The sequence below is a fragment of the Acartia tonsa genome, chromosome 10, assembly GCF_053477335.1.
Source record: "Acartia tonsa isolate MP-2025a chromosome 10, ASM5347733v1, whole genome shotgun sequence".
NCBI lineage: Eukaryota > Metazoa > Arthropoda > Copepoda > Calanoida > Acartiidae > Acartia > Acartia tonsa.
The window spans coordinates 2,145,102-2,253,468 of NC_137269.1; the positions used below are offsets into that span (position 1 = coordinate 2,145,102).

At 32.6% G+C, this 108,367-nt stretch overlaps 5 protein-coding genes and 1 long non-coding RNA gene across 6 annotated transcripts; all 6 read right to left on the reverse strand.

Annotated features, from left to right (window-relative positions):
- Nucleotides 1-6,393: 6,393 nt before the first annotated feature.
- On the reverse strand, nucleotides 6,394-15,489 carry LOC145330511 (TOG array regulator of axonemal microtubules protein 2-like). Its single transcript, XM_080175140.1, has 7 exons — nucleotides 15,419-15,489; nucleotides 14,595-14,743; nucleotides 10,039-10,185; nucleotides 9,260-9,338; nucleotides 8,325-8,434; nucleotides 7,639-7,709; nucleotides 6,394-6,659 (listed from the first exon to the last, which is right to left on the reverse strand). Exons 1-7 carry the CDS (start codon nucleotides 15,437-15,439, stop codon nucleotides 6,601-6,603), a joined length of 636 nt encoding a protein of 211 aa, XP_080031266.1. The 5' UTR covers nucleotides 15,440-15,489; the 3' UTR covers nucleotides 6,394-6,600.
- A 315-nt stretch (nucleotides 15,490-15,804) lies between these two features.
- Nucleotides 15,805-24,242, reverse strand: LOC145330378 (uncharacterized). The gene is made up of 11 exons (XM_080175016.1): nucleotides 24,104-24,242; nucleotides 23,804-23,863; nucleotides 23,374-23,496; nucleotides 22,858-22,916; nucleotides 19,966-20,071; nucleotides 19,462-19,655; nucleotides 18,872-18,949; nucleotides 18,122-18,177; nucleotides 17,643-17,780; nucleotides 16,622-16,743; nucleotides 15,805-15,990 (listed from the first exon to the last, which is right to left on the reverse strand). The coding sequence occupies exons 1-11, from the start codon at nucleotides 24,155-24,157 to the stop codon at nucleotides 15,805-15,807; spliced, it is 1,176 nt and encodes a 391-aa protein (XP_080031142.1). The 5' UTR covers nucleotides 24,158-24,242.
- Nucleotides 24,243-25,697: 1,455 nt separating this feature from the next.
- LOC145330379 (uncharacterized) lies at nucleotides 25,698-31,595 on the reverse strand. Its single transcript, XM_080175017.1, has 7 exons — nucleotides 31,566-31,595; nucleotides 31,426-31,524; nucleotides 30,387-30,519; nucleotides 30,030-30,115; nucleotides 27,575-27,666; nucleotides 26,552-26,726; nucleotides 25,698-25,793 (listed from the first exon to the last, which is right to left on the reverse strand). Exons 1-7 carry the CDS (start codon nucleotides 31,593-31,595, stop codon nucleotides 25,698-25,700), a joined length of 711 nt encoding a protein of 236 aa, XP_080031143.1.
- Nucleotides 31,596-32,016: 421 nt separating this feature from the next.
- On the reverse strand, nucleotides 32,017-67,388 carry LOC145330380 (uncharacterized). Its single transcript, XM_080175018.1, has 15 exons — nucleotides 67,279-67,388; nucleotides 64,554-64,596; nucleotides 63,329-63,444; nucleotides 62,561-62,694; nucleotides 52,397-52,488; nucleotides 51,826-51,918; nucleotides 50,965-51,037; nucleotides 43,322-43,395; nucleotides 41,995-42,063; nucleotides 38,439-38,502; nucleotides 38,215-38,243; nucleotides 37,625-37,705; nucleotides 37,013-37,245; nucleotides 35,266-35,304; nucleotides 32,017-32,119 (listed from the first exon to the last, which is right to left on the reverse strand). Exons 1-15 carry the CDS (start codon nucleotides 67,386-67,388, stop codon nucleotides 32,017-32,019), a joined length of 1,353 nt encoding a protein of 450 aa, XP_080031144.1.
- A 732-nt stretch (nucleotides 67,389-68,120) lies between these two features.
- LOC145330476 (uncharacterized) lies at nucleotides 68,121-70,925 on the reverse strand. The gene is made up of 3 exons (XR_013883410.1): nucleotides 70,896-70,925; nucleotides 70,046-70,127; nucleotides 68,121-68,200 (listed from the first exon to the last, which is right to left on the reverse strand). It is a non-coding gene; the product is annotated as an uncharacterized LOC145330476 (long non-coding RNA).
- Nucleotides 70,926-70,991: 66 nt separating this feature from the next.
- Nucleotides 70,992-104,736, reverse strand: LOC145330381 (uncharacterized). The gene is made up of 10 exons (XM_080175019.1): nucleotides 104,606-104,736; nucleotides 102,018-102,099; nucleotides 101,523-101,567; nucleotides 89,311-89,474; nucleotides 88,958-89,023; nucleotides 82,779-82,890; nucleotides 76,005-76,061; nucleotides 75,318-75,368; nucleotides 71,391-71,456; nucleotides 70,992-71,114 (listed from the first exon to the last, which is right to left on the reverse strand). Exons 1-10 carry the CDS (start codon nucleotides 104,734-104,736, stop codon nucleotides 70,992-70,994), a joined length of 897 nt encoding a protein of 298 aa, XP_080031145.1.
- Between the last annotated feature and the right edge of the window lie 3,631 nt (nucleotides 104,737-108,367).

The window sequence follows — 108,367 nt, forward strand, 5'->3', positions numbered from 1 at the left end:
CCTAATGCCCCCTACCTACTGAAATGTATTGCTATTTATTTTGGCCTCTTGAAAGTAGAACTTGAACAAGGATGACAACATCCATAAGTAGCGAAGCACAAAAAATCGTAGATGGGAATACGTACAGGTAGATTTAAAAGGTTTTTACTAAAATCAAGAATAGATTTATTGGATAAAATAAATATGAAACCTTGTTTTATTTTGTATGATGACGATGGTCTAAGTAAATTATATTAAAGATGCTCATAACAATGGGAAAAATTATTTTGATACTGATATCCCATAAAAGTTTGAAAATTGGATCAAAATAAACAAAGCTATTGGGAAATATGTAAAACATATAAAAATAGCCAAAAACCTGATAAAAGGCAGTCTGGCCGCCATGGTTGTTTTCTTAAAACGACAAAAAATTTAATTTTTAAATCCTTAAAAACTTTAAAAATTTGGAAAATCGTACCATATACACTAAAGATATGGAAAAAAGTGTTAAATATATTTAAAAATAGCCTAAAACCTGCTAAAAAGGCAGTCTGGCCGTCATGGTTATTTCCTTTAAAGACGGGAAATTTAATTTTGATATCTACAACTGAAAAAATTTTGAAAATCGGACTATAAACACTGAAGATATGGAGAAAAATGTTAAAAATATAAAAAAAAGCCTAAAACCTGCTGAAAAGGCAGTCTGGCCGTCATGGTTGTCTTCTTTAAAAGATACACTAAAGATATGGAAAAAAGTGTTAAATATATTTATAAATAGCCTAAAACCTGCTAAAAAGGCAGTCTGGCCGTCATGGTTATTTCCTTTAAAGACGGGAAATTTAATTTTGATATCTACAACTGAAAAAATTTTGAAAATCGGACTATAAACACTGAAGATATGGAGAAAAATGTTAAAAATATAAAAAAAAGCCTAAAACCTGCTGAAAAGGCAGTCTGGCCGTCATGGTTGTCTTCTTTAAAAGACGGGAAATTTAATTTTGATATCTATAACTGAAAAAATTTTGAAAATCGGACCATACACTGAAGATATGGAGAAAAATGTGAAAAATATAAAAATAGCCTAAAACCTGCTAAAAAGGCAGTCTGGCCTTCATGATTGTTTCTTTAAACGACAGGAAATTTAATTTTGATATCTGTAACTGAAAAAATTTTGAAAATCGGACCATAAACACTGAAGATATGGAGAAAAATGTGAAAAATATAAAAATAGCCTAAAACCTGCTAAAAATCGGTCCGACCTCAAATGATGTTTTATAGTCAATTGTGCTCCTTAATAATGGGAATGTTGTCAAAAAATTTCAGCATTCTATCTTTTATAGGAGCTGAGTAAATCCCATTTCCCCCATAGCGTTACGGACGGACTGACTGACGGACTGACTGACGGACTGACTGACGGACTGACTGACGGACTGACTGACGGACGGACGGACGGACATAGTGAATTATAGAGTAGCTTCGCTACTAACAAACATGAGAAAATGAATACAATTTAGATCCATACTTTTTAAATTTAACCAACAAGAACACAGTGAAGGAATAATCCGGCCCTATTATGGGTTATGACATGTACATATTTTGGTACGAAAGGGCAGTGATTTTTTCAGTTCATCCACATTTCACATAGACATATGTATGAGTCAGATTTAAATAGTTGAATTTCCTAGAATAAAGCTAGCTTTTAGGATAATATACTATCCAAAAAAAAACATTGCTTGTATTATTTCAATAAATCATCCGTGACTAAACATTCACATATGTTCGTCTACTAGATATTCCTTTTTAATTTAGTCGGAATATTGTGTCTTACAACCCATCTAGGGTCATAAATCTATTTTTAGGAAATATATAATTATTATGTCACCAATAAACTAACAACCATAAGTAAATACAATTAGATTCATAATTCCAATAATCTATAACTATAATTAAAAAAGCTTACAATATAACAAGAAGCTTTGTTTCATTAAATTAATTCTATTTGAAATTGTGGAAAGTTTGAATGTTTTAGTAGCCTAATGTTGGCGCAAAACTTGTTTTGTGCTGTAACTAAAGGCAAGTGGATAAGAAGGGAGGGGCGGGGGGAGAAGGAAGTGATTTTTTTTATTAAGAATTATTAGTCAGAATCCTAGTCCCTTGTTCCTTGAGTATAAAACATTCTTTTCTAACCAAAATTGCAAGGAAGACTACATTTATGGTTTAGCTTGATTCCATAGTTTAACCCTTAACAGTCGGGCCCCTTGCCGCACCTTTATCGGTCGGAACGGGGGGGGGGTGTGGGTTCAAAGCCCCCCCTCCCTATTTTCTCAGTGCCTATTAGAGCTAGAGGACTAAAAATTTGTGTACCCTGTTTGATAATGAATTTCCGACCTTAAGTGAGTCAAAGTCAATTTTCTTTTTTACTTAAAAATTTCAAATAGCTGTAATTTTCTTATTTTTGAAGCTAGAAGATTTTGCAGAAAATGTTTATGTTTCTGTAAATATTATATTAGAAATATCTAAACAAACATAATGCGGCCGCACCTGTACTTGGCAGCTGCCAGCCGCCGCAGTCGGCGGTAGGCAGGAAAACAAAATTTTAATACGCTATGTAGATATGTAAGAAAAGCTTAAGTTTAAAATCTGAAGTCAAAAATTGCGGTCACAGGAGGCTTTTAAAGATTTCTGGAGACCTGGAGGATCAGGACCTGCAGTATTATACCTGGAACCTGAGCATAATTAAGTTACAAAAAAGACATTTCTCTTAAACAATTTACAGCTACAATGATATTAAAGAAAATTATCCTTTATTGGTAGTATAGTTTGGAGGCAATTAAATAGTTTGTAATGAACATATCAATATCAAATAGAAGTACACAATGTACAATGGTTCAGTAGCTCCTGGGATACATAAAGATGCTGAACCAGTCCTACACAATTTTAATTTTTAATATTTGGGTATTATACTCTATAAAAATATAGTTTTAAAGGTAAATAGGATTTGTTACAATCATGAGGTTCAAATTTCGTGAAACCTTTGTTTAAACCAGACAACAAATACTATGTACATTATCTCTTAAAAAACAAGAATGACAACATCCATAAGTAGCGAAGCTCAAAAATCATGGAAGAACATCAAAAATGAACTATAGAGTATTTAAACACAAAATAAAAATTTAAATAAAATCATGAAACCTTTCATGATTTAAAATGTGGAAATCAAGGAATCGATCTAGCACCACAACCAATGAGTAAATCTTAATGAAACTTTATAGAAGTGTGCAGAATTTGAATTTATTTGATCCTTGAAAAATTTAGACTTCTATCTTTAATAGGAATCGAGAAAATCATGAAAACTTAAAAATCTAGGAGTCGATCTAGCACCCCAATTAATTGACATATCTCAATGAACCTTTGTGAAAATATGAAGAATGATAACTTATTTAATCACAAAAAATTTTAGCTGTCTATCTTTAGTAGGAGCCGAGTAAATCATGTTTCCCCCAAAACGTTTCAGACATACATACATACAGACGGACATTTCAAATTATAGAGTAGTTCGCTACTAAAAACATCTAAGAAGGTAAATATAAGTATAGAACCAGAAGGGGAGGGGAAGATTTACCCCCCTGACATTGAGGTAACTGAAAGGGAAGTGGGTAAGAAGGGGAGAGGAAAAAGGGAAGGGGGTTGAGAAGAAATTTCACTTAGAATTGTTTGTCAGAATCACATTCCCTTTTCTTTTGATTGTTCAAACTATATTTTCAGATTTTTCATCTTCTAACCTGACTAAAAAATAAACAATGATGAAAACATCCATAAAAGGTGTTCCAGCCTTGTTTTTATGACGTCACATGGCCTTTTTTTGAGACACTATGTCCCCTCTCCTCTCTAAGTTTATTCAAATTTGTTGCATAATTGCTTTAATACAAAACTTTGAATTTCAGATAAATGGGATAATTATATTAAATGAAAAAAATATACTGACTTTCTACGCCTTCTTAATTGTACCTATCTGTTATAGAATTAAAATTTGAAAATTTCAAATTTGAAAGCAATAGGCCATTTATAACATGCCTACATTGACGATAAGACTGACTGATTTACATAAGAGACAAGGATGACAACATCCATAAAAGCGAAGCACTGAAACGGTAGGACATAATATAAATGTATAAGAGTCGAAGCAAAATTGTAGGTAAATTTGTTGAAAAACTGCTTTATACTGAATAATGTTTATGAACAAACTTACATTTTTAGGACTTTATTATAGAGTTGCTTCGCTTATAATAATAATATTGTACTTTGTTGCTCCAGGAATCAATATACCAAAAATCAGATCAATCGGAAAATTAGATTACATAAAAATTTTTAATTAAACAAATCAACATGCTTAAAATGGACGTTCTGGTAATGATATTAGAGTTGTTACTCTTTCTAAATCGACCTTACTTCTACAGGAATCATCATGCAAAGATTGAAATCGATAGTACAATTCCAACATGTCTAAATTAATTTAAAAAGCTATCCTAACGGATCCTAATTATAGAAAAGCTTCGCTTTTAAAAATAACTACTTTGATACAATAATTTATTTTCAGTTTTTTTAACATTAAAACACCTGTAGATAAAATTCTTTTACAATACAATAATAATCATTAAAATGGCGTTTTTTTTATGTATTTTACAATCATAGAGTAGCTTTGCTACAATATTAACTAATATGTCAATATGATATATGTTATAGAATTTTAAATATATCTAATTATTAATAATATATATGTATATACAATAAACATTATGAAATATGAATTAAAATTTTGATTATCTCATGACGTTTGTAGCCCCATAGCTACAATAATTGAGACTAAAAATTCTTTTTAAAGATTTTTGAATATATATAACAATATAGATTAAAATATTTCTTGATTGTCCTAAATTTAATTTATATATTTGATATAAAAAAAACAAATATAATTAAAAAAAACTAAAAGTTCTTCCTTAAAATCTGTAAGCAAATTGTTAAAAAAAAAAAATGATCGAGAAAAAAAATAGTTTAAACTAAAGATGTGGTGAATATTGGATCCAAAGTTTGATAAAAACATTATCTTAATCGCTGGCTCCAAAACTTTTTGAATTTTGATTGGTTGGTTCCAAATTAGTAGTGCCCAATCTTTTTCACTAGTAATTTAAATCTATAAAAGGCACGCAAAATAAAACAAATAAATTTCTTTTAGATTATAAACTATAATATAAATGGCAATTAATGAAAAAAATATTATATTTTTAAGATAAATATCAAGGCTCGGCAGCCGCGACTAAGCCTCAAACTTAAACCCGTTTGGATGATTTGAAGAAAAAAATTTAAAGAGGCATTTGGACAGGTTTAGACTTCCAGCTGATTTTGAAAATGATGTGAAATTCAGGCTTACAGGAAGCTGACGCAAGGCTGCCAAGCCCTTATAAAGATTTTCTCCATGGATAGGTATTGGATGCAAATAATCGATTTTTACTAAAGATGTTTAATGTTTGAAACATTCTAACAATCGATATATCATTACATGGATGTTGCACCAGATTTTCATGTACTCCGTAAAAAAAAATAAGAATACACCCTTTATAATTTCCCTTCCTCTACTTCTGGAATACCGAACTTATCAATAAATGAGGTCCATAAAAGCAATAAAATTTCCCTTGTCAATATATCCAAGTATATCCTATACTCATTATTTAAACACATTAAATAGCAAAATAATAAATAGCTACAAAAAAGGGCAGAAAAAATTATAAATAAACTTAATTTGATCATCTAAAATTATATAAAAAGGCACATTTTTATAAATAAAGCATTTAAAATCTTGAATTATATAAAATATTTTGTTTTTTCAGAAATAATTAATTAAATAACAGATAACAAGAAAAACATAAACAATAAGAACAACAAGTTCATAAAAGCGCAGCAATAACAAGCTAATTCGTGAAACAGTCATCCTATTATATAAAGTAGTAAGGTTTTTTGTCTGTAGCCTAAGATTTCGATAACTACTGAACCGATTAAAATTTCCATTTCAGGAAAGCTTTACATAGGTCTAGGGTTGTTTTTAGGCTATTTGAATTGTAGATTCAAATTTTGGTTTTGGGCTATTTTTCTGCTCTTCCTTACCCCTACCAATATGGAGCGCAGTCGCTAGTTCCTATATAAAATAAAAGGATGTCTGTGTGAGTGTATCAAAGAGTCTCACTAACCGCAGAACCGAAATATTTTGTTGGAAGGAACCACATTACCCCCAAAAGAGATAGTTTTTTATAAGAGCCCTCCCAAAAATTGTTCTTTTCTTTTTGAAACTTTTTGAACAAAGTATAGAACAAATCCCCCTCACCCCTCCCCCACACCAATCCCCTCCACCTTCACTCAAGTGCCCCTTGAGGCGTTTAGTTACGTAAACGCTAGTTATTCCATATGATTATACTATCATACATACCCTAGTTATAGAATTGCTACAATACTTAATAAACAAAAACATTTGATTTTAATAAAAATTATTAAAATTTTGATTTCTTTCTCGAAAATTGTTCACAATCATCTAAAGTTAATTGTATCTGTACATAAATATCTCAGGAATGTTTACAATGTTTTGCTGGAATATCTGGAGCCAGCCCGAGAATCATAGCGGGATCCATTTCCTAGAAATAGATAGATAGATAAGCATTCTTGCCAAAGTAACATGATGTCTCTCTGTCTGTTTTTATGTGTGTTTGTACTGAAGAATATCGCTAATTGCTGCAGAACCGATATGGCTCTCCTTTATAATCTTTTCATAGGTCCAGGGAAGGTGTGTAACTATTTTAGGAGAGGGCTAAGAGTTAAGACTTTAGGGGGCTAAGTGTTGCTTCGGGTACTAGACCTCTCTCCACGCACCTTGGAACATACATACAATAAGTATGATTGCGGTGTAAAGCGTCCATTCACCCATCAGACAACCGACTCTCTGAGATGCACGACCTTTGTCTAAGAAGTCCCAACTGTGCATGCTAGCGATTTGCGCCTGTTTTGCTCCAAGGCATTCCCCCCACTCTAACTATTTACGTCGCGCATCTGACATAGTAGCAGTGGAAACCATATTTAACGTCTTTAGTTATGACGCGGTGTCGGACTGAGATTCGAACCTATCACCTTCCTGACGACAATATAAAGCACCCCTTAAAATTTATGCCCCTTGAATCAACTCTTTCTCAAGATAGATAGATAGATAGATATATGGATATTAGAATAGATGGATAGATAAACAAGTAAACCTACCACTATTAACAGCTGGAGATGGTGGAACATTACAACTATTTCTTACTTGATCCAACTCTTTCTCAAGATAGATAGATAGATAGATATATGGATATTAGAATAGATAGACAAGTAAACCTACCACTATTAACAGCTGGAGATGGTGGAACATTACAACTATTTCTTACTTGATCCAACTCTTTCTCAAGATAGATAGATATATAGATATATGGATATTAGAATAGATAGACAAGTAAACCTACCACTATTAACAGCTGGAGATGGTGGAACATTACAACTATTTCTTACTTGATCCAACTCTTTCTCAAGATAGATAGATATATAGATATATGGATATTAGAATAGATAGACAAGTAAACCTACCACTATTAACAGCTGGAGATGGTGGAACATTACAACTATTTCTTACTTGATCCAAAACTTTCTCAAGATTCCTAAATAAAATTTCATTTTATTGTAAAACCTTGTATTAGGATCTAAAAGGATAAGACAAAGGCCTTTAAATCGTTGTACATCCACAATGATGATACGTTTGGTTACTCAACTTAATGAACCAATCATGTAAACCTAACACTCCATTTTACCCCCGTCAAAAAAAGCTTGGACGTCCTTATCAATAGGAAAAAGAAAAACCTAATTTCTTACATAAATCACAAGCTAAAACATTTGATGACAGGCCAATCAAGGGTTAAATTTTGTACAGTTCATATTTTACTTACAGATGATTAATCTTCAGTTTTATAAATATTTTTCAAACTGTTTTATTTACTAAAATGAACAAAAAGAAAAGATGTCTAAAAACAAATATTCAGTCAATTATAAGAAGGAAGAGATCTTATGAGAATAAACAATGAATACATTAATTTTCAATTATAATAAACAAAATTATCCTATTATAAAGATTTATATAACTATAAATACTGTTCGTCTGTATCAAACAAAATTAAAGGTACCCAAAGTTTTTGATAAAATTTTAGTGGTTATAATCTTTAAATGTGTGTACGTTTTTGGGCTACTGGTACCACCCACGGCAAAATACAAAAAAATACCTTAAAGTATTGGGAGTAAGGTGTTTTTTAAGCACCCGATCAAAGTCCGGATGTTCCATCAATGTTCTAAATGTCATCTTTGCATATAATCTTGCCTCTAAACTTCCATCCTGTAATACAAAATTTTAATTATAATCAACTAATAAATTTTTTTTCTTCATCCTTTTATATTAAGCACAAAGCCCTCTTTGTCTCTGTAGCGAAGGATCTCACTAACCGCTAATCCGATATGATTCTCCTTTACAGTGAAGCTTCTTATGGTTCCTGGGATGATTTTAGGATAATTAAAATTTTTTTTAAGTCTTGGCTATTTAGACTATTTTTTATGCCCTTTCATGTTCCTCCTTATATGGAGCCCCTAGATGCTAGGGATCAGTCGCTAGTTTTATAAACACAGCTCTTATATAATTTTGGTTCTCTATGCAGGCTATATAATCAACGTAGTTTATATCTAGGGTAACTGTTAAGTCGATCGTTCCCATCTTTCAATTTAAGTTTTAAAAAGAAAAGGTAAAACAATGGGGGTGGAGGTTTAATTTTCTAGAGGTGATTTCTCTTGAAAGGGTGGTAGTACACTTTCTTAAAATAGTTATAAAACCTATGAGAAGCTATACTGTAATGGAAAATTATTAGCGAAATATTTTGGTACACAAAGACAGTCATCATGATCTTTTATATAAAACAACCTTGTAAAGGGTAACGTTTTGGATACCGTTTCAGGTCCTTGAGGCCATTCAAATGACTAAAAAGGCAAAAATTTAATTCTAAATTGGTTGAAAAAAAACATTCTCAGAAAGGCAAAATAAAGGTAAACTTTCTTTCTACTTTAAATTCGTTGTAAAACTAAGCTACGAATTAAAATCTTTCTCTTTTATTCCTTTGCTATCTTTCTATCAAAATTGATATCAAATAAAACATCTATCTATCCACTAAACCTGAGCCATTTTAGCAACAGCTGGTAGCAATTTTTCAGTGATGTCTTTGCTGCCTGCCAAGGCTCGCGTCGCACCAATTCTGAAAATTAAAAGTATTTGTAGGGGGACAAAGTGACTCAAAAATCAGCCACGTGACGTCATAAAAATGAGTTATTATCCAATTGTCCTTTCCCACTTCTCATCTCATTTTCCTCTTTTTTATGACGTCACATGGCTGATTTTTGAGTCACCTTGTCCCCCTACAGTATTTGAACAAGTAAATAGTTGGGGTTTGAGCAGGGATCTTAGGGGATAAGACAATGGAAGATAAATTGAAATACATCCCCCATGATGTTAAACAAGATTACCCTTTTTTGAGATTAAAACTATTGGTTGAAAAGTTTGCACACTGCTCTTCTGGAGCTAACCAATTACATAAATTTCCATAAAGTACTTAAAGTTTTTTTAGTTAACGAATAAGATAAAAGAGTAATAAAACTTTGGGTACCAGTGAAATTTACAATAATGGATGCAGTTGAACCTAGTAAAAGTGTCAGACTCTGATTATGACGTAAAAAAATTAGCCAATGAGAGGCCACTATAAATTTTACCATTGGTCAATTACAGTGTATACTGGCCTCTCATTGGCTAAATTTTTTACGTCATAATCAGAGTCAGACACTTGTACTAGGTTCATGCAGTTTTATTCCTAATAATCGGATTTTTACTAACACAGATAGATGGATAGACAAACATATGGATGGACAAGGACATACAGATGGATACATTGATAGATATACCTGTCTGTTATCAAAGCCAGAAGTCTTGAAACTGTAGTCCTAATAACCGGATTCTTATGATGTAGAACTTCTGAAGTTAATATTGACATTGTCCGCGCATAGGAAATACCCTCCACCATTTTATCCAGGGCTAGATTACAATCTTCTCTATAAATATAAAAAAATTATATCTTGGCCATAAACTTGGTTTTAAAATGGACGGGCAGGAGGATTAAAATATTGTAATATAGTATAAAATGTCCTAGTTTGTACAATAAGATATATAAGTTGGAAAGAATTTAAATGTTAGAGGGAGATTTGAAATATGCATCAAATTATAATGATTTTTTTTTATAAAATTCGTTTTTTTGTATGATTCTTTATCTAAAAGCGGAAATACAATTTGAGTTAATTAATTTTGACATCTGTGATTGGTGGATGGAAAACTATCTGCGCTCTGATTGGAGAAGCTTAAGTGTCGTACATCATTCAACCAATTAGAGCGCAGGTAGTTTCCAATCCACCTATCCAATTGACTTAAATTGCATTTCCGCTTTTAGATAAAAAATAAAAAAAACGAATTTTATAAAAAAATCCTTAAAATTTGATGCAGATTTCAAATCTCCCTCTAACATTAAAATTCCTTCCAACTTATATATCTTATTGTACAATGTACACCACAATCAAGATTTAATAAAAGTTCTCCAGGTATTAAGGGTAACAAATAGCCAGGATATGAAAGAAGATAAACTGATATTCATCCCCAATGATGATTAAAAAACTTAATTACGCCTTCTATAGATTAAAATTGAAATAGTTTGTACATCCCAATCAAGATTTAATTAATGACAAACAGACAAAGTGAATTATAGATTAGTTTCGCTACTCCAAAAAAATATAATAGTTATTGATTGCATCGTACTATAGACAGCTTTCTTTGGATATTAAAATGAAAGATTATAAGATTTAAACCTGTTTTGTTAGTGCTGAGGGGCCTAAGGGCCGGGTTAGGTCTCAGGTTGGTGCAAAATCAGCGGGTAAACTGAGGATTTTGCAACAACCAGGTGTCATGAGCGTCCGGAGTTTTTGGAGGAGGGGCTGGGTCAGATTACAACAAGGTTGTGATGTGAACTAGTCAAAAATCCAATCTCTCCACGCGAGACTGGATAAGGAAGGAGGGGGACATCCTAGGATTGAACCTAAACCAACCTGAACTAATCATGAACCTACAAAGTGTTGTTGTTTTTAATAGTGTTTTCATGTAAAGGGATAATAGGATCAGTTTCACACAACCACAAAACAAAGGAACGTAGGAAATGAGCAATTGCAAGGGTATTACTTCTTTCTTAAAAGTCCACTCAAAAAGGGTCAATGACAAAGGGAGGGAAATGCGAAAAGTTGATTTATATTCGATGGGAGGTTGCGTGACCCATATTAATCTATTATACTTATATGAGGTTGCGTGATTTTCCCCAAAAATATAATCAGCTGGGCTGGGTGTATGAGTGTGTGTGTCTTATGCATACGTGTCTGTATGATACACGCATGTGTGTGCGTCAGAACTAGTTGTTTGTCTGTCGGTAGTGTACACCAAATTCAAAAATCATATTTTTCAATATAACAAGTGAATAATTTTCCAATTGTGTGAAGCGTATATTCTTAATTTATTATTTTTTTTTTTATTTTTTTTTTTAGGTATTTAATAGTTTCTGCCAAGGCTAGTAGCAGCCTAAAACTATTAAAATTTTATTATTTAAACATAGCTTTTAGCAACCCTGACTGATGCTACATCTATAATTTTACTTTATGACAGTTTATCTTTTATTAGGACCTTTATCTGGTTGTCTCTCACCTTTTTAACCTTTCACCTCAACAGTAAATTTGGACCAACAATGTAAATTTTATGACCTTTTCTCTACTTCCGCAAGAGATAGTTTCTTTAATAGTCTATTATTAATGATTCTGATCTCTTACAGACTTACTCATTATGAACGCTACACCCGAAGATACTAGAGATGGGGGAGCCAGTGGAGCTAACGGCGCTGGAACCCTCGGGCCCGTCAAAGACGGAGCCTCAGCTACTGTTGGCCGTGGAACGCCCCTTGGACCTGACTATGGGGGCCCCAACGTAAAAGCGAATAGTCAGGTAACCGATTGTCGTAGAGACCTATCGAAATTTTTCGACCAGGACACGACAAGATGCACCGTGAATGGAGACGGCAGAGACCGGGGAAACCTGGACGCCCAATCCAAGATAGACATCAATGAGAGTTTAAATAAATTAAATTTTGGTGAAGAGTTGCTTGATGTAGACGATGAAAATGACTTAACAATGACAGAGACAGACAAAGAATCAATAGTTAATGAAAGTGTACTAGAGGACTTGGAAACGACAGGCAAAACAATGGACAGAACTTGGATAGGAGAAAAGGAAACTGAGACTAAAAAGAAAAGACAGACATGTGCAGAGATATGGGAGAAAATGAAAGACAATGAAGGTGAATGGACAGATGTACTTAGCAGAGAAGCAAAGAGAAAATTGACAGAGAATAAGACACAAGAACTTAACAATGATGCTATTAATACTGACGATGTTGATATTTTTAAGGGCAGTAAAAGATCCATTGGCTACGAGAGACGACTGAGACTCAAGAAGGCTAAAACTGTAAGGGATATGGAAGTGAGAGCCGAGGACCCACTCCAGCAGGAGGTCATCGATACCTACCTCAGCAAGGAATCCTTCTCGGACATAGTCCGAAAGAAGGAAAGATACATGTTTGAAGTTAAAGTGCGATCAACCTATGCCATGGAAGAAGCAAAGCTCACTCAAGCTCAGTTGGATGAGCTTGATCTCCAACTCCTTGGAGCATACATGGAATACATCCAGCAACACGGTGACAACTTTGAATATGATGCGGTTGCTGGCTACTCCAAAGAAACAGGAGTAGGCTGGCTCTCAGCAGGCACAAAAGATATGGCGGAATTCATTTTAAATGTAGCCAAAACCCTGAAGCCACCAGAACAAGATGACGAGGTAGACCCCCTAGAGTATTTCATTTACCTGGCGGAAGACCGTGTCTACAGGAACATGTGGACATCAGTCCACGGCAAGTGGACAAACTACACGCTAGAGCAGCTGACGATGAGAATCAAGATCTGCAACCCTATTCTCAAATACAAGGAGGATGGGGTAACTCGTTTCTACCATTTCAAAGTACATGAAATAGGACCGCTGAACTCTGCTGGTTTCTTTAAGATAGGACTCCAGATAGATGAGAGAATCATCAACAAACTGAAAAACCCTGCTATCAATGGCAAGCTGAGATTAGGTTTTAGTGACCTACTTCTTCACGGGTCAAATGTAGAGCAGGAGGTCAAGGCAGCGATAAGACAAAGAATAGTCGATGAAATCGAGACTGTCAGAACTGGCTTTAAGGCGATAGCCTTAGCCCCAGGAAATAGCAGGCACTAATCAACAACAGATAGGCTCTGACAATCATGTCAGGGTCACCAGCTTGACTCAGATAAATCTCCACCACTGCTGTCAAGCCAGCCTAACACTAGGAGAACGGATAACGGACTGGACTGGACAAGACGATCAAGCTCTACGGAAAGGATGGGCGCGGGCAATTGCCCTTGTGCAAGAACCCTATCTAATTAAAAATAAGGTAAAAATGTTTCATAATGTTAACATATACGAAAGTAAAGAGGCAGGTAATAGAGCATGCATTATAACAAACAAAAACATCACAGGTATAATTTTAACACAGTTCACCAACAGAGATCAGGTAGCAGTACTTTTTAATCTAAATGGTAAGGACACTATTCTTGTTTCAACTTACATGGCCAACGATGAAAGGGTAAGACCAGTAAAACTACCACCAGAGAAAATTACCAAGGATACTATAAGGTATGCCAGGGAAAATGGTATAGGTATAGTATTAGGTACAGATGCCAACAGCCACAACACAGCCTGGGGATCAACGGATATAAATCCAAGGGGAATAGCCCTATTGGACTATATTCTAGACAACCAACTCATGATTATGAATGAGATAGGTAAACCAACTTTTGTAACTAAATCTCGAGAAGAAGTCCTCGATATTACGATAGCCACACCTGAGATTGCAAATAAAATAGTAGGCTGGCATGTAAGTGAGTATGACAGCCACTCCGACCATAAATACATAGATTTTATGATTGAATCACAACCAAATATTAATACTAGTATTTTCAGAAATGTCAAGAAGACCAACTGGCAAAATTATAAACAAGCATTACAAAGATATTTCGTTGGGCGCATGAATGTATTTCCCCGCAGTCATTCACAAGCGAGGAACGGATCAAGGTCGTTGCTGAAGGACACAAGCCTAAGGCAGCACCTCGCCCCCAAGAGGTATTTTCCAGGTAAGGGCCGGGTTAACAAGACCGGTACTAATTTTATGATTTTTATTTTGATAGTCGCTGAAAATTGTTTGTGAGACGATGGTATATTTAATTTTTTGAGAACCAGTTCTAATCCAACGGACATTTTTCGGTTTCGGAGCCTTAGTGGAAAATTGAATTATGGTACAAACCTTAAAAATTTATTAGTATCGCCAGTTTTATGAATAAGGGGGATGACAATTTTCTCAACATCACTCTCCATGTTTCTCTTGAGGGTGAGGAACATATCCCCCACCACGTACACGGCGGCCCGGGCTACTTGACTTCGCAGATTTTTTATCTAGAATTAAATATAGACAGAGCTGGATCTTTAAATGTGTAGCCGTTTCCGTAGTCGTGGCCGTTGCCGTAGACGTGGCCGTAGTCGTGGCCGTAGTCGTGGCCGTAGTCGTGGCCGTTGTCGTGGTCGTACTCGTGGCCGTAGTCGTAGCCGTCGCCACTGTCAGTGAAAATTCAAAAAGTGGTTGTGATTTAAAGATCGCATATAGCCGTAGCCACGCGTAGGCAATTCGATTTAAAGATCAGTATTAGGTTAGTGGCTGTACCTCTGGCAGCGGCAACGGCAACAGCTACACATTTAAAGATCAAGCTCAGATAAATAATTGTTAGTTGTTTCAAAAGCGAAGCACTAAAAATTGCGCCAATTTACCAATCTATTTTTTTTTTAATTTTACGATTACTTTTAACATTTATATAATACACCTTAAATACAGTAGTACCAAGCTTCCCTGAAAATATTCGCCTAGTTATACTCCACACTAAATATTTGTATAACACTCAAATGCTCACAACCCAAAACACACCCTGGTATAACATCTCACCCCCCACAAACACCCTCTATCTATCTATCTATCTTTCTATCTATCATCTATCTATCTATTTATCTATCTATCTATCTATTTATCTATCTATTATCTAATTGTCTATCTATCTATCAAATGTATATATAGCTGACCTGTTTTAATACCAGCTGCATGATTTGGGTATAAGAAGCTAAAACTGTTTCAGGATGGTGTAAAGTTAACCTTTAAAATTTAATATTAAGTCTTAAATCCTGTGCTATGTACGAAAGCAGGAGAATATCGGACTATTACAAACTATATTTATGTTTGTATGTCCTTCAAGATCTTGTAGTCGTTCAGTTTTTTTACTTTTACTAAGAGAAAGATTTAGGCTCTTTTTAAAAAAAAATATTTATATTTATCTAGGTGTCTCAAAAATCAGCCATGTGACGTCATAAAAATAAGGGAGATGAGAGGAGAAGTGGGAAAGAAAATCCCTGGAAAAGAGATGGATAATCCCTCATTTTTATGACATCACATGGGTAATTTTTCAAACATTTTATCCATCTACATTTTTATTTTTGAGACTTAAAATTAAATTCCTAAAAAGTGCCGTCAAACCATCCACATTTTTCTCCCAATCTTCTTCTTCTAACAAAGTTAGGGTGCGCTCCAAGCCTTCGTCAGGGCGGCCCCAGGGGGGCAGGTTCATTCCGTCAAATGGCGATTTCAGTGATGGCGTCGCCTAAAATAAATATGAAACAGCGTATAGTGTCCAATAAAAAAGACGCCATACAATACAAATGACCAATGGTAGGTCAGTATACAATTTACCATTGGTCAATTACAATGTATACTGGCCTCTCATTGGGCATTTGTATTGGTCATAAATATAAAACTAGTATGTAAGGTAAGACAAGGAACGTAGTATCTACTTATTTAAAACGATTTGTATCAGTATCGCTTCGAAACAGATTAATATTCAGTTGATTAAAACCGATTCTATCCAGTGAAAATACTATATATAATCGTATTAAAGACAATTTTTTCGCGGATATTAAGAAATATTATGCAATATGCAGGCTAGCAGCTGTGGCTGCCCGCCTGGATGATGTTGAAATATCTATCAAACTATCTATCTATCTATTTACCTGTAAAGTTGATTGCTAGAAATATTATAAGAGCTAGCAGCTGTATCTCCCCGCCTGGATGAGGTTGAACTATCTATCTATCTATACATTTATATCTATCTATCTACCTGTAAAGCTAACTGTTGGTTGCTAGATATATTATAAGAACTAGCAGCTGTGGCTCCCCGCCTGGATGAGGTTGAACTATCTATCTATCTATACATTTATATCTATCTATCTATCTACCTGTAAAGCTAGCTGTTGGTTGCTAGATATATTATAAGAACTAGCAGCTGTGGCTCCCCGCCTGGATGATGTTGAACTGTTGACACTGCTCTGACTACGTCTGGCTGTGCTTGTAGTACTTCCTAATAAAAACAAGGATGACAACATAAAGGGTGTTAAAACCAATTGCTTCACTTTTTTCAATATAAACCCTACAGTTTTGGTCAAAAACTAACAAAAAACGACCGAAATCATGTCCAAGCAATGACAATGAGAAAACTATATTGGATTTTGATTTATACTCACCTCTCCTGAGCACTACAGCCCAAGTCCCAGCCCTTGTTGAGAATTTTTCCTTACATGGAGATTAAAAATCAACAAATCGTCTTAGGTACTAAAAACCTTGTAGTTAAACCCCATAATGTTAAGAATTTTTGATGGAGCATGTAAAGACCTTTCTATATACACCTTAACCAGGCTTCTAACTCAATCCTAGCCAATTTGGCATGACAAAGATAGACCCATCAAACATTGAGACATGAAAGGTATCTCTATTTCTTGATGTTTGACAGATCTTTCTTTTTAAAGCGATTGTTTTTTTAACACCCTTTATATAAAAGCGAAGCTCTTAATTTATAAGTAGGACAGACGAACAATAACTCTTGTAGATTGTCAGGACTTAATATACAGAATATTAATTTGTAAGTCTAAAGAAAATTGTACATGAATAGGATTTTATTTATAGAATTGCCTTGCTTAAAATATTGTCTTAAGAATCATTATTACAAAATCAGATGAATATGAATATTAGTTTGATTATCAATTTTTAGTAGCAAAGCTACTCTATATTTTACTTTGTCTGACCGCCAGTCCGTCCATCCGTCTGTAACGCTAAGGAGAAAATATGATAGTTTTTTTCTTCTTTAAAAATCTATTATCAACTTTAACAAATATTCTTTAAATCTCCTTTTTTTGTGCTTCGCTACTTATGTTATTTTGAATAAATCTTGAACATAGTTTTGAAAAAAATCATTAAAGAGACCTGTTGCATTTCGTCGTTTTGGCGGCTCGGTTTTTGGCTGTTCCTGTCTGTCCCTGCGCGAGCTAGCGGCTGTGGTAGCTGCGTGGCAGCTGTCTGAGGCATCCAGGTCATGGTCCTCTTCACACATCATCTCGGTACCTACACCAAGATATATATTAAGATAGAAAATGTAAGATAGCGAGAAATATATTGCTTAAACAATATGAATTTAACTCTTGATAACATCAACACAAAACCTTATTTTATATAAACCTATCAATCGATTATTTATCTATAAACCTATATATATGTACTTCAAATCTATCTATTTATCTATATTTCTATCTATCTTTTTATTTATCATCTATATATCTATCAACCTATCTTTTTACCATCGATCTTTCTATTAACCATATCAATTTATTTATCCACCTATCAATCTATTAATCTACATATCTATCAACTTATAAACCTATCAATCTATCTATCCATTCATCTACCTGGTATATCATTCATACTCTTGGCAGTATTCATTTTCGATTTCTCCATTACACTTCTAAAATATATCATTTTTTATTAGAATATATTTCTTAAATACTTTAGAGGCTTTACCCCAGATAAAAAAGCGAAGTACTTCCCCCCTCCTAATACAACTATTTATTTACAGAAATTATTAAAGGGGATAAATTTACATGGAAAATTAACTTACTTCCATAGAAATAGACTAAAATCTTTATTTACTAAATTTTTATTATGCATTCTTTCGGTTAGGTTAAATATAGCCCGTTCCACCGGGTTTCTACACACTTACAGACACACACACACATATAATACCTGTTCTGTACGACAGATGAGACACCTAGACACACACATACACAGACACACACACAGAATACCTGTTCTGTACAGCTTGAAAAACACACACACACACACATACACACACACACACACACACATACATACATAATACCTGTTCTGTACAGCTGGAGAAACACACACACACACATACACACACACACACAAACACACACACACACACACATACATACATAATACCTGTTCTGTACAGCTGGAGAAACACACACAAACACACACACACACATACATACATCATACCTGTTCTGTACAGCTGGAGAAACACACACACATACATTCATAATACCTGTTCTGTACAGCTGGAGAAACACACACACACACACACATACACACACACACACACACACACACACATACACATACACACATAATACCTGTTCTGTACAGCTGGAGAAACACTTTTGGTTCTGGAGCCCTTCTTGGAAGTTGTGGAGTGGGGGGTCAGGCTAGATCTAGATAGATAGATAGATCAATAGAGATAGATAAATGTATAGATATATTTATAGATTGATAGATCAAAATATAGATTATTTATACACAAGTTTCTGGTCTAATCAGAACCGTATTGTGGTTTACTAGCCACGTTTAAATGCTACTGTAAGGGAATATCTTGGCCAATGAACAGTCGCAATATCGAATATAAAATGTAGAACTAGCGGATATTCCCCTAGGTGCCTCTAGAGGCACTTCATGCAGGTGAAGGGGGGGGAGGGAGGTCGACTCCTACCCATTTACAATTTTAGTTTTAAAAAGAAAATGAAGAAAATTTTCTTAGGCCGTTTTTTTGGGAGGTTGGTTACCCTCACTAAAAATTGTTATAAAAATTCCAGGGATCTATGACATATACTACAATATAAAGCCAATTATAAAGGAGAACCAAATCTTTCCAGAGCGGTAAATACATACATACAGGGACACAGTAGTCCACCTGTTACTTTTATATAAGGATATCAGATTTATTTACCTGGATGGAGTGGAAGAATATCTGCCCTGGACAGCTGTGGGCGTACTAGAGTAGTTCAGGACACCATGGGGGGCGCCAGTAGGGGTTCCACCATAGCCTAGGACACCATGGGGGGCGCCCGGAGGGGTTCCACCATAGCCTAAGACACCGTGGCCGGGGGAAGATAGTTTACTCTGATTTCTCATTAATAATTCCTAAAAAAAAACAATTAAAATAATTACAAATATTATTATTAAATATTCATAATATTATATATTTAAAGTTAAATAGCCAAAAAACTTCCCATAAAAAAACATTGGGTTAAACAATATAAAGATATATGTGGATTATGTGGATTTTAAAGACTGTTTATTAAGGGTGGGGGTAAAGGGATGTTTAACCCCCCCCCCTCAAACTTCAAAACCTCTCATTTTCACCCTTAATATTTTAAATACTTTAGATTTTCCCCCTTAAAATATAAAGCTTGGACGACCCTGTTTGCTCAACTAGATGTAGTTTCTTTACCTGGAACTTATCTGTGGGGGCATATTGTTCATAATCTGTAGGTAGTTCTGAGGCTAGCATTTCTCCTCTGGGTGGGTGATTATATACACCCTCCTTTCTAGGCTCTCTACATAGATATATATAGATAGATAGATAATATCATGTATTAGTTCTAGGGCTAGTATTTCTTCTCTGGGTGGGTGATTATATACACCCTCCTTTCTAGGCTCTCTACATAGATATATATAGATAGATAGATAATATCATGTATTAGTTCTAGGGCTAGTATTTCTTCTCTGGGTGGGTGATTATATACACCCTCCTTTCTAGGCTCTCTACATAGATATATATAGATAGATAGATAATATCATGTAGTAGTTCTGAGGCTAGCATTTCTCCTCTGGGTGGGTGATTATATACACCCTCCTTTCTAGGCTCTCTACATAGATATATATAGATAGATAGATAATATCATGTATTAGTTCTAGGGCTAGTATTTCTTCTCTGGGTGGGTGATTATATACACCCTCCTTTCTAGGCTCTCTACATAGATATATATAGATAGATAGATAATATCATGTAGTAGTTCTGAGGCTAGCATTTCTCCTCTGGGTGGGTGATTATATACACCCTCCTTTCTAGGCTCTCTACATAGATATATATAGATAGATAGATAATATTATGTAGTAGTTCTGAGGCTAGCATTTCTCCTCTGGGTGGGTGATTATATACACCCTCCTTTCTAGGCTCTCTACATAGATATATATAGATAGATAGATAATATTATGTAGTAGTTCTGAGGCTAGCATTTCTCCTCTGGGTGGGTGATTATATACACCCTCCTTTCTAGGCTCTCTACATAGATATATATAGATAGATAGATAATATTATGTAGTAGTTCTGAGGCTAGCATTTCTCCTCTGGGTGGGTGATTATATACACCCTCCTTTCTAGGCTCTCTACATAGATATATATAGATAGATAGATAATATTATGTAGTAGTTCTAGGGCTAGTATTTCTCCTCTGGGTGGGTGATTATATACACCTTCCTTTCTAGGCTCTCTACATAGATATATATAGATAGATAGATAATATCATGTAGTAGTTCTAGGGCTAGTATTTCTCCTCTGGGTGGGTGATTATATGCACCCTCCTTTCTAGGCTCTCTACATAGATATATATATATACTAGTGGCTTCGCCCCTAGCCCCTAGGGGCTTTGCCCCAAGAGGTATAATTACATCTTCTATAACTTACCCAGCAGAATGGATCACAAATTTTCGCACCTACCCAGCAGGAAAACATTTAGCGATTAAATTCGCAAAATTCGTAAAATTCGTAAAATTCGTAAATTTCGTAAAATTCGTAAAATTCGTAAAATTCGTAAAATTCATAAAATTCGTAAAATTTTTAAAAAGAAAAAAGAAAAAAAAAATGGGGGGGGGGATTTTTTTGTTTTTGGGGGGGTTGGGGGTGTAAGAAAATAGCTTAAAACCACCGCAGGACCTCCATTCTAGGCTCTCTACATAGATATATATATATATATATAGATAGATAATATCATGTAATAGTTCTAGGGCTAGTATTTCTCCTCTGGGTGGGTGATTATATACACCCTCCTTTCTAGGCTCTCTACATAGATATATATATGTATATAGATAGATAATATCATGTAGTAGTTCTAGAGCTAGTATTTCTTCTCTGGGTGGGTGATTATATACACCCTCCTTTCTAGGCTCTCTACATAGATATATATATATATAGATAGATAGATAATATCATGTAGTAGTTCTAGGGCTAGTATTTCTCCTCTGGGTGGGTGATTATATACACCCTCCTTTCTAGGCTCTCTACATAGATATATATATAGATAGATAATATCATGTAGTAGTTCTAGGGCTAGTATTTCTCCTCTGGGTGGGTGATTATATACACCTTCCTTTCTAGGCTCTCTACATAGATATATATATAGAAAGATAATATCATGTAGTAGTTCTAGGGCTAGTATTTCTCCTCTGTGTGGGTGATTATATACACCCTCCTTTCTAGGCTCTCTACATAGATAGATAGATAATATCATGTAATAATTCTAGGGCTAGCATTTCTTCTCTGGGTGGGTGATTATAAACAATTTATGTACACAAAGATAGTTACTAGGTACCTATCTAGATAGATAATTACAATAGATATATTAACCGAGTGGCCTGAAATGGCACTTTAAATGTTTTCTCTTAAAAAAATAATTTAAGAATTACTTTGATTTGACTATGTTAAATCAGCTGTTTCTTAATAATGTTTCTAAAAACACTTGCTCCGCCTAGCAGTACTTTAGAAATTTATATTTTTTTGCAATTTCTCTTGGGAGGGTGGGTGTACCATTTCCCATAATAGTTATACATTTTCCTAGGACCAATGAGAAGTTCCATCGTAAAGGAGAACCAGAAAGATCTATTGGTACAAACTACAGACAGACTGACAAAAATCCCAGGGAGTAAGGGAGGGGACAATAGATCGAATATTCAATTTTTAGGAGTATCAGACTTTGGGTACTGGCTTAAAGGGAACATACAAGAATTTAGCAGTTTCTAACCAATTTTAGGTACTAATTAAGAATGACGTCACGAGAAATCATGCATAATATCGCGGCAAACTAGCGCGTTAAGATCTCGAAAATCAAAGGCTTGTAGTAAAGCATCATTTTATTTAAGGATGGTGCATCTCGAATTAAAACTAATTTTAAAAGTTATAAATTTCCAACAAAAGTTGCTCTATTGGAAATGCTCGTTTTATCTTGAAATATCTGGGTTTTCAACCTTAAAGGGTCACAACTATAAAACTAAATTAATTGCCCATTGTCCTCTCCCTTACTCCCTGCAAAAAAAATCCTGTTGCTTTTATATAATGAATACCTACCTAGTTTGATATCCTGTAGATTGTTTATCAGGTACTCGAGATGGAGAACATAAGTTCATCTAAAATAAAATTAAAACTATTATAAACTTATAATAAAGTAAAAGGTTGTTTGTCTGTCTTTTTGTGTGTACCGAACGATCTCGCTACAGATAGGGCTCTCCTTAACTTGGTAGCTTCTCATAGGTCCCGGGAATGTTTATAACTATTTTGGGGGAGGGTACCACCACCCTCCCAAGAAAAATCACAAAAAATAATTTTTCTTATGCAAGAGACTTCAACGTAACATAACGAGGTATCGTAGAGACTTGAACGCAACATATGTAGGTATCATAGAGACTTGAATCAAAAAAATCAAACATTTAAAGTACCACTGTCTTTCTATCTTTCTGTCTGTCTGTCTGTCTATCTGCCTGTATGTCTGTCTGTATGTCTGTCTGTCCATGTCTGGCTGTCTTTATGTCTGTCTGTCTGTCTGTATGTATGTCTATCTATCTGTCTGTCTGTCTGTTTGTGTACCTGATCAGATAGCTTGCCCACAGACCCCTGTAGAATAAGATTAGTCCTCCTGTGTAGACTAGAGCTCCTCTTGATTGGTATTTTGCTTACAGACTTCCTGGAGGCGCTTGTGAAGGCAGATACCTAGGCAAATTATTTTTTAGTAGGTACAAGGCACAGGCAAGGGACAAGGATTATGACAAACAAGTTTAAGGGAAAATTTCTCCACATCCTGATTCCTTCCCCTCCCCCTTGATTATTCATTCCCTGTAGTTACAGCACTAAACAAATTATACGCCTTAAACTTCAGACAAAAACACCTTATTTATTAAAATTATTTTATCCCTTTGTCTATCTCTCAACCAATCTATCTATTTCTTCATGTATCTATCTATCTATCTTTTCATGTATATATCTATCTATCTCTTCATGTATATATCTATCTATCTACCTGGGATTCTTCGTCGCTAGTAAAGTCGTCCTCATAATCATATGACGAGATTCCAGAAATCTAAAAATGGATAAAGAATATATTGTATGGGTATATAGTGACAGGGGAAAATTTGTCGTCAATTTAGCTTGCTGATATGGACCTTATTTATATGACTAGAATGGGTAATTATATTTATCATCATTGGGGATAATGTACATCAATTCATGGTTTATTGTCTTATCCCTTAAGAACACTTGTTTTAAAGTTACATACCAACAAACAGACAACTTATTATTTCACAGTAAAAAAATATCTAACCTGAGAATAAGGCGTTGAAACGTTGTCTGATGATCCCGTTACACCCCGTCGCATCGCTGAAAACGGCGAATTTTCCGCCTGGCGAAGTATGAGGGTTGATTTGGGTTGGACGGGCGGCTCCCCAGGGAAATATTTAGGGGTTCTAAGCGGTTATACAACAATTAATGCATTTGTTTAGCTGATCATTAGGTTTTATCTAGCACTATATTTTTTGTCTCAATGTCTGTAAGTTAGTAAGCAAGTTTATCTCAATGTAAATTTGTCCTTCTTTCAAGCTGTCAGTTTATAAGATTGACATTTTTTACATTGCAATCAGCCTGTCTTTTTGTCTTTCAGTTTGTCACTCAGTATAACCTTTAATATTTCTCTGTCTGTCTTTCAGTCATTCTTTCTGAATGTCTTTATGCCTGTCTTTCTGTCTGTCTTTCTATGTGTCTTTCTGCCTGTCTGTCTTTCTGTCTGCCTCTCTATCTGTCTTTACGTTTGTCTTTCTGCCTGTCTTTCTGTCTGTTATAATGTCTGTCTTTCTATGTGTCTTTATGTGTGTCTGTCTGTCTTTCTGTCTGCCTCACTATCTGTCTTTACATTTGTCTCTTTGTCTGTACTTCTGTCTGTCTGCCTGTTTATTCTTAGTTTGCCTCTTTGATTAGCTGATCAATAGGTTTTTCCTTTAAAATATATTTGTTAGTCAGTCAGCAAGTTTATCTTTATGTAATTTTGTCCTTCTTTCAAGCGGTCAGTTTGTAATATTGCTGTTAAGTCTGTTATTTGTCCTTCAGTCAGTCTTTATGTCCATCTCTCTGTCTGTCTTTCTGTCTGTCCTTCTGTCTGTCTTTCTGTCTGTCCTTCTGTCTGTCTTTCTGTCTGTCCTTCTATTTGCTTTCTGTCTGTCCTTCTGTCTCTCTTTCTGTCTGTCTGTCTTTCTGTTCGCCTCTTTGTGTCTTGCAGTCTATATTTCTGTCTGTTTTTTTTCAGTCTTTCTGTCTTTCTGTCTGTCTTTTTGTCTGTCTTTCTATCTGTCTTTCTTGTCTTTCTGTCTGTCTTTACATTAGTCTTTTTTTCTGTCTGTCTTTCTGTCTGTCCTTCTGTTTGTCTTTCTGTCTGTCTGTCCATCTGTTTGTCTTTCTGTCTGTCGTTCTGTCTCTCTTTCTCTCTGTCGTTCTGTCACTCTTTCTGTCGCTCTGTCTTTCTGTTCGCCCCTTTGTGTGTCTTTTTGTGTGTCTTTCTGTCTGTCTTTCTTGTCTATCTGGCTGTCTATTTGTTTTTTTCTTTCTGTCTGTCCTTCTGTAAGTCTTTATATCTGTCTTTCTGTCTGTCTTTCTTGAATATCTGTCTGTTTTTCAGTTTGTCTCTCTGTCTATCTTTCTGTTTGTCATTATGTTTTTTATGTCTTTTGTTTTCTATCTGTCTTTATGTCTTTCAATCTGTCTGTCTGTATTTTTATTTATTTTTCTATCTTTCTGTCTGTCTTACTCTATATCTGTCATTTTATCAATCTTTCTGTCTGTTCTTATGTCTTTCATTATGTTTGTTGCTTTGTTCTGTATGTAGGTATATCTCTTATTTTATCTTTTAATTGTCTATATTTATCTATCTATTTTATTGTATTCCTAGGTTGATCACTAGTCTGAATGACCGACAGAATGACGTCATCTTCATTGTCTGAATATGAATATTCCATGTGGCTCGCCTTCAAAACATTGACATCATTTATTCACCAAATAAAATATAAATTGAGGACAAAATCGGTCCAGTGGTTAGCGAGATCATGAGCTTTAAAGATTTAAAAAGTCGGATAGTTGTGGAGTTCCCTAAACCCTTACCTAAAGTGATAAACAAACAAAAACTGACCTCAACCCATATTTTAAATTTTCATCAAACTAAGGGGGAGTAATTACAGAGATTTAACAAGATAAGACAATAGCTAATACATTTTTGTACATTCCCAATGTTACAAAACAAAAAATTACCCTTTCTGTAAATTACATTTAGCGGTTGAAACGTTTTGACACTCAAGTTTATGAACCAACCAATCAATATTCAATAATAGCCCCCAAAGTTGTTACGCTAACGAATAAGAAAACATTATTATAAAAATTTGGAGACTAGTGCAATAAGCTGACCAATGTCGCCTCCATCCATGGAGGGATTCGCTGCTCAACTAAACAATTTGGCTGAAACTGCTTTCACAGAATCTGGTTTACAAATGCATGTTGAATTTAAGTGGATATTATGATTGGCGGAAATTCACACGAATTTTGGTAGCTATTTCCACAATCATTGGTCAGCTAGTTCATCCAGTAGGCGTGAAGGATTTGGGGTATATGGGAGATTTGGGGATAGCTATCTTAGCCCGCTACATATATCTTTTTATTGGAGTACTTTGATAATCTAGTGTAAGATCCAGGTAATATTTAATCCATTGCATTTAATAAATGATCATCCTGCCTTCCATTTCCTCGGAGCCTGACTTCTTGGCTCCAGCTCTTCCTCCCCGCCGTTCACATAGCCGCCGTTCCGCCGGGAAAACTGAACGGGCTGACCGTTGACCGGCAGCTGGTCAATTGAGATAATGTTGTTCTTGTTGGTACGTGATACTCGGGGTATACTGTTACTATGGCTTCTACATAGAAAAACAGATAATATAAATATATGGATAAATTGATATAATGTTTAAACCTCAAATTTTACAAAGTATGTATTAAACCAATAAGAGCACGAAAATAGTATTTATATTTCCAAAAACTAAAGCTTAAGGCGTTTCTAACGATATTCTAAGCATTTTTCTACTATCCAATAAGTGTAAAACACTAGAGGAAGAAAGGGAACCTATCTATCCTGGGTCATTGAAAATCAACCAATGGTGTCGCTTATATTAACACAGCCAAGTAGTAGAAAATAATTTAGAAGCAGAGGTCTTTGAAAAGGGAAGAGAGGTAGTTGTCTGTATATACATCTATTCTATAGATCTGTCACTACCTATTAACACAAGCTGCGCAATTTAAAGTTTAAAAAGGTCCACATTTTGTTTGGATACCTTGAATTCATTTTAGTAGACAATAATGGATAAATAGATCTTCATGGTTATTAGATATAATGATATATTTATAAATATATTATGTTTGATATTTCTAATATAAAATTTACATAAAGATAAACATTTTCTGCAAAAAAAAATTCTTCTAGCTTCAAAAATAAAAAAACAGCCGTTTGAAATTAAGTAAAAGAGGACCTAAAAACAAAGGTTGTTAAATAAAAGGGTGAAGGAAGCGAAAATTGACTTTGACTTACTTAAGGTCGGAAATTTATTATCAAACAGGAGACTTGCACAAAAAAATAGCCCTCTAGCTCTAATAGGAACTGAGATAATAAGGTGCGGCAAGGGGCCCGACTGTTAAGGGTTAAGTGCCTTTAGGTGCATAGCCGATAATAAATACATTTATAGAAAGACAGCTATTAAATGAAAACTACCTGTTAGTTAATCTACTTTTTTCATTGCTAGATTCCAGCTCACTTAGACTTATACCACTATCTCTTGTAGCACTAGAACTTGCTGTGCTTGCCTAATATTAACATTAAGAAATATAAGTTAGAAGGAATTTCAATCAAATTTTAAGGTTTAATTATAAAATTCGTATTTTTGTATAATTCTTTATCTAAAAGCGGAAATACAATTTAAGTTAATTAATTTTGACCAACAGGATAGGTGGATTTTAAACTACCAGCGCTCTAATTAGTTGAATGATGTACGACACTTAAGCTTCTCCAATCAGAGCGCAGATAGTTTTCAATCCACCAATCACAGATGTCAAAATAATTAACTTAAATTGTATTTCCGCTTTTAGATAAAGAATTATACAACAAAACGAATTTTATAAAAAATCATTAAAATTTGACGCAGATTTCAAATCTTCCTCTAACATTAATTTTTTTCCAACTTATATATCTTAATTGACATATTATCTCAATGGAAATATAATATTAATGGATATATTGACAGGGGAAAAATGTCGTGCATTTAGGTTGCTATTATTGACTTCATTTATTGGCCAGTTCATTCATACAGTAGAAGGACAGGGGATGGGGGGGGGGGGGTATCACTATTTTATACATCTGCAAGTTTCACTTTGTTAGAGTACATGAAAATCTGGAGCAAAATCCAAGTACCTAATGTAGTTGTATTACAGAAGCTACTCTATAATTATTTTTGTTTGTTAATTAGTCCGTCCATCAGTCTGTAAAGTTATTTTCACAGATATTTTGTCTGTCTGTCTGTGTGTCCCCTCTAGGTTTAGGTCTATACTGATAACATACTGGGATTTATTCCTACAATTTGGTTCCAATAAGACTGGTACTTATATGTCTGTCTGTCCGCCAATTGTGTGTTTGTTTTTTTATATTTCTATCCATCTGTGTGTCTGTCTATCTATCTATTTGTCTGTCCCCTTTTGTTCCTATAAGACTAAAATTTTGTTCTTATAAGACTAGGTACTTAAAAGTCTGTCTGTGTCTGTCCGACTATCTATTTGTGTGTCTGTCTGTCTATCCATCTGTCTGTCTGTCTCCTCTCTATATTTCTCTCTATCCCCTCTTGGAGTAGGTCTTTAATGATAATATACTGGGATTTATTCCTACAATTAGGTTCCTATAAAACTGAATACTTAACCCTTACAGATCGGGCCCCTATTCCCACCTTAATAGATCGGGGGGGGGGGGGGGTCATATTGACCCCCCCCTCTATCTCGGCTTCTGTTACAGATAAAGACGTAAAATTTTTTTCTGGTGGTTCATGTGTATTTTTAGAGAAAATTACTTTTTCTAGTCATAGCAGTCAGGCCGCTCCTTAGCCGCTTTTTAGCGGCCAGCCGCTAAATTTTAAAACAGCTGTAGAGCGGCCAATTTTGCAGCTAGGATGACCAAATTTTAGGACGAACTTTTATTTTTCATAACAAAAAAATTACTTTTTCTGATCATCGCCAAAAAACGGCAAATAACGGAAACCGCCATTTTCGGCGGTTACGGCGGTAAAACGGCGGTTGGCGGCGCCAATTAATATTTTTATCTGTTTATTATTGCTCAAGGATTTACAAAAAAAAATTTATAGGTCTCTAGCTGTAATAGAAGCCACGATTTTCATGATATATGTCTGTAGCCGGACAAAAATCGGTCATAAAGTCGGTCAGGGTGCGGTCAAACGGTCATAACACCACTTTTCTCATAACGTCATTGATATCTCAGTATTCAACAAAAAAATTTTAGGTTTCTATCTTATAAACAAAGTCATAATGTAGAAATTAAGAATTATTTAGAATTTTTTTTAAATTTTGGTGCTACCCAACCGACTTTGACCGGACACCACGACCGACACAGACCAGATATCCTAATAAAATCAACTCTTGCCGACGTATAATTACTAAACTTAAAAAGTCATGAAGTCACAACTCTCTATCTTACCTACAAAAAAAATAACATTGAAAAAATAGAGGGGGGGGGTCAATATGACCCCCCCCCCCGATCTGTAAGGGTTAAGTGTCTGTCTATCTATCTATCTATCTATTTGTCTATCTATCTAATCTACTGTGTGTCTGTCTGTCTATCTATTTGTCTCTCTATACCCTCTAGCAACCTAGTAAAAGTGTCTGACTCTGATTATGACGTTAAAATAATTAGCCAATGAGAGGCCACTATAAATTTTACCATTGGTCAATTACAGTGTATACTGGCCTCTCATTGGCTAATTTTTTTTACGTCACAATCAGAGTCAGACACTTTTACTAGGTTCTCCTCTAGGTCTAAACTGATAATATACTGGGATTTATTCGTACAATTTGGTCCCAATAAGACTGGGTATTTTATTGTCTTTCTGTTAATCTATCTATTTGTCTGTCTATCCCCTCTAGGTATAGGTCTATACTGAGATATATACCTGAGACTTGGTTCCAATAAGCCTGGGTAGTTCAGTTTCGGGAGTAGATTTTCGGGTACCGTTAACTTCACCCTTTCTTGAACCTGCAGTTTTTTTAGGTTGAAAATAAAAGTATAATAAAAAAATAGCCCAATTGTAAAACCAATCATTAAAAAAGTACCAAAAGTTCCAAAGCCAATGAATAAAACTTTTGGTAATATAATTAATTTGTGGGGCGAGGGGTATTAAACCACAACTCCCCATATAACATCCCTATTTTAAATAGAAAAAAAGATAAAAAAATTATGTTATTCTATTATTTAAAATTCTTTTTTTTTCTTCATTTTTAAAAATCAGACACTTTTTCCAACTTTCCTATATCTTTTCGTTTTGCTTCTTTTCTCCCATTTTCTGGTAACGGTTTACCGTTTCGCTGAGTGGCGGTGATTTCTTTTCTCCCGTTTAATAACTTTGTCGGCGGATTATCTTGATGATTTAGTAAATGGTCCTTCTAAAAAATATCATTATTATTATTGATATAAAAATTACCATATCAATCAATTATGAAAAAAAAAAAACGAAGCGAAGCTTTTCTATTATTAGGGTAGGTCCATCCGTCCGTACGGTTATATCTTTTCGTAAATTTAAACAGGTTATAATTGTCCTATCGATTTAATACTTTGCATGCTGGTTCCTATAACAGTTAGGTCCAACTTAGATAGCGCAGCATCTCTATAATTATTACAAGAAAGTCTGAACGTCCGTTTAAAACAAGCTGATTATTTACTTTTTTTGACAACAAACTTTGTATGTTTAAAATATCTAATTAATCTGATTTTTGCAATACAGATTCCTATAACAACAAGGTACACTGTTATAATAATTTCTATAATCAAGTCCTAAAATGTCATCATTTACTTACAATTTTGTATTGAATTATGCATTAATATTCTGCTTATTCAGTTCTGATACTCTACAAGTGTTAATGTTCGCTTGTCTTTCTATTTTAGAGCTTCGCTTTTATGGATGTTGTCAATATATGTTTGTTAGTCTGTCTGACATACTGCCTATTTGTCTGACTATCTTTCCACATGTTTGTCTTATGTTTCTTGCATCATGTCTTTCTGTAAGTTTGTCTGTCTGTATGTGTATCTGTCTTTCTGTCGCTATCTCTGTTTTACTGTCTGTTTATCCGACTTTAGTTCTTTATATCTTTCTGTCTACTTGTATGACTTTCTGTGGGTGTAACTGTCTGTCTATCTGTCTGTCTGTCTGTCTAGCTTCTGTCTTTCTGTCTGGTTGTATGTATGTGTGTTAGTCTATCTGTATGTCTAACTATCGTTCTTACGATCTATCTATCTATCTACCTTTCCATATATCTATCTATCTATTCATCTATCTATCTGTTTATGGTAACCTGTAAAGAATTCCCCTCTAGGTCAGGTAGAGTACTTGTTTTAGATTTGGCAGTATTGTTCCTAGCAGTTTTATATTCATATTTGGTTTCCAAGTGCAGCTTTTTTACAATTTCAGTAAGTTATACCCCTGATTAATAACTTGACTTGTAGTTTTAGAACCGGTTCTCATCCATACAATAAAATCATAAAATTAATACCAGTTTTGTTAACAACACTGGTTTTAACCTTATAATTTTTCATTTTAATATTCGCGAAAAGCTGTTTTTAATATGATTTGATACATAACTATTCTACAAAAATGTAAATGAACGAACAAAATAGGGGGTGGGGGGTGGGGCGGGATCAATTTACTTAAGAATATGTAATTTAAAATTTATCTACAAAATATTTTTATAAAAAAAGCAAATATGATTATTTTATTTTGTATATTGTTTAAAGTTAAAATATCTAAATATATAAAAAAAATTATGCAAGTGTATATATATTTTCTATAAAAAAATTTTTTTTATGAAATTTTACATCTGTCCGTACGTATATCCGTCTGTAAGACGCAAAGTGGGAGAAGCTCAAATAATTATAGAGTACCTTTGCTACAAAAAAATATAAAAATTCCTTGAGGCCCAAGCAGCTTGTCGTTTTCTCAGCGTTGAATTTGTTGATTTTCCACAATGTTCAGCATCCCCTCCTCTGTACCTGAAAAAGTAAAATTCAGCTTTTGGATTTTGGGGGGGAGGGATAACAACACCCCCAACCCGTGTTTTTCTACCTTAATTATGTTTGTGAAAGATAGAGGGCCATAACTAAGTGACTTTTTAAATATGGTTGATACACATAACCGACTGTTGAAATTCTTTGAATATCTCCATCCTGGCGGGTACTGGATGCCAGCAATCCAGCTAGGTAGATAGCACAAACATTTTAAAAAAAATAATAAACAAGGCATTTTATGTAATTGAAATACTCAACGACTGAAGGTCAGGAAAGGAACAAACTATTTAGAGTTAATGTGTAAGACAAAATAACTTAGAATATGACCTTGAAGATATGGGGGGGTGTTGACACCCTTCTATACCCTTTACTGCATACAATAGATAATAAATTAATCTAGTCTCCAAATTATGATTGTTATTAAATTTCCTCTTAAGTAGAATTATTAATGGAAATTTTTTGACATAGCCTAACCAAATTAAAAATCAAAATAATTTTTTTGTAATATCCTAATAGCTTACATTTCAAAAATAAATGAAACCATTATTGTGTTTGATTTAAACTTCTTTTGGTGTTATTAAGACAAAAGTCTTCGTAAAACTAACTATTTTTGAATTTAAAGAAAGTAAAATTATCTTTTTAAATCTTTTCTGTGAATTACTCAATAAAATTTATGCAACTTACGAATATGATTCATTAGTTATTTTTACGCAAAGTTAATTTTTATTTGTAATTTGCATAAGTAAGTGCATAATAGATTTTAGGGTTGAATTTAAATTTCAATAAAAGTGAAGATGTTTTCTTTGTCCATGAAGGCACAAGGCAATGGCCAATCAATTGGTGTAAACCCATAATTATAATAAAAAAAATGTTATTTAGGCCAACGAATTAAATAACGTGTTGATAAAACGGATAATCTATACTACAAGTAAGAGGAGGGAGGGGAGAAGTCAAATCTTCCCCCCAAACCCAACTTTCGTTACAAAGAAAAGTCCAGTAAGTCATACAGAGAAAAATTAAAATATTTTGTTTTTCTTTTCTTTTTATGTGTGATTCCTATTGTGAGGGTGGTGGTACCAGGAACGTCCAATAGGGGGGGGGGGAAGGGGAAAAGTGGTAATTACCTACCAAAAATTTTTATTTTTTATTTTTAATTTCTACCCCCCCCCCCAAATTACAAAAGCTTGGACGTCCTTCCCTCTATGATATAAAGATTACCCCCCCTCTAATCTAAAATTTTATTTTTTACCCCCCTCCCCAAATAAAAAATCTTGGACGCCCTTGGGTGGTTCGGTCCCCCAAAATAGCTATAAACCTTCCCAGGACATATTAGAAGCTACATTTTAAAGAAAACTATATTGTATTAGCGGTTAGCAAGATCCTTAGGTCAATCTCATTAAGTCTTATATATTTATATACATAATTTTTTCGACAATTATTTTATCCCTTTAGATCCCTAATTTTTATCACAAAAAATTATAAAACATTCTGCCTCAACCCTAATAACAACTTTTAAAATTTTGCTTTGTAATAGGTGTGAACAAAAAGTATGAGAAATTATTAAGCTTATGAGTAATTAATGTTTTTGCAATATGCAACATCCACGAAAAACATTTTCCAGTATGGCTTTAAAACCGATTAATATCCGCTAGTTAAGAACTGGTTCTTACCCATACAGGAAAATAATGTATAGCATCGTATTACAGACATTTTTTTTCAAATATAAAATTACAAATCATTAAAATAATACCAGTTTTGTAAGCCCTTAAATAACTATAACAAAATGCAACGTCCACGAAAAACACTTTATGCAATATTCAGGGATCTTAGGGGATAAGACATTGAACTTTGAAGTTTAATGTACTCCCCCAATGACGATGGTCAAAATTAGATTATAGATTATAAGTTGAAAAAGTATGGACACTGTTATGTTAAAAAAAAACTCAAGATATAGTAGATTATACAATGTTTTCATGCCAACGAATAAAAGAAAGTGTTTATAAAAACATTAGGTACTAGTATAAATGACGGGCTAATTATTCCCTCCCTCCCTGGCATTAACTAAAACAAGCCACCATGATTACGCCACCGAATGTGGTGCCTCCCCCACCCCCCTTTTGTTTTTGTGTACAAAAATATAATTTATTGAGGGGTGGGTATATTTTCTTATATTAGTCCCACCCAACCCCCCTTCCCAAGAAATTAGATATAAACCAGCGCAGAACCAGTTGCTAAATTCCATGAAGAGTGAAGCCCAATCGGTTCCGCGGCTACCGAGATCTCAAGCCTTAGTCAGACAGACAAACAGACATCAAGCTACTTTGAAATATTAAGAAGACAATAAATTAAATAAAAATGAAAAACGGAAGGTGTCTAAGTGTCTAAGTGACGTCATAAAAATGAGAGATGAGAGTGGAGAAGTGGGAATGAAAACCCCTAAAAAAGATATGATTAATCTCTAATTTTTATGACGTCACATGGCTGATTCTTAAGACAGTTTGTCCTCTTACGGAAAAATATATAAAAATCTGAATTTAGTATTTTTTCAATAAAAAGTATGTAAATAAAAAATAAAAAACCGTTAAATCATTTTTTTTCTTTATTACTACTCGTTGTTGACATTTAAAAGATATTTTGTTAAAATATCATGGTTAAAAATACAAAATGTTGCATTTGAAGTAGCGGAACAATTCTATGATTTTAAATGTAATTCTGTAAGTCCGTCTGCTCTGTTTTGTTTGGTATTTAAATTCTCAACAGTTAAGTAACCTATAATGTCTATAATACGACGATTATCTATTTATCTATACTTATCTAACTATCAATCATTCTATCTATCTATCTTCTACCTACAACCTACATCAACCTACATCATACATATCTATCTATCCATATGGTTTCCAAGGTAGCCATGAGTGCTCTATAAAGAATATTCTATGAACCTTGAAAATTTATATGTAAAACAACATTTTTTCTTCAATTTTATTTATCACTTCTGAAGATTGCGAAAGCATGAAACTTTCAGTTAAAAATTAATAAAATTAAAGCAAAAAAACATCCTTTTACTATATATATATATATATATTTATTCATACACATATCTATCTATCTATCTTTCCATATTTTCTTACTTTATTTCAGTTTCAGTGCTGGATCTATTGTTTGCATGCCTGCAAGGATAAAAAAATATATTAAGAATGGTGACACAAAAATCATAATCATTTTTTTCGTATTCATTCGAATCCGGTGGACAGGAACCGGTTCTCATCCATACGAAAAAACTATGTCTAGCATCGTATTATAACCAGCTTTCTACGAATATAGAAATGTACAATCATAAGATTAAAACTAGTTTTTTTAGCCCGTGCCTTCGGCATCTCGGGGCTAAAAAAACTAGTTTTAATCCTATAATTGTACATTCTATATCCGCGGAAAGCCGTTTATAATACGATGCGAGAAATAACTATTCCAGCATGATTTTGAAACCGATTAATTTCTGCTAGATTTCAACCGGTTCTTTAAAAAATCGTTCCCTCAGAGATAACAAAACTGGGTTGAATATTATAATTTTTTATTTTAATATTCGCGAAAAGCTAACTATTATACGATGCAATAAATAACTATAAATTTAATTAATTTTACATTAACATGACCGATAGGATAATATATTTAAAAATATATTTTTTAAGTAGCGAAGTTATTCTATAATTCGTATTACCTGTCTGTTTTTCATTAGTTCGTAACGCAATAGGGAAAATGTGATTTAATCGGTTTCTATATTAGATAGACAGATTAATTGTACATTTGTAGAACATCAAATGTCGTTCAATATACCACCCCTTGCAAAGATTATTTTAATATATTTTTAGACATTTCTTAGGCTTCTTTATACTTAGAGTATGTCCGTTCATCCGTCTATTACCGTACATAAATTACACTTTTTAAGATGTAATTTTTTCTCTTTTTTGTTGGCTTATCACTCAATATTAGAGTAAAACACTAGAGGGAGAAAGGGTTAAATATCTCCCCATCGCAACCACCTTGTGCAACCTTTTCATTGGGTCATTGAAAATCAACCAATGGTGACGCTTATATTAACACAGCCATGTAGCAGAAAATAATTTAGAAGCAGACGAAAGAAGTCTTTGCGTTTGAAAAAAGAAGGGAGGTAGTTGTCTGTATATACATCTATACTATAGATCTGTTTACTCAATAATTAACCTTCCATGGAACTATAAAAAAACCTTTATAATAAAGGAGAACCAAATCAGTCCATCAGTTAGATAATAGTTATAACTTAGGTGCACAGACAAACTAAATTATAGAATAGTTTTACTACTAAATATCAATTAAGCAACTCATGCTAAAAATTTCTCATATATATTTTCCTTAATTTGGTATATTAAATTAAGTTTCTAAAAATATCATTTAAGCAATGTACTTTTGAAGTTAAGGGATAAGGGATCAAACAGTTGATTATGGATTGATGCACTACACCCCTAATTACTTTAGACAAAATAACCCTTCTCCGGATTAGTAATAACGCCAGAAAATCTATGAAACACAAGGTTGTGACAACCTATTCAATATTTAGTTAGTACTCAATAGAAACAGGATATCTTATATAGATAAAAAAAAACAATGCAATGTCCACTCCCTCCTTGATTTATGATTTATCACTTAATAGTGATTTATAAGCTTTTCGCAGATAATAATTATAAAATTTTGATTATCCCCGATGTTAACAGTACTGGTATTAATTTCATGATTATTATCTTAATATTCGTGGAAAAATTATCAGTAATACAATGCATAAAATTTCAGTATGGGTTCGTGGATATTAATCGTTCTCGAACCCATACTGGAAAATTATCTTACCTCGACTTGGGATGTAAGAGTGGAGAGTCGGTTAAATTCTCCTCGCTTCGACTTCTCCGGCTAATATTGCTCTGCCGACTTTCAGACTGTCGGCTTTCTGTCCGATGCTGGCTGTGCCGACTGTCAACAGCTCGGCTGAGATTGCTTGACGTTGAAGTTGTAGTTCGGCTGTTTCTTGTTGCGGCACTAAGTTCAGAGCCAAGCTTTATACTTGAGATTTCTGACAAATTATCCTTTAAAATATAAATAATTATTATATACTTAGTTATTATTTATCTATCTAATTAAACATTGCCTTTCTTTTTTATTTTAAAGTTTGTATGTTTTTCAACCTTTCTTTTTAAAATTTTTTACACATCTTTCAATTTAATTCTTAAATATCAGTCTGTCGATCAATGTGTTTGTATAATGTTTGTATATTAGTCTGTAGGTATGTCTGTCTGCATGTTTGTCTGTGTATCTGTCTGTCTTCATAACTTTCTGACTGTCTGTCTGTATATCTGTCTGACTGTCTGTCTGTCTTTATAACTAACTGTCTGTCTGCTGGTTGTTTGTCTGTCAGTATGTTTTTCTGTATGTCTGTCTGTGTATCCACCTATCTAATAATCTCACCTTGGAAGCTGTACTAAAACTGTCTTTTGACCTGTCCCTAGCCTTTGACTCTGTTCCTTTTCTTCTACCATCCTTGGAACTCTGGTATCAAAGTTCAAAAATTAGATTTCATTTAACTCTTTACGCGCAGCTGTATATATAGGGTCTATTTATACATACTTACTATCATATAGGGTATCAGTAATCCTTTTACTAAAGTAACAGGATGTCTGTGTATCTGTGTGTCTGTGTGTTTGTACCGAAGGATCTCGCTTACCGTGAACCGATCGGGTTCTCCTTAACAGGGTAGCTTCTCATAAGTCCCGGGAAGGTTTATAACTATTTTGGGGGAGGGTACCACCACCCTATCAGGAGAAATCGCCCCTAGAAAAAAATTACCCCTCTCGAAAAAGAGACTCCAACGAAACATAAACCAATTATTTCTGTAATTAGATATTTTAAATAAAAAAAAACATTCAAAGTGCCACTAGAGGCCTCTAGGGGGCGTAGCCGCTAGTTTAATAGAAATGGATTGGCAGAAAAAGAGTCTAGAACCATTTAAAGACTTAGGTCCCACCCTCCCCCAATTAAAAACATATCCTAAAACCTACATGGTTATCTTGTAGTTTCTCATAGGTTCCTGAAAGGTTGTTAACTTTTTGGGGGGTGGGGTGATTTTACTTTTACTTATTGAAACTAAATAATAAGGGAGTTGAATTTAACCCAAACACTCCACCTCAAGAGCCACTAGAGGCTTAGCCGCTAGATTTGATATAACAACTACTAAGTCTGGACAGGGTTTATGCTATCTTTTGAGAATAAATTTTTTTGAAACTTTCCTGTTTGCTTCTAGAACTATCTATTGAGTTACTCTTGCTCTTACTCCACGGCTTTCGTAACTAAAATAATATCATTATCGCATCGTGTTATAGACAGCTTTCCGCGGATATTAGAATAAAAAATTATAAGATTGAAAACTAGTTTTGCAAGACATGTAGAGCCATAGGCATGGACTAACAAAAGTGGTATTAATTATATTATTTTATTTTAATATTCGTAGAAAATTGTCTGTAATTCGATGCTATACATGATTTTTCATATAAATAACCTGTTCTTTATGTAAAGGCATACAAATATCACAGTCATGAGATTATTTAATTTTATGCTCTAAAAACGACAAAAATCAGACAAAAGTGGGACAAAACGTATAATTATTATAAAACATAAAAATAACTAGTGACCCAAATTTGCCTCAAAACGTTTATCACGGAAAACAGACAAACATATTTTTTTTTTTAAAGCTGCATTACTAATACACTTTGAAACGTTTGGACACTCAACTTAATGAACCAGCCAATCAAAATTCAACATAAGATTTTGAGCTAACGAATAAGAAAATTTTGGAGACTAGTGTAATAAACAGCCCAATGTCCCCTCCCTCCTTGCAAAATTTATCAACTGTAGACATTTTTATCACTAATAAACGTTTAAGAAAATAATTAAATTTTCATTTTCTTTGCTTTTTTAATCCAGTTATCTAAAACGGGATAAGACAATGGCTGATAGTTTAATATTCAAACCCAATAATGATACACAAAATTACTACGTCTGTAGATTACAATTAGTGGTTGAAACGTTTAAACATTCAAATAAAGGAACCAACAAATCAAACTTCAATAAAAGGTCCCAAAGTAGTTAAGCCAATGAATAAGAAAACATTATCATAAAACTATGTATAAACAGCCCAATGTCCCCTCCCTCCCCGAGTATAATGGCACACAAAATGAAATTCTGGGTTCCATGTTTGTTTGTAATTAGGTTACTTGACATTTATATTTACAACTGCAGCCACAGGTAAGCATTTTGCCAAAAATAGAATTTAAAAAAAAAACGGTTAGGTCAAGTAAAGGTCAGGGGAGCCCTGTAGGGAAAGTATCATATATAAACAGGGGCCCTGCAGGGGTAGTGCATAAGCAGATTATAGAAATATCCGTCTGATCTTCGTTGAATTCTATTAATAGATTGTACCTATCAATTTAAACCCTAGATGAATATTCTTGTAGCAATATTCGTTATGCTAACATTTATTTTTGGCATAAATCTTTTAAATTTTATTTATTAAAGTTTTCAACTTTGTTTAAACCCCTTCGATTGCACACATTTGTTATGAAGTCCTAATCATACATTTCAATGTAGCGCACTAAACCTGCGGGGATTCCTATTACCCAATTTAACCGAACTTATTAAAATACAAATGAGAAACTACCCCGTCTTACTAACAGCTAAGCTTTTCTATAATTAGGGTCGGTCCGTCTGACGTCCGTCCGTCCGTCCGTCACAGAGAGATAGCTTTTTTCGTTAATTTAGGCATGTTAGAATTGTCCTATCGATTTCAAATTTTGCATGGTGATTCCTTTAGTAGTTAGGTACGATTTAGAAAGCGTAGCAACTCTATAATCATTACAAGAAAGTCCGTACGTCCATTTTGTGTTGATTTTTTTTACTTTTTTAACAACAAATTTCTATGTGATCTAATCATCCGATTGATATGATTTTTGGTATGTTGATTCCTGGGACAACAAAGTATAATGTTATAAGCAACTCTATAATCAAGTCCTAAAAATGTAAATATGTCCTTAACATTATCCTTAGCAGTTTTTCAACAAATTTACTTACAATTTTGCTTCGACTCTTATACATTTATATTCTGATTATTCAGTTCTGACACTATAAAAGTGTTAATGTCCGTTTGTCCTACCGTTTCAGTGCTTCGCTTTTATGGATGTTGTCATCCTTGTTTTAAATATATTTTAAAATAAGGGAGGGAGAGTACATTGGACTGTTTACTACCCTAGTCCCCAAAGTTTGGGGACTTTATTAAATTTTGATTGGTATGTTTATTGAGTGAGTATACAAACGTTTCAATCATCAATTTTAATCTACAGAAAGGATAATTTTAGTATCATTATTGGTGATGTACATTAATTTATCGGCCATTTTCTGATCCCTTTAGATCATCGATATAACAACCTAAGGAATTTATTTTTATAATATTTGTCAATGTTTCGTTTTATGTTCGCCACAATAGTTTATATTATTACGTCTTTGTTTTATTTTATTTTGCCAGCCTCTAACTTTTAGCAATATATTATTACTTTGATATTGCACCAGATTTTCATGTTCTCTAATAAAGTGAAACTCGCAGCTGACTAAAATAACGAAACCCCCATCCACCCCCTCTACCCCATCCTCTTTCTTCCTACTAGATTAACGAACTTCCAAAGCGAGGCTTTTTTACATTTAGTGTGTTAATTTGCATGTTAATTTGCACTCATTGATGGTATATGCATTATTTTCCCAACGCTTTTTACATTGTAGGTTTTTTTTATCTTTTTTTCTTTTTGTAACACAAAAAGATCTGACCCTCGGCTTGTTTTCAATAGATATTCCTATCTATATATTTAAAAGTAGTAGGATATGTGTCTGCCTGTAGCAAACCGATATGGTACTACTTTACAGTGTAGCTTCTCAAAGGTCCTTGGAAGGTTTATAAAAATTTTGGGGTATGGAACAACCGCCTTTCCAAGAGAAATCGCCCTTAGAAGAAAATTGCTAATAACTTTTTACTTTTTATTTTTACAAACAAAAAATAGAAAATTGGATGGGCCGACTCAATCCTCTCAAGAGCCACTAGAGGCCTCTAGGGGCGTAGGTGCTAGTATATCTTTACCTGAGTTCCATTTACATGTACAGGAGACTATCTATCTATCTATCTATCTATCTATCTATCTATCTATCTATCTATCTATCTATCTATCTATCTATCTATCTATCTATCTATCTATCTATCTATCTATCTATCTATCTATCTATCTATCTTTCTATCTATCTATCTATCTATCTATCTATCTATCTATCTATCTATCTATCTATCTATCTATCTATCTATCTATCTATCTATCTATCTATCTATCTATCTATCTATCTATCTATCTATCTATCTATCTATCTATCTATCTATCTATCTATCTATCTATCTATCTATCTATCTATCTATCTATCTATCTATCTATCTATCTATCTATCTATCTATCTATCTATCTATCTATCTATCTATCTATCTATCTATCTATCTATCTATCTATCTATCTATCTATCTATCTATCTATCTATCTATCTATCTATCTATCTATCTATCTATCTATCTATCTATCTATCTATCTATCTATCTATCTATCTATCTATCTATCTATCTATCTATCTATCTATCTATCTATCATTCTATCTATCTATCTATCTATCTATCTATCTATCTATCTATCTATCTATCTATCTATCTATCTATCTATCTATCTATCTATCTATCTATCTATCTATCTATCTAACTTTACCTGAGTTCCATTTACATGAACAGGAGACTGGCCCTGATTATTTGATGACGTGGAATCCTCAGAGCCTCCCTGATAAGCATAATTATTAAATTAAAAGAAATATATGGTGCATTATTTGCCAAATGTACCACTTTTCTGCACTACCTCTCCGATTTTGTTAATACTCTATATTTTGGTCCGTTGGGTATTTCAAGGATGCTGGATGGCCAAAAAAAAGTTTCAGAGTCCCTGGATGTCTAGATATCTAGCTATCTATGAAGGTATGTAACAAAATTTAAAAAACACCCATTTTTTCACAATTTTAAAAATTAATTTTTTCATCAATCTTACATCCAACCTATACATTTTATACATCAAAATGATCGTTTATTCATGTAAAAAGCGCACATAATGCTATTTTGGCCAAAACTCTAATTTTACAGGGTGTCCAACAAAAATATAGAGTATTAAAAAAATCGGAGAGGTAGTGCAGAAAAGTGGTACATTTGGCAAATAATGCACCATATATTTTTTGTTTGTTTGTGCGTTAAGATCTCGCTAAACAATAAGAGTTTTATTTAAGAGATGCATTAGGCCTGTGATGCAGCTGCTGCTACTTTAGAAAAAAATCTATAAGTTTTTAACAATTTAGTAGCAAATCTACTTTTAGGTTTAGATATAAGTGAGTCCGTCTAAATCTTAACAGTAATAAGCTACTATAATGAACGTTACTATCCCTTTTATTTTTTCACACGCACATCTTATCCTATAACACTTTATCTTTTTAATAAATCATACATAGACGTCAAGGGTGTGTTACCCTCCTAAACTTTGAAAACCCTCATTTCACCCCCATCAAATTTTGACACCTCTAATTTTACCCCCCTCAAACATTGAAACCCCTCATTTAGGCATCTTATAATTGTCCTTTCGATTTCAATTTGCATGGTGATTCCTATAGTAATTAGGGACGATTTAGAAACAAAGCTACTCTATAATCGTTATCAGAATGTCCGTACGTCCATTTTTGAACATGTCGATTTTTTAAAAAATGTTTAACAACAAATTTGATTGTGATCTATTTATATGTTTATTCAAATTGAATCCTGGAACAATATATTACAATATTATGAACGAAGCATCTCTATAATCAAGTCCTTAAAATGTAAGTATGTACATAAACATCATCCTGTTTTTAAATTTTGTTTCGATTTTTTATATTCATATTTTGACTATTCAGTTCTGACACTCTACAAGTGTTAATGTTCGTTGTCCTACCGTTTCAGAGCTTTGCTTATATGGATGTTGTCATCTATGTTTTTGTTTGAATTAGAATGAATATTCGTACCTGGCTACTACTGAGGCCTGATCCAGAGATGGTACTTGTAGAGGAACTGGCCTGCGAACTTATAGATCCTGATCCTAAATAGATAGATAAATAAATGAATATATAGATAGATAGAAAGAGATATTAACAGATAGTTCGATAGATAGATAGATATGTAGATAGAATGATTAAGAGATATTTAGATAGATAGATAGATAGATAGATAGATAGATATATAGATAGACAGATAGATAGATAGATAGATAGATAGATAGATAGATAGATAGATAGATAGATAGATAGATAAATATATAGATAGATAGATAGATAGATAGATAGATAGATAGATAGATAGATAGATAGATAGATAGATAGATAGATAGATAGATAGATAGATAGATAGATAGATAGATAGATAGATAGATAGATAGATATATAGATAGATAGATAGATAGATAGATAGATAGATAGATAGATAGATAGATAGATAGATAGATAGATAGATAGATAGATAGATAGATAGATAGATAGATAGATAGATAAATAGATAGATAGATAGATAGATAGATAGATAGATAGATAGATAGATAGATAGATAGATAGATAGATAGATAGATAGATAGATAGATAGATAGATAGATAGATAGATAGATAGATAGATAGATAGATAGATAGATAGATAGACAGATAGATAAGGATAGATGTTTAAATAACTTGCAAAAAAAATGAAAAATCCAAAGTTGATAAAATAAATTTTCTATGAAGAATTCTACAGAAAGGATAATTTATTATTTATACAATAACCTTTAAAAGAGAAAGAGTTAGCTTATAATGCATGGAGGTTTGGAAAATTAAGCAAAAATTTAAGTACTAAGGGCATAGCAAATATCAAATATTAATAAAAAAGCAACATGAAAAATTTTGACAGTTCGATGATACAGTTTAAAACCTTTAGGTTTTCTTTAAAAAAATAAATTGTCTTATGTTTACAGCTAGTGGCTGCGCCCCTAGCATTTAGAATATTTAAATACAAAGGGGAATGAAGAGAAGAAAAATGGTCTTATACCATCACAATTCTTAAATATTATGATAAAATAGCGTAAACCCACCACGGGACCTATATAAAGCTTTTCTAAAAAAGATAACTCAATTAGTTTAGTAGTTATTGAAAAAAGTATCAAGATGTGTGTATAATACGATCTCAAACGGCATGTTTTACGCTATATACATATATATACTAGCGGATACGCCCCTAGAAGCCTCTAGTGGCACTTTAAATGTTTAATCTTTTGTTGCGTTCAAGTTTCTACGATATGTTGCGTAAGAGTCTCTTTATACGATACCTCGCAATGTTACGTAGGAGTCTCTATATTTAAAATAAAAATTTCTATTTATTATTATTTCTCTTGGGAGGGTGGTGGTACCCTCCCCAATAATAGTGATAAACCTTCCTGGGACCTATGAGAAGCTATCCTGTTAAGGAGAACCCGATCAATTCAGCGGTTAGCGAGATCCTTTGGTACAAACAAACACACAGACACACAAACATCCTGTTACTTTAGTATAAGGATTGTGGTTGAAGCTAAGGGGTAAGGGGACTTTGGAATGAAAATTATGCCGGTCCAAAATGTTTTAAAGACAGGTTTTTCCATTCGTTTGCTTAAAATCTATGGGGAATTTTATTAAATTTTGGTTGGGTTCTCAAAAATCGGTGAAATTGTTATCATGATTTGAAATGTATATCAATTTATCATCCATTGTCTTATTCCTGAAGATCCCTGGGTTTAAAACGGAAATTTAAAATCCAGGATGCGGCAGCCGCGATGAAGCATCGCATTTAAACCTGTTTGGATGCTTTGAAAATAGTTTTGAAAAGAGGGATTACCATATTTGGATCAGTTTTAGACTTCAAGCTGTTATTTTTTATATTTAATTGTAAAAGTTTGATTTTCATGAGGCTTACAGGCGGCACACGAGCGGCTGCCGAGTCCTGGTAAAAAACTTGACTTACTGGACTGAACACTATCACATTCGTCCTGGGATTCGAACCTTGAGCTGGCGAAATAATTAAGCTTTGCCGGGGTCGTGGCACTGCGCTTCATATAGTCACATAATACTGATTCCATAGGACTCGTTATAATTAAATATAGATTGAAACGCAGGGACGTCCAAGCTTTTTATTTTGAGGTGGGTAAAAGGGGAGGTTTCAAAGTTTTTGGGGGTTATGCGGAAAGTGGCATGAGTAACGTCATAAAAATGCGTCTAAAAAGGAAGGATGCTATCAGAAGTGGGAAGGAAAACTCCTAAAAAAAGAGATAGATAATATACAAAGTTTTATGACGTCACACATGACACTTTCCGCATATCCTTTGAGGGGTGTAAACACCCTTTGCATGTCTATGGTGATAAGTCTAGTTTAAATAGACACTCTATAGTTCACTTTGTCTGTTCATTCGTAACACTACGGTGGAAATATGATTTTCTCGACTGCTATTTAAGATAAACAGCTGAAATTTTTAAAAATAGAATCATAAATGTAATGCTCTAATTAATAAATAAATAAGACACAATAATCCAACAAACTAATAATTAGATAAAAATATCATACTGAAAAACCATGTAAATATAACATCAAATTACAGACAATTTTCTAAGAATATAAAAAAATCACAAAAATTAATACTGGGCCTTTAATCCTTCGGAGTTAACAAAATTGGTTCTAATCTTAAAATCTTTTTAGTATCCGCGGAAAGCTGTCTGTAATACGATGCAATAAACAACTTTTAGTGCTGTTTAATAAACATACAGTTTTGTCTGTCAAACGCTATTTTAAAGTCAAGCTGTATGTAATATAGTTCAATCTTAATTCTTATGTTTTTATGAGAGATTTATAGCTGCTTTCAGCGTAAAGAGCAAATTATTTATATTTTTAGAGTATTGTAAGTAAATCAACGAATATAAAATTTCCGTTAAATGTCTTTCCATAAACACTTGTCAAGAATATTTATGACTTTTTAACGTTTACAGGCGTTGAAACAACAGGCGACATTAAGAGTTTGAGAAATACTTTTCTCGTATTCATTCGAATAGGAACCGGTTCTCATCCATACGAAAAAACTATGTCTAGCATCGTATTATATCCAGTTTTCTACGAATATAGAAATGTACAATTATAAGATTAAAACTAGTTTTTTAGCCGGTGCCTTTGGCACCACGGGGCTAAAAAAACTAGTTTTAATCTTATGATTGTACATTCTATATCCGCGGAAAGCCGTTTATAATACGATACGAGAAATAACTATTCTTATATTTTAATTGGTTGTTTTTCATAACTAGTAGTATTCAAACTTTTCAACAAATAATTTTAATCTATTGTCTTATCCCTTGAGAAACAATGCAAAGTAAATATTCGTGATTTTATCTAATAAAATTATTGTCATTTTTGTAAATTGAAAAAAATTATGCTATTAAAGCATTAACTTAGATTTACAAATCAAAAGTTTTTCTCAACTCATTGTTTGAAATACAAAAAGAACAAAGATGACAATATCCACAAAATCTATACAGGATACAAAATGCTTTAAATGGACGTACGGACTTTATGGTAATGATGATAAGGTTGCTACGCATCATAAATCGTACCTAATCGGTTTAAGAATCATCATTCAAAGTTTGAAATTGAAAATTCTTTAAATGTCTAAATTAACAAAAAGAGCTAAACGTTACTGACGGACGAACAAACCCTAATTATAGAAAATATTCGCTTTAAAAAAAGGATGAAACGATGAGAAAATAGCTGAACGCTGAAATGATTATTTTAACGAGTAATTCCTAATTCATTTGGAAGCTGAATACTTAATGACATTATTTCACTTTTATCTGCAAATTTAATATGTTTTTAAAACTTTTAAACATTGAGATTTATTTTTAAACGTAGCGTAGCAATCCCAAAAAATAAAGTAGTAAGTTTTTTTTTGTTTATCTCTTTAAAATTAGAGAAGAAATATAAAAAAAAACGAAGTATATAGGTCCCAGGAGGATGGGTTTAGGCTATTTCAATTTTAAAATGGCTTTCGATTGTTAAAACAGATCTCCAAGATGCAAGTGGCCCCGCCGCTAGTAAAAAGATAAAGTTATAAAAAAAAACGTTTACAAAGTTAGAATAATAATAGCAGCAGGTCTTGTCTTTTAAAACGAACGCATCACCAAGTTATATAAAAGCTTCGCTACTAATTATATCTTTAAACATTTATTTATTTTTCACTAAAATATTTTTTTTTTGGCAACAAGTTTTGTTGCTGTTTCAATGCAAACTATTAAAGAGCCGTATATTTTTCAGGTAAAAGGGAAAGAGTGGTAAGGCTTAAAGAGGTAGAGAGAGAGAGAGAGAGGGAAAGAGAGAGAGAGAGAGATAGAGGTATAGAGTCATAGACAGTGAGAGAGAGAGAGAGAGAGAGAGAGAGAAAGAGAGAGAGAGAGAAAGAGAGAGAGAGAGAAAGAGAGAGAGAGAGAAAGAGAGATAGAGGTATAGAGTCATAGACAGAGAGAGAGAGAGAGAGAGAGAGAGAGAGAGAATAGAGCAAGTGATATTTAAGAAAAAGTAGAGAGAGAGAGAGAAACAAGGATAACTACGTTCTTAAGTAGCGAAGCACAAAACAATCATATATGAAAAAATATTACTGGCAGGCTGGCAGTCTATCTAAAAATAGCCAAGAAAATTATATGTCCTTATAGCGTTACGGACTGACGGACATAAAAGTTTATTATAAAGTAACAATTCTTATTCTTCTAAAAAAGTAAATTTACGTAAACGAGGCTAAAACGAGAGTAGGGGAGAGGAGAGGAGAGAGAGAGAGAGAGAGAGAGAGAGAGAGAGAGAGAGAGAGAGAGAGAGAGAGAGAGAGAGAGAGAGAGAGAGAGAGAGAGAGAGAGAGAGAAAGGAAATAAAGGCTTTTTAACCATGAAACTGTAACAGGTCTAATACCATGCAGATGTATAGATAGATAGATTAATTATTTAAAATTGACAGATAATAATCTGAGCATTCAATTTTAGAAGTTCAGTATGGCTTCCAAATCGATAAATATCCGCTGGATTAGAACTGTGAGCAATACTAAAAAATAATGTATCGTATTATGGACGATTTCCTACTAACAGATAAATACAATTTATAAAAACTCCTGGGGCTAACAAAGCTGGAATTGATCTCTTAATTTTTCATTTTACTACCCGTGGAAAGCTGTCTATAATACGATATGGTAACAACTATTGTAAAAAGTACCACAGAAATTTGAGCCTTTGAAATTTCAATTAATTTTAAATTGTCATCAAACAATAATGATTACATTGCCAAAATATATCTCTAACAGACGAACATACATTCAAATTTAAAGTAGCTTCGCTTGACAAAAGGGTAATTCTAAAATTATAGAAATTATAAAATAAACACAGTTGAACGTTCTCTTAATTGTTAACTAAAATATAAATTGTCAGAATGGTTTTCAGAATAAGAGAAAAAAATGAAGAACATTATCTGGCATTAATAATTTGTATTCTTTTACGTTTGTACAGAAATAAACAAGGATGACAACGTCTATAAGTAGCGAAGCTATAAAAATTCATGAAAGAAATTGATAAATATTCAACAATTCATTAAAAAAAACACGAAACCTTTCTAAAAAAAGTCTTTTTTAGGCACCATCGAGAGACTGGCGGACAAAGTAAATTATAAACTTTATGCTCATTAATACAGGGAATATTCACCAAAATTTCAGACGTCTATCTTAATTAGCTGGCGAAAAGTCACTTTTCCCCTACAGCGTTACGGACAGACTGACAATATGAATTATAGAGTAGCTTCGCTTATTAAAGATATTTTTTCAAACAAGAAAATTCTTATCCACATTTTGGTTTTGAGAAACTTGCTACAAGGGAAAAGGGAATGTGATTCTGACAGACAATTATAAGTGAAAATTTCCTCACAACCCCCTTCCTTACTTCTACCTTTCTTACCCACTTACTTTTAGCTACACCAAAAAACAAGTTTTGCCCCAACACTAAACCAACAAAATATTTAACTTTCGGCAATTTCAAATTGAATTAATTGGCTAAATAGCAGCCCCTGCTTGCTATAAGGGCATTCCGGGGGGGGGGGTCTAATTACCCCAAAATTTAGTTTTTGATGGCAAATAAATTAGGAAAATTCTGGCTGGGAAGAGGGAGGGGGGGGGGTTGAGGTGCAATACCCAAGAACAGTCAGATTATAAACTTAGTGTAAGTTATATAAATAAAATAAACAATAATTTAAGGCTAATATTTGGTCCTTACTAAAAAATAATTTTTGAAAAGCAGGTAGATATGGTAAAATTAGATAGATGTAATAATTCTCTAATCTCTTAATCTCATACGCTTTTCAAATAATGGATATAGAATATACTTGGATTATTGGACATATCGACAGGGGAAAACTTGTCGTCAATTTTTTACTAACATGGACCTTATTTATTGGTCAGTTCGCTCATTCAGTATGAGGGGAGGAAATGGGGTAAAAAGGAGGGATGGGGAGTATCGCCAGCTCCAAGTATCACTTTATAAGAGTACATGAAAATCTGGTGCAATATCGATCCAAGTAATAATATATCGATATTTTAAATATTTAAGATTTTATAAATTGTGGCTGTATATACAGGGATCTTAAGGGATAAGACAATGGCCGATAAAATGATTTACAACCCCAATGACGATACACGATTTACGCCGTCTATAGTACAATTACGGGTTGAAAGGTTTGGGCACTGAACTTAATGAACTATTCTATCAAATTAACCATAGTCCCTGAAGATGTTAACTCTACGAATAAGAATATTTATTATAAAACTTGGTAAAACTGTTTAAGGTGCTGCTTTCCCGACGAAATTTTTAGGTAAAAAACACTCAAACCCAACGGTTATTCAATAAAAATATGACTTTAATAAAGTCTGAAATTCTATATCAAACAGAGAGCTACACAAGTTTCTTTGCTCTCTAGTTCCAATAGGAGCTTAGATAAAAGGGAAGGGGGCGTTCAATTTCAGGCGTCGTACATTTAAATAATAGCAAGGTTTTGTAAAGAAATATTTTTAACCCAACTGATTAAAAAATATTTTACTAAATGTGTGAATCACGAAACCTGTATATGAATGCTTTAAAAGTAACCGAAAGTAATAAAATACTTTTTTCATCCCATGCATATGGATCTAAACGGATAAGACAATGGCTGATAGAATGATGTACATTCCCAATGATGATAAATAAAATTTCCCCTTTTATGGATTAAAATTAGTGGTAAAACGTTTTGACACTTAATGAACTAACCAATCAAAAAGTGGTTGAAACGTTAAGACACTTAGTGAACTAACCAATCAAAATCTTTAACATAGATTAACCTATAACCTATTAGATAAGTAAGCATAATCTTTTAATAGAAAGGGAATTTATACCAGGGACGCCCAAGCTTATTATTTCCAGGGGGATTAACTAATGTATCTTATACAATTTTGAGAAGGCTTAAATGTTGTTTAAAAGTTTACGGGGGTTAAACAACCCTTACCATTGGTCTATGATTTATACTTCTAACTTTCTACCGCCATGGGGGGGGGGGGTGTAGATAATACTCCCAATTATACCTGATAAAATCCACTCAATGTCAGCACCCCATCGTTCTCCATTTCTTATTGGACTTCTGGCTGTACTAGGAATCTAAAACATAGAATGTTAGGGTAATTTGTTTTTGTTTGTCTATTAAAATCTGTGTAACGGTATAACTAAAACTTCCTAGCTTTCACAGGATTAATTATATTTTTATTCTTTTTGTAACTTTGTCTGTCCAATAGACATACTATATCTAGATTACGCTTATGACCCGATTTTTCGTCAAATCTTAAAAGGAACATTATTAGCAGACGATAGTATTGTTTACTTTCGACGCAAGCTGAGGTGGATTCTTTAAAAAAAAATAGACTCGCTTCTCGATTGTGAGGCAAGCCTAATTTTCTTTAAAGAATCCACCTCTGTTTGAAGCTTTCTCATTTATGACGAAATTTTTGAGCAAGTAAGTTTGATTCAGTAAAGCTTTGTACTAAGAAATGATATTGTTTACAGCTGACTTTTATCTATGTATGAAATGAAAAAAAAACATGCGTTCATAATGAAATATGTACACAATTTCAACCAATGAGATTTAAAGTAGGTTCCGATGGGATTCTCCTGTTGGCTCTCTTGTCTTACTACCTTTATTGTCTGTCCTTAATATCTAGTTTAGTTTCGAAACCGATCAATATCCAATGGATTAAAACAAGTTCTCAGCCATACTGTAAAATCATTTAGAGCACTGTATTGCAGACAATTTTTCACGAATATTAAAATAAAAATCATAAGATTAATACCAGTTTTGCTAACTGGGCTAACAAAACTAATTTCAATCATATATTTTTCTTTTAATATCCGCGGAAAGCTGTCTATAATCCGATAAAAATAACTAGTTTGACCTGCAGTGCATATTCCACCATTCCATCTTGGTTGAGTTTAGCTAGTTGTCTTCTGGCAAGTCTTGCCTGTACAGCATTCAGAACTCCATTTCCCTGACAGCAAAAAATTCATTAATTGATTTATTATAACTTGGATGTTGAATCAGATTTTCATGTACTCTAATAAAGTGATACTTGCAGCTGGCTAAAATAACAACACCCCCCATTCTCTACTCTTTTAATGTATGGACGAATTGACAAATAACTAAGGTCCATATTTGCACCCATATAGACGACCAATTTCTCCCTGTCAATATATCTACGTATCTAAATCTAAAATGCGTTTGCTAGATTTTAAAACTTGAAAATAAAAGGTTTTTTTAAAAGTTACTACCAAAGAATAGCTCTCTGACACAATAGTTCTTCCTACTTGATAGGAGTTTCTAGTATACTATTTTTTTAAAGATTCATTCTAAGCGCTTAATTTTGTGTATACTATTTTCTCGAAAGCTACCTAAGAAATTCAACACAGTTCAACAGTTGACTATATCTTACCAATAGAGTAACATATGGACAGAAGTAAATAATTTACCTTTTCAAAATGGCTTTCTAGAAGTTCTATTGCTCGCATGAGTGGCACAGCTTTAGAAGGTCCTAGGTAGGCTGCTAGTATGGATACACATTCTAGAAATATTATAATATTTAGTTACTAGGTAGGCTGCTAGTATGGATACACATTCTAGAAATATTAAAATATATAGTTACTAGGTAGGCTGCTAGTATGAATACAAATTCTAGAAATAGTATGATATTATAGTTACTAGGTAGGCTGCTAGTATGGATACACAATCTAGAAATATTATAATATATAGTTACTAGGTAAGCTGCTAGTATAGATACACATTCTAGAAATATTATAATATGTAGTTACTAGGTAGGTTGCTAGTATGGATACACATTCTAGAAATATTATAATAATTAGTTACTAGGTAGGCTGCTCATATGGATACACCTTCTAGAAATAGTATGATATAATAGTTACTAGGTAGCCTGCTAGTATGGATACACAATCTAGAAATATTATAATATATAGTTACTAGGTAGGCTGCTAGTATAGATACACATTCTAAAAATATTATAATATATAGTTACTAGGAAGGCTGCTAGTATAGATACACATTCTAGAAATATTATAATATATAGTTACTAGGTAGGCTGCTCATATGGATACACATTCTAGAAATATTATGATATAATAGTTACTAGGTAGCCTGCTAGTATGAATACACATTCTAGAAATATTATAATATATAGTTACTAGGTAGGCTGCTCATATGGATACACCTTCTAGAAATAGTATGATATAATAGTTACTAGGTAGCCTGCTAGTATAGATACATATTCTAGAAATAGTATGATATTATAGTTACTAGGTAGGCTGCTAGTATGGATACACAATCTAGAAATATTATAATATATAGTTACTAGGTAAGCTGCTAGTATAGATACACATCCTAGAAATATTATAATATGTAGTTACTAGGTAGGTTGCTAGTATGGATACACATTCTAGAAATATTATAATAATTAGTTACTAGGTAGGCTGCTCATATGGATACACCTTCTAGAAATAGTATGATATAATAGTTACTAGGTAGCCTGCTAGTATGGATACACAATCTAGAAATATTATAATATATAGTTACTAGGTAGGCTGCTAGTATAGATACACATTCTAAAAATATTATAATATATAGTTACTAGGAAGGCTGCTAGTATAGATACACATTCTAGAAATATTATAATATATAGTTACTAGGTAGGCTGCTCATATGGATACACATTCTAGAAATATTATGATATAATAGTTACTAGGTAGCCTGCTAGTATGAATACACATTCTAGAAATATTATAATATATAGTTACTAGGTAGGCTGCTCATATGGATACACCTTCTAGAAATAGTATGATATAATAGTTACTAGGTAGCCTGCTAGTATGAATACACATTCTAGAAATATTATAATATATAGTTACTAGGTAGGCTGCTAGTATAGATACATATTCTAAAAATATTATAATATATAGTTACTAGGAAGGCTGCTAGTATAGATACACATTCTAGAAATATTATAATAAATAGTTACTAGGTATGCTACTAGTATGTATAAACATTCTAGAAATATTATAATATATAGTTACTAAATAGGCTGCTAGTATGGATACACATTCTAGAAATAATAACTTTTTTGAACTGTCTGTGACTTAAAATTAAAAATTTTAAAGGTTTTAAAAAAATAAGAATTATTAATATTTCTCTATATACATCTAATTATATTTATTCATCTATATCTCTACCTATCTAACTATCTATGATGCCTAGAGATGCCTGTCTGACCAGTATAGTATTGAGTATATACACATAATCTATCTATATATCCCTCTACCTATACATCTATCTATGTATAATAACTAGAGATGCCTGTCTGACCAATAAATATTGTCTATCTGTCCATTTGTAAATATTTCTTTATAAATTCTATCTATCTATCAACCCATCTATCCCTCTACCTATCTATGATACCTAGAGATTATTGATATTCTTAATATTGAATTAAGAAAAATAACTTATTGGTTTAGAACTAATGAGTTAAGCCTACATCCATCAAAAACTAAATTTATGATATTTACAAAAGATGAATCAACAATTGACTTTGATAGCATTAGTATTAATCTTGATCACAATAATGATAACCAAAATGATCCAAATTTGGTACACAAACTTTCATATGTCAACTCAAGAAGTGAAACTCCTGCAATTAAATTTCTAGGTGTTTATCTAGATCCTAAATTAAACTTTAAATATCATATTGATATGATAAATAAAAAGATTTCACGCTCACTATTTGCTATAAATGCTGCAAAACATATTATTGGTGGAAAAGCATTGCAAACTCTATACAATTCACTTGTCCATAGTCATCTTACATATTGTGCCCCAATTTGGGGAAGTGCAGCAGCATCAACTCTTGATAAAATTGTAAAACAGCAAAAAAAAAGCACTGAGAATAATCACCAACTCAAAATATAATGCACATACTTCAATTTTATTTAAAAATTTAGATATTCTTCCTGTAACTCAACAAATTGTCTATTCGAAATTACAATTTATGTTTGATTACGTTAATCATAGGCTTCCATGTTCTTTTGATAACTTATGGATTAGAAATAGCACAAGAACAACAAGAGTTCTTAGAAATAATCAACAGTACAATGTTCCATTTGTTAGACTTGAGACATTTAAAAAATTCCCTTACTCTGATCTACCAAAGTTATGGAATGAAATCATTATTCCTAATACTAATCCCAATGATAGTTTTAGTTTATAGTATTTTTCAAAACATACTCAAAATCTTAAACGATGGGTGATTTCGTAGAGAAATGTTACTGTTTTCAATATTTTCAAAATACTAAAATAACCCTAACAATATACAAATTTCCCTATATATTCAAACGACAGGAAATTGAGACTTCACACCTTTGTTAACATTTTCATACGGATAGAAGGGGTCAACTTATGCTAGATTTGGGATGTATTTGTAAGATACTACATATGTTCACATATCTTTACGGTCAAACATTGTCAGAAAATCATAAAAATTCCGGAAAATATTATCATACGAAGAAGGTTTATGGCCTCACTAGAATTTTATGACTTGAAATAATAAAGGTTTGGTGAATAGATTTTTTTTCTATCATAACGCAATCTCGTAGCAAGATTATCAAGATAGTTAAGCTTAGTTCTTAATGCTAATTTTGCTTGTTTTTTTTATTTTCATTTTGGCAGCATTTAATGCTTAATAAACCAACCAATCAAAATTAAAGAAAAAAAGTCTCCAAAGTTGTTATTGCTAATTTCTCAATTATGAGATCTTATTGGACAATCACATATACATTTGCCTATTGTAGAAAAGGATATATACGTGGATATTATGACAAGGGAGAAATAGTGGTCTATTTAGATTGCTAACAGTGAACTCCCTTATTGGTTAGGTCGATAATTCATTAGGAGGGGAGGGGATGGGGTAGGGAAGGAGAAGGGAGTAATCATTACTTAGACTACTGCGTAATTGCAACCTAAATTCAAATTAAAAAGCTGAAATGTTATATGAGTCATTATAAAAAGCTTGAAACAAGAAGGACGTTATCAATCTGTTATGGGCTTTATGGCAGACAAACAAAATTATATATAGAAAAAATTTAAACTTATAAAATCATTAGATTAATTTAATATCCCTCCCATATATATCTTTACTAATACAACAACAGGAAGTTGAGGTTTTGATATGAGCAAGGGGTCCAACCTCTCTTTTTATAAAGCAGGGCTTTTCTATAATTAGGGTCGGTAGGTCTGTCCTTTAAACATTATTCTGTATTTAACAGTTTTACAAAAAAATAACGTATAATTTTGTCAAAAATAATCCAAAAATATTATGCTTAATTTCTTCTGACACTCTACAAAAGTTAATATTAGTCATTCCATTTTAGAGCTTCGCTTTTATGGATGTTGTTATCCTTGATTTTCTCAAAGGAGATAGTGTAAAAAGTAATGATAAATTGGAGGGGGGAGGGAACAGTATTTTTAATTATCCAAAGTAGTAAGCGTTTTTGTCTGTCACGAAGGATCTCGCTAACCGCTGAACCGGTATTGTTCTCTTTTACAGTAAAGCTTCTTATAGGTCCTGGGAAGGTTTTAAACTTCCCCCCCAAAATATTCTTTTTTTACTCTCCTCAGATTCCTGGGTATGAATCATAGATTTTTTGTGTGTGTGTCCATTCCATTTTAGAGGCGCTACTACAACGGAAATATTATTACTTGGATGCTGCATCATATTTTCATGTATTCTGATAAAGTGAAACTCATAGATGGCTAAAATAACCATACCCCCCACCCCCCAATCTACCTACTCCCCTTCTACTAGATGAACTAATGAACAATAAACGAGTTCTATGTTAGCAAGCTAAATTAACTACAAATTTTCTTTCTCAATATATCCATGTATATTTCATATTATTTCATTGTTTGTCCATTTTAAAGGTGCTACTACCCGGAAGGCAAGTAGGGATTGAATGGACTGTAAAGTGTAAATTATACTGGTACCCAACGTTTTATAATCACGTTTTCTCATTCGTTTGCTTGGACTTATAAATGTATTATTTTTGACAAAATCATACGTCATTTTTTTTTGTAAAACTGTTAAATACAGAATACTGTTTAAAGGACATACCTAACCGTAATTGACGGACATACAGACTATAATCATAGAAAAGCTCTGCTTTATTAAAAGTAAGGTTTCAAGTTCGACCCCTTGCTCAAATCAAAACCTCAACTTCTTTTCTATTATAAGAGTCGGTCCGTACGTCTGTAACAGTTAGCTCTTTTCGTTATCAGAATGTCCGTATGTCCATTTCAAACATGTTGATTTTCAAGTTTTTCAACATCAAGTTTTTATGCATTATAATTATCTGAATGATCTGATTTTTGGAATACAAATTCCTAGAACAACAATGTATAATGTTATTCAGTTCTGACACTCTACAGGTGTTAATGTTTGTTTGTCCTACTATTTCAGAGCTTCCCTTTCATGGATGTTGTCATTCTGTTTTTATAACTTTTATAAATGCTCAAATTAAAATTAAAGTTTAGAAAGCGTAGCAACTCTATAATCGTTACCAGATTGTCCGTACAACTATTTTAAACATGTTGATTTTTTTAGTTTATTACATACAAAATGATATTTTATTTTTCTAAAAAAAATAGCTGTTTTAATGCATACAAAAATTATTGCATGAGAATACTGAAGGGGTTGGAAAGACAAAAGTATAAGTACAGATTCTATATATAACATATCTCCGCCCATTTCCCTATCCAATTTAAATTTTAGCTAACAAAAAATAGCTATTTGTTCTGAATGGACGGAACGATCCTAATCATAGAAAGCTTCGCTTAAAAAAAAGCTTATTATATAAGTTTTACAAGCAGAGAATCAATACAAAACAAACAGATTCTATTTTAAAAAAAGATTAATTTTGCAGATTTGTAATTGATTGCTTTCTACCTATTCCCTAGAAAGGTCCAGGTCATGCTCTAACTAAGGATCTCACTAACCGCTGAACCAATGAACAATAAAGCTTCTTAATTAAAAGTGAAAGTTAAATTTTGTTTCTTTTAACTTTTAAAACTACTCATATTTAAACATCAAGTTCCTATTGTAAAGATTTATGGGAAGGGGTGGTTATTATATCTACTGCTGTTAAAAACAAAGCTTTTCTATAATTGGGGTTGGTTTCACGTCCGTCCGTCTGTACATCTAGAACAGATAGATTAAGAAAGTGGTACAACTTTATAATATTAACTTATAATTCTGTTTATACTTATACATTTATATTCTGATTATTCAGTTCTGACAATCTACAAGTGTTACTGTTTGTTTGTACTACTGATTCGCTTTTATGGATGTTGTCATCCTTGTTGATAAACCTTCCGATTTCCTTTATTTGGCTAAAGTTAAACAGAGTTGCCTCCCCCCCCCCCCCATATTCAATTGAATATGATTTACTACTATTTTCTGCCAAAATAAAGGTAAAAGGTAAAACATGGACAATAATAGTTATTCCTTTCATTGTATTATAAACGGCTTTCCGCAGATATAGAATGTACAATTATAAGATTAAAACCAGTTTTTAGCCCCGAGGTGCCGAAGAAAAAAAATAATTCTATATTCTAATCTCCCTCCCCCCCCACAAAAAAAGTTGCTCTTAAGAATTCATTTGTAGTTCAGGAAGGGAGCAGAGAAAATAAGAACGGCTTGTTTTTTTCCTATGCCTTGTAAAGTAAATCATATTCAATTGAATATGGGGGGGGGGGGGGTAAAAAACCCTGTGTGAACACACCCCACACCCCATAAACCTATACAATAGGAAGTTTAAATATGAGCATTTATAGAAACAACAAGGATGACAACATCCATAAAAGCGAAGTGCTGAACTGGTAGGACAAACGGACATTAACACTTGTATAGTGTCAAAATTGAATAATCAGATTATAAATGTATAAGAGTCTATGCAAAATTGATTATAGAGTTGCTACGCTTTCTTAATCTTACCTAATTACTGCAGGAATCACCGTGCAAAGTTTGAAATCGATAGGACAATTCTAACATGCCTAAATTAACAAAAAAAGCTATCCATTACGGACGGACGTACGGAGTGACGGACGGACCGACCCTAATTATAGAAAAGCTTCGCTTTTAAAAATTAACTTTTATGTGAGACAATGTTAGATATACCTTTGTAAGAATGTGTTTCTAAGGACCAATTTTTAAAAGCGAAGCTTTTCTATAATCAAGGCCGCTCCGTCCTTTACTGATATCTCTGACAATATCCATTAAAGCGAAACATTAACATAAATGTATAAGTATAATCAAAATTATAAGTAAGTATTATATAGTTGCTATGCTTTCTAATTCTATAAATTCTATACTATAATAACATATTAATGATGGACAGACTGACGTCTATAACCAACACAAATTATAGAAAAGCTTCGTTTAGTAAAGAGGAGGGGGGAATTTATTTATTATTTCCTAATTTCCATATGTCTTGTGTTGTTATTCTTGGGGGGGTTGGGGGGGGGGGGGGGGGTCATAAATCAAGTTCATATATCGGTGAGTATATTGTCAAAGCTAAAGCCATATAGAATTTTATATCGGTCAACCCTTCTTAAATAGGGGAGGGGGGGGGGGAGTATATTGTCCAAGCTAAAGCCATATAGAATTTCCATTGTGTTCACTTCACTATTTTTCATTTAAAACTTCTTAAATCTTAATGAATATTACGTAAATTTACAAAATCTTACTGGACAGACATACTTACAAAGCTACGTTCATATATATTTAAGATTTTAGATTTGTTTTGTAATTTGTTCCTTCAGTATTTTATTTTTTTTTTAAGCGAAGCTATTTCATAATTAAGTTTTTGTTATAGACATTTTTCCGTGCATTTTAAATTTGTTTCACTTTTCCCATGATTACTAAAATAAAAGAACAATGTCAGTTGTCTATAATACGATAGGATAAATATCTATTCCAATATGGCTTCTAAATTACATATAAGGCACAAATTTTGATGTTGAATGTGTGTGTGTGCTTCTGTTTTGATCAAGCTGACCTTTACAGGGTAGCTTCTTATAGTTTAATTTGTATATCTATCTTTCTTTTTTGCTTTTAAAAATTTATGTATTTATTAACGTTAAGCTTCAGACAAAAGCCAACAAAAAAAAACTTTTGCTAGAAATATGCGAAGGTTCCGTGATCATATGAACAGGCTATTTTATTTGAGAAATCCAATATTTTTAAAAAAACTCAAATTGCCCAATAAAATTAAACGGTCTAGCTAAGTTTTGGAAAGGGATAATTAGTGATTTACAACAATATCCTGGCCGTATGAAAATGTATAGCTATTTCAATATTTATCATATACCCATTTAACCCCTTCATTTCACACGTTTAACCCCCAGTATGAAAATTAGGGAATTTAGCAATATTTGGCACCAATTTTAATATTTTGAAGCCTTAAATTAGTTTTTGAAACTAACGATATGACTGACTAATCCTAATCCTGAAAATGATAATAATAATGACGAGGTTATTTATACTTTTAGCACAGTTATGTCAAGAAAACAATTTTGTATGAAACTCAAAGATTTTTTGTTGGAAAAACTTAATTTTATTTGTAATAGAGAAAACTGTTCTGAGTGCATAAACAGATCTTGAAAATTGATTTCATGAAAAACCTAGTGATTTTTTTAAGAAGGGGGGGGGGGGGTTGTCTTTTGGCGGGGAGGGGAGTGTTGTTTTTTTGTTTGTTTTGGCGGGGAGGGGAGGGTTGATTATAGGGCAAAGCTCAAAGTGGCATTCTACAAAAAAAATATTATTTTGAATTGAGAAGTATTGCTTTTTTTTCCTTTTTATGTTTTTTTTTTCTTTCTCCTTTCTTTTTATAAAAACTTTACTTATTAATCTTCAATGATATTTTAAAACTTGAAATATGGTATAAAAATTATATACAACAATGATCTATCTTATTATTTTTCCTTTTTATTCTCTTTAGTTTCATATTAATTTTGTTTTATTTTTCTCTAAATTCCTTCATATATTTTTTTTTCATTTTTCTTATTATTTACTGATTTCTCTAACATAATATAAATGTTTATTTGTGTTTTTTTTTACTTTTTTTACCATCCTCACAACTCAATTTAACTAAATTAAAGTTTCAATTTTCCCTTTCACATTTAATTTGTTTTATATTCTTTTTTTTCTTTTCGTCTTCTTTAAAAAGGGGCTTCAGGAATCAAATACACTATCCCCATTTTGGTCAAGATAGTACTCCTGTAGCTCCTGGTGCATATCCTGAAAATTTTACTTTTTTTCCACCAATTTATATTTAGTTAATAATTAATCTCTTAGTATATATTATTTTATTTTGTAAGAGACTATACATCATAATGTAAACTCTAAATTGTCGATAGATAGCAGCAATATAGAGTATTGTATGTGCTATCTCCTAAGCTAGGGGGTACCTGGCAGCACCAAATAAACATTATTATTATTATTATTATTAGAGATGCCTGTCTGACCCGTCTCTTTGGATCCACCAGAGTAGGAACAACTGTGGCTGCAATATTCTAAACATCTATCTATCCATTTATCTATCTATCTATGATACCTAGAGATGCCTGTCTGACCCGTCTCTTTGGATCCACCAGTGTAGGAACAACTGTGGCTGCAATATCTATCTACCTATCTATCTATCCATTTAACTACCTATCTATGTATGATACCTAGAGATGCCTTTTATATACTTATTGTCTATCTATCCATTAATCAATCCACCTATCCCTCTACCTATCCATTTATCTATGTATGATAACTAGAGATGCCTATCTGACCTTTATATATCGTCTGTCTATCAATTTATCAATCTTTCTTTATACATTATATCTATCTATCAAACCATCTATACTCTCTATCTATTTATGATACCTAGAGATGCCTGTCTGATCAGTCACTTTGGATCCACCAGAGTAGGAACAACTATCTATCAATCCATCTACCTATCTATTCATGATACCTAGAGATGCCTGCCTGACCCGTCTCTTTGGATCCACCAGAGTAGGAACAACTATCTATCAATCCATCTACCTATCTATGATACCTAGAGATGCTTGTCTTACCCGTCACTTTGGATCCACCAGAGTAGGAACAACTATCTATCTATCCATCTATGATACCTAGAGATGCCTGTCTGACCCGTCTCTTTGGATCCACCAGAGTAGGAACAACTATCCATCTATCTATCTATGATACCTAGAGATGCCTGTCTGACCCGTCTCTTTGGATCCACCAGAGTAGGAACAACTATCTATCTATCTATCTATCTATGTATGATACCTAGAGATGCCTGTCTGACCCGTCTCTTTGGATCCACCAGAGTAGGAACAACTATCTATCTATCTATCTATCTATGTATGATACCTAGAGATGCCTGTCTGACCCGTCTCTTTGGATCCACCAGAGTAGGAACAACTATCCATCTATCTATCTATGATACCTAGAGATGCCTGTCTGACCCGTCTCTTTGGATCCACCAGAGTAGGAACAACTATCTATCTATCTATCTATCTATGTGTGATACCTAGAGATGCCTGTCTGACCCGTCTCTTTGGATCCACCAGTGTAGGAACAACTGTGGCTGCAATATTCTTAAGATCAAAATCATTGCTGGGGTAGGTCAACAGTCCAAACATTATGAAGTTGATTATTCCTTCCCTGAAAAATATAGAATTTTAGACAAAGTAAAATTTTTTGGGTTTTTATTAATTTTAGAAATTAAATGGAATTTTCTTTATAATAGCGTCAGAGACTGCTTTTCAGTTTCTATTTGAAATTGCCGGAAATTAAATTTTGTTGGTGTAGAGTTGGCGTAAAACTTGTTTTTTTTTTATGTAACTAAGGAGAATTGGGTAAGAAGGGGGAGAAATAAAGGAAGGGGGTTGAGAGGAAATTTTCACCTAGAATTGATTGTCAGAATCTCATTCCTTTTCCCTGGAAAGAGTAAAATCTATTTATCTATTCTATATTTTATGATTTTCTCTTTTTTCACTTTTTAATGACCACTTAAAATCAGCTCTATAACTCACTCTGTCCGTTGTCTATATATGAATAATTTTGTGCTTGGCTAATTTTTTATTCTTGTTTTAATTTGTAATGCAATAACTATCTCTCTATGTATTAAACAATTTGAAGCGGTGGCGTGCAGAGGGTTTCCCCCCTAAAATTGTAGAGGGGGGGGGGGAGGGTGATCTAAACAACGAGAGTTTGTGTTGTTTTATTGTAATGGGTTGGTTGGTTGAACCCCCCCCCCCCCCACCCCCCCATATGCACGCCTCTGCTTTGCGTGTACCTTGTGGCCGCTCGTTTGTCCCCCAGATGGTCCAGAAACAGGTTGATGACTGTGTTGGGCTTCACGGATAACAGTAATTTTCTCAGCACTTTGTAACTTTCTACTCGTAGCATTATCTAAAATTATTTGTGAATTAGGATTTTCAGGGAAAATTTGAGATTGTACATTTTTTTTAAGCGAAGCTTTTTTATAATTAGGGTCGGTCCGTCCATCTGTCCGTACTTTACAATTAGCTCTTTTCGTTAATTTAAACAGGTTAGAATTGTCCTATCGATTCCAAACTTTACATGATGATTCCTGTAGTAGTTAGGTACAATTTAATAGCGTAGCAACTCTATAATCAATACCAGAATGTCCGTACGTCCATTTTAAACTTGTCGATTTTTAACTTTTTTGGCAACAAATTTTTGTATGTTAAAATCATCCGATTCTTCTGATTTTTTGAAACTGATTCCTATTTCAACAAGGTTCGATGTTATAAGCAAAGTATCTCTATAAACAAGTCCTAAATTGTAAGTATGTCCTTAAACAGTGTCATCTATTCATGCAGTTTTGCAACAAATTTACTTACAATATTGTTTGTACTGATGCATTTAATATTCTGATAGTTCAGTTCTGACAATCTACATGTGTAAACGTTCGTTTGTCCTTTCATTTCATAGCTTCGCTTTTATGGATGTTGTCATCCTTGTTTATTTTAGCAGAAATAGATGAAAGATTAATAAAAAAAAATACGAAGCTTTTTATATTTCTAGAAAAAAAGACGTCATACTGGCCTACCAATTTAAATGTATACTGTCTTGTCATTGGTAATTTAGGCTGTGTAATGGTCATTGGACACTTGAATTGTCATTTTCTATAGACTCTATAAAAATATACAAAAATACGCAAAATGCACTTAATGAGATAGAAAACGAAAAAACACACGTGGTTTCCCTCAAAGTACATAATCAAGCACAAACCCCACCACTTTTATTTGAAAATAAATTTGAAATAAATGATGCAGTTTTTCGTTTGATCGTTTATTAAATCTAAATCCAGTATAGTATCGTATTGCAGACAATTTTCCACGTATAATAAAATAAAAATCATAAAATTATAACCAGTTTTGTTAGACCGGATTTTCGTAACCTCGGGGTTAACAAAGTTGGTGCTAATCTTAATTTTCATTTTATTATCCACGAAAAAATGTCTTTAATACGATGCAAAAAATTACTATTATTACCTTAGAATCTCCAACGTTGCGCAGCAAAGAACAAATTATTCCCCTAAAATAGAAATAAATAAATTATTAAATTAGGCAACTAAGCAGCAAAAGACTAATGCCTTAACAACTTTGGGGACTTTTGTTGAATTTTGATGGTTAAGTATCTAAATATAACCAGTAATTGTAATCTACAAAAGGGGTAATTTTGTGTAATATCATAGAGGATGTACATCAATTTGTCGGCCATTGTCTTTTATTAGTTGTTTTCTTATTTTTATTTTAATATTTGTGAAAAATTGTCTGTAATACAATGCTATACATGATTTTTCAGTATTTTTTCACTAAGAGCCGGTTTTAATCCAGCGAATATCCTAAGGGATAAACAATGGAGGATATATTACCTCCCCAATTATAATGAACAAATTAGCCCATTATGTAGATTAACTAGCGGATACGCCCCTAGAGGCCTCTAGGGCACATGAGAAGGGGGGGGGGGTCTAATTTGATAACCCAATTTCTTATTTGAGATTTAAAAGAAAAAGTAAAAAAATAATTTGGGGGGTGCAATTTTTTTTTTTTTTTAAGGAGGGGGGGTATTTTTTTTATTTTTGGGGGGTTTGGGGTGTCCCACCCTACAGGAAAATAGTTATAAACCTTCCCGGGACCTATGAGAAGCTACCTTGTTAAGGAGAACCCGATCGGTTTAGCAGTTAGGGAGATCCTTCGGTACAAACACACAGACAAACAAACATCCTGTTACTTTAGTATAAGGATAAATTTTTACGTTATCAGTTTGTGCCAACCAATATTAGTACCCAAAGTTTTTATTTCAGCATTTGACAGAACTTGTCTAAAAAACTTTGGTCATCAGTATAATTTACAGTCCAGTGATTTCCCTTCAAACCTTTCACAAGTTTGAATTGTTTATATTTTGACGACAGCTGGCTCCGCTACTATTAAACTTTACACATCAAATTGTCCTTGTTAATTCCTTAACTACAAAACTTGTAATTTGATCAGCATAACTTTGATTACAGAGACCCAGCAGACAGGGATCTAAAGGGATAAGACAATGACCGATGAATTGATGTAAATCCTCTATGATGATTAACAAATTACCCCTTTGTAGATTACAATTAGTGATTAAAACGTTAGGACACTCAATTTTATGAACTAGCCAATTAAAATTTATAAAAGTCCCTAAATCTGTTAAGCCAACGAACAAGAAAACTTTTATAAAACTTTGGGGACGAGTGTAATAAACAGCCCAATGTCCTCATGCTCCCTGCCAAATAGAATAAAAGTACAAAAGGTTGACTGACAAACCGACGGACCAATTCAATTATATACTGTATGCTTAATGACAAAATTACTTCTAGAGTAGCTTCGCTACTAAAAATATACTTTGTATAATTATGTTGCAAAAAAAAGCAAATCAGATGAGAATTAAACATAATTATCTTTGCATATTATTTTTGTTTGCAGTTACTAGATAGGTTTTCGAAGCTACTCTATAATTGACGTTTTCTGTCCGTAATGCTATTGGGGAAATAAGATTTTATTGGTTGTTATCAAAGATATACAGTTGAAAGGGATAGTTTCACGAAAGGCATTTGAACTTAATTTAGTGAACTGCATATTTTTTCCTGGTTAATTGGTTAAACTACATTTATATGGCATATATTTGAAAGAATTTCAATTTTCTACCACATAGTTTTTAAAATATCTAGACTTGAAAATTGTCAGTTAAATTGCATATATCACAAAAAGACAATTTTCAAGTCTTGATATTTTCAAAACTACGTGGTAGAAAATTGAAATAAATATAATCAAACCTATTAATAGCAAAAAAAATGCGGTTCACTAAATTAAGTTCAAATGCATTTCGTGAAACTACTCCTTTTGTATTAAAGATTCCTATGGCATATGCGCGTCTACAATTAATTTTGTCCGTCTGTTTGGCATGCTTCAAAAGATATCAACGTTATTTTTTTAAGGTTGCGCGATTTTCTTGGAGTTTTTGCATATTCTATCTCTCTTTTCACTGTTTGTCCATTAAATGATTTTTAGGCGTTATTCTCTCAGAAATTATTTTTCAATTTTGAAAATTTTAGTACCCCCCCCCCCCCCCCCCCCCCCCTCCCACCGACAGACTATTTTAGGTTAGGTTAGGTTATAGGCTAGGGAGCCGAGCGCTGCGTTCATAGTTCTGTCGGGGGGGGGGGGGGGGGGGGAGTTTTAAGGACATTAATTTTGAAAGCGCAAAGATTCAAACCCATTACCTTCCCGAATGAAAGCCCCAAAAGTGGCACCCGTACCATCAAGGATGGTAATGACATTAAAATAGCCAAAAACTATCCCAAGACTTGAATATTAAGTCTGGAAATATTATCTAAGGACTTTTTCGAAGGGAGGAAATGGGAGGGGGGGGGGACAGAAATAGCCTAAAACCATAGCTTGGCCTGAGTGAATCTTTCCTAAAGTGCATATCTCAATCGGTTCGCCAGTGAAGGAAAGGACATTGGGCTGTTTATTACACTAGTCCCCAAAGTTTTATAATAAAGTTTTCTCAACAGCTTTAAGTACTCTAATTAAATTTGATAGGTTGGTTCATAAGTTGAGAGTTCAAACGTTTAAACCACTAATTGTAAATCTACAGAAGGGATAATTTTGAGTATCATCAATGGGAATGTAGATCAATTTATTGGCCATTATCTTATCCCTTTAGATCCATGATACATACCTAAGATGAGGTTTAACTTTTCCTTTGAGCCTGCTAATTAAAGTTCCAATAATCTCTAAAACCAAGAGCCTTATGCCCAGGCTGTCAGAATCTATTTCAAATATTAACATTGCTTAAATGTTAAAAGCGGGGCATTTATACTTTTTGGGCACGTTAGTTCGTTTGTTTGTCTTTTTGTTTGTTTGCTCACTACGTTAACAATTTCTTATTTATTTTTTTCATCAATTCTTTCTCTCACTCATTTTTATAAGTCTCTCTATTTCGATTTTTATTTTAGTTTGTCTGGAAGACGAAGAAAGTCCCTCAATGAGGGAAGAGGAGAGAAGGAGTGGGAAAGAAAACCCCTCAAAAAAAGATGGAAAATCCCTCGTTTTTATGACGTAACATGCTAATTTTTTTGGTGACTTTCTTCGTCTTCCCTTTGTATGTCTCTGTCTTTCTTACTCTTTTTCTGTCTCTGTCTTTCTCTTTCTTTTTCTTTGTCTGTCTCTTTCTTTTCCTTTGTCTGTCTCTGTCTTTCTGTCTCTGTCTTTCCCTTCGTCTGTCTCTTTCTTTCTCTTCGTCTGTCTCTTTCTTTCTCTTCGTCTGTCTCTTTCTTTCTCTTCGTCTGTCTCTTTCTTTCCCTTTGTCTGTCTTTGTCTTTCTGTCTCTTTCTTTCCCTTTGTCTGTCTCTGTCTTTCTGTCTCTTTCTTTCCCTTTGTCTGTTTTTCCTTCTGTTTCCTACTTTCTGTTTATTTTTTTATGCTTTTCTCTCTCTCTCTCTTTCTCTTTCTCCCTCTTTCCCTTCGCCTTCTTATAGACGTAGTAGGTTCGAAACCCAGCCAAACTTGCAATGTAAATGCCTAAAAGAGAGTCAAGAAAACTAAACAATAATCTGAGTTGGGGGCACAGGCTACTTACATCATCCATACTCTGTATACATCTACATAGATAGATAGATAAATAGATAGATAGATAGATTGATAGATAGATAGATAGATAGATAGATAGATAGATAGATAGATAGATAGATAGATAGATAGATAGATAGATAGATAGATAGATAGATAGATAGATAGATAGATAGATAGATAGACGACAAAGATAAATAGATAGATAAATATTTAAAGGTATTATAGCGTTTGTATGATATATTAGAATAAATCAAACCTATTTATATATTACAAGGGGAATTATTACAGTGCTCTTTCATTTAAACAAAAATATAACTAATAAATTGACAATTTTGGAAGTACAGCTTTTGTTAACGAATCTTTTCTATACATAGAATCGGTCTGTCTGTCCGGCTTAAAGTCCTCAAATATAATATATGTAAGTCAAAATTGACTTATAAATTCAAATTTTCCATGATGATTCCTATAACAGTTTAAATGTTTGACTATCTGACTATGTGGTATGACAAGCTATACTTTTATGGATGTTTTCACCCTTGTTTTTAAAAGATTTTTACTGCACTTGAAAAATGATTTTTGCTTGATCATAAGAAAACCAATTTGCAATATCATGAAATTACCGAGCTAGTTAGGCCTATATATAAGTTTACTTAAACTTTACTAATAAATTAAGAAACAAAGAAAACGATGTCGTTCTGTCTATCTGTATGTCTCTCTGTCTGTAGCGACGGATCTTTCTAACCACTGGACCGATAGGATTCTCCTTTACAGCAGAACTTCGTATAGGTTTAATGAAGGATAATAACTATTTCAGGGGAGGGTAACCCACCCTTCCAAAATAAATTATTTTTGGAAAACAAAAAAAAAATAGTAAATTAGCATAAACATCTCCAACTCTGTTAAGCAGGCTTGAACGGTTCAGAAGTTAGCGAGATCTTAAAGAAAAAAATATTTGATTATTTTATAATAGAGTATAACTGCTTAGGAATGACATAAAGCTTCCCTATAAACGCTAAATCAAACAGTCTAAAAGCCTAAAACTAGATCCTAATTAACTGATGTACGTTGTTTATAATATGCTATTACATGAATTATTAAGTTTTTATTTGTCTGTTCTTTAAGATCTCGTTAACGACTAAACCGATGTATAACAATTTATAAATTCATAGTTTGTATTTTTACTATGAAAAAAATCTCCAAAAACAATAAAAGTAAATTCCTTATGTGAATACTATTTGTATACATATAAGTGGCCTATATACTTAATTGCAATGAATTTATAATAATTCTAAATACTAGCAGTTTTATCATTTTGTGTATATAAAAGAATAATGTGACTATAAGATCTCGTAAACGGTACTAAAGATTCTTTTATTGATATCTAGTACTTGGCCCCTTTTAAAATTGTTTAGATACATAGATACTGACACAATGATGTCGGTCGGTCCATCTGTCCGTACATCCGTCCGTCCTTCCGTGGAATGGATAGCTTTTTTCGTTAAACAACGAATTTTTATGTGATAAATTATCCAATTAATCTGATTTTTAAAATACTGATACCTAGGACAACAAAGTACAATGTTATAAGCGAAGCATCTTTATAATCAAGTCATAATAACGTAAGTATGTCCTCAAACATTATCCTATATTTAAACAGTTTTTCAATAAATTTACTTACAATTTTGATTCGACATATAAACATTTATGTTCTGATTTTTCAGTTCTGACACTCTACAAATGTTAACGTTCGTTTGTCCTACCATTACAGAGCTTCTCTTTTATGGATGTTGTCATCCTTGTTAAAACTAAAATTAAAATTGTTTTGAAGTAGATAGATATATATTTAATGGATAGATAGATAAATAGACAGTCACCTGTTTAATTCCTCGGCGCCTTGAAGCTTAATCCTTGGGTCTTCATTATTCTGAAGCTTTTCTATTATTTCTTCATCAATACCTATTATAATTGTTGTTATAAATGTAAAGGTATAGAAAATGTAGATAAAAAGCTTTAACTATATTCATGTAATAACAAGTAGAACCATTTTTTTAACTTCTCGAATTTCCCCCAGGAGGGAAGAGGTAAACTCTCACAAAATAGTTATAAACCTTCCCTGGACCTCAGACGCTACACTGTTAGTAAGATCATTTAGCGGTTAGTAAAATCCTACGCTAGAGAGAGACAAATCTATATATCTGTCTATCTATCTGTCTATCTATCTGTCTATCTATCTGTCTATCTATCTGTCTATCTATCTGTCTATCTATCTGTCTATCTATCTGTCTATCTATCTGTCTATCTATCTGTCTATCTATCTGTCCATCTATCTGTCTATCTATCTTAACTATCTATCCATCTATCTTACCTAACCCTCCCCAGCCACAAGAAAATCTCCTCCCAAAAATACCCCTGCCCCCTCACCTTTCTATCTATTTATCTAGCTATCTCTTATTTTCTATCTATCTATTTATCTATCTCTCTATCTTACCTCACTCCCCCCAGCCACGAGATTACCTTCTCCCAACAATACGCCCCTTTCTATCTATCTATCTAACTCTCTCTCACTCTCTATCTATCTTCCTATCTAGCTTAACTATTTATCTATCTATCTTACCCAACTCCCAGATAACCTCCTCACAACAATTCCCCCCTTTCTATCTATCTATCTATCTATCTATCTACCTATCTATCTATCTATCCTAACTAATTATCTATCTATCTTACCTAACTCCCCCCAGCTACGAGATAACCTCCTCCCAACAATACCCCCTTTTTATCTTTCTATCTAACTCCCTCTCACTCTCTATCTATCTTAACTATCTATCTATTTATCTTACCTAATTCCCCCCAGCCACGAGATAACCTCCTTCCAACAAGACCCCCCGCCCCCTCCCCTTGTTGTAGACCGGTGGCTCCCCCTCCCCCACCTCCCCTGTCTCGACTCTGTAAGAAAAAAAATATATATTATCTTATATTCTAATTTTTAACTTAATTTTTACTTTTAAAAAACTGTTTTCATGCTAAGAGTACATATCTGAGCTGAGTAAATTTAATAATTGTCCTATCCCTTAATATACATGATATTCCCATATTGGTATACAACACCTATGATGATACACAAAATTACCCCTTCTTTAGATTATAATTATTAGTTGAAACGTTTGGGCACTCAACTTAATGAGCAATCAAAACAAAATTCAAAGTTGTTAAAGTCCTTACCTGACTCAACTCCTCCCAGGCCTTCTTTTGATCGACGGTCAACTTGGCCAGGTACGAGTTAAAGGTCTGCAACAGGTTTAGTAATCATCATAAATTTTTCCGAAATTCCTTTTGAAAAAGTTGATTAAACAGAACCAATGACAGAAAAGTTTAAATAAGATATTGTAATGTAAAGTACATTTCTCTCTGTCAGAGAAATGTATGTATTTAACAAATATAAGTTTAGTCTTGTGTGTAACCCTCTTGGAGCAAGATCACTTGCTTTGGGAATTGACACAGACAAAAAGTGCATAGTGTTTACTGTTTTAGTTATCATAACCTTTTTATATTATAATCTGTAATTGAATTCATACATTATTATTAGTAAATTAACTGTTTGTCTTTATTACGCTACGCTACAATATTTTTCAATTGGTTTTATAGTTTCCATACATATGAAAACTTACACTCAAATCTGCATTAGTTTACCATGGAATAGAAAGATATGACAAAACTGATTATTTGGGCATATAAAGAAACTATTTCAATATCTTAGGTAGAAATAGGTCTGTTTTAGAAGCATTTTCTACAGAGTTATGGCCTAATATATGATGGAACATATAAAAAAAAGACTTTAAATAATACTGGTATCCAATTTGATACTTTCATTCGTTGTATAAAAACAAGGATGACACTATCCATAAATGCGAAGCTATGAAACGGTAAGACAAACGAACATTAACACATTTAGAGTACCTAACTTTTATAGAAATCATCATGCAAAGTTTGGCATCGATTGGACAATTCTAACATGCCTAAATTGACGAAAAGAGCTATCCGTCACGTACGTTCGGACGTACGGACCGACTCTAAGTATGGAAAAGCTTCGCTTTCAAAAATGTTTCTTATATCAAATTTAAATTGTTTGGTCCAAACTATTTCTGTTAAAAGCTTTCGCCAATAATTTTATTTTACAGATGGGTTAATTTTGTCTGTCATCAATGAGAATGTAAATCAATCTTATCCCTTGAATTGTCTTATCCCATAGATCCCTTGGTATATTTGTTGAATTCTTGCCACAATATTACAATATTTTTTCTTTAAAAAAATGGATATAGAATACATGGATATATAGACAGGGGAATATTTGTCGTCGATTTAGGATGCTTATGGACCTTATTTATTGTTCAGTTCGTTCATCAAATAAAATGGTAGCGGATGTTGTAAAGGGAGTTGATAAGGGGTATTGTTATTTTTGCCAGCTGGAAGTACTACGTTATTAGGTTGCATAAAAAATTTGGTACAAAATCCATGTAATAATATATCGATTGTAAAAACAGTCATTCACCTTAAGTGATGCAGGGACACTAAAGAACAGACCTTTGTAATTTGTGGAAGGGTAAAAACAGGAACCCCATGGGATAAGACAATGGCTGATAAATTTATGAACATTCCTAATGATGACACACAAAATTACCCTTCCTTAGTGGTTGAAACGTTTTGACAATCAAAATATAGATCAACCAATCAAAATTCAATAAAAGTCCCCAAAGTTGTTATGCCAACGAATAAGAAAAGTTTATAATAAAGACTTTAGGGACTAATGCAACAAACAGCACAATGTCCCCTCCCTTCCTAGTAAAAAAATTGGATAGTGGTGGCAAGTCAACATTTCATTTTTGTAATTCAAATATAAAAATACCTTACTTTTAAGATAAAGGCATTGAACTGTTTTTTTATGGGGGTGGGTAAACCCAAAGTTTTGCCACTGTAAAAGTATTAATGTTTTTTTTGTCCTTACTGATTCATGGATGTTGTCATCCCTATTTATAAGCCATTATGGCAGGGAGAAAGGGGAAAATGGGCTGTTTAATAAACTAGACACCAAAGTCTTACAAAAACGATTTCTTATTCATTAGCTTAACAACATTGGGTACTTTTATTGAATTTTGATTATTTGGTTTATTTAGTTAAAAATCCAAACGTTTCAACCACTAATTGCATAAGGGGTAATTTTGTGTATCATCATTGGGGATGTACATCAACTTATTGGCAGTTGTCTTATCCCTTTAGATCCTTGCATTTTGTTGTAGCTCCTAGAGGTTATCCATGTAATATCCTTGACATATACGCTAAATATACACAACCAAGCTAAATATCCATGTAATATCCTTGACAGATACGCTAAATATACACAACCAAGCTAAATATCCATGTAATATCCCTGACAGATACGCTAAATATACACAACCAAGCTAAATATCCATGTAATATCCCTGACAGATACGTTAAATATACACACAACCAAGCTAAATATCCATGTAATATCCCTGACAGATACGTTAAATATACACACAACCAAGCTAAATATCCATGTAATATCCCTGACAGATACGCTAAATATACACACAACCAAGCTAAATATCCATGTAATATCCCTGACAGATACGCTAAATATACACAACCAAGCTAAAGCAAATTTTACAAAGAAAACAATTTATTTCCCCTAGGTACCTTTCAGCAACTTTCAAACTTATGTCAGAAATATGTATTTATTAGATAAGCTACCCTATAATTCGACATTTATGTCCGTTCATCTGTAAATATGGAAAACGTGAATTATCAGCTGCTAATATAATAATAGTTATTTATCGCATCGTATTATAAACAGCTTTACGCGGATATAGAATGTACAATTATGAGATTAAAACCAGTTTTTTAGCCCCGAGGTGCCGAAGGCACCGGCTAAAAAACTGGGTTTAATCTTATGATTGTACATTTTTATATTCGTAGAAAGCTGGATATAATACGATGCTAGACATAGTTTTTTTTTGTATGGATGAGAACCGGTTCCTATCCACCGGATTCGAATGAATACGAGAAAAGCTGATTCCTTACCAAAAAGGGCATCCCGTGTATAACTTACTTAGTCCGTCAGTCTAACGGTCATGCTACATTATAGATTTATTTCTCTTTTCTTTTCTGAACCATCTGTTCTATATCTCACTTTGTCCGTATTATTGATTTTTTAGTGCTTCGATACTTATGGATGTTGTAATTCTTGTTAACTTCATATTTAGTATTTTAGACACGTAAAACAAGTTTTTAATCTATAATTAACTCCTAAAAATGTAAGTATGTCCTTAAACAGTATCCTATCTTTAAGCAGTTTTGCAAAAAAATATAATTACAATTTTGTTTAGACGAATATACATTATTTATATTCTGCTCATTCAGATTAGACATCAATAATTGTTTATGTTTTCTTGTTGTATTAAAATCCAGGCAAGTTTAGATGCAAGGGCTAGATTAATTATTTTTCCTTAAGATAATTAATAATATTTCAAGCCTTTTGGGTATAATAATATTTTATTCAAAAGCCTTTTGATCATTCTTTTTAAAAGCGAAGCTTTTCTATAATCAAGGTCGGTCCGTCCGTCCGAGATACATAGCAATTTTCGTTAATTTAGGCATGTTAGAATTGTCCTATCGAATTCAAACTTTGCATGGTCATTCCTTTAGTAGTTTGGTACGATTTAGAAAGCGTAACAACTCTATAATCATTACCAGAATGTCCGTACGTCCATTTTAAACATGTTGATTTTTCTACTTTTTTAACAACAAATTTTTATTGTGATCTAATTATCCGTTTGATCTGATTTTTGGTATATAGATTCCTGGGACAACAAAGTAAAATATTATAAGCGAAGCAACTCTATAATCAAGTCCTAAAAATGTAAGTATGTCCATAAATCCTGTATCAAGCAGATTTTCAACAAATTTAATTACAAATTTTCTTCGACTCTTTTACTTTTATATTCTGATTTTTAAAATTCTAAAACTATACAAGTTTCCTTTGTTTCCGTGCTTCGCTTTTATGGATGTTGTCATCCTTGTTTCTCTCCACATTTTAATGTAATTTTTATGAATGGAATGATGATTAATTTCCTTCTGTCCAACAACTTGAGCAATTTTGTTGATTGATAAATACGCGGTCACCTAGTAATAGATAAATATTTCCAGTATGGCTTTCAAACCGATTAATATCCGCGGGATTAAAACCGGTTCTAAGCCATATAGAAAAATTTTGTATTGCATCGTATTACATATAATTTTCCACGAAAATAAAAATAAATATCATATTCATAACATTAATACCAGTTTTTCAATTTAACATCCGCGGAAAGCTGTCTATAATATGATGCTATAAATCATTATTATATGATAGATAGATTATAATAGATAGTTTTAAATAGATAATCAAACAAATAGTTCAATGATAGATTGGTTTATGGAATGATAGATATTACAAATATCATGAGTAGAATTTTAAATGCAATACAATTAAGACAATCATTAAAAAACATTCTGTCTGTCTATCTATCTGTGTCCGTGGATCTCGCTAACCACTGAACCGTTATAGTTCTCCTTTATAGTAAAGGTTCTGATAGGTCCAGATTAATAACAATTTTGATATTTTTAAGGGGAGCGTAACTTCCCCCTCCCAAGAGAACTCAGCCCCAGAAATCATTTTAACATTTCTGAATGATATTAATTCCTGACCGTTATTAAGATCTTAAAAAACAAGCAGACATACTTTCAATTTCTTTTCAAATAAAAATATTTTTTTGATACCTGGAACTCTGGCTCTGTTAACTTTCTAGCCAGTCCTGACACAACCAGATACAGGTTCTAAATATAGATAGATAGATAGATAGATGGATAGATAGATGGATAGATAGATAGATAGATAGATAGATAGATAGATAGATAGATAGATAGATAGATATATAGATAGATAAATAGATAGATAGATAGATAGATAGATAGATAGATAGATAGATAGATAGATAGATAGATAGATATATAAATATATAGATAGATAGATATATAGATGGATAGATAAATAGATAATAGATATATAGATAGATAAATAGATAGATAGATAGATAGATAGATAGATTATAGATAGATAGATAAATAGATAGATAGATAAATAGATAGATAGATAGATAGATAGATAGATAGATAGATAGATATATAGATAGATAGATAGATAGATAGATAGATAGATAGATAGATAAATAGATAAATAGATAAACAGATACATAGATACATAGATAGATAGATAGATAAATAGATACATAGATAGATAGATAGATAAATAGATACATAGATATAAAGATACATAGATAAATAAATAGATAGATGATATGGTATGGCTATATGCTATTTTTCTTTTATGTGTCACCTCTTTGAATATAAGGCTCCTAGTCACATCTGCTAATAAAAATAGATAGCATCAAAGTTTACCATAGAGATATTTTTTTTTTGGGGGGGGGGGGGGTACTTATCTGGTGAGGGTACCTTCCCGCAAATTTATTTATAAAACTGCCCTGAACCCTGAAAAGCTGTAAAGGAGAACCATATAGGTTCAGCAGTTAGCTAGTTCTTTCGGTATAGAAAGACACAAAAAAATAGACAGACAAACATCTTGTTACTTTTATAAAAGGATCATTAGATATAAAGACAGGTGGATATATGTATGTCGTTCTAATATAAATAGATAGATGGAATGACAAATAGATAGACAAATGCAGATATAAATATTGACAAACAGATAGACAAATACAGATAGATAGATTGACAAATAGATAGACAAATACAGATAGATAGATTGACAAATAGATAGACAAATACAGATAGATGGATTAACAAATAGATAGACAAATACAGATAGAAATATTGACAAATAGATAGACAAATACAGATAGATAGATTGGCAAATAGATAGACAAATACAGATAGATGGATTAACAAATAAATAGACAAATAAAGATGGATTGACAGATGGATTGACAAATAGCTGGACAGATAGATGGATTGACAAATAGATAGACAGATAGATGGATTGACAAATAGATAGACAGATAAATGAATTGACAAATAGATAGACAGATAGATGGATAGACAAAGTGCAGAAATGCAAAGTAAAAAAAAGTAATCATCAACAATCAAAACTTATATTTTCAAAACTTGCGATCACAAATCTAAAGAAGTTATTATTATAGAGGCTTAAACTAAAATAATATATCTAAAAAGTAGCCTAAACCCTGCCCTTGATCAATACCAAGCGTTCCGGCTGTTTACGAAATCTTAGTAAACATACATGCATTTAAACATAGTATATAGTAAGAAAACAAGTATGAAACAAATAGACAAAGCGATTTAAATAGCAAATGCTCAGTCATTATAAACAGCTCTTAGTTATGAAAATAATCGATTCCTGCATCAATTATTCAGATCCAATAATTTCTATGTTTCTAAACTATTTCCATACTCCATATAAGCGCAAGTAACAGGATATCTGTTCTGTTTGTTTATACAGAATGGTCTGGCTAACCGCTGAATCAATATGGTTCTCCTTTACAGTGTAGCTTCTCATAGGTCCTGGGAAGGTTTATAGCTATTTTGGGGGAGGGCATGATCCTAAGATAAATTAATAGTTTTTTTTATATAATTTATTCAGTCAAAATTGAAGAGTCAACTTCCTCCACCCAACAGGTGCCACTTAAGGCCTTTAGTGACATAATTGCTAATCCCCTTTAACAAATAACTTAGTGCCTAGAGGCATGGGGCGAAGCAACTAGTTCTCTATATCGAATAACTAATTGCCAAACCAAACCAAAAATGTTGTAAGCCACAGAAACGAAGCTGCCAATAGAAAGTGAAGAAAGTGTTCCTTCCAAAATATTATTTTTTTTTCTCGTATTCATTCGAATCCGGTGGATAGGAACCGGTTCTCATCCATACGAAAAAACTATGTCTAGCATCGTATTATATCCAGCTTTCTACGAATATAAAAATGTACAATCATAAGATTAAAACCAATTTTTTTAGCCCGTGCCTTCGGAACTACGGGGCTAAAAAACTGGTTTTAATCTTATAATTGTACATTCTATATCCGCGGAAAGCCGTTTATAATACGATGAAAGAAATAACTATTCCAGTATGGCTTCTTAACCAATAAGTATTGGCAGGATTAGAACCGGCTCAAAGCCTTATTGAAAAATCATCTATAGCATCGAATTACTGGCAATTTTCCACTAATATTTAAATAATGATCATAAAATTATTACCAGTTTTGTTAGCCTAGGACTTCGGCCATTCTTGTTTAACAAAACTGGTTTCAATCTAATATGTTTTTCGTTGTAAATTCAGCAGAAAGCTGTCTGTAATACGATGCAAAGCTACTCTGAAAAGAATTGTCATATCGTTTCAGAGTTCAGCATGATCCATCGGTAAATACAGACAGACACACAGATAGACATACTGTTACTTTTATATAAGGATAAGAATAATATTGACTGTATTGTGTAATGTAAAGCAATGGATATTATTAGTTTGAAAGTGGGTCAATGTCTCCCCTCCCCCTTCATTCTCACTCTTATTGGCAATATCCCCTCCCCCCTTTTCCCTCCATATCTTCATGAAGCAGTCTGTTAGACCGCAGTTCATATTTTCAGGTATTTAAGGCTTTAAGAATTTTTTAAAATCAGATTTCCATTTTAATTGCTTGTTTTTTTAGTAATAGCGAAGCGAATAATTAACGTCAGTTTGTCTGTCCGTCAGTCCGTAACGCTACGAGGGAAATATAATTTTCTCAAATGGACAGTTGAATAATGAATATTATTGTGAAGCATTACTATATAAAAAGCATCTGGTATATAATTTACTTGGTCCGTTGGTCTGTCAGTTATGCTCCACAAATATAAATATCAAAACACATAAAAAAAACATAAGTTGAAGGTTTCGGTATTCTTGAATTTTGACCACTGAAAAGCTGCTCTTTAATTCCTTTTGTCCACACTTCCATCCATGATTTTTGTACTTGGAGAGTGGGCACAATGGGTACATGGCGTTCCTGCAACTGGCATAAATACAACTGGATGTTTTTTTGTCAAAATGTAAAACACTGCCTAAAATACAGTCATACTTAAAGTAACCGCCATAAATACATCTAACACAGGCATTTATATATACTGTAGTTTTTAAAAGACGGTTATATTTCTTGCTATAACTATTTACTGCAGGCTGATACAAATACAAAAATTGGACAATAGTTCAATAGATGAGTTGTCATACTTCTCATCATCAGTTCACCACCAGTAAGAACGTCCTTAAGACCATCACCCCAAAATTAAGATTTAGATTATCATTTTTTTAACATATTAAATAACTATGTATGTTCTTGTATTATAAATATCTACTATACAGTTTATTATTGATAAAAATGTACAGGATGTATTTATGACATAAAAAAAAGTTTAGATGTAAAGTTGGCAAGAAATAGATGTATAATTGACAATTTTGGATGTTTAAATGCCTGTGTTAGATGTATATTTGTCAGCATACCTACGATATATGACAAATTACTGTCGAATTTACATCCAGACAAACAATTTTGACAGAAATACATCCACTGTATTTCTGCCAGTTGCAGGAACGGCAACGTCCCGGCACAATAGCCTTACCAACTAAGTGCAATAGAACAGCATTACCTTCACCCGTACATAATTAATTATCTATCTAAACAATATAATATATTTGAACCCCTATCCCTCTATCCTAAATTATATCAGAGTCTTGGAAAAAGTGATTTCCAAAGATATTTTGTTAATCACAATAAAGAAAAAGAAATGCCCTGGCTGTAATCTTCATGTGACTACAAAACCTTGGCAATCTTAGGACTGGCCTCTAAATGATTCTGCAATTTTGAACATGGTTTTCTAGCTTTTTATGTTTACTAAAGAGAAATTGTATCAAATGCACCTCGAGTACAAAAAGTCCTCTTTTATCAATGATAGCAAATTTTTATATTAAAAAGTTTGTCAAAAATTTAGTGGGGAGGGGTTATTTTTGCCATGGAGACTTCACCCCCTGATGTTGTGGGGATACCCCTAAACCCCCAAATTTATTTTTGTTTACAAAAAAAATACATTTTTTTGGTAGGGATATTTTTTTTTTTTTTGGGGGGGGGGTCTCATCTCTAACCGTTAAAGAGTTTACCACCACCCTCTCAAGTGAAATCGCCCATATAAAATAATACTACGCCCAAAAAAATAAAAAATGTGTTGAAGCAGCTGACCCCTCCCCCCCCCCCAAAAAAAAATTATTTAACTTTTTTTTAAATCTAAATTTTATAAAATAGGTTTTGGGATTCAACTTTCCACTCCTTAAGTGCCCTAGGGGCGTAGTCGCTAGTAAAATAAAAAGAAAGACATGACAAACATTTTGTATCTGTCTAAAAAGTGAGGAATTAATGAGGCTTAGACTGATAGACAGAAAAGAAGTTTTAAATGCAAGTAAACTGTCTGTAAATATAATAAAGTGCCCTTTTTATATAATAAGGATAACAACATCCATAAGTAGCGAAGCACAAAAAAAATATTGAATGGACAAACAGACAAAGCACATGTATAATTCTGATTTTAAAAAGAAAGAGATAATATGCAAAAATTCCGAGAAAATCACATTTCTCGCATTTAGCGTTATGGACAGACTGACGGACGGACTGGCATCTTGAATTATAGAGTAGCTTTGCTACTAACAAGGATAACAACATTCATCAAAGTAAATCTCGAAAACGATCTCGAACAGAGTTAATTTGATACAATTCTTACCTAACAAACAATTTAAGTTAAAGATTTGATGCTGATTGGTAAGAAGAATCGTATAACAAAATTTCTGCCGTCTATCTTGGATATAGGCCAAGTAAATTTTATCTTCGACCTTTATAGTATTACCTAGGGACTTTCCTTCATTGATAGCAGAAGATAATAACACGTTGGACACACAGACGAATAAAATAAGTTATAGAGTAGATTTGCTTCTCAATTTAGAATATTTTAAAATTTTAGAAGATGCTTCCTTAAAAGTGCCTATCGAGCACTGAAACCCAATGTCCATTATTTTTATAATAATTTAAACTTTTATCCTATGCATAATAGCTTGAGGTAGCCCCAAGCCCAACCCTGTGGTGCAGAGACCTTGTAGGGCTACTCAATATAACCTAACATAACCTAAAGCAACAAACATTCTTAGAAAGTTATTTCAATTCATAAGACAAGCAAATTATAAAATCTTAAAATAAGGTTAAAGAGAAATGATTTGTCATTTAAGAAACTTAAAATAGTTTTACAACAAAAACTAAAACTCAAAGGATAAATATCAAAGTAAAATGAAAATAAAAGTAAAACAAATACAAAGTTTCTAACTGCAGCATAGAAAGTCATTTTTATGAAATAAAAGTAGATGCACAAGGTTGATAACATCCATAAGTAGCAATGCCAATTTTAGCTTTAGTTGGAATCGGGGGGAGGGGGGGAGCCTAAACCGTTTATACTTCAATAAGTTTTATGTGGGAAACCCCAAATTGTACTACATGACAGACTGGCTGACTGACAATAGTTATTTCTCGCATCGTATTATAAACATCTTTCAGCGGATATAGAATGTACAATTATAAGATTAAAACCAGTTTTGTTAGCCCCGAGGTGCCGAAGGCACGGGCTAAAAAACTGCTTTTAATCTTATGATTGTACATTTTAATATTCGTAGAAAGCTGGATATAATACGATGCTAGACATAGTTTTTTCGTATGGATGAGAACCGGTTCCTATCCACCGGATTCGAATAAATGCGAGAAACAAAGTTATTTAGTAGATGCTCAATTTAATTCGTCAAAGGAATCTTCACAAAAAAAAGTTTCTTCATGCTGACATACTGACGGATAAAATGAGTTGGAATGTAGCCTTCTTACTGCTTATAAAATATAAAACTTTTATATTACATTTACATTACAATTACTGCTCTTTAAGGAAAAACAAGACTTTCAAAAGTATCATTAAATATTTTGCTGAAGAAAAATGATAAAATTCATAAATTTTATCATTAAAACTTATAAAAGTAAGATAAAACGGTTGGATCCTTATATTCTGTTTTGGTTTTAAAATTATAGAATACTAACAGCTACGCCCCTAGAGGCCAATAGTCGCAACACCCACTCCCATTTTAATTTAAGTTTTAAAAAAATTTGGAGGGGGGATTTTTTTTTCTATGATAGATTTCTTTCGGGAGGTTGGTGGTACCCTTCCCAAAACCAGATCCTGTTACTTTTAAATAATGATTGTATTTGATTTATAGACACATAAAATATATATGTATGATTTAGATTATAAAAAATGATAATTACCTTACATCTATTAAGACTTTTAACTCAAATATCAAAAACATTTATATCAATAACTTTTAAAAATAACTCAAAATTTTGTCACTTTTAAAACTAAATTTTCACACAACACACTATCAAACGCTTTCCTTAGATCACAAAACTAATTCACTCTGTACCTTAGTGCCATATCTTGAGTCAAAATCTGGCGGGAATAGAATTGGAACTGAGATGATTGTTTCGTGAGCCACGCTGCCGCATGCGGTCTCCAGGCCGTACTGAACGATGTTCCTAAACAAATTTCATTTTCAATACAGGTTGCCAACACAAAACAAAAAAACTGCAATAAATATATAATAATTTTTTTGTATTTAAACCATAATGAATGTATTAAAAATAATTCTGGAATATGCAATTCAACAATAGAGATGCATATGTCCAGTATGATTTTTTACACTGAAATTCATTCATTTTTATTACAAAAATATGATAAATAACTATTCCATAATTCTCTCAATTTATTTATACCAGAGTTACTTTCTTGGAACACCTGCGCATTTAACATGACTGTTTATTAAAGATTCATAATTTTATCAAAACTACTTAGTTTAATAACCATATTTTATTATGCTCCAGATGGAGTAAAACCATCTACCCTAAGCAATTCCAGTAAATCTTTGAAACCAATTAATATCTGGTGGATTAGAACTGGTTTTCAGACATAGCATCACATTACAGACAATTTTCAACGAATATAAAAATAAAATCAATACCAGTTTTAATTTATAATTTTTCATCCACTGAAAACTGACTATAATACAATGCAATAAAAAAAACTATTTTTGTGAACAACAAGTAATAATCAAAACCTAAAATTAGGTCACTTTTAAATTATTGTATAATGTTATCAATGCCTGGTATTAAGTAGCAGGATGTTTGTCTTTATGCTGTCCAGAATATTTGATAACTTTTTATTTTAATATCTGCGAAAAGATGTCTATAACATGATGTTATAAGTAACTGTTAAACAAATTAGTTTGACAACTATTTCACCTCCTAGAATTAAAGTTAATGAAGTATAGCCAAGTCATACTTTTGTATAAATATCCAAGGAAGGATAATTTAAACTATTGTAGATATTTAATAATTTGATAGCAGGAACCTTGTCAAGAAGTTCTAACTGATAACTTGCGCCTATTTTGAGCCAATGCATTACCTCTAAGTTCAAATTTGATATTTTTAATTATGACGCAGCTTTTGTCGAGATTCGAACCTATCACTTTCTGAGCAATGGGACTACTTTTTCTTGTATTCTTTTGAAACCGATTAATATCCGGTTGATTAGAACTGGTTTTCATCTTTACGAAAAAGTTATATCCAGTTTTCTATGAATGTAAAAATGTACAATCACAAGATTAAACCCAGTTTTTAGTCCTTGCCTTCGTCATCTTGGGGCTAAAAAAATTGTTTTTATCTTATAATTGTACATTTTATATCCGCAGAAAGCTTTTTATAATACGATGAGAGAAACAACTATTGTAGTATAAGATGGAACCCTATTAAACTAATAATATTTTACATGAATAAATAATTGGTCTTGAAAAATTAATGGTTGGCAACTGTGGCCTACTTGTGGCATAACAATATTGTGAAGTGTGGTGTGGATCACACAATTTACCGGTGCTTCTCAGCCTTAACTTCCATTCTTGGCCAGGTTTTGGGCTATTTTTTTTAACACAAATCACAGTATAGTTTCAGGGCAATCAAGGCTGCTACAGGGCTGTGACACATTGGCCAATACATAACTTTAGAAATGATCTTATCACACCGGAAGGATTAAACAGGCAGAGGATTGTCGTACCACAGTGGAAAAACTGGGAATTTTCTAGTTGAACTAGGAACTAGTGCAGTAAACGGTAAAATGTTCCTGGTAACTATTATCTCCAAAAATATATGAAATTTAAAGACTGCTAGCTGTCAAACGGCTGAACGTACATGTAATGCCCGTACATACGCATTACACAAGGCCCATATATGATATAGCCAAAATCCAAAGATGCACAGGCAGATTGTCACTGAAAAAAAACGAGTAATATAAGTCTTATTCGCGCATTTATGTAAAAATTCTCAGCATAAAACCTTTTAAAATTACTTAAATACAGGATGCTAAATTTGGATATACTTATATTTAAAGGCTTGATTTCTAAGGTGCTTGAACTACATTGTACCTAATTTTTCTAGAAATAAGTATACCAAAATTAAGGCAAAAATTTTATTATACTATATAAAAAAAATTGTGTTTGATAATTAAAAACCGACTTTAAGTCATCAAAGTAATTTTTCGTTCAACGCAAACCCTCCATACTCCCCAACAACTGTTAAGGGTTAAAAAAGGATATAAAAACTATTAATTCTGTATTTATTGACATCTAAATGGAAAAATTTTTAGGTACCAGTTTTTTATGTATTTTTTCCCAATGTGTTGATGGATAGTTAAAGTACCTGTACACAAAAATTCTGGTATTATTCCAGGGACCTAAAGGGATAAGACAATGACCGACAAATTTATGTATTTCTCCAATAATGATACACAAAATTACCTCTTCTTTAGATTAGAAATAGTGGTTGAAAAGGTTTGGCAATCAACTTAATGGACCAACCAATCAAAATTCAAAAAAGTCGCCAAAGACCAACGATAAGAAAAAGTTTTCATAAAACTTTGGAGACCAGTGTAAAAACATCCCAATGTCCCTTTCCTCCCTGTAGTATTCTTTCAAGACATTTTTATGGGGAATCTAAATAGGTAGATACACATACCAACAGTAGAGAGAGAGAGAGAAATAGAGAAAGAGAAAAAATGAAGAGAGAGAGAGAGAGAAAGAGAGAGAGGAGTTAAAAGAGAGATAGAGAGAGAGAGAGAATAAAAAACAATATTTTAAGATTTAAAAAGATTAAATTACTTAATTAAAATGTTTTACTAAATTCTTAATTGCATTATCTAGTTTTACCACTGAAAGGTGGAAAGGAGATGTTCTTTACATTAGTCCTTATACTAAAGTAACAGGATGTTTGTTTGTGTGTCTGTGTATCTGTGTGTCTGTCTGTACCGAAGGATCTCGCTAACCGCTGAACCGATCGGGTTCTACTTTACAGGGTAGCTTCTCATAGGTCCCGGGAAGGTTTATAACTATTTTCTTGGGGGGTGGGACACCCCCAAGCCCCCTAAAAAATGAAAAATCAAACCTCTTGGGGCCAAACCCCCTAGAGGCTAGGGGCGAAGCCGCTAGTTACACTTTTTAAAGTGATATATAGAGTAGGTTCTCTACTAGATAGATCTTTCTTTGGGGTGGGTTAGTAAATGTGTAACGTCTTGAAAGGGCTTGGTTGGGCATAACATACTCGATAAAATATACAGACAAATATTCTGCTAATTTGTACCACTGAGTAGCGGCTTCGCCCCTAGCCTCTAGGGGCTTTGCCCCAAGAGCCTTAACCAACCTAATTTTTCGTATTATAGATTTAGAAAAAAAATAGATATTTTTTTGGGTGGGAGGGGGGGGGGATTTTATAAGGGGGTAGGGGGGTAGTCGACTTCCTTTTTTAATTTAAGTTTTAAAAAGATTTTTTTTTATTTTGGGAAAATAGCTTAAAACCATCACAGGATCAGTAGGTATATTCCCTAAAGAGTAGAACCCAATCGGTTGAGTGGTTACTGAGATCTTAAGCTTCAGACAGACATTGTTCTACTTTGTATTATAGACTAGCGGCTTCGCCCCTAGCCTCTAGGGGCTTTGCCCCAAGAGATGACAACAACAAAAAATTCAAAAAAAATAAGAAGAACTAAAGAAATCTTCTACAAAGAAAATCTTCTACAAAAGAAAATTTTCTACAAAAGAATTCTTCTACAAAAAAAAAAAAAAAAAATGGGGGGTGGTATTTTTTGTTTTATGGGGGGTTGGGGGTGTCCCACCCCCCGAGAAAATAGCTTAAAACCACCACAGGACCAATAGGTATATACCCTGAAGAGTAGAATCCGATCGGTTCATTGGTTACCGAGATCTTAAGCTTCAGACGGACGGACGGACAGACATCATCCTACTTTGTATTATAGATAGGACAATGCAATATTTATTTAAGATCTTTAATAGTGACCTAATTGTAGGTTTTGATTATTTTTGTTTACAAAAATAATCATTACTCACACAAAATTAATTAATTGCCAAAAAGCTCACAGGGTGTTCGGAAAAAATTTCTACTGAACATTTATGAAAACAAGGATGCCAACCATAGACGATTAAGGGAGGGGTAAAGGGGTGATTACCCCCCCCCAAAAAAAAAAAAAAAAAAAAATTTGGGAGTGCCTTAGGCACCCCTAAAATTTTGGATTTTAAATTTTTACCCCCCCTCAAATAGAAAAAAATGCCTCTATGAAATAAAGATTACCCCCCCCAAAAAATTTTTATTTTCAAAATTTTACCCCCCCCCCCAAATAAAAAATCTTGGACGCCCCTGATGCCAACGTTGGTTACCTTTTACAGTGAAGCTTCTTATAAGTTTAGGAAAGTTTTTTAACTATTTTGGGGTAGAGTTCTACAACCCTCCCAAAAGAAATTGCGCCTAGATAAGAAATACCATAAAAGTGTCGCTAGGTGGTGCCACTGTAAGCCTTTTTAGTAGCGAAGCTACTCTATAATTTGAAATGTCCGTCTGTCCGTCCGTCTGTCCGTCTTAGTTTGGGGGAAACGTAAATCTCGGCTCCTATAAAAGATAAAAGGCTGAAATTTTTTGACAACATTCCTATTATTAAGGAGCACAATTAACTATAAAACATCAATGGCGGTCGGACCGCTTTTTAGCAGGTTTTAGGCTATTTTTGTATTTTTCACATTTTTCTCCATATCTTTGGTGTTTATGGTCTGATTTCCAAAATTTTTTCAGTTAAAGATATCAAAATTGAATTTCCTGTCGATTTAAGAAAACAACTATGACGGTCAGACTGTCTTTAAGCAGGTTTTATGCTATTTTTGTATTTTTCACATTTTCTTCCATACCTTTGGTGTTTATGGTCCGATTTCCAAATTTTTTTCAGTTAAAGACATCAAAATTGAATTTCCTGTCGATTTAAGAAAACAACTATGACGGTCAGACTGTCTTTAAGAAGGTTTTAGGCTATTTTTGAATTTTTCACATTTTATTCCATACCTATGGTGTTTATGGTCCGATTTCCAAAATTTTTTCAGTTAAAGATATCAAAATTAAATTTTCTATCATTTAAAGAAAACAACTATGACGGTCAGAATTGCCTTTTTTCAGGTTTTTGGCTATTTTTATATTTTTTACATTTTTCCTCATATCTTTGATGTTTATGGTCCGTTTTTTTTTAATTTTTGTAGTTAAACATATCAAAATTAAATTTCCCGTTGTTTTGAGCATCCACTATGTAATTTACTTTAACCATCAGTCAGTTTATCATAGTACTGAAATATAAATATTAAGAAATTAAAAACAAATGTTGAAAAGGTTTCGTGATTTTTTCCTAATATACATGCTTTTGACAACTAATATCTAAATTCTTATTTAATTGTTTGTGCTTCGCTACTGATGGATGTTGTCATCCTTGTTTGACTATAGGTACAAAACTATAATTCAAAGTTAAGTGGTCGACTTTATTCTCCCCCCCCCCTTCAATGCCTCTTGACGCCTCTAGAGGCATAGCTGATAGATAAACTGTTGTATGAAAGCCCCTGTTGTAATTATTTGCAAATAACATGAGTAGTCAAATGATTTTGTAATAAAAAACAAAATCGAGAATTAAAAGTCACGAAAATTAGAAGGAAAAACAATTAGTTGGAAAGTATTTAGACAACAATTATAACCGTAATTTTCATAATATTTTTATTTTTAAAGTTCTGTTTATGAAATTTAGGTTAATTTAGGCATGATAGAATATCTCTATAGATTTTAAACTTTATGTGGAAATAATTGTAACATCTTGGGACAATATAGAAATTAGAAATCAGTATTACCAGAAAGTCTGTATGTATATATCCATTTTGAGCATAATGATTTTAGCTTTTTAGACAACACTTTAATATCATATACCTATCATATTCCCTTGAATTGTAGATAGAATGATAATTCCTATGATAATGAGGCATATAAGGGGAAGCTCTTTTTAAAACTTATAAAAAATGATGTCATACAATACAAATGACCAATGATAGGCCAATACACATGCTAAATTACGAATGACAAGCAAGAATATATTTTAATTGACCAATGGTAGGCCAGTAAGGCGTCATTTTTTTATAGGCAATATAAAAAGCTTCAATAAAGGCTGCAAATCTTTAAAATTTACCTTAATGCTGATTGAACATCACTACTGAATTTCAGATAGATCTGTAGAATTTGAACTGTCGTTTTCCTGTTTCGATTTATTCATTAATATTTATATATTAAAGGTTTTGTTAAGTTTAAACCTACATTATAATGCTTATAGAAAAAGTGTATGATTTTAATAATTTTAAAAAAATCAATTGTTTTGTTAACTTCAAACTTAAATTATGATCCTTTAAGGAACCTTTTCCCCTGACAGAGTTTTTTTGGTTGGTCATTTTAGAGGGAAAGTGCATTTGATAGAGAGCTAGACCAATTTGTTTGTACTTTGTAAGGAGCTTTATATGAAGACTAGAATAGATTGATATTCTATACATATTTAAATGGATGCGAATCGCCTCAAAAAAACTTTTAAAGAGTTTAGTTCTTATGAATAAATTCCTGTGATTGATGCTTTGATGACCAAGATTAGGCATCAAGTATTCAATCATTATGTTCATACATGCATCTGTATCTGGACCCAGATGTGGTAGGATATCCTAAAATATCAAGTATTTAATCATTATGTTCATACACGCGTCTGTATCTGGACCAAGGTGTAGTAGGATATCCTAAAATATCAAGTATTTAATCATTATGTTCATACACGCGTCTGTATCTGGACCCAGATGTGGTAGGATATCCTAAAATATCAAGTATCCAATTATTATGTTCATACATGTGTCTGTATCTGGACCAAGATGTGGTAGGATATCCTAAAATATCAAGTATTCAATCATTATATTTATACATGCACGGCCACGCGTCTGTATCTGTACCCAGATGTGGTAGGATATTCTAAAATATCAAGTATTCAATCATTATGTTGATTTAAGTGGGTCAGAAGCAGCTTAAGGTGCCTATACAAATGACGTTCTACAATAGTATCTGTCTATAGTGCTCTAGCATTATGGGGATAGATGTCACTGCTTTTGGCTTACCTATTCTATTGACGTCAGGAAATATCATATACGCCATCTATTTTCTAGAGGGTTTCTTTCCCCCTTCCGTTTCTCTTTCCCTCTACTATGACGTCAATAGAATAGGTAGGCCAAAAGCTGTGACATCTATCCCCATTTTTCTAGGGCTCTAAACACAGCTACCCTACAATACATATGACAAAAGATAGGCAGTATACATTTTAATTGACCAATGGTAGGCCTGTATGACGTCATTTTTTATAGGCACTATAAAAACTTTCAATTTTTAATGATTTCCATTTTTTATGAAACCAACATGAACAATTGAAAGAAACCAAAAATTAAAGAAAAAACTTCACTGACTAGGACCAATATTTTCATAACGGGTTTTTGGTTATTATTCTACTCTTCAAGACGAATTCAGGAAGTTTCAAAAGGCTGTTTATTTTTTTTGTTCTGAGAGAAATTTTAGCTGTCTAACGATAATAGCAGCCTTACAAAATCACGTTTACCCCAAAACGTTTAGGTAGGCAGGCACACTGACGGACGTAAATAAGTATTCCATCAATGCTACGATAAAAACTTTTTTTTTTAAGCATTTAAATTGATATTTACTATATACATAAGCAATAAAATAAACAAACTATATAAAACAAAAGTTTGGAATGATTTTCTAAAGGGTATATATAAAAATTTTGATTTAATTGAAATTATATTATGTTTTTACTTTAAACATAACTGGCGGCTGTGCTATTATCATCTAGAAGCTCTGAATTTGAAGGAGTAAGGAAAGTAGGAAAATAGCATAAAACCAAACTTAGATAAAAAAATAAATAGTCCAAACACATCCAGGAACTTAATAAACAACTTAATAAATCTTAAGCTGCAGACAAAAACATTACTACTTTAATATAATAGAATTGTGGCTTTTTATATCAAAATACAAAATAAATACGTTTTTATATAAACATATTTTTTTTATAAAGTAGGTCACTGCAAGCCTTTCGCAGATTCTATAGTCTTTAAAACCCTAATATGACAGTATGATTTCAGCATAGGATATATTGTAATGCGGCGGTGACATAAAGTTTTTAGAAACAGCCATCGGTGCGGTTATCATATCGGCTTATTATGCCTGACAGTGTCAGGACGTTACAACCAGTAATAATGTATAGCCAACAGGCGAAATTAATCTAAAATTATATTTGGGGGGCAGATATAAAGGTTGCCCCCCAACGACAGCTTAAATCATGTATAGGTTTTGTGATTTTTTCCGAATTAATTTCGTTGTTGGTATAAGCTGCATTAAAACTAAAAAAATAATTTCTTAAAAGAGCCATTTTTTTGCATTATATGCTGTTCCTCACAAACTGCTATAACGGGAAAAAAACAGACTGATATTTTAAATTATATAGTAGTTTTAAACAAATGTTTTAAATTGGTAGTTTTGGTGAAGAATTTGAATATTTTTTCCCCGATAAATTTTGTTTTCCTTTTTTTCTTTTATTTCCCCCCCTTTCTCTTTTTATTCTTGAAACCTCAGTCTTATTTGAAGTAGCAAGGCATCTCAATAATTATGGTATGTCCGTCTGTTTGTACGTCACAATGTATGAATTAAAGGTTTTGTGATTTTTGAGTATTTTTGATTATTTAATTATACTATATTTTGTTCTTTAGGACTGTGTCAATATTAAAAGAAATAATCCATGACTAGCGGATACGTCCTTAAAGGCCTTAAGGGGCACTTGAGAGAGCCATAAGCTTTAAAAAGAAAAACAAATCGACTACTAATCATTTTTAATTTCAATAAAAAAAAATGGGAACGGGGAGATAATTTTTTAAAGAGTGATTTCTCTTGGGAGATTGTAGTACCCTCCCTCAAAATAGTTATAATCCTTCTAAGGGCCTGAGATTAGCGAGAACCATCGGTACAGACAGACAGACACAAAGTAATGTGTAATGCATATAACACTATGCATTAATGACGTCGTAATTGTTAACATGTTTGCCAATATCCATTTTTACATTTTAAAAGCGAAGATTTTTTATAATTAGTAATTAATATATTTAGGTCCGTCTGTACGTCTGTAACGAACAGCTCTTTTTGTTAATGTTGACATGATAGAAGTGTTCAGTCGATTTCAAACTTAGCAGGGTGATTCCTGTAGAGGTAATGTACAATTTAGAAAGCAACACAACTTTTTTGATATCAAATTTTTGTTTGATATAATTATCCTGTTTAACTGATATTTGGAACACTGATTCCTAAAACAACAAGATACACTATTTAGGCGAAGCAACTCTATAATGAAATCATAAACTGTAAAGAATGTCCTTATAATTTTTTATTTCATCCTTTCAATTCGCTCAAATCTTTTCGCTTGTATCATAGTAAATGTATAAAACGTTATCATAAAGAATATATTCATAATAAATCTTCGTATTTCTTTGATAAACAAATGAGTTGATTATAATTGATATTTCGTCTTTAGTCAAAAACTTTTATTATATACAAGAATATTCTATTAAAGAGAAAAAACACGAAACCTACTTATTTACAATTAAAGGAAAATCCTAACATAAAAGTAGTAAGGTGTTTTTGTCTATAGCTTTAGATCTCCCTAACTACTGAACCGATATGGTTCTTCTTTATAGTGTGGCTTCTCATAGTTTCTGTGAAAGTTCATAGCTATTTTGGAGGAGGGTGTTAAAACCCCCTCCAATTTGTTTAATTTTTTCCTATTGAAACAATAATAAAATGGGGCGTAGCCGCTAGTGTATAAAATATTAGCAAAGCTACCCTGTAATTTTTTTTTTGTTTGTGACTGTCGTTTTTTCTAGTGGAATTTTGTACGTTTCATGCTTCGAGTTTCAAATGCTCAATATTTTTAGTTATAATCTATTTTAGCTAAAAAGAAATTATAGACGACTTGTGAGTGTTAAAACTAAAAAAAAACATTGTAGAGTGTCAGAACTTAAGCAAGCATTGAGTTTTTAGTCAAAACTAAATTGTACATAAATCATTCAAAAAATTTTCAAAATGGTAAAAATTTTTAATGGACGTACAGACTTTCTGAATACGATTATAGTGTTGCTACGCTTTCTCAATCTAGCTACGGACGTACATGATGGACGGACCGGCCCTAATTATAGAAAAGTTTCGTCTTTTGTTCGCTAAATTATGTGTTTAGAATGCAATAAACAAAATATAAAATTGCACTTTCTTATAAATTGCAAATTTAACCGCTAATAAATCAAATTAACTCATAGTCTGACTAATTTCTCATAAATTTCTTAGGTCATATTATAATATTTGATAATGATTATATCATGTAAAGAAATTTGTATTTATGAGGAAGGGGAATTAAATGTAAATTTTTTAGGCGAAGCTTTTCTGTAATTAGAATAGCTCTTTTTGTTCATTTATGCATGTTAGAATTTTGGATAACATTTTTTTTGTTTGAATGGTCATGTGATTTTCACGAATGCAATTATGAAAGAGCTAATTCATATCTGAGGTGCGTTCTTTAAAAAAAATTAAGCATCGCTGAATCGGCTATGGTAGACAGTTCACAAATTTTCATTCTGTACAAATTTATCTATAAATTCCAAGAAAAATGTTCTAAAATCATAGAAGGGGTATTAACCAGACATAGTACCTTAGGCTGACGAAATTAAAATTCATGTAATATTGCTAATTTGCGACAATACTAATTACCCAAAATAACATAATATTTTGTTTAAAAATATGCAATATTAATCCATTAACAAGGAAGTAAACATCATTAACTGTGAAATACTGGAAATAGTGAAGAGTTAATTATCTTTTGTGAATGTAAAAAATATTTTTTTACAATTTACCTTGCAATATTATATAATTCCATATATATTGCAGGTTTAATGGATTTTTTATGTAATATTCATAGATTTTAATATAAACCTGGTAATTATTTTTTTATTTTAAAATCACTAAACCTAGTGAAGGCTTACAAATCATTGTTTTCATGTTGCTTTTTAACCTTTTTAATAAAAATTATTCTTATTCTTTATTATGTACTATCAGCTACGCTCCTAGAGGCCTCTAGGGGCACTTGAGGAGGGGGGAGTTGAATCTCAAAACCTATTTCATTTAATCAATTTTTTTTTAATGTAAAAAGAATTTTTTTGGGGGGGAAGGGGGATGAACCACCTAATCCCATTTTTTATTTTATTATAAAAAAAAAATTAAATTTTTTTTTTTTGAGGGGGGGGGGAAATTTTTTTCTAGGGGCGATTTCTCTTGAGAGGGTGGTGGTACCCTCCCCCAAAATAGGTAATAACCTTCCCGCGACCTATGAGAAGCTACCCTGTAAAGGAAAACCCAATCCGTTCAGCAGTTAGCAAGATCCTTTGGTACAGACACACAAACACAGAGACAAACACACATCCTGTTACTTTATTATTAAGATGATTATTATAAACTAAATCAGTTAAACAAAAAACTTATTATCTTTTGGTAGGAGGGGGGGGGGGAAATCTAGCGAATTTCCCAATATTCCCTGAAATATTAGTGAAACAAGGAAATGGAAAATATTAGAAGTAGGGTTGGGCCGGATACTTTTTTTGCCGGATACCGGATATCCGGCTGATTTCAAACGCCGGATATCCGGCAAATATCCGGTTATCCGGCCAAATTACCGGATATCCGGCCGGATAACCGGCCAAATTACCACACACTAAAGTAGCAAAAAAAAATTTCTTCAGAAATCTTATATAAATTTACATAAAGTTAAACTTGTTCAGAAAAAATGTTCTTCTAGCTTTAATAATAAGAAAATTATAGCCATTTAAAATTTAAAAAAACAGAGATTTTTGGTGTAAAGTATAAAAAAATTATAGAGCCAGATATCCGGCCGGATAGTTTCAATATCCGGTATCCGGCCGGATATTGAAAATGGCCGGATATCCGGCCACACCGGATATCCGGCCCAACCCTAATTAGAAGTATGTCTAAAATTTCTTGATCTTTAAAAATATTTATGAAATGTTTTAACTTAAGGATACAGTTTTGGATTGATATTTATTTTTACATTGTGACGTACGGACAAGAGGCTGCGCTTCTTAAAAATATAGTTGACAATAATATAATAATTGGCGGCGTGGAACTGTTTAACAAAATATCTTTCAATGCTGTAGCCACTCTATAACTCCCGTAATTGTTATTGAGCTGTTATTTTTTTTTAAAGGATGACAACATTCAACGAATCTTGTTAATATTTAGGTACCATTTTTTGTTCAAATAGATATCTTAATGTAAGAATGGACCTCTTATTTTTAAAAAGGATGACAACATCAAGCATATATGCCCTTAAGGTACGCTCTTATGATGTTGTCATCTTGTTTTTTAAGTGATAATGTTGAAAATTGGACTAAAGACAGATGTCCTTTAAGCAATAAAAAATGTATAATTTTAATTGTCTTATTTAATACGTTACCCTGAGAACAAACTAAACAATTTATTTTTATTTACATGCATGATATTTTCCCTTTTAATGAAAATTATTCTTATTCTCTATTATTAATGATTGAATTTCCTCATAATCATTGAAATATTATTGAAACAAGGAAAATAATATCCAAATATAAATCAGTTTGAGCTTGAAGTATGTCTAAAATTTTTATTCACTTTTAAAAATATTTAATACAAACTTTTACTTTAGGTTACAAAAGATTACATGTTTATTTTGATGGAGATACGTTGTGACGTACAGACAAACAAATTAAAAAGAAGCTGCGCTTCTTCAAAATATAGATAGATGTGTGTGTTGGAGAAGGGGGTCAAACGAGGTAAAGTTAGGTGACATGATACTTAGGGGGGGGGGGGGGATTATTTACATTTGTTTTCCCATCCCACTCACACTAAATCTTTCAATCCTTTCTTTGCATCTCAATTTTTTTTTGTTAGATATTTTTTATTTTGGGGGGTGGTATTTACCCCCAAAATTGTTTGGGGGGGGGGGGGGTAAATAGGAGTAAATTTAAATGGGGGGTATAATCCCCACTTTACCCCCCCTTGGACGTCTGATCTCAAGTAATAGTTTATTTGTTACTAGCGGTTACGCCCCTAGAGGCCTCTAGGGGCACTTGAGGAGGAGAGAGTCAAATTTAATAACCCAATTTCTTATTTTAAATTTTAAAAGAAAAAGTTAAAAAATTGGAGGGGGCGAATTTTTTTTTTTTTGTGGGGGGGCTGGTGCCCCCCCCCCATTTTTTATTTTAGTCAAAAAAAATAAAAATAAAAAAAAATTTTTTTGGGGGGGGGTTTATTTTTTTGGTGGGGTTGGGGGTGTCCCACCCCCCAAAAAATAGTTATAAACCTTCCTGGGACCTATGAGAAGCTACCCTGTTAAGGAGAACCCGATCGGTTCAGCGGTTAGCGAGATCCTTCGGTACAGACACACAGACACACAGATACACAGACACATAGACATCCTGTTACTTTAGTATAAGGATTAAAAGCAAAGCTTATCTAAAATAAGGGTTGGTCTGTCTGACTTCAGTAATAATCATTATTGTCAATAGGAAATCTCAGGGATCTTAGGGGATAAGACGTTGAAAGAATGATAACTTCCCATAGGAAGGGTTTATAACTATTTTAGGGAAGAGTACCACCAATAGAAAACACTCCTAAAACAATAAATAAAATAGACAATTGAAGTATAAACAAGCCGTTTCGCCCCTTGAGGCATCTACGGGCACTAGAGGTAGAGTAAAGTGAAAATTTGTTTTAAAGATATTCTGTTTAATAAGGGAAATTTATTCAATAACAAAGATGGGGTGCCTGAACTCGCTAGGAACTTTAAAGGAAAGCACCAAATATTTTTTCAAGTTGTGTTAAATAATGATTGTAATGTGTCGGATTTATGTACTTATGAATGTAGTCATTCTTGTTAAGAAAGTTTTATTTATAAAATTATAACTAGCAGTCACTCCCCTAGAGGCCTCTAAAGCACTTGAAGTAATACAGGTGGTTTAATCCGAAGCTATGTTGTTAAGGAGAACCATATTGGTTTAGCAGTTAGCACATATATTGCTTAAGGACAGGTTTTAAGCTATTTTTAGGAACTCAGTCTATAATGATACTAGTTCAATTTAATGAGGATGACAAACAATATTTATAAAAGCAAAGCTCAGAAACAGTAGGACAAACGAACATAAACACTTGGCCACCCATCCCGAGGCACGGGCTAAAAAAACTAGTTTTAATCTTATGATTGTACATTTTTATATTCGTAGAAAGCTGGATATAATACGATGCTAGATATAGTTTTTTTTGTATGGATGAGAACCGGTTCCTATCCACCGGATTCAATGAATACGAAAAAACTTTTACTTTAATTGTATATGTTTTAAAAATCATTTCATTTTTAGTGACTATAAGATGCACCCCTAGCATCTACGAACCTGTTCCAAAGGGGTAGGAAGGGATTAGAAAAGTAGCCCAAAACCACCCATGGATTAAATGAAAAAAGTGAAATAGTCTAAACCATACCAGGACTTATGATAAGCTTTCCTATAATGAAGAATTCAATCAGTTTAATAGTTATAGAAATCTTAAGATATAGACATGAAAACCTTATAATATATTACAGCACATAGCTAAGAGAAAAGTATAAGATAGAAAATTGCATAAAATTATCAAGAATAAGGGAACAATTAAATGTTTTTCCTTTTCAGGGTACTTTTTTGTTCAGTTTTTTTACAATGTTTTCATCTACTTGTCTAGCAAACTATTATAGAAATATTCTGAAATATAACTTTATTTCATACAAAAAAAAACATACAAAGCTCATTAATAACTTATCTTATCCCTTTATTCCATTTATCAATTACAAAACACATTCCTAAATTCTTTTCTATCACTAGGTTGAACAAATGCGCGAGAACAATTACCATACATTTAACTATGATTTCCACCAATCATAAATAAGCTTCCAGTAGATTTGTTTGCTCAACTCAAAATATTAACCTCTCCTCCTTTTTTTCTTGACCATAAAAATTATGAAAATTAATCCTTTGTTTTGGAAAATTCCCGCCCCTCACAATACTTCCTTCAATTAATTTATCATTCTCTGTAAAACATCTTGATTTGACCAAACTTATTTCTCTTTGGATAAAGAGATGTTTTTATTCATCCTCATAATCATTTACATGTATTGAAAAGTATTAGGTAAATGGAAGAAAGTTTTCTTAACAATTAATTATCTACATAATTTTTACATTAGTCTAAGTACTTTTCAAATAATGAATTTCATTTCAAGACTAGGTATAGGTCATTTAACTATCCCTTTTTTCAATTTAGCAGGTGAATTTCTCTGCCTTCTATTTCCTATTACTAGCAAAGCAAAGCTACAATATAAATAAGGGGCGTCAGCCCCCTCTAAATTTTATTTCTTTCTTAAATCTGAAATAAAGAAAATGGTTATCAAATTCAACTCCCCCCCCCCCTCAAATGCCCCTAGAGGCCTCTAAGGGCGTAGCCGCCAGTTTTATATAATAAGATGCCAGTAATTTGGCCGGATACCGGATATCCGGCATTTGAAATCGGCCGGATATCCGGTATTCGGTATACGGCCAAAAGACTATCCGGCCCAACCCTACTTTTAGTGTATTTGCACTAAAGAATATTTTTTAGATGATTTTGAAAATATGAGTTACTAATTTAAAAATTATAAATATTTAAGGACTGATCAAATACTCCAAACATGTTTTTGGTTTTTACAAAAATGTATTTATGAAAATATGGCACAAGTGTCTACAAATAGATTATTTATGTTGGGGCCCCTCCCTCTCCCCACACCCACGTTAATCCTCAAATTTTGGCATTCTTTTGAAAATTAAAATAGATACCTATGATTTTCATTCTTTATCAATTATAAATTTCCGTGTCTGTGACTGTAATATGAAATGAATATCTTTGGTAAATCTGATCAGAAAGATATAAGTACATAGTCTCCTCCCTTCAGATTCAAAAGTAAAAGTGAAAAGCAGAGACAGTTAGGGAGTTGAATCCATTTTTATAGAAGCAGAAATATAATCTATGATTATGGTTTGGACCCTCTAAAACTGTAATCTACCCTTCCACTTTCCCCTCTCTTGGTGAAGATATCTTCAACGCCGATACGATTTTTGAAATGTAAGATTCTACTTTCCCTTCTCTTGGTAAAGATATCTTCAACGCCGATACGATTTTTGAAATGTAAGATTCCACTTTCCCCTCTCTTGGTGAAGATATCTTCAACGCCGATACGATTTTTGAAATTTAAGATTCCACTTTTGCCTCTCTTGGTGAAGATATCTTCAACAAGAGAGACAAAAGTGGAATCTTATATTTCAAAAATCGTATCGGCGTTGAAGATATCTTCACCAAGAGAGGGGAAAGTGGAAGGGTAGATTACAGTTTTAGAGGGTCCAAACCATAATCATAGATTATATTTCTGCTTCTATAAAAATGGATTCAACTCCCTAACTGAGAGAGGTGGGGAGGGGTTCGGATTATTTTTCATAATAATATTTTGGGGTGAAGAGGAAGAGGGGGTGGACAGATTTTTTAAGTTGAGGTCAAGGAATAGGATTGTCAAACAAAACATTGTCAAGAAAATCCATATTAATTATTATTCTACAACCAGCAGAAATATAACTAAATGTTTTTTTTTTGTTAAAGTGTAAAAATAAAGCCTAAAATACAGTCATACTTAATGTAACTATCATAATAATCTAACACTGGCATTTATACATCCAAAATTGTCAAATATACATCTAGTTCTTGCTAAATTAACATCTAAAACATTAATATTAAGAATTACCATTTCTGTAGATAACAATTATTGTTAAAGGTTTTGGACTAGGGTAATAAACGCCAATATAAATTTTGGATGTATAAATGCTAGTGTTAGATGTATATTTATCAGCATACTAATGATTTTAAGCAAATTACTGTCGAATTTACATTTATATAAACAATTTTGACAAAATATATCCTATGTATTTCTGCCAATTGTAGAAATGGCAACCTCCCGTTATATGATATTTCCTTCTTTGGGGGGGAAGGGGTGTTTATTTTTAGAAAGGAATGATTGTTGACATGAGAGAAAGGGGACAATGAGCATTTATTACACTAGTCCCCAAAGTTTTTTAATAATGTTTTCTTATTCGTTAGCCTAGCAACTTTTGGGACTTTTGATTGGTTGATTATTTAAGTTAAGTGTTTAAACATTTTGTGTAACATCATTGGGATTTATAAGAATTTATTGGCCATTGTCTTATCTCTTTAGATCATTGGAATTTGACCTTACAGACAAGTATTAGTAAATAAAAGATAAAGTGAAAAATCTTTATATTTATATATCTGTCTGTATGTAGCTAAAGATCTAGCTAACTTCTGAACTGATTTAGTTCTCCTTTAAAAGGTAACTGCTCATAGGAGAGTTATAACTATTTTGGAGAAGTTACTATTATCCCTAAAGAAATTGCATCAAGAAAAAATTCCCCCAGTCCCATACCCAAAAAAAATCAATTTAAAAAATGTTTATATCTCTAATACAAAGTAACTTGATGTCTGTCCGTCTGTCCCTTAAGATCTTGGTAACCACTGAACCGACTGGATTCTACTCTTCAGGGAATATACCTACTGGTCATGTGGTTGTTTTAGGCTATTTTCTTGGAGGATGGGACACCCACACTCCTCCCCCCAAAAAAACAACATTTTTTTTTTATTTTAGGCAGTTAATTTAAAAGTAGTGGTTGCAGCACCTCATACCTCTTTGGGCAATGTCCCTAGAGGCTAGGGGCATATAATAAAAGAATTATTCAAAAGTCAGAAATGCTAGGTTGAGTGATTTTTTCGGAAAAATTTATTTTTACCCTTTTCCGAAAAATTAGAAAAATTACCCCTTTTACTTGAGATCATTAAGTATGCTAAATTGTAGAATATTACAACACTAATTATCTTTTCTTGACCAATATTACAAGCCTAATTATCTTTTCTAAAAAATACAGAAAATATAAAAATTCATTAGGTGTGTTATATTTGTATTTTTACATAGATGATTATATTTTTTGAAAATAAAAATAAATAAAAAAATCATATAGGATAATCATATATGTAAAATTCATTTTTGAGATATTGGCATAATTTCGAATTTAGACAGCCTGAGTTACAATGTCTGGTATTAACATAAGATATTATTTAATTTTTGTGGTTTTTATTCGATTTTGGAGGATTTTTTTACAATTTTTTTTTGGGGTGATCTGGCTACCTTAACCAATTTAGCGATCCTAATTCTTTTTAAGAATCCACCTCTATATTCAAGACTACTCTGTTAATATTAACCTAACCTTTTATTTCAATACCTAGCGCATCATGGAGGTTTCAAGTTTGAATTTCAGTTCAACACTACGTCATAAGACGTTAAAAATGGCGTCTACAACAACTATGTCAGATGCGCAACATTAATAACAAAAATTGACGGAATGCCTTATATCAAAACAGGCGCATCTTATTACTATGCACAGTTAGCACGTACATATGAAGGTCGTGCAATCAAAGAAAAGAGTTAGTTGTCTATTGGGTGTTAAATCTATTATTACCTGAACCAACTGTAGGGCAGTTATTTGAATACTATCATCTTGAATCTAAAAAAATTTACACTAATTTTCCACAAGAATTAAATTTTCATTTATGTTTCCGTGTACATTAAGAAGGGGGGGGGGGGGTTATTTGTGCTAAACAAGACATTTGAGGGATAGCGCCGATACATCTCAATAATGAAATCATAAAATGTAAGTATGTCCATATTAAGCATCGATCAATATAATATTAAATGTTAAATGCGTTTTATTCTCTATTGTTAATGTTTGTTTGTCTGTTTAATATTGTCATCCATTTGTTAAATGCTTTATTAAAGTCAAACATACAAAAATAATCAAAGTATTAAATCAAATATGTATTGTATACAGAGGTGACATTAAAATAAATTATCGAGAACTGTCTATAAGCTGTATGTACTATTAAGAATATCTATCTATGTATCTATTTATCTATCTAACTAACGATCTATCTATCTATCTATCTATCTATCTTACCTTTAGAATATTAGATAGCTTGATAGATAATTCTTTTTTATCTAATGAAGATCTTCCAATTTTGTTGTGCTCCAAGATTCGCCTAAACAGAAAATCATTCATTATGAAGAAGTTTTTGTATGTATGTGCGCTAAGATCTCGAAAAGGGCTAAATGGAATGTTTATTGATCCAGGTGTTATTCATATTTAACCATATTTTATCCATTAACCTATCTCTAAATGAATGCATAAAAAATCAATAGAAATTCATTTATGTTTGACCTCTGTCATAATCAGACTTAACACAGTAAAAAAATATAATTCAAAACGGAATTTTTAATATTTTCTAAAATTTTTCCCAGTGGTTAAATCTGACATAACCAGTTAAAAAATAGATCAAGAAATATTTTTATTTATGTTAGATTTGCTTAAATTAGCGATTTTTTTTTTACAAAATTGATAATAATCTTTACTCAACCCTCTAAACTTATGCCTTTATAAAAATCTATTTTTTTTTCGTGGAATGGGGGGGGGCATTTGAATGAAAATTACATTTTCTTTAAAAGGACTCTCCACAGAAAAATCAACTTTGGATTTTTGAAAATCTAACCTGAAACTATTATTCTCTGTTCAATTTTAGGCATTTTTTGTTTTTGTGGCATCGCAATCGAAGCCCTTTGAAAATTTTGTCCGCCGCCTATTTGTACTGCCGCTATAACAATATATACTACACTTTCCTCCACTCAATATATGTTTGCCGCTAAAGAACATTTGCTCCGTTGCAACCGGCCGCTCTACGATTTATCCTCTTCCTTGACTGAACAATCCTGCCGCCTCCATTTTGTGTTCGCCTCCGCCAAATATAACCATCTTTTGCTGCAGTTGCCGCCTTCATCGCCCTTCTCCGCCGCTACTCCGCTATACATTGCGTACGTTGCTATACACAACACCCCCAGCCTCCATTTAATTTCTGAACAAGGGAGAGGGGAGCATGTATTAAAAAGCGATGAATAGCGGAGTAGCGGCGGAGAAGGGCGATGAATGCGGCAACGGCGGCAAAAATAGAAGCTAAAAATCACTAAAGCAGCACAAATTAAATGGCGGGAGGATTCACTTAAAGGAGGTAAAAAATTTCAAAGGGCTTCGATCGCGATGCTACAAAAACAAAAAATGCCTAAAATTTAACAGAGAATAATAATTTCAGGTTAGATTTTCAAAAATCCAAAGTTGATTTTTCTGTGGAGAGTCCTTTTAAATTATGTAAATACGTTCTCTCATTGATTGAATAGTACAAACAAGTTGTGTTGTACAAAAGGTAAAATTTTATCATAATTTGCTGGAGTTCATCAATTTATCTTTTATTGTCTTCTCTAAATGATTTCTACTTTTTTAGTTGTTGAAATAAAAAAGTAATATGGTAAGCAACATAAGAAAGTTACAAAGGGAAAAATAGCTTTCGCCATAAAGTTGTGAGTAAGATTCCAGTCAAATGCGCTTATTAGGTCAAAAGGTTTTTTAATATGCTTTTAATTATACTATGCGTTTGGTCAGTATTAAGAAAAGTTAGACTTAATAAGTGCATTAGACTGGAAGCTTGCTGACAATTTTATGCAATATTGCGAAAGCTGCTATTCCATTTGAGAATAAAGCAATTATTAAAGTTTTGTCAGTATTTCAAAATAAATAAAATTTTCCATTGTTAAGTGATTTCATTACACTGTGTCATGTCAGGGAGGTAGGGGACACTTGGTTGTTAATTAACACTAGTCCCCAAAGTTTCATATAATAGTATCTTATTATTCGTTGGCTTAACAATTTTGGGCACTTTTAATCTTCATTGATTGTTACATTTAGTTGAGTGTGCAAACATATCAACCACTAATTATAATCGAAAGAATGGGTGATTTTGTATTGGGGATGTGCATCAATTTAAAGTCCAATGGTTCAATTCTTCATATCACTGGTGCATTATAGTAATTTTTCATTATTGCACACAGTCATACAATTATGTCATTGTACTAGTAGGACATTTTCAAATAGATGATGCATTAAACCAATAGGTCATTCTAATATCAAGTGTGATTTTTATTAAATTAACCCAGTTACCCCTGTCAGAAATTATTCCTCAATAACTTATTTTCTACATTTATATTACGTTATTTTAAAAATATTATGCCTTAAAAACCCCTTTTTCCCAAAGTGCCTTATTTTTAAAATATTAATTGATTAATTGTAAATTACAAGGGCAATGTTTCGACACCATAACTTTAAACGCAGATTGCTCCTTTTTTAGTGAGCACATCAGTTGATCTGCAATTAAATGGTCTTTAAAATGAGGATGATAAGAATAGCTTTACATAAAAAATGCGCTTTTCTGTTTACTGTACACTTCTTGTGAATTTTTGGTAATTGAGAATTTAAGGTTACTTTTAGAATTTTCTATTGGAGTAACTATGAACCGTACCTATTAATTACATAAATTAGGACAATTCTAACATGCACATATTATCGAAAATAGCTAATTGTGACGTACAGACAGACGGACAGACGTACATATCCTAATTATAGAAAAGCGCCGCTTCTAAAAAAAACAAGATAAAAACAGTTACCTTATTGAGTGTAATTGTTCCATAGGAGTGTCCCCCTCAACACACATACCCTCACTATCCAAGCTGCTGTCTCGGGACCCCCCACCACCACCCCCGGCACCCCCTCCTCCAGGACTGAGCCTTCTGCACATTTGATGTTCATTGATGTAATGTATATATTATTATTTGTATGTTACACCAGATTTGCATGTCTCTAATAAAATTAAACTGACATCGGGCCTCCCCTCCCTTCACCTTACCTCACAAGAAAATAGCTTAAAACCACTGCAAAACCAGTTAGTATATTTTCTGAAAAATAAAGCCCAAACATTTACCATTTACCAGACAAACAAACAGACTGATGGATAGAAATCGTTCTACTTTGTATTATAAATCACAAACTTCAATACATTTTCAGTTTGATATATATTAAATAAACATTATTCCTAAAAGAAGAGGGTAGTATAACCCCCCCTGTGACGCCCCTCACCCCCAAACCAGGAGAAATTGTTGTCGGGCGATTGTAGATCATACTGGCAGCCTAAAAACAAAAACAATTAATTTCACAAGAAGCGCAGCAGAATTTGAATTGTGTGTCAATTTTTCTTCCATTGTTTTTTTTCAAAGCATAGGTTTTTGCAGGTGTGTATATTAAGAGATATAAGTTTTCCGGAATTTTAATGTAGGGAGTAGATTTGAAATCTGCATCAAATTTTAAGGATTTTTTATAAAATTCGTTTTTTGTAAAATTCTTTATCTAAAAGCGAAAATACATTTTAAGTTAATTAATTTTGACCAATAGGATAGGTGGATTTTAAACTACCTGCGCTCTAATTGGTTGAATGATGTACGACATCCAATCAGAGCGCAGATTTTTTAAATCCACCAATCACAGATGCCAAAATTAATTAACTTAATTTGTATTTCCGCTTTTAGATAAAGAATTATACAAAAAACGAATTTTATAAAAAATTCTTAAAATTTGATGCAGATTTCAAATCTACTCCCTACATTACAATTCCGGAAAACTTATATCTCTTAGTGTATATATCTTGATTTTTCTTAAATTTGAATTTTTTTTTCCGTTTTTACCTCCTTAGATACAGGTTAGTTACAGGAATCTAAAGGGATAGGACAGTTGCCGATAAACTGGTACAACCCAAATGATGATACACAAACTACCCCTTCTGTAGCTTAAAATAAGTTGTTGGAACGTTTAAAACCAACCAAACAAAATTCACTATAGTCCCCAAAGTTGTTAAACAACAAATAGAAAAAGTTATTTTAAAGCTTTGGGGACTATAATTATATTCCCAATAGTCCTAGGAATATAAATTCTAAAAATCAAATCAAACTATTAGGATACTATATCATAAAAATTATTATTTTTAAAAGGGCAAAAATTATGTTTGAAATTGACATATTAACTAATTTCTGGTAATGATCATATAGTTGTTACGTTTCTAAATTGTACCTAAGTTTAAAATCGATTGGACAATTCTAACATGCCGTTACGGATTGACAGACGGACCAACCCTAATTATAGAAAAGCTTTGCATTTAATAATTCCTATTAGATATATAATGATCTAATATTTTTGGAATAATGATTTTTAGATTGATTAAGTGCTATTTTAAAATCCGATTTTATTCTATTTTTATGTATAAACTCTTTGATACAAGAATTCTACTGGGGTTTTTGACCTTTTGACTTATAATAGTGTGTTTAATATTTAATTTATTGATCGATTTTTAATTATATTGCATAACAATTTATTATTAACTGTAATTTTTCGAAAGTGAAGCTTTTCTATAATTAGGATATGTTCGCCTAAGGTCCGTCCGAGCGTAACAGATAACTCTCAATGATAATTAAGTTATGTTAGAACTGTCCTATCCATTTCAAACTTATTCAGGTCCTAGGACAAACGCAGGAGTCCCAAACGTCGGATAGGACACTTAACCTGACTTAACTTATTTTATACCATCTTATAGGTTTTTTAAATGTCTAACCCCTGCGGGGGGCTTATTTGTACATTAATATCTTAACCTAACCTAATCTATATAGAAATACTTAATTAAATTAATATTTTAACACTCCTGCGTTTGTCCACTCCGAAGCCTTTGTCCTGGAACCAATTTAGACCTTGTTGATTTTTAACGTTTTTTTATATAAATTATTAAATATCATCTTCTTCAAAATGTTAACTTATAAATACGATTAATTTTACTTAAATGATTTAATACAAATATTCTTGTAAAATTACCTTTATATGAGATCAATTTTTACATGAAACAATTTTCTAATCTCTTTTTTATGCATCTTATATTTATCTGAAAATTGTATTTAAAATATTTAAAATTAAATGTTACAACTTTTTATTAGGCCGCGAAAAAGGCTTAAATTAAAACCATTTTGGAGGATTTAAAAATGATTTTAAAAAGAGGAATTGTCTATCTATCAATCAATTTATTTTACTATACTTTCATAAGTTATCTATCTATCTATGTATCTATATAAAATATTTCCCCTATTAAACCAACAAGTTATGGTATTATTCTAATATCGATTAGCAGAACTTTAGTTTTAATAAATTAGAGTTATTAGAGTAAAGCAGAACAGGTTTTTTTATATTATTTTATACTGCAATGTTTAAAGTGTTAACTCATTATTGAAAGGGAAGGATGTACATAGGCCCTGGAAAGGTTTTATACAATAGATCTCTAAAACGGCTCAGTAAAAATATGGATCTACAATTTTAGTGGTGATTTCTATTGAAACATGTTTTGTGCCATATTCTGAAGTTCGGAAAGCATATAGATGTTGACCGTAGTATATTCGATTTGATAATATAAAGTATATTTAGATTGTATTATTCATATTTTGCCCTTGTTATCTTAGGTATCTTAACCCTTAATGGTCGGGGGGGGGGGGGGCATTGAACGCCCCCCCCCCTCCGGTTTTTTCTATCTCATTTTCTTTGTGCGAAAGATAAAGATCCTAAACTGCCTGACTTTTAAAGTATGGGTATGACACATAACTGAGAGTTAGAATTTTTTGAATATCTCTATCCCGGCGGGCACAGTATGCCGTCAAACCCGTCAGGGTCATCCAGGTAAAGAGCAAAAATATTTTTTTGACTTAAACAAAGTATTTTATCTTACCAAAATACTAAAATATCCTCTAGTATTACATCCTCATATTATATACAGGTGTTCAAGTCAATTTCAGGTTCCAGGTATGATCCTCCAGGTCTCCAGAAATCTTTAAACGGCTCCTGTGGCCGCAAGTCCCAGAATTTAATCCAACTCATGAGAGATTAGGATTATAATTTTTATTCTAAAGACCCCTCCCTCCCAAATTATCTATAGGCCTGTTTATATAACTATTAAAACCTTGGGAACGTCTAAAATCCGTCTAATATTTTTACTATAATATCCAACTTTTGTTCTAGTTCTATATAATATTAAATATTTATGTTTCCCAAACTTTCTTTAATATTCATAACACGCGGCTGAGCTCCTAGCATCTAGGAGCTCAAATTCAAAGGAGAGAGGAAAGTAGAAAAATAGCCTAAAACTATACCCAGATATAAAAATGAAAAAATCATAAACCATCAATAAACCTATAAGAAGCTTCCATGAAATGAAGGGTTCAATCTTTTAAGTAATTATCAAAATCATAAGCTACAGACAAAAAAACCTTACTACTTTATACATTATGATAACTAGTAGCGTCGCCCATATCTCCTATAAAAAATAGACTTAAACTTGCCCTGGATCA

What these genes read in the sequence shown, in the direction of transcription:
- LOC145330511 (XM_080175140.1), bottom strand. Translation starts at nt 15,439, where the DNA reads ATGCAGCTGGTATTAAAACAG. An exon ending in GATACTAATAAATTTTTAAG is followed by an intron (nt 10,186 to 14,594) that starts GTTTGTACCATA and finishes TTATATTTATAG; the next exon opens with AGAAGATTGTAATCTAGCCC. An exon ending in CTTACTCCCAATACTTTAAG is followed by an intron (nt 7,710 to 8,324) that starts GTATTTTTTTGT and finishes AATTTTATTTAG; the next exon opens with GAATCTTGAGAAAGTTTTGG.
- LOC145330378 (XM_080175016.1), bottom strand. Translation starts at nt 24,157, where the DNA reads ATGCGACGGGGTGTAACGGGATCATCAGACAACGTTTCAACGCCTTAT. An exon ending in TCTCCAGCTGTACAGAACAG is followed by an intron (nt 18,178 to 18,871) that starts GTATTATGTGTG and finishes GATATATTTTAG; the next exon opens with AAGTGTAATGGAGAAATCGA. An exon ending in GAGTATGAATGATATACCAG is followed by an intron (nt 17,781 to 18,121) that starts GTAGATGAATGG and finishes ATCTTGGTGTAG; the next exon opens with GTACCGAGATGATGTGTGAA.
- LOC145330379 (XM_080175017.1), bottom strand. Translation starts at nt 31,595, where the DNA reads ATGAGAACCGGTTCTAAAACTACAAGTCAA. An exon ending in TTATTGGAACCAAGTCTCAG is followed by an intron (nt 27,667 to 30,029) that starts GTATATATCTCA and finishes TGTTAATATTAG; the next exon opens with GCAAGCACAGCAAGTTCTAG. An exon ending in AGGCTCCGAGGAAATGGAAG is followed by an intron (nt 25,794 to 26,551) that starts GCAGGATGATCA and finishes AATGTTTTGAAG; the next exon opens with GCGAGCCACATGGAATATTC.
- LOC145330380 (XM_080175018.1), bottom strand. Translation starts at nt 67,388, where the DNA reads ATGTTAATATTTGAAATAGATTCTGACAGCCTGGGCATAAGGCTCTTG. An exon ending in AGAAACTACAAGATAACCAT is followed by an intron (nt 37,706 to 38,214) that starts GTAGGTTTTAGG and finishes CTTTGATACCAG; the next exon opens with AGTTCCAAGGATGGTAGAAG. An exon ending in AGCACTGAAACTGAAATAAA is followed by an intron (nt 32,120 to 35,265) that starts GTAAGAAAATAT and finishes TTACTTTTTCAG; the next exon opens with GTACAGAGGAGGGGATGCTG.
- LOC145330381 (XM_080175019.1), bottom strand. Translation starts at nt 104,736, where the DNA reads ATGTGCAGAAGGCTCAGTCCTGGAGGAGGGGGTGCCGGGGGTGGTGGT. An exon ending in CTGCCCTACAGTTGGTTCAG is followed by an intron (nt 89,475 to 101,522) that starts GTAATAATAGAT and finishes TTGATATTTTAG; the next exon opens with GATATCCTACCACATCTGGG. An exon ending in CCTGGGAGGAGTTGAGTCAG is followed by an intron (nt 71,115 to 71,390) that starts GTAAGGACTTTA and finishes TTTTTCTTACAG; the next exon opens with AGTCGAGACAGGGGAGGTGG.